The sequence below is a fragment of the Podarcis muralis genome, chromosome 7, assembly GCF_964188315.1.
Source record: "Podarcis muralis chromosome 7, rPodMur119.hap1.1, whole genome shotgun sequence".
In the NCBI taxonomy this organism is placed as follows: domain Eukaryota; kingdom Metazoa; phylum Chordata; class Lepidosauria; order Squamata; family Lacertidae; genus Podarcis; species Podarcis muralis.
In genome coordinates, this window is record NC_135661.1 from 72772910 (window position 1) to 72915858 (window position 142949).

A 142949-nucleotide genomic window follows, 5' to 3' on the forward strand; every position below is an offset into this window, starting at 1 on the left:
TTGTGTGTGTGTGTGTGTGTGCGCACAACAGAAACAATGCAGGTGATTTACATTTAAAAAGCAAACACATAAATGGTATCCATATACACAGTATCAGTATAAACAAAGTGAGATAGCATTGCAAGCATTGAAATTATAATAAAATTTAAACATTCAGAAGAGTGGTAAGGAGGATTTCCCCATGCACCAGACATCGATATGCAGCCAAATGGTCACCTGTAGCTACCCAGCTGCTTTGCCATTCTTGTATCCTTGGTGCACAGCATCATTTCTGAAGTCCACACCTTGTGAATTTATATCTTTCAAAGGGGTTAGATGTGACGTGTTTACACCAGTTTGAAATGCAATGAGCAGTAGGCCGTTCTTTCCCTTTTTCTTCTTAAAGTGAAACATGTGGACTTAAAATCTTGGTGCAGCCTGTTGAAAAAAAAGCCAACTAGTTTGCCCAGGGCAAGTCCAAGACAGTTTTCTGCTTGACACAGAGCAGCAAACGGCGCCCCCCAAAGTGTCATGTTGGGGCTGTGCTGTTACTTGCCCAAATAAAGATCTAATTCTTGCTTACGAGTAAGAGCCTCTGCCTGCATGTTTTGGGTGGGAGCAGGATGCAAAGTCAAGGTGCCCAGTACCCAAGGCCAGCCAAGTCCTTTGGCACCTGAGGCTCAAAATCTCATTAGCGCCTCTCGCCCTCCCTGTCAGGAAAAATGCCCTAATAATAACCAACAAACAATTTGTTACCTTTTCATAACATCTAAAATCAGCCGCCTGAGGCCGTCACCTCACTCTGCCTAATGGTGAGGCTGGTTAGGGTGGCCACATGTCCTACTTTCCAGAGGGCAGTCCTCTGTTTGAAGGAGCCCTTTATCTTGACGGGCTGATGGGACCAAGTAGGGCCGGCCCATTTGTGAGGCAAGGTGAGGCGATTGCCTCAGGCGGCAGGATCCACAGGGGCAGCAGATCCCGAAGTAGCTCTTTATTCCCCCCTTGTTTCTGATGCACATCTTCACTAACCCCTTCTTCCCCAGTGGGGAGCGGGGTGCCATTTTATGGTTCACCACAGGTGCCAAATGTCTTGGGCCGGCCCTGGGTCCATGTCAATTTTGAAGATAACAAATCATAAGAAAGGAGAACATGAGGATTCTTGAAGTTGCCTATCCACATGTAGCACCTGGACAACAGGCTGAGCAGGTGTACAACTCACCTGACTGTAGCCTTTTCCATGCTAGTGAGATGCTTGGGGTTTCTCTCTAAAGTCTATCTTGATGTCTAGATTTTTAGTTCTCCCTATAACTTAGCATATGCAAATGTTATGAAAATTGGCGTCTTCTTTTTTGGTGACATGGAAATCAGGATGGGTGAATCTAACAATGCCAGTTCCTCATGTTTTTAATTTTCAGTTCCTTTCTCTACACTTCCACATTAGTTTGCATTTTCTTTTTTCTTTTTTTAAAAAGAAAAAGTCCTGACCAGTATTTTGGTGTGAATATCTCCTAATACACAAATTTTGTATGCAGTTTTGCCTAAGCTGCAAAGCAGGTTGCTTCTCACTCATATAATGAATTTTTGCATGTTTTTATTGTTAATATAGGCATTCCTTTACCCCAGTATATGTGTTTTTTTGGCACATTAGTCGGCTAGAGAACTGCATTGCAAAATTCAGAGATGAGCGAATTTTGAAGGCGGGCTGCTTCTCGGTTCATGCATCGTTCCATACTGTGCAAATTAGGTGAGTTTACCTTAAAATGCAAACTGAATTGAATTCTTTCCTTGTCCTTGTGTGCAAATGGCCGCCCTAAGACTACCTCCAACGTGTTTTGATTCCTACTGGGCAGGAAAGCTGTAAGGAGGCGGAGAGGGTAGGAACGGACACGAGTTGCATAGCTCAGCTTGTTTACAGCGTCCCCTTTTCTCTGCTGTCTCCTTTGCCCTGTTCCAGTGTGCACTCTGCTCCCCTCCTTGTTACCTTTGCCTGTGGCCTGCTCCCTGTCGAGTGCTTCCATAGAGCCGTGACAGGCCGAATGATGGACGGTGTACGTGGCCGGTCACCCATCTGCTTCCCATACGGGAACAGCCTGGCAAGAGTTGTCCTCTCTGTTGGCGATGGCATGTTGCAGGCCACTCCAGATGGGGTTTCTCCTCCTCCTGGTCTAAGCAGCCATCTTTGCCGGGGATCCATGGGGCAGGGAGGGGGGTTTGAGATAAAGGAGGGGACGGTGCTTGTCGGCTTGGCTTTATCATTTCTATTCATGAGAATTGTGCAATATGCCATTCCTGAGCTGTGGGGGGAAATTATTGTACCAATGTGGGAGCCAGAGGCTGATGGATGGTTTTGAATTTGGAAACAGAGGCAGGGGAGTGAAGGTCCTGAAATCGTCTCGGTCCCAGCAGCCTCTTCCCTGAGTGCTTCCAGACTGTAGTTAATTTCAGTCACATAACTGGCAAATTCAGGTTGGGAACTTTAAGGAAAATGCTGGGGTGGGGGTGGGGAATGTGGGCTAACACTTGCTTTGAAGTGAGAGGGAGGCAAATCTGTCAGTTTTGGTTCCCCTCCATTTCTCATTTCCTTCACATTCCCATGTCAGTTTAAAAAGAAGTCCTAACCAGCCTTTTCGTACAAATTTCTCCCAAAACGCTCAATTTTGTATGCAGTTTTGCCTAACAGACACATATTGGCAATGCAATGGGACTGAAAATAACACACTTTTTGTATGTTGTTTAAACTAATTTGTGTGTTTCGATGCGCAGTTTACCCCAGCTTAGGCATTTTTGTACACTTGGCTGAACTGCAAAATTCGAAGGGGTGCAAATTTCAAAGGGTTATTTCAGCTCACATCTTGTTTCGGAAAGGGTGGATCTGGCCGATTTGCCTTTAATTGCAACCTGAACCTGCGTTTTACACAACGTCGTCTTAACTCTCCGCAAACAAATCTGAACGAATGTTTAACAAATACCTGTTGCCGTCTAACCTCCCTGCAAACTTTTCGCAAGCAAATCAGGATGTGTGCTGAACAAGGAGGCGGTTTGGAAGTGGTCTGAGACAGGCGACTGGTGTAACTTGCTCAGGAACTTACGTTGCAGAAATACTGCTGTGCAGTTTGATGAATGGTTCCCAAGCTGTGTGAGCAATGCTCTGTTCTGAGTGTTCAGCATGGCCCAGATAGCTTCTCCCTCTTCCTTTCTTCTTAATTTACAACCAGACATTTTCGGCTCAAACAAGCCCTAACAGCGGCTTACGGGCAGCTTTACTGCAGTTGTCATTGCTGCACATAAATGTGCTAGGCGCTGTAGCATGTGTCTCCCCCCCCCCCACACCGGAAAAAAATGTCCGGTCCTTGCTTACTATGTGCCATCTACAAGACAGGCATGTGCAAATCAGGATTGGGGGAAGGAAGGAGTCATATGTTGTGAAAAAGTTTAAGACAACTTTAATGCACAGCCTGCCAATTGTAAAACAAAAGGAAAGTTCTCTCTCTCTCTCTCTCTCTCTCTCTCTCTCTCTCTCTCTTTCTGTGTGTGTGTGTGTGTGTGTGTGTGTGTGTGTGTAAAAGAAATGTCTAAGATAGGAACGGAGGGGTTGGTTCATTGCAACCCTCTAGAAGCCTCACAGTTGTTCTTCCTGGGCTAGTGGGCTCCCACTGTGAGGAACTTAACTCACTCCTCGGTCTAGTGGCGTTTCCAGGGATCCAGGCCAATGTGCTTATTCCTGCTGCTTGGTAAATTCCCCGGGCTCTGTCTGATCAAGGGGAAGAAGGGGGAGGAGAGTGGGTGGGGAAGAGAGAGGCTGCCTCTCTGGACTACTAAAGGCACTTTCAGACATCAGGCATTCGGAGTGTCGGAGGCAGTTCATCTATACAGCACAATTAAGTGGGCTGTCTCTGCATCACATCAGGCTGCAGTTGAGGAAGGGTCTGTGTTTGAAAAGTCCCCCCCATACAAGCAAGCAAGCAAACAAACAAACAAACATCCTTGAGCATAGAAAAGTAGCAAGTCAGGAAGAAGGTTCGATGCCTTTGAATCCTGTACTTGGGATTCTATTTTCTCTCTCTGATTAAAAACGAAGAGGGCTTTTCATCTGGTTCGGGAATGTGGTGCTGGGGAGGGGGGCATAACTTTCTTTCCCTGTACCTTTTTCTTGCTGAAACGCCCACGCCCCCCACCCCGCCCCAAGTTGCTGTTTGCCCTTGAAGTGGCAAGCCTGGCCCCCTGACATGCTAGCTTTTTATGTGCAGGGAGTATTTAAACATGCCATCTCAGCCTATAGGGGTTAAAGATGGGGACATTCGGCTTTGTTTGCATTTTGGCGAGGAAGTCACTAATTTGCACTAATTTGGAACCAGTATGCAAATTGAAGCACAGCTTTCCTTCAGAATTCACACTTCTCCAAATGTTGCAAAGCAGTTCTCCGCCCGAACAATGCATACAAAACTACCCACAGAGGTTTTGTTACAATCAAGGAGGAAATAAATGTTTAAAAATAAAAGACATGCCATAACGCACAAGTTAGGGCATAGCAATTCATATGTTCGTGAAAATAACTTACAAAAAGGCATTATATTGTGTACAAAAATGTGGGCTTTTTAAGGAGAAATTTTCACTAAAATGTTGATGGACTTAGATAAGATTTTTTTTTTAAAAAAGTAAGTAAACAACAAATCACTGTGCCAATGTGGAGAACTGCATTTAAGAGTGGAAAAAAAGTTGAAACTGAAAGAACTGAAATTGACAGATTTACCCGTGCTTAATAGGGGTACAGTCCACTAAAAACTTAACCAATTAATCTTGCTGAATATGTTAACTAGTCCTCCGGTTCCCTCCCCATGCTGATCACTGTAATCTAAATAGAAAGCATGCAGTGGAGTAGCAGGATAAGTGTAAGAGCTCAGCCCCAAAGGTGCAAGCATAGAGGAACCTTCTCTTTGCTGTCTCCTATGGTTGTAGCTTTCCTTCGCTGAGATAATCTTCCCACACCCCACTTCCAATTCTGCACTACTGCACTTTATCAGCTGCGGGGGAAGCTGCCGCTGGGACCATCTCACAGAAGATGAGTGATGAGGAGGACGGTCAAAAGTCTAGAAGATACATGCCAAAGAGGGCAGACCGAAAGAAGTGGGCATGTTCAGCCCACAGACAAGAAAATTAAAGGGAGGGTGTGTTGCCAGTTTTGAAATATTTAGAGGGATGCCGGAAAGAAAAGGAAACACGCAGCTCTATTCTGTTGCTGAGGGAAGTTCAAGAAGCCGTAAGTTTAAGCTAGCGGTTCTCAAACTACACTTTCAGAATAAAAATTTGCTCACGGCACTCTCAACTTTTTACTCATAATAAATCCATTGGAAAACCAAAAAGACAGAACGCAGAACGCAACTACTTTATAAGAACTTGAGTCATTCCCAAAATATAATATGGATTGTCCTTGAATCTTCCTGGCACCCTCTCCTGCCACACCCTGTGAGAACCATTGGCTTAAGATGTAAGGAGCCATAGTAGGCACTGGGAAACCTTTTTGGGCTGAGGGCCACTTTCACTTCTGCGTAACCTTCTGGGGGCCACATTCCAGCAGTGGGTGGGGCCGAAAGGAAAAAGTGGCTGGAGAAAACAAATGTAAATTCTACTTTTCTATTGTAGGCTGCTTTCTGCATACACTCACACGACCCTCTCTATCCCCAACTCAGGTAAGCAAGAAGAACATCCACATTCCAGTCAGGCTAAAACTCAGGGAGGATGTGACAGCGCGATGGTGAGGGGCCTGGCTTAGGCAGAGGCAGGACTGGCCCACCCATGAGGCAAGGTGAGGCCACCGCCTCAGGCGGCAGGATCTGTGGGGGCCATTCTCCTCTGAGAATGGAGCTGCCACTACCTCAACAGCCTCCCTCCAATGCCCCCTCTACAGCAGCCTCTTGGCAAATAGGTGTGGCTGCTCTCGTCCCACCCCATGGAGGAAATTGTGGGGGTTGCCCTCTGGGGTCTCCTGGGCTCAGTATGATTCAGAGTAGGCCCTCCTCCTCACCCTGCAACAGTCTCTGATTCACACGTCAACTGTTCATCAAACTATAGTGTTGGAAGGGGATGCGGGTGGCGCTGTGGTCTAAACCACCGAGCCTCTTGGGATTGCTGATCGGAAGGTCAGCGGTTTGAATCCCCGCGACGGGGTGAGCTCCCATTGCTCTGTTCCAGCTCCTGCCAACCTAGCAGTTCGAAAGCACATCAAAGTGCAAGTAGGTACCACTGCGGCAGGAAGGTAAACACCGTTTCCATGCGCTCTGGCACTTGTCATGGTCCTTCATGAGCCAGTAGCAGTTTAGTCACGCTGGCCACATGACACGGAAGGCTGTCTGTGGACAAATGCTGGCTCCCTCGGCCTGAAAGCAAGATGAGTGCTGCAATCCCATAGTCACCTTTGACTGGACTTAACCGTCCAGGGGTCCTTTAAAAGGTAAAGGTACCCCTGACCATTAGGTCTAGTCACAGATGACTCTGGGGTTGTGGCGCTCATCTCGCTCTATAGGCCAAGGGAGCCGGCATTTGTCCACAGACAGCATCTGGGTCATGTGGCCAACATGCCTAAGCTGCTTCTGGCAAACCAGAGCAGTGCACCAAAACGCCGTTGGAAGGGATGACGAGGCTCATCTTGCCTAGCCTCCCCGTGCAATGCAGGAATCTTTTACCCAACATGGGGCTTGAACACCCAACCACAAGACTGAGAGTCTCATGTTCTACCAACTGAGCTATCCCAGGATTTGATTCCCCTCCTTGTTCTCAGTGTAGATCTTCTCTCACCCCTTCTTCCCTGTTGTGTGTGTGTGTAGGGGTGTGTGCATTTTGTGGTTCACCTCAGGTGCCAAAATGTCTTGGGCCAACCCTGGGGAGAGGGCCATGTCTGGGATCTCTGGGGAGAGTCCTGAGGGCTAGATAGCGAAGCCTTTGCCTGAGCTTCCTTATCCCAGATGTATAGGGTCACTACTATTTATAGTGTCTAAATGCAAAATGTATTCCTCCCTCCCTCTCCTTCAGGCTAAGCATACCCAAGTCTTCAACCTTTCCTGTACCTTTAAGATTTAAAGGTTGGGATTCCAGCCACTGACCCTGTTGCTGGGATCTATTAATGAAGAGAACATCACTTACTCCGGTAAAAAGTTTGCACAAAATATGCTGTTAGAAGCACGGATGCTCATAACTCAGTGATGGAAATCGAACACGACTACAAAAAAAGAGACAGCTTGGGGGTATAAATTATGGGATGTATTGATTATGGACGCAATAAATTTGGGGAAACAAAAAAAATAAGAGAGAGAGGGGCCACGATTCAGCTCACATTATAGGCCCCGGTCTGTCTGTCTAGAGATGGATGCATAGCTGAATATTGGAGGGCTGGATCGAGGTTGGGAAAGATTAAGTAAAGAAAGATGTGTCCCGGGAAAGGAAATAAGCTGGTTTGCTATTATTAATTACATATAGAGCCATGTTTTCCTCTACGGAGTTCAAGGAAGCAGGCAAAACATGCGGGCAATTTGTAGGCTGCCTGCAGCTGTCAGGGACCTTCTGGGTGGACCACGTGGGTGACCGAGCCACCTTGTCGCCAAATTTGCTCCACTCATGAATTTTACTGCCTCTCTGCCAAGTTCGCATTCCCCCAAACCCCCAAATACCTGTTATCCACTGCCTCAGAAGACAGGACTAGATCAAATAGGGAGGTCCGCTCTCAGCATGTGTACAAATGTATGCACATTTGTGTGCATTTGTGAGTCTATATGTGTGCTCTGTATATCAATCTATGGCATTTTTGTGTGTGTGGTATTTTAAATTATTTACAATCAGTGAATAGAAAGAGTAGAGAGGAAGATCAGCAACAGATCATGGCAATTTTTAGTGCAGTGTCATCCAAATTATGTTTAAAAACCCCCCTAAATAAACTGAAAAGGGGGAAGGGGGTTTGATGGGGCAGCGGGGAAGTGGGGGTCCCACCTATTCAGTAGCCTAGACCACTCCCACTGCCTGTTCTGGCACTGCTCACCAACAGTTCCAAAACACTACCAAACCCTTTATCACGTAAATACAAAACTGATAACACAAACAACGTAACAGGCTGAATGTAACTATGTACAGTGGTGCCTCGCAAGACGAAATTAATCCGTTCCGCGAGTCTCTTCGTCTTGCGGTTTTTTCGTCTTGCGAAGCACGGCTATTAGCGGCTTAGCAGCCATTAACGGCTTAGCAGCTTAGCAGCTTAAAGAAAAAGGAAACAAACTCGCAAGAACTCGCAAGACGTTTCGTCTTGCAAAGCAAGCCCATAGGGAAATTCGTCTTGCGGAACGACTAAAAAAACGGAAAACCCATTCGTCTAGCGAGTTTTTCGTCTTGCGAGGCATTCATCTTGCGGGGCACCACTGTAAATTCTTTTTAAATGCAATTCAACACATCATCTCAAAATATATGGTTCTATAGGCCAACTTATTAATATGTTTCGTTTATATGATAAGTTGGTCTATAGAACCATATATTTTGATATGATATGTTGAATCACATTTTTAAAAGAATTTATATAGTTACATACAGGGGTACCTCGGGTTACAGATGCTTCAGGTTACAGGCGCTTCAGGTTACAGACCCCCGCTAACCCAGAAATAGTACCTCAGGTTAAGAACTTTGCTTCAGGATGAGAACAGAATTCGTGCAGCGGCCGGCACGGTGGCAGCAGGAGGCCCCATTAGCTAAAGTGGTGCTTCAGGTTAAGAACAGTTTCGGATTAAGAATGGACCTCCAGAACGAATAAAGTTCTTAACCCGAGGTACCATTGTACAGCCTGTTAAGTTGTTTGTGTTGTTGTCACCAACAGCACCAGCCATACCCAATAGCATGCATCTCCTGACCACTCACCTATGGATGCATAAAGGTAAAGGTAAAGGTACCCCTGCCCGTACGGGCCAGTCTTGACAGACTCTGGGGTTGTGCGCCCATCTCACTTAAGAGGCCAGGGGCCAGCGCTGTCCGGAGACACTTCTGGGTCACGTGGCCAGCATGACATCGCTGCTCTGGCGAGCCAGAGCCGCACACGGAACGCCGTTCACCTTCCCGCTGGTAAGCGGTCCCTATTTATCTACTTGCACCTGGGGGTGCTTTCGAACTGCTAGGTTTTATGGCTGCATAAACCCAAAATTGAGGGGGGCAGGGACCTCTCAAAGTCACTGTCCATTGCCATTCAAATGGTGTGCATGTGCCGCAGTGCCTTGTGATCGATCATGTGATCTTTATCTTTATCTGTTTATCTTTACTTAAAGATAAAGGTACCCCTGACCGTTAGGTCCAGTCGTGGATGACTCTGGGGTTGCGGTGCTCATCTCGCTCTATAGGTCGAGGGAGCCGGTGTACAGCTTCCGGGTCATGTGGCCAGCATGACTAAGCCGCTTCTGGCGAACCAGAGCAGCGCACGGAAACGCCGTTTACCTTCCCGCCAGAAGGTATCTACTTGCACTTTGACGTGCTTTCAAACTGCTTACTTGGGACCCCCCAATATTTTTATTCAGGTTGGCACCCCTGGCTGCGTATGAACCTTGGGGGTGGGGCAACAAAATTCTGCCTGCTCCTAGTGTGTAAGATTGCCCCCTCTCCGTTTTATTCTCACAAGAACTTTGTGAGGGAGCAGGCTAGGTTGGGAGAGAGTGGGAGAGGGACCGGCCGAATGTCACCTTCTGAGCTTTGCTTGCCGAGTGGCCTTTTGAACCTGAGACTAGTAGGACAACTTGGCAAACCACTGCAGTACGGTTCTTTTTTGCTTTGTATCTCTGCTTATCTCAGCTAACTCAAACGTAATAGCTTTTATTTTAAGCATTATGTAAAAGAGGGGTTCTAGTAGACGCTCCATTTTTGTACCCCTGCATCCCCCCCAAAAAACTCACATCTGGTGAAAGGCCATGTTTTCTACAACTCTTTAAAGGCACCAAAGCCCTCTTCCTCCCTCTCTTCTCCTGAACATGATACTAGTGTCTGGCTTGGATTTTTCTTTTTGTGGCTGCTTATGCTCTATTTGTTTTGAATGGCCTATACCTTGGGGATGGCCTTTTACCTGCCTGGCAGGGCCGTGAAGCTTATCGTGAGGCATTGGGAAACAGTTGCTTCATGCGACAGCCGATTCCAGAGGGTGCAGTGTTTTTCATGCCTCCAACCTGCGTCTCTATTTGCCTTTTCTTAAAAAAAAACCAAACACAAACAAATCTCTCTTTGTGTGCGTGTTTATTGTTTATGTGTATGTGCGAGATATTGATTTTTCCACTCAGGTGCAAAAAGGGCCCTGCTTCCTCGGAATGTGGATTTAGGTCAGGGCGACGCAACTTGTGTGACCCCAGGAGTCGAAGGCAGCCTAGCAGCTATGAAGGGCAGGTTGCTGGGGACCTGGTCAAAGAAAAGCCCTCTGGCTTTGCTGCTTGTCTGGGGCCCAAGTTAAGTGGCAGAGCTGGGGCTTTTCATGCTGAAGGCCGCAGGTTCAGTCCTCGGCATCTCCTGTTGGAAAGACCAGGTAGAACATGAGGTGAAAGACTGTTCCCTGCCTGAGATTCTGGAGCAGCACAGAGAATCACAGAATCTTAGAGTTGGACGGGTTGGAACTCTTAGAGTTGGAACTCCTGGAATTGTAGCTCTGTGAAGGTAACAGTGGGGCCTCAGCACTCTTAACAAACTCCCCAATTTCTTTGGGGAAAGTCATGACCATTTAAATTGGCTTTAAATGTAAGGTGTGAATGCGGCCTAGGTTAGGCATGCCTATTCATTTCAATGGGTCTGCTCAGAGTAGGACTGACATTGGGTACAACCCACTATTACTTAGAGTAGGCAATACTGGGCATCTAGGTCATCTAGGCCAACCTGCATCACAGGAATCTCAGCTAAAACATCCATGACTGATGGCTAGGGTTGACATTACTGGGATTTCAATGGTGGAATTGACGTCTCTCTCTCTCTCTCTCTCTCTCTCTCTCTCTCTCTCTCTCTCTCTCTCTGTGTGTGTGTGTGTGTGTGTGTGTGCTTTGTCCTGGATCTTAGGCAAGTCAATCGAAAGATTCAGGGTTTTTGGCATTTAAAAAAAAAAAAAAGCCCAACAACTTTGGGGTTTGTCTACCTCCAAGGAAGGAGAGTCCACCACCTCTCGTGGGAGTCTGTTCCACTGCTGAACAGCTCTTACTGTAATATTCAGACACAGAGTTATATTCAGACATGAAAATTAAAAGACCAAAGGCCATGCATTTAAAGCACTATGATACCACTTTAAAGAGTCATGATTTTCCCCAAAGGATTCGGGGAGCTGTCGTTTGTTAAGACCGTTGAGAGTAATTAGGAGACCCCACTATTCCCCTCACATAGCTACAGAGTGAGCTCAGAGTGGTTTAACAGCCAATCACGTTTCACAGGGAACTCTGGGAATTGTAGCTCTGTGAAGGTAATAGTGGGGCCTCCTAACTACTCTCAGCACTCTTAACAAACTCCCCGATTTCTTTGGGGAAAGTCATGACCATTTAAATTGGCTTTAAATGTAAGGTGTGAATGTGGCCTAGGTTAGGCATGCCCATTCATTTCAATGGGTGTGCTCAGAGTAGGACTGACATTGGGTACAACCCACTATTACTTAGAGCAGGCAATATTGGGCAAAAAAGATGCACAAGTCATCTAACTTGGACAGATATAAGGCAACATCCTATGGTCCTTAACAGGGCTGTCTTAAGCATATGCGGCACTGGGGTGCAAAGATCTGCCCAGCGCCCCCCCCCCCGGTTGCCCAGTCCCAGGCATGCAGGAGGGCAGAGCTGGCCGGCCGCCTCAGTGTCTTGCTGGCTCGGTCACCCCCGAACTCGTGGCGGGCTCTTCCCTGGACTCAACCCTCGGGCCCCGGACTCTCGGCCTGACGCCCCTGAGAGCCTGGCGCCTGGGTGTCCCACACCCCTAGAGCCTATGGGTAAGACTGTCCTGGTCCTTAAGTCTGGTCCAGCCATTAGACAGAGTGAAGCAACAGCAGGTGCTGGCGGGTAGGGAACAGTCACCTAAGCCAGCTTGCTGCCTTCAGATACAGTGGAGGCTGCTGTCTTGTTGCCAGTGTTGAACTGAGGTCCATCTTCCAGACAGCTGACTTCCGTACCTGGAAGTTGGGGGGAGCCATCTTCCCCTTCACCTCAGGCAGCCAAGTGTCTCAGGCCAGACCTGGGGGCTGCATTTACTCGTCAAGCAATGCACTTCCCTGATTGAGGGTCCCCTCCAGACTGGTGGTGGGTTTTTCCCCAGGTGTATTCTGCAACATGCCATTGAGGTAATAATAGCACATTGGTGGTGGATTTTTACTGGGGTGTCCAAACGCTTTTCTGCTTTAATGATTATCCTGTTATATAACCCAAGGTTATTGCACTACAGTCATACCTCGGGTTACAGCTGCTTCAGGTTGCGTTTTTTCAGGTTGCAGACTGCCGAAACCCAGAAGTACCGGAATGGGTTACTTCCAGGTTTCGGCGGTTGCGCATGCGCAGAAGGCTAAATCGTGCTTTGCACATGCGCAGAAGCACCGAATCGCAACCTGCATCTGCGCAGACATGGGTTGCAAATGCTGTGGGTTGCGAACGTGCATCCCGCACAGATCACGTTCGCAACCAGAGCGTCCACTGTATTGCTATCTGGAGGGGCACTTTTTTGCTACAGCTCAACAGTTGCTCAGAGCATGGTGCTGACAACACCAAGGTTGCAGGTTCAATCCCCGTATGGGACAGCTGCATATTCCTGCATTGCAGGGGGTTGGACTAGATGATCCTCAGGATCTCTTCTAACTCTGTGATTCTAACCTGGAACATTTGTAGTATGAAAAGTTATAGGATTTCAGCAGGAAGCTACTGGACTTCTACCAGCTGGGAAAGAATCAGAACGTCTGCTCTGAAATTTTGGAAATTGAGGTTATTTTGAAAGTGTGTATAACCACTTCTGGCACTATCATGAGCCCAAATAAGGATGAATTCATGAGAAACATAACACTTACACTAAATACTAGGGAGATCTTAAGTAGCACCCCCCCCCCCCCCGAGAGAAGAAACTGCCTAGAGAAGTTGTGGGCTCTCTTTATACGAAGGTTTTTCAAGGCAATGCATTTAGATTCTCCTCGTCGTGCCAATTGCCTGTCCCACGGCTGACTAAGTCCTCTGTGACATCAGAGTAGGTGGGCCAATGTCAGCCAGAAATTGTGAGCCTCCCCTTAGCACAGGCCCACACGGTGACATCACAGCAGCTCAGCCACCCACTCACGGATAATACTCAGAGGTGTGATCATGCTCGTCATTTTATGCTGAGTCTCCACAGCTTGTGACTCATTAGGCTGAGCACAGCCACCCCACAATGCTATAAACATTCAGAACAACCTCCTCAGCAAAAACCTAGAGACTGAAGCCAACAGGAAGGACCACGTCTAACAGAGATATAGATTTATTTCCTTAAACAACAACACACCTTTACCCGTTTTTGCACACGGTGAAATTTAACGAAGTAAAAGGGAGTGGGGGGAAATATTAAGGGAGGTGCATTTTAAAATAAACATACATTGCTCTGTTTGGATAAGGGCATCCTCCTGTCTCCTCCAGCCTCACAATAGGCCGGTCAGCTAGACCAATATTGTTCCCATTTTACAAGTGGGGAACTGAGGCTGAGAGGCAGCAATGCAGTGAATCACCTTGGTTACTCTTTATCAGCAACATGATTCACCACCCCACACCCGCCACAATTACCTCCTCTTTCTAACTTCGCTGCTATGAACTTGACACCAGAGAGGGCCGAGGGAGGGTCCAGAGAGAGCGATCTATTAATAGGAGAGTCAAGTTGCAGCAGGCCAGAAGCTGAATCTGCGCCATGGTTTGGCACAAAAACAGCAGAATTTTTTTGAAATGGAAAACCTTCCCTTTTCAACATGGGCATATCTCTGGAGTTCTGTGGGCCATAACCAAATATTCAAGGTCAGGCTTTTTGATACTCACCCAGTGCAATCCTATGCATATTTGTTCATGTGAAACTCGAGCCATGCTCAATAGAGGTTTTCCCTGGGTAAGTGTGCATAGGGTTGCATACCCTCCAACATTTCTCCAATGGAAATAGGGACGTCCTATTCCATAATGCTGATTTTACTATTTATACCCCACACATCTTACGGGGTTGCCCCAGCCACTCTGGGCAGCTTCCAACATATCAAAATAATAATAAAACATTAAACATTAAAAACAACAACCACCTTTCCCTATACAGGATTGCCTTCAGACAGCTTGGGGTTTGGATAACTCCATACCCTCCAATATTTATCTGATAAAAATAGGGACATCCTACCACACCCTCCAACATTTCTCTGATGAAAATAGGGATGCCCTAAGGAAAAGTGGGACATTCTGGGATCAAATCAGAAACTGGGATGGCTTCTCCAAATCACGGACGTCCCTGGAAAATAGGGACACTTGGAGGGTCTGGGGTTGTAGCCTGACTAATGCAGAATACAGTGGTACCTTGGGTTACATATGCTTCAGGTTACAGACACTTCAGGTTACAGACTCTGCTAACCCAGAAATATTACCTCAGGTTAAGAACTTTGCTTCAGGATGAGAACAGAAATCAAGCAGCAGCGGCGCAGTGGGAGCGGGAGGCCCCATTAACTAAAGTGGTGCTTCAGGTTAAGAACAGTTTCAGGTTAAGAACGGACCTCTGGAATAAATTAAGTTCTTAACCTGAGGTACCACTGTAGCTGCCATTCCCTGGTTCCCATAGCTACAGCCACTAATGTAAAATAGATGTCAGGTATCCTGTCCCTTGGGGTGGGGAACCTGTGACCCTCCAGATCGTGTGGGCTACACACCGCCCTTCATCCCCTGACCATTGGATGGCAAGAGCTGGAGTCCAACAACATCTGGAGTGCCACAGATTAGCCCCCCCGCCTTACAATGTCCCTATTGTAGCCTTGTCAAAATGCCGTCAGCGAGAGTTGCTCAATGTGTCACTCGGTTCATCTCCTTCCTCTGGGCTGGGCAGACTTGCAAGGATCTGCATTTGATTTCTCTGCAAAAGAGGATGGTCATTCAGATTCTTAGTCTTGTATGAGATGTTTCATTTTGCTTTCTTCTAACTTTAAAGAGCACAAACATACTGTATCTCCCAGAAGGTAGCTCTCAACTGCTTGTAGGGTAGGATCAGAACGATCTATTTCTCATGGGGGACCCATTATTTGTGTAGCCCACAATCTAAGCAGGGATGGGCAACCTGTGACTAGCCATCCAGAGATGTCCTCGGACTACAACTCCCATCATCCCTGACCAATGACCATGCTAGCTGGCAGTTGGAGCCCAACAGCATGTGGAAGGCCACAGGTTCCCCATCCCTGCTATAGACCCTCTTAACTGAGAATACCTTCCTACCGATTCCAGAGGGACCTACTTATCAAACTTGGCACAGGTAGGATTCCAGAGTCCCCGCTTTACCTGTGAGCCTGCTTTGAAGAAGGCAGAACAAAAACCTCCCACCTTTTTACTCCTTGGCTGAGTATTCATTTACTGCTCTAAGAATTGGGAAATTAATTCACATCAAAGTGGTTTGTTTGAATATGTGTCCCTGATGGCTCCAAGTCATTTTCCCTCGAAAAAGTGGCGAAATGAGCAGATTGCTACCCAGTTGGCAAAATGCCTTCGTTTTTAGTACCTCATTAACGCCAGCCGATTGATGATTCCCAATGTTTTTTTCCGTTAGTGGAGCTGCTGATGTTCTGTAATTCAGTGTTTACTTACTTTATATGATGCATTTTGTATCCTATCTTTCAGGGTACCCTCCCCCGGAGCCTCCCGTTTTAAAGGGGATCACTGAAGTAGTTTGCAAGCAGATCATCCCAGTGCCAAGTGTGCGGCACTCCGTCCAGGCTGTCACCCGAGAACGTACTTTCCCATTGGAGAAGCCACACAAATATGAAGGGAATTGTTAGACCTGAAACGCAGATTGAGGCTACAATCCCTCAAAGTGTATTGGACTACAACTCTTACAATCCTCTAACCATGAGGCATGCTGGCCAGGGTGGATACGAGTTTGGATCCAACACCTGCAGGGCCACAAAACCCCCATCCCTCTCTTGAAATCCTACTCCATGGGTAGGCAAACTAAGGCCTGGGGGCCAGATCCGGCCCAATCACCTTCTAAATCTGGCCCACGAATGGTCTGGGAATCAGTGTGTTTTTACATGAGTAGAATATGTGCTTTTATTTAAAATGCATCTCTGGGTTATTTGTGGGGCATAGGAATTCATTCATCCCCCCCCCAATATAGTCCGGCCCCCCACAAGGTTTGAGGGACAGTGGACTGGCCCCCTGCTGAAAAAGTTTGCTGACCCCTGTCCTATTGTATATGCCCATTGAAGTCAGCTGGACTTACTTCATTCAGAATAAGCTAGTTATATAAGCTGATACCTGCTTATCACCCCAATGTCAGCTGAAATTAGAATGCGGCAGCTTGCAAGCTACACTAGAGCCTTCATCAACTAGAATGCAAGACAGACTCAGTTGATACTAGTTTGTTCTGGGCCCTGCTTCCTTAAACTAGAAAAAAGAGAAAGAGGAAACCTAATAGCTATAATCCCTCTTACTGTCTGGACGTCCATTGGTGGTCCTTATTTATTTTCCTTGGAGAGAAAGGTGAGGTGGAGAATTTTAAGTTCAAGCTGTTTTGAGTAAATACTGGCTTAATCTCAGTGGAATTGGCTGGCACTCCCTGCCCCTTCCCTACATGTGTTTAAAGCAATGAGGAATTTGAAATAAAGCCCATATTGATCCAGAGCGAAGACGGTACAATCCAGCTATCCATCCATCCACAGGCAACCGCAGGAATTTTTCCAGGGGTGGGATTTTTTCCGGGGGTGGGTGCAAAGCAAATAACTATAACTGGCTAAAAAAAGCAGGCTAAATTTGCACTCCAAAAAATGAGAAGAATTGTTTCTGCACATTTTGTCTCATATCTGTGCTTTGAGCTGTATTGGTTTTAATTTCATGCTATGGGTCCTGTATTGGGATAAAGACTGGGTAGGAGGGAAATAAGTAAAGGAAAGGATAGCTCAGGTTTTACAAATGCTAGGAATGTACTTAAAAAATAATAATAATCAGGAAATTTGGGGATTGTGGATCGTGAGGGCAGGGGGAACCGCCACCCTGTGTGAAATCTATCTATCTATCTATCTATCCATCTATCTCATAGCTGTCAATCTTCCCTTTTTTGCGGGAAATTCCCTTATTCCAACACCATTTCCCGCTGCTTCCCGCTGCTATCCCAGATTGTTAGATATCCTGTAGACTGTCCCTGGGACAGGTGAGGCTGCTGATCCCTTATTTTTGAGTCTGCTGATCCCTTATTTTCAAATCTGAAAGTTGACAGCTATGATCTATCTATCTATATCTATCTATCATCTATCTATCTATCTATCTATCTATCTATCTATCTATCTATCTATCTATCTATCATCATCTATCTATCTGTCTGTCTATCTATTTATCTATCTATCATCTCTATCTATCTATCATCTATCTATCTATCTATCTATCTATCTATCTATCTATCTATCTATCTATCTATCTATCTATATCTATCTATCATCTATCTATCTATCTATCTATCTATCTATCTATCTATCTATCTATCTATCTATCATCTATCTATCTATCTATCATCTATCTATCTATCTATCTATCTATCTATCTATCTATCTATCATCTATCTATCTAATCTATCATCTATCTATATCTATATCTATCTATCTATCATCTATCTATCTATCATCTATCTATCTATCAATCATCTATCTATCTATCATCTATCTATTACTATCTTCATATTACAATGTGTTTCATATTACAATTACTATATCTATCTATCTATCTATCTATCTATCTATCTATCTATCTATATCTATCATCATCTATCTATCTATCATCTCTCTCTCTCTCTCTCTCTCTCTCTCTCTCTCTCTCTCTCTATCATCTATCTATCTAGCTTCTGTCTGTCTATCTAACCAGTGCTTTTTTCCTGGGGGGACGCAGGGGTACGCATACCCCTGAACATTTTTTGAATATAAGTTTGGCCTCGTTGAGGGGCAGTATTTCAATATGAGTAGGAAAATGAGAGTACCCCTAAACATTTTTTATAGAAAAAAAGCTCTCTCTATCTATATCTTCTATCATCTATCTATCTATCTATCTATCTATCTATCTATCTATCTATCATCTATCTATCTATCATCTATCTCTATCTATCATCTATCTATCTATCTATCTATCTATCTATCTATCTATCTATCTATCATCTATCTATCTATCTATCATCTATCTATCTATCTATCTCTATCTATCTATCTATCTATCTATCTATCTATCTATCTATCTATCTATCATCTATCTATCTATTATCTATCTATCTATCTATCATCTATCTATCTATCTATCTATCTATCTATCATCTATCTATCATCTATCTATCTATCTATCTATCTATCTATCTATCATCTATCTATCATCTATCTATCTATCTATCTATCTATCTATCTATCTATATCTATCTATCATCTATCTATCTATCATCTATCTATCTAATCTATCATCTATCTATCTCTATCTATATCTATCTATCTATCTATCTATCTATCTATCTATCTATCATCTATCTATCTATCATCTATCTATCTATCATCTATCTATATCTATCATCTATCTATCTATCATCTTATCATCTATCCATCCATCTAATCCCTGGCTGTCCTCTTCCACCCACCTTCCCCCTCTCCTCCTTCCCAGTCTAAAGCCTGGCAGTTGGTTTAATCTATAACCAAGTGTGAGGCCTCCCCCAGGCTTTGTGTATCTCTGCTGAGGCGGGAGGGTGCTCTTTTCACCATGGAGACCCCTGCACCCCCACTGGGGTCGGAGACCCTTATTGTCTCTCTGTGTTTTGCTTCATTAAATCTTTATCGGAGTTCATTAAAAGTGTGGTTTGGACATTCCTGCATAGTCTATTAATCCTGCCTGACACAGTCCCCTCCCCCGCGCTCCCAGCAGCCCCACCATTATCCCCCACCAAGGTCACAAAAGCACCATCTGTTTCTGCCGTGTTTACTCCCTCCTGACATGTTGGCGGTGCGGGTGGGGGGGAGGAGGGGAAGGGATATTACAACCGTTGCCTCTCTCCCCCCCCCCCCCGAACTTCTGCTGCACCCCGCTTCTCAACGGAAGGCTCCTTTCATTTATTGGAATTTTCCCGTCCGTTGGAAAGCTGAGATGGTACACGGGAATTTTGTCTACCTGCTCCCTACGCTCATTTTTAGTGCATTTCTGTCATCTGTTCTGATAGAGGCAGATGCTGCTGCGCGAGCTCCAGAGAATAATATCATTTTTCGCCATCACACCGTCGTTAAAGACGGACACACATGCTTCGTAGTAACGCAAAGATCTTCGTCAGGAAGGGGGCTGACCTGATGAAGGGATCTGTGTGACTTGGAAGTCTGTGCACTCCTGTAGGGATCAAAGATGCTCCAACAAAGCCCTAGAAACCCTCTTAGGACATTTTCACAAATGATTTCCTCTTTCCCAATATGTATGCAGCAGTGTAAAAGAAGTTCAGAAACCTTTGAAATTCTTTACAGTTTACGGTACGGTCTTCTTAGTTTTATAATGTGTAGTTTAATTTTTAACAGGTTTAATGGTTTTGTATAATACAGCAATTGTTATGTTTGTATTTTGAGCCACCCAGAGAACTTACGTTATGGGGTGGCTGTGTGAATACAGTTTAAAGCATGGGTAGGCAAACTAAGGCCTGGGGGCTGGATCCGGCTGCTAACGGTCCGGAAATCAGGGTGTTTTTACATGAGTAGAATGTGTGCTTCTATTTAAAATGCATCTCTGGTTTATTTGTGGGGCATAGGAATTCATTCATTTTATTTCTCCAAAACGTAGTCTGGCCCCCCACAAGGTCTGTGGGACAGTGGACCAGCCCCCTGCTGAAAAAGATTGCTGACCCCTTTAAAGAATGTATGAATTGTCAGGCTTGAAAATGCCCTTAAAGTTTTGTTCATTATATTTAAGTGGGCTTATAAGGACTTGGGGGCAGGGGACAACTTGCTCACTTTTCTATCCTATCCTTGGCTCCCATGAGAGCTTGGCCCCAAAAGACGTGCATTTTGGGGGGGTCCGTGCTCTCTCGCGAGTCGCCTGTCTCCCATGAGAGTTCAGCCCCGAAAGATGCACGTCTCGGTTTTCCTCTGCAGCATGTTGGAGGCTGTGCTAGCTGGATGAGATTCCACAGGTGCTTAAAAGACAACAGAGTTGGTGCCTGTCTGATATTTAAGGGGAGGGGATTCCAAAGGATAGGCGCAATGGCACTAGAGGCCTGATTCCTACATTGTACGATCTGGACCTCCTGAGAAGTTGGCATCTGCAGGAGTCCCTGATCTCCAGAGTGCAGCGTTCATGGTGAAGTTACAGTCGTACCTTGGTTATCAAACTTAATTCGTTCCGGGAGTCCATTCGACTCCCCAAACCGTTCGATAAGCAGTTTCCGATTGGCCACGGGAGCTTCCTGCACTCAGGTGTCAGAAATAAGGCTTCCAAAAAACATTCGCAAACTGGAACACTTACTTCTGTGTTTCGGAGCCGATTTGTTCGGTAACTAAGCCGTTCGATAACCAAGGTACGACTGTAATCCCCCTTTACTAGACCCTGGTGACAGGAGATAGGTGAGGTGGTCTAGAATCTCCTGAGACAGAAGCTTTCCCTTCTGATCCATGATGTGTGGAGATGAGTCAGTGACGAGGGAAATGAACTCAACACATGCCCAGAGGCACTCTTGTCTTTGTTACTACAGAAGGGCTGTAGCTTGATAGTAAAATACACACTTTCCGTGCAAAAGGTCCCAAGTTCCACTTTCTGATTCCTCTAGGCAAGGCTGGAATAGACTCCTGTCTGAAATCTGGGAGAACACCTTCCGTTCAGTGCAGACAGTTCTGAGTTAAATGGGCAAAATTTCAGTTTCAGATTCTTTCAGTTTCTCCTTTTTCCAGTCTGAAATGCAGCTCACTACATTTCCACATCAGTTCCATATATATATATATATATATATATATATATATAAAATCCCTCATGAAAATTCACCAGCATTTTAGTGCTAATATGAACATTCTTTGCAAAACACTTCCCCCTAATATCATGCATTATTGTACATTATTTTAAAGATGACAATGGTTATAGGGATTTTCACTAATATATGCATTTCTATGCACACTATACCCCAACATATGCATTTTTGCACTCATTACTTGGCTGGAGAACAGCACTGAAAATTTCAGGTAAGTGGACATTTTGCAAGAAGGCTGTGTTTCAATTGGTATAATGTTTCATAAAGTGCAAATTAAGTAGGTTCACCTCTAAATGCAAACTGAATCTAATTACTCCTCCAAGGCAGCTCCTTGTGTTCCCTTCCCTTATACACCAGAGCTGAGAAGCTCCCGGAGCTGAATTTTCAAGCTGCAGAGAGCGGGCCTTTGTTGAACCCGGGTTCAAATTAAGCCCCGGCTTACTTTGAGAGCAGCTGTTGCCTACTCTGAGCCCAGGCTCTTCTGCTGTCGAGTGCAATCCCCTTGCCCAGCATTACATAATGTTATCTCCAAATGCACCTGAATAGTCTGAATTTCAATGTGTCTGTGGGTGGCTGCGACTGGGGAAACAGTCAGCGGATAAGGAAATTCAACCAAGTTCAAAACCTGCTCATGGATGCGTTCAAAAATCATATTCACCGCCTCTCCCCCATCCTTCAAAAAGAGAGAATGCATTAGAAGAGCATTTTGTGAGATTATTTTCTTTTCTTCCTTGTATTTAGGAACCTAGGAAGCTGCCTTGTACCAATATATATTGCTCCATCTAACTCAGTATTGTCTACACTGAGTGGCAACGGCTCTGCAGGGCAGAGGACTCTCCCAGCCCACCTGGAGATGTCAAGGATTTCACAATGATAGAGTTATTGGCTGAAGAGTTGTCCTTCCATGTGTAATAAAAGGACCTGAGCCTTTCAGAGCCATGCCTTGTGCCAAGGCCCATCTGGCTATGGTACCCAAGCCTTTGGGGGCCAGACGTCAGGCAGGCTCTGGGCTCTGATTCTTGCCATTGACTCTCTGGCTCCCCCTACTGTTGGGCTCCCTGCCTTCCACCCAACCAGTTTCAAAGGGCAGCAGGAATTGCTCAACTGCTGGGTTGCTGCTGCACCACCTGTGGAGCTGAGAGCATTAGCGGCAAAGGCACCGTTTCCTCCACGGTGGGGCCAGTCTGGAGGACGGGGACAGCAGGGGAGCTCTCAAAGCTGCGGCAGCCATTCACTGGCTGTGCCCTGGATCCAGGAAGTGTTTAATGCAGATGTTCAGGGAACGCTAATCCCCTGGAATTGACTGAGGATAAAAGGCAACTCACTTTATTGTCCATTACACAAGCCGGGCTCTTTTATCTGAGGAACTATGCAGATGATAGGAGATGCCTTTTAAATTCTTCTCGAGGAGCCAGAGAGAGTTTTGCAGGCTCAAGTAACATCACCGCATGCAGCACCTGCCCGGAATCCTTCCCAGGAGGATGTGTGGGAGAAGCTGGAGAGCTGTTGCAATTTTAAGATCCCCTCCGGGCTCATATCTTATCTAGGGCTTCAGTGTGGGGAGGCTGGGATGCAGGCTTTGTTTGACTAGAGGGAGAAGGCTCACTTTTATCCAGACATTGATCCCAGCCTGAAGGAAAAATGGTTTGACATATTGTCATTTGCATTAAAATACATATTTTTTTACAAAAATGTTTTGTGCAATCAAGGAAATGCAATTGTGAAGCTCAGCAAAGCAAATTCAAATTTACATAAAGTGCGTAACGTATGTGGTCAAAACTCTACCCCCCATTAATTTCAGTGCAAAGGAAACACCATGCAAATGTGTGTGTGTGTGTGTGTGTGTGTGTGTGTAGGGTACGTAATCAATTACATATTATTTTGCGGGCTGAAATCAACAGCAGCAAATATTGATCGTATCTGCTGGATTGATTTCCGTTCTGGGCACGGGGCAAACCTGCGATTGCTGCTCCTGCTTCTGTGTTCATCGGAATTGTCTGAAATCCTTAATTGCAAATGGGCCGATCAGGTCTGGTTTTTCTGGTGCACACATTTGTCATGTTAGTTTCCTCACAATCCTGCCTCCGCCTGCACAATCCTGCCTCGTATTCTTTGGCCTAGTTCACATGTCATGGTGAGCCGAACTCTCGTTTTCTGGGACCGCGGGTTCATGCTCCTCCACTTTTCTTTACACCCTCACTATGCTGAGCTAGGGACACGGGTGGCACTGTGGGTTAAACCACAGAGCCTAGGGCTTGCCAATCAGAAGGTTGGCGGTTCGAATCTCCACAACGGGGTGAGCTCCCATTGCTCTGTCCCAGCTCCTGCCAACCTAGCAGTTCGAAAGCACGTCAAAGTGCAAGTAGATAAATAGGTACCGCTCTGGTGGGAAGGTAAACGGTGTTTCCGTGCGCTGCTCTGGTTCGCCAGAAGCAGCTTAGTCATGCTGGCCGCATGACCTGGAAGCTGTACGCTGGCTCCCTCGGCCAGTAAAGCGAGATGAGCACCGCAACCCCAGAGTCGGTCACAACTAGACCTAATGGTCAGGGGTCCCTTTACCTTTACCTATGCTGAGCTAAGCCAAGACGTGAGCTTTGCATGGTGACATCTAAACCCGACTTATGCTTAAGATCTCTCTTCTCCAACCGTGAGCTGCAGCAAAGATTTGTAGCGCTAGCATTGCAAGCTCTCCAGCATTTTATCGATGAAAATAAGGATGCACGTGGGATTAAGGAGGATGCTGTGGAAGCCCTTTTCCTAGGAATGGATGAAATATGTCAATTTCAGTTTCACCCAGTTTCTCGTTTCCCCCCATCTTAAGCTCAATTTGCCCCGTTTCTTTATTATTCTACTATTGCAACTACAGCAGAAAGAAAACAGCTGCATGTACACAGCACATGGGCTTCCCCAAATAATTCTGAGAATGGTAGTTTTACCCAAAGAACTACAATTCCCTGCACCCTTCACAAACTACAGTTCCCGGGATTCTGTCGGCATGGGGAATGTGCTTTGAATGTATAGCGTGTTTGCAGCCAATGGCAGTTCACCTTACCCATAAATCCTAATTTGAACATATATATCGGCAGTCTTTATGACCTAATAGCTTTCCAAATGAGATTAACAGTTATAAGATATATGTTCAGCCACAGAAAGGGCAGTAAGATGTTCAAGCCATTGAGTAACGGAGGAGTTTGTCCCATTGGATAGTTGTGGTGTATGAGGGAGATGCTGTTGTTGTGCTGTGCTCCCAACTGCGGGGTGCTGCTGCTTGCCAGGGCTGGGATGGGGCAGGGGAATGCCCCATACCCTGCCCTCAACTCTGCCCTGTCCCACCCCATCCTTAGGAGTGGCAGTGCCCCTATGCACCCCACTTCGCATGCCCTGGCCGCATTTGCAATTTTCTTTCCAAAGCCTGCATGGAATTCTGTGTGCATTTTCACGTGAATGCCACCAAATCTATACACATTTCTACACGATGTTGCCTAGTACTGTAAAAAAATTATTTGTTGCTGCATTTATAACGCACCATTTCCCGACAGGAGCTCAAGGACACATATGTGGTTCTCCTTCTTCCACGACAACCCTGCAAGGTAGGTTGGGCTGAGAGGCAGTGACTAGTCCAGGCACAGGCAAACTTGGCCCTCCAGATGTTTTCAGACTACAACTCCCATCATCTCTGACCATTGGCCCGGTTAGCTAGGGATGATGGGAGTTGTAGTCCCAAAACATATGGAGGGCCAAGTTTGCCTGTGCTTGGACTAGCCTGAGGTCACCCAGTGAGCTTCATGGCCAAGTGGGGAATTGAACCCTGACCTCCCAGGTCCTATTCTGACCCTCTAACCACTCAGAAATGTAACTTCAAGAGAGGTGGAGATTATGACAACTATAGCAAGGCCTTTGGCGGGTTGGAAGAGACAGCTTGGCAGCAGAGGACTACTATGTGTGCAAAGCGTTCAATCCCCAGCATCTCTAGAAAGACCTCTGTCTGAACCCCTGGAGAGATGCTGCCAGCCAGTGTTGACAATATGGAGCTAGATGGACCAATAGATTGACTTGATATATGTCAGCTTCCTGTGTTCCTTATTCTTCAACCAACCCCTTCTCCTTTGTATCAGATTCCAGCTAAGGGCCTCCAAACAAGCAGTTCATTATCAACCCTGCTAATTTTGGGGCAATGGGATTGTGTCTGCTTGGGGATGCCATGGTATTTGCCCAGAGCTCAGCTCCTTTCCATAGTCTCATCTTGGCCAAGAGCCCAACCAAAGTCTTGGGTGGGGGGAACCAAGAATGGGCCAGACCAATACCTCCCCCCCCGCTCTGCTTCTTCCATCTAATCTTGGCAGGTGTTCGCCGAACCTTTGCCAAGGAGGTGGGGGTGGGCGAGTGGGTGGATGGTGTCCCCCTAGCTAATCCTGTTATCTCATTAACAAGAGCTCTTTAATTGCCAAATAGCTCCTGAGTTAATTAGAAAAGGAGAAGGGAGGAGGGACTGGGCAGTGTGTGTGTGTGTGTGTGTGTGTGTGTGTGTGTGTGTGTGTAGAGAGAGAGAGAGAAGAGAGGCAATGTTGGGTCAACACAGACTCTGGTATTGTTAGTATGAGGAAAACTGTGGAGAGGGAGAGAATATATGGGGCAGGGGGGAGAGAAAGGAGCCAGACTAATGCAGGGCAAAAAAGAAGGGGGAAAAACCCAAAACAGTTGGTGAGCAGGCTTCAGAGTTTGGGTACAGGGGTGAGGCCTGTGCAGGAGTGAATCTACTATGAAACGAATGACGTTTAAGCTTTGGGGCCGCTAATCCTGGAAGGGCCCCACATTGCCTTAGTCCACGTTGCTTAAAAATGGGTCTAGTAGACCCCCCCAAACTGGGTCTGGTAGACCTCCCCAAAATTGGGTCTAGTAGACCCAGTTTGAGCCGCACGACTCAAGTTGATTAATTTTGGGCTGTATATATTTCAACAACCCCAAAGTCTGAGAATCCGTAGCACAGATGTTGTAAAGATAAAAGTGTCACGGTAAGTTGGCTGCTCTGCTGAAGAGAGCGCCAATTCTTTATGTGTTTTGTCTCTGGAAAACGGCATTGCGAGGAAGCTCTCGTAGGATGAAACTGCATATGAATATGTTGCTAGAGAAACCGGAATAAAGACTATTTTGTTAAATGTGCTTCATGTAATAGGAGATAATCCAGTGCAGGAATTGTAATCAAAATCTGAGATGTAGTAGTTACATTTAAAATAATAATAATATTGCGGTGATCTGTCGTGGAACAACCCCACTGAAGAAGATAACAGTGGTTGCCCAGATCTTCTTGCTGGTTGTGAAGGGACCCCCATTACAGTTGAAGCTTCAGGGCCCCCATATATAGGTCCACCACTGGGAGTGTGTTTGAAATTCACTGAAAGAGATGAACACCCCACTTTTGGGAGAAGGAGTTAGGATTGATATTGAAGCAGGCACCTATTTCCCCTCAAGTACGGGGAGATGTTTCGCAGATGTGGATCCATCCGTGAAGTCTTGAAAGAAACAGGCACCAGTGTCTGAGGCCGCACACATGCCATCCCTTTGAAGCACAGCCAAAGCCCATTTCACCCCTCAAAGAATTCTGGGCCCTGGAGTCTGTCAAGGGCTGTTCGGAATTGTGACTCTGCGATGCATGAACTACAGCGCCCAGAATTCTTTGAGGGAAAGGATTTGCTCCGACTGTGCTTTGAAGGGGTTGTTTGTAGGCAGCCCCGCTCCGCTGGTAGAAGCAACAACCAACCTGAGCGGAGCATCTCCTCCGGCTGCAGATGCAGAACGGCGCATGCCGCCCCATGATCTCCCGTTCCCCATCTGTGAGCGAGGTGGGATTTTCACACGGTCGGGAGGTTTAAACCGGCAAGGCTTTAAACCCTTCTCTGCCGGCGGATTAGACCCTCAGCTGCTTGCAAGGGCATATGTTGCTCCATTATGCTCATCCGTGCGTGCACGCCGCAGCCGGGGCATGGAGGGCCTGTTGCTACCCTCTGCCGGGTAGAGCTTGGCACAGCGCAACGCGCATGCAAATCTGTCCGGGCGCCCAGTTTTGTGTGCGCGAGGGGAGGGTCCCCTCCCTGCGGCTGAGGTTGCTGGAGGAGCAAAGTGTGGCCTGCCGCTGTATCCCCAGTGCGCACCCCCTCCTCCCTGACAGCCGTATGGAAAATGCACTAACTCATCAGATCTGCGCACACAGCCCATCAAAAGTAGGACATGGATAAACAGCCAGGCTGAGGTCTTTGCACAAGGGAGGAGGGTTCCCTCGAAGGTTGCTACGTCAAGAGGTTTCAGCCAGCCCAGCCTACTAGGCCATTTCCACACCATACGTATAATGTTTAGCCTGGAGAAGAGGAGGTTAAGGGGTGATATGATAGCCATGTTCAAATATATAAAAGGATGTCATATAGAGGAGGGTGAAAGGTTGCTTTCTGCTGCTCCAGAGAAGCGGCCACGGAGCAATGGATCCAAACTACAAGAAAGAAGATTCCACCTGAACATTAGGAAGAACTTCCTGACAGTAAGAGCTGTTCGACAGTGGAATTTGCTGCCAAGGAGTGTGGTGGAGTCTCCTTCTTTGGAGGTCTTTAAGCAGAGGCTTGACAACCATATGTCAGGAGTGCTCTGATGGTGTTTCCTGCTTGGCAGGGGGTTGGACTCGATGGCCCTTGTGGTCTATTCCAGCTCTATGATTCTATGTGCTATGATACCACTTTAAACAGTTATGGCTTGCTCCGGGAGAATCATGGGAGTTGTAGTTTGTTACGTTCGTTAGCTGTAGTTTGTTACGTTCGTTAGCAGAGCTATAGTTCTCAGGGTTCCCTGTGAAGGAGGACTGGTTGTTTAAACGACTGTGGGAACTGTAGCGCTGGGAGGGGAATAGGGGTTTTCCTAACAACTCCCAGCACCCTTAACAAATTACAACTCCCAGGATTCTTTGAGGGAAACCGAGTCTCTAAAGTGGGACATTAAAAAAGTGGGATATGATTGAAAGAAAGAGAGAGAAAGAAAGAAAGAAAGAAAGAAAGAAAGAAAGAAAGAAAGAAAGAGGTATTGCCAAAAAAGAAACCAATATTTATTTGCATCAGATATCTGTATGTTAATTGATATGGATAGAGTCATGTTTAGAAAGTATTATTATCACTGAAAGGGTGCAGCAAGACTATTGAAAGCATTGGCCAGGGCTGCAGAACCTCAGGCAGTGAGAACGGATGCGGCCCTCCAGTGCTCACTGCCTGGCCCTCCAAACTCCACAGGCCCCTTCCCCTGCCAACCTTGCTTGGTATCCTGAGTATTTTGCTTGGTGGAATGTATCCTTGACCTCTGATAAGGCCTCTTGTTTGGTTTAGGTGAAGGATAGATAAGGAGGGTGAGAATGTGTGGAGAAACTAGCCGCTTGTCCAAAGGTGAAAATTGTATGTGTTGCTCCACTCACTTTTTCATTGGGCTCCACCCACCACTACCATGTGGCCCCCAGAAAGTTGCTCAGAAGGGAAAGTGGCTCCTGGGGTCATCAAGGTTTCCCACCCCTACCTTCCTGCAGCTTATATCTATGGGGGCTTTCTTGGACTACCTTAAGTGACAAAACGGATGTGTGCCTATTTTACAAAGTAAAAACGGACATCCACTTTTGCCCCTGGGCTCACCTGCCACTGGCATCGGTTGTACGAGGGGTGGGTTTGGGTGCCGGCTGGACGATGCTTTGGACAGCAGAAATGTCTTGTGCCAGCCCTGATTCTGTCAGTCAAGTCTGACTGGCCAGGCGCCTCACCAATGAGTATGCCGAGATGGACTGTGCTAGGTTTACACAAGGGATTGGCCGAACCAAATCTCAGCCCAGTTCCACGCAGCACGTAAGTGTTGCGGCGCTGGGAAAAATCCTCACCCTCTCACTGGGTTGTTTTGAGGATGAAATGAGATACAAAGAGCTCTGAATCCCATGAAGTGCTGCAGAAATTAATAATCACCCATTAATCCTATAAAGAAACACCTGCTGGGGTATTAGTTCTGTTTCATTACTTATTTGCTGGGAGAGGGTGGGGGCGGGGAGGAAGAGAGAGATGATTTGGATTTTTTTCCGTATAAATTTTCTTTCCTAGCGACAAGAAAGAGCAGTTCCTCCACAGTTCCTGGGTAATGCCTTGCCAAGCTAACTTGTGACCTTTCAAGCACCGTGCAACTCACACCGCAATAAGCCCTCCAGGAGCCCAATAAACTGCTGGTTTTGGATGCTTGCCCAGGGCTGCGAAAACCATGGCAGCGGGAGTCTGCGAGCGCCTGGCAAGGCTATGTTGCGTGGTTCGTGGGCCGTCCTTTACTATGGTGGGGCCAGAAGTTGGGCAGAGCTGCCCAACCATGAGGAAACAGAGGCAGCGTGGCCACTAGGTCAGAGTGTCCAATGAGGATTGGAGAGACCAACGTTCAGTTTATCCCATGAAGCTCATTGGTTGCAACCATGGACTGGTCACGACCTCTCAGCCGTTGGGCCCTACCTTACAGGGATACCTTGTGAGGATAAATGGGGTGAGGGGAGAACCATTAACACGACCTTGAGCTCCTTTGAGAAAAGGTGGGCTATCACAGAATCGTTAAGAATTGGAAGAGATCGTGAAGGCTGTCTAGTTCAACTGGGGACTCAGCTACATTCATCAAAAGGCAGCGATTTGAATGCGTTATAAACATGCAACACCAGATGGCGCTGGAGAGCAAACAAAATTTCTTTGCGATTTTCCATAGCATTTTTTCTTTTGTTATAACGGTTTAATTTCTGACTTATTTATAGCACCGCCCCCCCGTGTGTAGATCCACCCCCTGTTAAATGCAGGATCTGCAGTGCAAGATGCAACTGAAGCATCCCTGAGATATCGTATCTCCAGAGGAAAGCCCATCACCTCCCGAGACAGTCTGTTCCACAGTTCTTATTGTTAGGTTCCAACTCTACAATTCTATGAAATGTATAGTGCAGATGGGACCTTTAGCTGAAATCTGCTTCCTTGCATTTTCCACTCATTGGTTCTAGATATAGCCCCGGGAGCAACAGAGAACAAGGACATTGGAGGTGGGGCAAAATCATGACCCTACTTCTTGTTCTACACCAGAAGAGTAGGGAACTTCTTTTTCCAGACCAAGGGCCACATTACCTTCTGGGCAACATTTGCGGGGGCCACATGCCAGTGGTGGTGGGCAGAAGCAAAAGTGAGTGGTGCAACTCATGCAATTTTTACCATTATCTAGCAGGCTATTTACACACGTCTCTCTATATTCTCCACCCAGGTTGGAAAAGAGCATTCCGTAACACATTCCAGCCAGGCAAAAACACGCACGGAGGATGGGAACCAGGCTTGGTCAATGGTGCGGCCTGAGGAGAGTGTACGTGGCTGAGGAATTGTTGTAGGCTGGGGAGAGTCCCAATAACCAAATAGGATGGCTGTGTTTGGCTCCTGGGCTGCAGGCTTCCCACCCCACACTTTATGCCAGAGTTTTTCAACCAGTGTGCCGTGGCCACCCTGGGGTGCCTAGAATGATGGTCTGGGGTGCCGCCGGCAACACTGACCTCTCCCTCTGTTCTTCCCTCCCTCCTCTGATGCCCTCTTGCGTCTCTGCCTCCCAAAGGCTTGCACAACTGTCTGTTGCAGCAGCCCCTGCTACAAGCTCCCTAGGTGAACGGTGTCTCTGGTGCTGGCCAGGGGGTGCTTCTCAGGCCCCTGTGGGGCAGCGCGAGGAGGCACCTCTCTCTGGGGCAGGGAGGCAGCTCAGAGACCAGGTGCTCAGAGGACTCCCAAGGAGAGAGGAGAGGAGAGAAGAGGCGGCTGAGGGAACACTCCACAAGGGAAGGTTCAAAAAGGGGTGAGGGGCTGCCAGCTCTGCAGGAAAGGGGTGACATAACTGGGCTCCTGAGGCCCACAGAAAGAACATAGTTGATCAAGGGAGCCATGGACCCCAAAAGGTTGAAAACCTCTGCTTTATGCCCTAGAGATGACTAATGTGTGGCAAGAGTTTAAGGTTCTGCTCTGTTCTGTGTTGGTCAGGCCACCTCTGGAATACCGTGTCCATTTCTGGGCACCAGTTTTAAGCAGTGTGCAACTTGGGTTTGCAGTCTGGTACTCTGGGATTCTGAGTAGGCAGCCTATGATTGCATTAGCTTATTAAGCAGCTGCATCACACAGCTGGCTCATGTTTCTTTCACGAGTAAACAAGCCCAAGGTGCAAACTGATGGAGGTGTTTAGCAAGGCAGATAGCAACAAGATCAGTTCTCATGGCGGAGGCCTCCTCCTTAAGTACTGTAATACGAATGGCAACAGACTGGGCTCTTGGTCTAATGGCAAGCTCTTTACTCCTCACCCCCACCCCCAGGAAATTGTGGTCATTAGGGGTGGGGAGCTGGTTTAGCTCTTATCCTTCAAAGGTTCCAGAGTGCAGCTTTTCACTGTCTGCTGTGTGAGTTGTTAATGGATGCTATTCAGTCTTATTTGAGGAGGGAGAAAAATCAAAGCACGTCATTGGAGTCCCTAAGCTGGTGGCAATGGGTCAGTGCACCTGGTTAGTAACCAAAAGGTTGGTGGTTCGAGCCCACCCAGGGATGGCTGGGGGCAGGATTCCAGCATTGCAGGGGTTGGACTAGATGGCCCTCAGGGTCCCTTCCAACTGTAGAATTCTATGATGTGCCTGTGCAGGAGGAACATAACCTTTTTCCTGTTAGAATTCCTGCTCCATGATTGCAGTCATAGGATTGTCTATCACATGAAGGTATATGTTTTGACTCCACAAAGTGGGAAGTGATGGAGACAGGATGTTTGTGTTACTGTGTTCCGTGAAGTGGGAAATTGTCCTTTGTTCATTCTCTTTGCTAGAGAGAGAGGGAGCCATGTTGCAGTGCTCCATGTGTGTTTATATGTAAATAAAGTAGATCAGTCAAAATGCTGAGTTGCTGAGGTCTGTCACACATGATGTGCAAACTCTGCGGATCCCTAAGTGTGCAGGTGTCGGTTGGCATCCGTCGCTGTGATGTTCGGGCTGAAAACAGCTTTTGAAGCTCCTGAACGAATGACCAGGAGGGAGAGAACATACCAGTCGGGCATGTGTGTCTGCCAGGGTCCTACTCGAGTGTAGGCCTACCTACACACCAGGAAGCCACCAGGGTCGTTGCAACAGACCATCCCCTTTCCACTCCTCTTCCCATGATGGACAATTTACTATTCGAGACTGCAGAGTAAGGAATGGCAACAGGGCAGAGATGGCTCTACCATTCGTGCTGATTTTTGCACCCGCCTTGAGTCTTTTTGCCTGGATGGAACGTGTGTCCTTGAGCTCTGACAATGTTTCCTGCATTAAATGCTTGTGTGTGTGTGTCAGAGAGCAATGGTCGCTCTCCCCAAGCCCTGTATCCATCCCCTCTGTTGGAGGACAGGGCTCTCTCTGTTTGCCACCCAGCCTGCCCTGTGCCCCCTAAGCTAGCCTGTTGCCCTCCTGTGTGGTTGAGGATGCTCTCCCGTCTCCACAGTTGAAATAAGAATGACAGAATTGTAGCATTGGAAGGGACCACTGGGATCATCTAGTACAACCCCCTGCAATGCAGGAATCTTTTGCCCCACATGGGGCTCGAACCCACAACCCTGAGATTAGGAGTCTCATGCCCTACCGACTGAGCTATCCCAGTAGGATCCAGCAGAATCAGCTGTGAGTCTGATTGACTTCTGTACCTGGAGTTTGGAGGGGGGCACAAATTTTGCTCTTCTCCTCGGGCAGCAAAATGTACTGAGGCATCCCTGAAGACTTCTATGGAGCTGGATGGCTGGTGTGCTCTGGGTTTTGGAAACAGGGCATATTCCCTTCTGCCTAAACCGTCTTCACTCATTAATGATCAGCGGGCCTAGAGAGAAGAGCGTTTTCAGCTTTTGAAGGAGGATGTCCATGTAAAAGCATGCGGCTGCACAAACCCCCCACAACCCCTCCCTGAAAAGGGCAGCCCCCTCCCGATGGTGCATACAAAGCCTCCATGAGGGTCCATAGTCTGTGTGCATAGGCTTTTCCATAAGTTATGCTGAAGCAGGAGCAAGGACCGTGCGAGAAAACCCCTGTCTCTGTCTAAGCCCAACTCACGCGCAGAGTGCTCTGATGCCATCAAACTGGCAGAATCCATGCAGCTGGAGGACAAACCAGCTCGCATTCTGCTGAAGACATGCAGGGGAGGGCTGTGGCTCTGCGGTAGTGCATCCACTTCACATGCAGAAGGTCCCAGGTTCGATACCAGGTAGGGCTGGGAATGTCTGTCTTAAAATCCCGGAGGGCTGTTGCCAGTTAGGGTAGACAAAACTGGGCTAGATGGTGTCTGTACAAGGCAGCTCGCTATATTGCCCACCTCTGCTTAGCTAGGCAGGGCCAACCCTATCATTGGGCAGAGCGAGGCAATTGCTTCAGGCGGCAGATGCTCGGAGGCAGCAGTATGGATATTCCTCCAGAGCCACTCTCCTCTTTGGCTGGCCGCTCTGTTGATCTGACTCTGTGTAAGGCAGCTTCCTGTGTTCCTGTGCTGTGACTGAAGGCCACCTGCCAAGAGCCCCCTGTAAAATATACGTCCCTTCTGCTGAGTGCCAAATCTGCTGTCTCGGAGGACACTTGGCTGAGGAGCCTGGGATGACAAGCCAAAGGCCAGTGCCTTTACAAGTGGCTCTTGTAGGTCCAACGTGAACGAGAGCGGCAGCAAGGCGCATGGCCCAACATACTAATGTGGTGCGCTGCAGGATGACCTGGTGCCATTGCTCTTCCTGCAATCCGCTCCGATCGCTATTATACCTGAGATTATGCCTGTGCTGCAATGCAGATCGCATACATTGGTCGTGAACTGGCACACACACTGCCTGATAGCACGGAGTGGGGCGTGCAGGCAATCTGCGCCAAGGCGCGCCCAATGCAAATGGGCATTTCTGCGCGCACAGCCTCTGGTCAGTGCAGGTGCTGCCAAGGAAAACAGGACCCTTTGTCCCTGGCAAGGTGTCTGTTGCTAGTGGTCACTTATCAGGGCGAAACCTTTTTGGATGGCAGTCCCCAAATCAGATTGTCCCTTTTACCTTTGCTTCAGTAACTTTCACAGATGCCGGTGGCTTCCTCTGTCCTTTTGACTTTGACCATGTTTGCAGAACTTGCCTCGTCCCTAAACAGGCTTGCTGTTTCCAGGGTGCTGAGCACCCTCCTTGTCGCAGAGTGTGTGTGATGCTGCTGCCCTCTGCTGGTAAGAGCTGGCCTGACTTTGGGTGGACTTGAATGTGCCCAGGTATTCACACAACAAACCCTTGAACTTTTAAAGATCTGTGATCATCGCACCTATTCATGTGAAAGTGAGAGAGCATTACTTTTAGTCGCTGCAAGCAGAAAGATAATAACATCCTGGTAAAGGAGCTGAAAGGTCCGTATAGTTAAAGCTATGGTTTTCCCAGTAGTGATGTATGGAAGTGAGAGCTGGACCATAAATTTAGAAGGCTGATCGCTGAAGAATTGATGCTTTTGAATTATGGTGCTGGAGGAGACTCTTGAGAGTCCCATGGACTGCAAGAAGATCAAACCTATCCATTCTTAAAGGAAATCAGCCCTGAGTGCTCACTGGAAGGACAGACCCTGAAGCTGAGGCTCCAATACTTTGGCCACCTCATGAGAAGAGAAGACTCCCTGGAAAAGACCCTGATGTTGGGAAAGATGGAGGGCACAAGGAGAAGGGGACGGCAGAGGATGAGATGGTTAGATAGTGTTCTCGAAGCTACCAGCATGAGTTTGACCAAACTGCGGGAGGCAGTGGAAGACAGGAGTGCCTGGCGTGCTCTGGTCCAAAGAGTTGGACACAACTAAACGACTAAACAACAACAACAACAACAACAACAACAAAGGAGCTGAAGATGCTGTTTGGGTAATGCAAGATCTTCATGTGATCAGAAATTACTGCCCCTTTGGTACAGCCCCAACCTACTAGGAAAAATGGCTAATTTAGACTGCAGAGAGGTAATGTATTGTCTCCTCCCAAGAGTTAAAAGTTCAAAAGATGGGTCACCTTTTGTGGTGTGTATATTCAGCCAATGTTGCCTCTGGAAAATAGGTTAGAAAGAGATTCCCAGCCTCCAATATCAGGGTCTTCTGGTATGTAGTGCCATCGTTTCCATTTTGTGTTATCGTTTTCCATTTTGCACAAAGTATTCAAGAAGATCAGGAAATTCATTTCACATGCCCTGCTTATTCCAGTTTAAGGCTCCCCCATCGTCAGGATTCTATGGAACCCACCCAAATTGTGGAGTCAGCACTGCCACCTCCCAGGCCTCCTCCATGGAGAATGGAGTGGATTCCTTGCCTCTGCTTATTTTTCCTTAGGTGCTTGTAAGCTATGGAAGTGGGCAGGTTCCTTAGCAGGCAGCTGTGGAGGAGGGACCAGCGCTGGCATCTCAGCCATCTCACTGACTTGGCAGTTCTACTTCAGGAGAGGCTCAGAAGAGTCAATCTCTGGACACTGGGCACTTGGAGCAAGGTAAGATCATGGTGTGTGTGTGTGTGTGTGTGTGTGTGTGTGTGTGTGTGTGTGAGAGAGAGAGAGAGAGAGAGAGAGAGAGAGAGAGAGAGAGAGATGCTTTCATTAATGTCCAGTCTGCAAAAAGTAAAAGTTCTGCTCTCTTCTTTGCTGGCCAGGCTGAACCTAGAGTATTGCATCCAGTTCATTACATTTTAAGAGCACTTTAGAGTTTCCAGGGAGGGGAATCAGGATAGCTGCTGGGTATGGAAACCAAATCCCTATGAATTGAGGAAGGACCTGGGCATGTTGACTTGCTTAACAGCCGGGGACCAGTTTACTTGCCTTACCCCATATAAACCCACCTGGCTGCTTCAATATAGCAAACTGGACAAGGTTACAGGCATCACTTGACACTCGCTCTGCAGCTGTAAGAAATTTTAATGTGGCAGTATCTATACTTTGGAACTCCCTGCCTGTTGACACCAGGCAGGTGCATTCACTCTACAATTTCAGTCCCTGCTGAAAAACATTTTCGTTTAGGCAAGCCTGTCTAGACATGCAGATGTTGATATGTCTTAATCTTTTATGCTGCTGAGTTTAATTGTTTTTCAATGTTTTTATTTTTAATATTTATTGTAACCTCTTAGAGGGTTTCCTACAACCAAGCAGGATATAAATCTTGTTCAGTAAGATAAATAAATAATTGTTTAGCTTGGGGAAGAGAAGATTAAAGGGAGACATGATAGCTGTCTTCTGACTGTTGGATGGGTAGAAGTTGGAACAGATGTTCGCTGTTGCTCTGGAGAGGGCAGAAGGAGATCTGATGGCTGGGCATTGCAAAGAAGAAGAAAAAAAGCTTTAATGGCTGATCAACATTTATATACCACTTCTTTGTAAAAAGATACAACAGCACCTCTAAAGCTATGAACTAAGGTACCCTGCCCATACGGGCCAGTCTTGACAGACTCTAGGGTTGTGCGCCCATCTCACTCAAGAGGCCGGGGGCCAGCGCTGTCCGGAGACACTTCCGGGTCACGTGGCCAGTGTGACATCGCTGCTCTGGCGAGCCAGAGCCGCACACGGAAACGCCATTTACCTTCCCGCTAGTAAGCGGTCCCTATTTATCTACTTGCACCCGGGAGTGCTTTCGAACTGCTAGGTTGGCAGGCGCTGGGACCGAGCAGCGGGAGCGCACCCCGCCACGGGGATTCGAACCGCGACCTTTCGATCGGCAAGCCCTAGGCGCTGAGGCTTTTACCCACAGCGCCACCCGCGTCCCCAAAAAGCTATGAACTAAAATGCCAAAATTCTCAATAAAACCAGTTATTGATACTTTCCCAACAGTGAAAGCTAAACGTTTGAGACTTTTAAGTTTGGGAAAAAAGAAAACTGATGGGAGTAATTTAACAAAAAACCAGGGTCACCAATGGCTGTTGTGGCCCCATCGAGTCCCATTGCTGAGCAAGCTGGGGCTAGGAGTCTCTAAGGAACACTTGCCTGAGAGCAGAATCCACATAGGAAGTCGAACAGCCCTGAGGTCAGGGAATCCAAGTGATCACAGAGTCAAGGGTCCAGATGTAGAGGAAGAAGCAGCAAGGTAGGGCCTATAACCACAGGCATTGTTTCCAGCATCTGAGTGCTGCTGAGAGCTCTGTTTAAGAAGGCTGAAGCCAGCTGTTTCTCATCAGTACCCTTCTTCTCCATGTCCTTGAAGGCTGATCAGTTGCAGGTGGAGCCATTCCAGCTTCTCCCCTTCAGGCTGCTGTTCAGCAGGTGAAGCTGACCCCTGGCCCATTGTGTGATGTGGAGAAATGGACGGAGAGAAGTTTCCTCCCCTCTGTCATGATACTAGAATCCAGGGCCATGCACTGAAGCTGAATGCTGGAAGCACTTCTTTGCACAATGCACATTTGAGCCATGGAGTCCACTAACCTGTGATGCAGCTCATTGACTTCAATTAGATAAATTCGTGGAGGATGCGGCTGCTAGTCGTGAGGGCTGTATATTACCTCCATTATCAGAGGCATTATGCCTCTGGGTACCAGTTGATGGATGGGCATTTCAGAGGCACCTGGGCAGCCACTATGGGAAACAGGGTGCCAAACTACGTGATCTTTGTTTTGATCCAGCCAGGATCTCTCTATATTTTTAGGACTAGATGCAGTGGTGCTGTTAGGGAAGGACTTTGGGGGCAGGAGACCAGGGCCTTGCTCTGCGGAATGAGCAGGAGGGCACCCAAATGCAGCAAAACCACATTTTGAAGTAAGTAAAGCAAGAGTATACATCACTCTCTAAAGAGCCCACCTCTGCTGCTAGACCATTAAGTACAGAGCCTTAAATTACCTATGTGCACCACTGACTGAATGATCCAGCACAATGATGATCTCCCAGATGATCTCCTTATGTTCTTAAAAAGTATTTTTCTCCTTCATATTTAAGTCTAACATCACCCACATCCGCTCGCATGAGGGTAAGGGTGCCAATGGCCCCATCACCATCCCTTACCTTCATCTCTCACAACCATCTCTGTGATGATCGCTTGCAGGTTTACAAGACCCCAAGACCCTGATTCTTACTTCCAGAGTGACAGCAGGTAGGAATGGTGTCCTGGGGCCTGGGCATCCTGCTCATCCGTCTCCTCCTCAACCTGATCAACCAAGGTGAGACATACAGAACTTAAGAGGAGCACTGCTGGCCCAGACCAATGATCTATCTGGTCTGCTGTTCTGTTTTGCCCAGAGGCCAGTCACATGACTCCAGGAAGGGTCTAAGCAGGCGAGGTGGCATGGGCTGTAACCTGCCTTGTGAGAGGAAATGGAAGAACACCAACCCCGCCTTCTTTTTCACTTCACCATTGCTACCAAGTGGATATATTGATTATTCTCTGGCTATCTCCACTAAATAACCTGTTGGACGTAACTGGTGCACTCTCAATATTGGGTAGAATGGTTTGGCTGTGCCAAACTACCCCTCCTGTACTTTTAACCTTCCTGTGCACTTTTGACCCTCCTGTGCAAGTAAGCCTTTAAAGCAAAAAACAAGCATTTTACAAGTTCAGTTTTACAACCTAAAACGCAATATAAAATACCCCAAAGCCCTAATCCTTCACAGTAGGACATGACAGCTCAGAGCTCCTGACAAGCTGGGTCATATAAGGAAGGATGGGGTGCAGTTCCAAAGGGGTATCAATGCATCTGTTACCCAGATCTTGTGTCCAGATCTTGGGAAGTAATAATTGCACCCGATTGTGAGCTGGACAGGCTGCATCTAGAGTACTGCATCCAGTTCTGGTCACCACATTTTAATAAGGGCATTGAGGAACTTAAGAGAGTCCAGAGGAGGGTGGCTGGGATGGTGATGGGTTTGGAAACCAAGTTCTGTGAAGAATGGTTGAAGGAGCTGGAGATGTTTCACCTGGAGAAAAGAAGATTAGGGGAGGAACAAAGGATGCTGCTTTATACTGAGTTAGACAACTGGTCCAGTGAGTCCAGCATTGTCTACACTGGCTGGCAGGGGATTTTCACACAGGGGATGTTTTCAGCCCTTCTTGGAGATGCCAGGGATTGAATGTGGGACCTTCTGTATGTATAGCAGATGCTATACATATATGCTATACATATACCATGACCTGCCACCCTTCCCCAGGAGAAGCATGACAAGTTTCTTTAAATATCTGAAGGGATGTCATGCAGAAGTTCAAGCAGCCTTGGCTAGAACCAATGGATGGGAATTTCAAGGAAGTAGATTTCAGCTAAAGATGAGGGGGAATTTCTCAACAGCAAGAGCTGTTTGAGAGTGGAACAGAGGCTGCTGTAGGAGGTGGTGGGCTCTCTTTTGCTTGGAGGTGTTGAGGCACCGACTGGACAGCCACCTGTTTGGAAAGGTGTAGTTGCATTTGAGCTGTTCTCTGATAGCCTCCCTTTTCTTTGCTGAGTTTCAGGGAAGTGGATATTTGCATGTAGTTGGCTTGGAGGAAATAGGCAGACTTTGAATGAGCATAGCTGTTGGCCATCATTCATATTGTGGATCTCCTAGGTTGCTGTGCTGAGAACCTTCAACAGGCCTTCCGTGTGGAGCCGGATAACGTCACCGTCCATGAAGGGAAAACAGCTCTGCTAAGGTGTGAGGTGGACAACCTATCTGGCATTGTGCAGTGGGTGAAGGATGGGCTTTTGTTGGGACCCAACCAGGACATCCCTAGGTTCCCACGCTACAGCATGGTGAGAGATCCTAGCCAAGGTGAGAAGTCTCCAGGTTTTTTGTGTGGGGGTCATTGGAACTAGCTTCCACCAAGCTGCCACTTCCAGCTAGCTGCCACTATCAATTAGGGCAGGGCTGGGAAATCTGTGGCCTTCCAGAAGTTGCTAGACTACAACACCCATCATTCCTGGCCATGTTGGCTGGGGCTGATGGGAGCTGGAGTACAACAACAACAACCAGAGTAGGGGTGCGCAACCTGTGGCCTTCCAGATGTTTTTGGACTACACCTCCCATCAACCCTCCAGTAGTTTCTGGACTACAGCTCCCATCTGATCACTGGCTATGTTGGCTGGGGCTGATGGGAGCTGTAGTCCAGAAACTACTGGAGGGTTGCAGGTTGTGCACCTCTGATTTAGAGGGCCACAAATTCCCTGTCCTCCGGTGTCTGGTTTTGCTTTGCAACACTGCTTCAGCTCTATTTTTGTGAATAAGGTTTTCAAATAATTTCAAGAAAATTGCCAAGGAAGGAAGGGAAGGGAAAAAGCATGGAGACATCTCCAGTCTCATGATTTGCCAGCAATCATGAGAGCTAGGAACATATTTGTGATTTATATTAGGGAACACAGACCCACGATAGGAGTGATGGGGACATTTGTCAGGTTCTGGGGGAAAGACTGGAACTGACTAAGATGTATGTTGGGAGGAATTGTTGTGAAACCGGAAAGAAAAAAAAAACCCTCCTCACATTAGGTTTGTATGAACGTGCTGATGCTGTATATTCCATTGGTGCTAAGATATATTGCTTCATCCACTGCCATCCTACTGTTTTAATTTTTTGGGGGTTTGTTTTTTTTGGAGAGGATTTAAATGGTTATGATATTGACTTAAGTGTTCTTCCTGTGGAATCATGTAGGATTTTTTTTTTAGAGGGGAAGCGGTGGCAATTTCTTTATTTAAATAAAACAAAACTGAAATGAAGTTGAAACTTGGTGCTTCTGAAATAACTGATAAATGGCATTTTTAGGACACCAAATCCTGCATTAGGAAGAGCAGCACCAGCGTATTAATAGTTATGGAGAAGGTGACACAGTACAGTCATACCTTGGGTTACAGACACTTCAGGTTGCGTTTTTTCAGGTTACGGACTACCGAAACCCGGAAGTATTGGAACAGGTTACTTCCGGGTTTCAGCAGTTGCGCATGCTCAGAAGCGCTGAATCGCAACCTGCGCATGCGCAGACATGCAGCTGCAGGTTGTAAACACTGCAGGTTGCGAACGTGCATCCCGCATGGATCACGTTCGCAACCCGAGTGTCCACTGTATAGGGAAAGAGCTGGGAGAGGATTGGAGAACCCCTCTTGGATGGGTAACAGTGCCACGAGCCTGATAACTAGCAAGTCCAGAGCAGGATTAGAGAATGTGTCCCAGAATGAGAATAATTTGAACCAAACACTGGGGGAAAATATCATTTTGACTTGCCCTTGCCTTTTGATACTTCAGGCAAGTTTAACCTGCAAATAACAAGGAGCCAACTGGAAGATGATGCCGTGTACGAGTGCCAGGTGGGACCTTCGGAGAAAAGCAGAGGCATCATCTCTCGCAGTGTGCTGCTCTCTGTGCTGAGTAAGTGCCAGAAGGACTCTGGGAGCTCACGGTCGGCTCCTCTCCTAATCAGTTCATTTGCGTTCCCTCTTCCAGAATTGGTTGAGGAACAGCCATGTGACTCTCTGCGGACCACACCCTTCCCAGAGGCCACACCCTCTTTGGGTTCTTTTGCCTGGCTGGAATGTGCCCTTGTGCTGTGACAATGCCTCTTTCTTCCTTGGGAGAAGGAGGGCGAGATGTGTGGTGCCTGGGCCTGTGTGTGTGTGTGCCCATAGAAACCTTTGTGTTTCACATGGCTGGAATGAAGCCTATTGGACAAGAGAAGCATCACATCCAATGCTCTGCCCACTTCTGCATCTGAACTGGTATGCAGACCCTGGAAGGTTGATCCCAAGAGAATTTGGCCCCTGAGCTGAAAAGGGCCCCCTGATCTGACTGAATTGGCATTAACCTTTTGCACACAATGGTTTTAGCTATGAAAGTGCTGTGTGGTGTCGGGGACCGTGTTGAGGAGGGCTGCACTGAGGAGGAATGGTGGGAGCCCCCCTTCCCCCTGCTCCTGCTCCTGAAGCTTCCTAGCAGGAGGAGGACAGTCTAGATTTGGAACAGCGGTTTGCAGAAGGGCATATTTCGGAAGTCAGAAGTTGGGAAATACTGGATGGGGAACAGCTAGGAGAAGAAACACTGAAAGAGAGAGGGTTAACAGATTCACAGCCTCTGGACAGCATTCCTCCACCCAGCCCAAGGTTGAGAAGAGCTCAGAAAGACTCAGAACAGAAAGCTCAGAGGGTACAAGCTCAGATTACAAGACGTAGGAGAGACATAGATTAGTAGGGACGGAGGGAGTGTAAGCCTTAATTGGGGGCACCACCATTCTGGGTTAACGCTTTCTTTTGTCCTTCACTGTGTTTATTAAAGAAACTAACTGGTAAGAATTCCTTTCATTTGATCTGACCATTTAGGGCCACGGGGGCCAATTCCCCGAAGCCTGACATGTGGGGAGGATGCTTCTGGTGGTGGAAGTAGAGTGGAGAAAAGCAACCACATCTCACCCTTCTTCACTTTACTTCTTTTCCTTATAGTTCCCCCCAAGAGGCCGCTCATTAGGGAGTACCCAGCCAACAGCACAGTGACCTGGGTGGCTGGCATGGAATATACGGTGCACTGCCAGGTGGAAGATGCCCGGCCTGCAGCCGAGATCACCTTCCGCAGTGGTGAGGAGGTTGCATGAATCCTAGTTCCTTCCACAAGTTGCGGGATTGTACTTTGGGAGGGGAGGGGCAGGGGCTGATTTTGTGTCATACACCTTGCCAGCGGGTGCTGGTGCTCTTTGTGACTTGTAGGGCGGGGAGGCTAACCAGTAGGTGGCGCTGTAACCCATGGCAGGCAGGGGCAACTAATTCTAGTATTTGCTCAATCCTTCTCCCCACTGAGTTCTACAAGGGCAACACAAAGACGGAGGCGGTGGCAGTGCCACCCCCTGGACTGAGCAGAAAGAGGAAGGCAGGCAGGTGGGGCTTGGGTGAAGGCAGGCAGGTTGGACGGGCCAGTGCCCATTTGCCCTAATGGATCATCCTCCAGTTTCTCTCATTTTCACTGAGCAAAGAGATGTTTCTGGGACAATGGTTCCACTGGCTGGTTCACAGGCCCTCTCCGAGGTCCAGAGAGACCTGTGCCACTTCCACATTTTGTGCCCCCCTGGCCATAATAACAACAATAAAAATAACACATGAAAACAAAATACAGCACCCACCCAGAAAACATTGAGATATAATCTGAATGTTTTATTTATTTAGGAAATGCTTTTCTAGCGTCTCTCTGTGCAAATGCATTCATCATTGATTGAGGAGGAAATCTAGCTTTTGCACAGTTATAATGAGGAATTCTCATGCATGAATAATTCCTTAGTCAACTAGAGATAAAACTATAGAGAAACTTAAATGTAACATTTCTCCGCCTTTCAACATACATTTGATCCAGCACCAGACACCAGCAGCGGTTTGTTTATACAATCAGCTGATCTGAGAAGATACATTCACCATGGTCTAATCTTGTGCTATCGGAACCATAAATATTAATATTGGTGAACATTTTAAAGTCTCTAAAATAACACAATCAGATTTGTCGGGGTGCCCTTAAAGGTAGCAGAGCAAGTGGCAAGACAAGTTTTTGGCCCATGGAAGTTTGGGTGCAACCCAGTTCGTAAAAAGAGAGCTTTGCATTGGATTAAGACAAATAGACTGAGGGACAGACACATTCCCATACTATCCGTGTACCTGTAGCCTATCAGCTTAGTTCTCTATCTCCTTGTTGTTTAGACTGATATGTCTTCAGTTGCATCCTGTTTACAGCTTCCTCCTCCTCTTCCCACTGATTCTTGGACCTCAAGAAGAGAAGTCATTTTTTACTATACTCTGAGAGAGTAGATGAGCAAGCATGGATGCCTTGTTGTTTTCTAGACTAGTTAGGTTGTTGTTGTTGTTTGTTTGTTTAAGGGGAACATACTAGACATCATAAAATAGAAGGAAAATTCTCTGGATGCTTCGATCCAGGGTTTGGGGCAAGTACTCTTTGGTGAGAGAGCCCCAGCAGAGATTTAAAATCACAAACATGCAGCAAAGTAAAGCGTGGAAATATTGGCTGTTAGACCTTTAAAATACCCCCTTCTAAGTTTCTTCCAAAGCTCCGCTCTTCCCTTAGCATAGAAAGAGACCACATGATTGGTAAGTTAAAAATAGTTTACTTACTCTTCAAAGGTCAGATTCATGTGTTTTTCCATACAGCAGCAAGAAAAGACAAGCAGTACAACTTAGTTTCAAAAAGTGGGAAATGCTTCTAAGTTATTTGTATAGAAGCATAAAGATGGCTTGGAACATTCAGCTTAGATATCCTTATTAGAAGGGTTCACATGGTGGAAGAAAAAGAACAAAATGTTTGGTAACCCTACCTCCCAAAGTGAGGGTGTGTAACCTAGCTAAGCCTGGCAGGACAGCTTACTCTGTGGCCTTTACCCCTTCATGCATCCATTAGAGTTAAGTATGTTGGCTAAATGAGGCTGGATATATGCCACATTCTAGAACTAGAAACTTTTCTATCTGAGTTACGTATTTCCTACAATAAACAACTCCCCCTTTCCCTACACGCATCTCTCTCTGTGTAATTGCAACAGGTAAAGTCTACTCTCTAATCAAGATTCACTAGTTAAACGCTGCTCACACTGCATACGAAAGGATTTCATTAGGTAATTGGACCCTCTTATCCCAATAGAAATTCTGTTGCACAAGCTGTCGTTGAAATGTCCTGGAACTGTGCCAGAGCATGGAAGATGGCGATCTGTGCTTAGAACTTAGGAAGCTGCCTTATTCTGATTCAGACCATTGGTACATGTGGCTCAGTACTGGCCACACTGTCTGGCTGTGGTGTTCTAGGGTTCCCGGCAAGGAGACATTCCCTGTGCAATCTGGAAATAACAGTGATTGAGGCTGGGACCATCTGCCTGCACAGCAGATGCTCTTCAACTGAGCTCTGGCCCCTGTCTCATAATCAGAGCCCTGCTAGATCAGATCTAAGTCCTGCATTGTGTTCTCACAGTTGCCTCTGGGAAGCCCTCAAGCAGTTCCTGAGCAGAATAGCGGCCTTCTCCTGCTAACTGGTTTTCAGAGGTGTGTTTATTAGTGAGGAAGGGAGGTACCATTCTAGGGTCTCACCTTGGGCACCCGACATAGGCGCCGACTCCATGGGGCTTGAGGGGGCCCGAGCCCCCTCAAAAATTCGTTTGGGGGGGCTCTGCCCCCCCAATAATCTCCGGCGCCCCTCCAGCAGAGCCCCATCGCCGCCCCTCCCCCAGCCCAAAATGCACAGGGAGGGGCGGGCTGCATGCCTCCTGCCCTCCCTCCCGAGCAAAAGCTCCACCCAATTTCCTTTGGAGCTGATTAATAGGCGCAGCACGCTCTCCCCTATTCGCTCACGAGGAGGCGGCGCCACTTTATTTGCATATTCATGAGCTTATTTATTATTCATGAGCTTTCCCGGGCCCCCCCAAAATTTTTTATAAGTCCGCGTCCCTGGGCACCCAGCTAGTTTAGGCCAGTTTTTTCCCTTCCTAGCATGGGGTCCCTCAGAATTCGCTTGCTTCATACTGTGCTAGTCTTGGCGGGGTGGGGTGGGGGTATTTTTGAGGGCTACCATGGGGGTATGTGGAAGGTTGACTAGGCCATGGAATTAGCATCCCCCTTACCAATCTTCCCTTTCTCCCCAGGTGACAAGGAAGTGACAGATGTATCACCCAGCATCCAACCTGGCTCCAACGACAAACTCTTCAGCACAGAGGCCATGCTAAGGTGCGAAGAACATGGAAGGAACTCTATAGCGCTAGCCCCCAGTCGCCTGTATGCAGGGCTGCTCTGGGATGTGGGTGGCGCTCTGGTCTAAACCACTGAGCCTCTTGGGCTTGCCAATCAGAAGGTCGGCAGTTCGAATCCCGCAATGGGGAGAGCTCCTGTTGCTCTGTCCCAGCTCCTGCCAACCTAGCAGTTCAAAAGCACACCAGTGCAAGTAGATAAATAGGTACCACTGTGGCGGGAAGGTAAATAGTGCATCCGTGTGCTCTGGTTTCTGTCACGGTGTTCTGTTGCACCAGAAGTGGTTTAGCCATGCTGGCCACATGACCCGGAAAACTGTCTGTGGACAAGCGCCAGCTCCCTTGGCCTGAAAGCAAGATGAGCGCTGCAACGCTATAGTCACCTTTGACTGGACTTAACCGTCCAGGGGTCCTTTATCTTTTTTTTAAAGGCTGCTCTACAGTGGAAGTCAAAAGCTGAAGGAATGTGGAGAGGGGTACATGCAGAGTAGGGGCCCAATGAGAGGGTAGCTAGGGAAGAATAAATCCTTCCATTGTGGTTTGTCTCAGCTTCTCATTTTTCCAATCTTAAATTCAGTTTGCCACCTTTCCTCATCAGTTTGCAGTTCAAAAAAAATTCTCCTCAGATACACATTTTTGCATGAAAATGTTCCCTAATCAACACATTTTTTTGCAAAGCAATTTCCCCTCCCAAAGGGTTGCATTTTTTCACGCTGTTTTCACTAACTTATGCATTTTGATGCACACATTTTCCCCTGCTATGCCCATTTTTTAACCCATTCTTTAGCTGGACAACTGTATTGCCAAATTAGGATAAGTGAGAATTTAGAAGGCAGCTGCAGTTTGGTTTAGTGTATTCCTTTGGAAAGTGCAAATGATGTAGGTTTGTGTGAACCAAACCAGACCACCCCCCCACCAAAAACAATTACTAGCTTTGAATCACTCCTGTGGTCTCCTCCTCTGCTTTCTTCCAGGATCACTCCCCAGAGCTCAGACAACAGGCAACGGCTGACGTGCGCAGCTTCTAACCCAGTTGCCTTAATCCCAGTTGTTGTCAGCTTCACCATGAATATCCTGTGTAAGTCACTCGGAATGCTTCGTCAGACCTTTCCCTTTTCCAGGGCTAAAGGTAACCGTCAGCATAATCGCCACTAAGTGCCCAAGGAAACTGTTATTTCTTTCCTAATAAAAACAAACAAACACAAAAGGATAAGGAATGAGGAGGTGGAGGAGGAAGCGAGAGATCACCCAGGGCAGCTGCAATAAAAGGCAAGAAGAAACAAGAGAGGATAACAGAGCAAATGGACAAGGGAAAGTATGAGATAATTAAAGGGTGGGTTGGGTTTTCTTTTTTTAAGGTTCTTTTAAAAACAAGACAAGGTCAGCATGTGATGGAAATAGCCCATATCCGCTGAGGTCCAATCCACACCACACTTTTAAAGCACACGTCTTCCCCCAAAGAATCCTGGCAACTGTAGTTTACCGTTCACAGAGCTACAATTCTCAGCACCCTCGACAAACTACAATTCCCAGGATTTATTTGTAGGAATACATGTGCTTTAAATGCACTTTAAGATAATGGTGCGGATGTCACCTAAATCTTTAAGGTCTGGTCAACCCAGCCAGGCAAACGCCATTCTCCTAAGTCCTTGTAAACAGCCTGTGTGATTTGGGTGTGTTTAGTTTCCTCTGTGGATCAGCGCCTGTCATTCAAAACAGACCTGCTCCCCAGCTTTTGCGCTATCATTTTGACGATGATAACTCAGTAGCCTTTGACTGATTTAGAGCAAAGGTGCAGAATCTGTGGCCTCCAAATGTTGCTGGACTCCAGCTCCCATCAGCCCCAGCCAGTCTGGCCAGCGGTCAAGCATAATGGTCAATGGGTATGACATCTTTGACCATTCCTGAACAAGGAGAGCTTGGCTACCGTAGTTGATGCACTGGTGACTTCAAGACTGGATTACAGTACTGCAATGCATTCTTGCGCTTGCCCTGGAAACTGCAGTTAGGCCCTAGTCTGACACTCTAACCACTGTATCACGCTGTTGCCTTTTATTGCAACTGCCCTGGGTGATCTCTCGCTTCCTCCTCCACCTCCTCATTCCTTATCACCTCTCCACCCCTATGGAAAAGGAAGGTTGCTGTAGGTAAACAGGAACTGGTGGCCTTAGGGACCTCCTCTCCTTTGAGTTTCAGCCATATCGTTCTGCTCTCTTTGACAGTCCCACCACAGCCACCTGTCATCAAGGGATACGATGGCCCCACAGTAAAAGCCAAGGACAAGTTAGAGCTGACCTGTATTTCTTTGAGTGGGAACCCACTGGCTACCCTGCAATGGCTAAAGGTGAGTGGGGGAACTTTGAGGCGCTAGTCTTTTTGTACTGACTTGTTTGATGAGTTGAGTCCCCCCCCCCCCCCCCGTGCTCTGGGGAGAGGAGAGCCGTTTTTGTGTGTGCACAATTCTTTTCTTTTTTTGTGGGCAGGACGACAAATCATTTGCTATTGGAGAAAGCCCAGATCCTCCCCCAGGTGTCTGGAGCTTGGGATACTGTACAGCAGACCATGACTCCTGCTCTCCTTAACATTTGGGTGGACATTTCTGTGACTTCCAGGCTGTAAATGCAAAAACGTTCCAGTGAGCGCCACCTGGTGGTAATTATTCTGTTAGCAGTCAGTGAGGGACCTGCAGCCAGAATTTTCTGACAGGCTATATGTTATGACCCCACAATTCCCCTTCTGCTACATCAGCAACAGTACAGCCCTTCCTGTCCCTTTATCTGGTGTGGAGTTTTAGCTCAGCTTTCTGTTCTCTTTGATCTCTCCCTACATTCCTCAATCCACTTTGTCTTTTAGCCCTTGGCCTCTTCCACCTTCTCCTTGACTTGCTGCAGCCTCCATCTTTCCCCCCAGTCATCTGGCCTTCTTCCATGTCTCCACCATCCTTGTTCCTGATGGGTCTTTTCTTTCAGCACCCCCGTCTCCCCTCCGTGTTTCTGTTCCCTTTCTCCCTTCTTTATAGCAGTAGCTCAACATTCTGCGATTTGCCCTTCCCTCTCATCAGTTGGAATGTTCATGTATATTCATTGATGACAAAGCAGCTAAGGATTGCTCAATGTATTACAGTTCTCACATGGTTTGAAACAGCCCGCATACAGCAGTTGCTCCACATGGTGGCTGTTCTACTGAGGAAGAGCCACAGAGCACATGCCGTCCACATAGAAGACCCAAGATTCAATGCTAGACTTCTACAGGAAAGACCCCTGCCTGAAACTCTGGACTGGCTGCTCCAAGGGGTATAGCTAGATAGACCAGGAGTCTTATAAGGACTAGAAAGCAGCTTCCAACATCCCTGAGGTTTTCTAGTGGTGGTGCATAGAGGTTTTATGAATGGACATGTTGTCCAATTTGTATATGGTGTTACAAGGTTTGCTGGGCCCTAGGTTCTATCCTCCTTCTCCTGGCATCTAAGAGAAGGAAGGAAAGAAGTCTGGGAGCCCAAAACATGTTATTTCCCTGTTGGCTTGATAAAGTTTGCTATTTGCTCAGCCCCTGTGCTCATTGAGCTCCAAAGTCATGGTGCCTTAGGGCCAGCGGATTGTTACTGATTGCCTAACTGCATCTGTCCTCCGCTCCTATCCTGGCATACTACTACTACTAATTTATTTATACCCCACTCATCTGTCTGGGTTTCCCCAGCCACTCTGGGCGGCTCCCAGCAGAATATTAAAAACACGATAAAACATCAAACTTTAAAAACTTCCCTAAACATGGTTGCCTTCAGATGTCTTCTCAAAGTCAGATAGTTGTCTATTTCCTTGACATCTGATGGGAGAGCATTCCACAGGGCGGGTGCCACTACTGAGAAGGCCCTCTGCCTGGTTCCCTGTAACCTCACTTCTCGCAGTGAGGGAACCGCCAGAAGGCCCTCAGAGCTGGACCTCAATGTTTGGACTGAACGATGGGGGTGGAGATGCTCCTTCAGGTATACTGGGCACTGCCAGGCCCCTCCCCTATCTTGTCAACACCGCCCCCTGGTTGGTCAGGTCCCCATCCTTCAGCTTCCAGGCTCTTCCCCCTGGATCTCAGATATGGGCTTGTGCCTTACAGAACGATGAAGTGATTTCCACGAACTGGGAGACAGACGATGCCGGCCAATTGTCCCGGAGCTCCCTCAGCCTCAGCATCACAGCAGAAGACAACATGGCTACAATCAGCTGCCAGGCCTTGAACCAAGTCTTGCCCCTTCCCCTGCAAGCCAGCATCACTCTGCACGTGGTCTGTGAGTGTTGGGACTGTCCCTTCCCAAAACATGCCTGGGTAGTTTGTCATGAAGTAGACTTGTTTCAACTAAGACTTGACTGAATATCCTGCCCTTTCTTTCCTGGGACCACTCATCCCCATAAAAGTGTGTGTGTGTGTGTGTGTGTGTGATATTTGGTGACTTGGGGAGGGGCAAGCAAATGCTAATTTGTGGGTGCTGTGGCCATGCTTTCAAGTAAGAGGCTGCCGTTGTGTGTTCTTTTTACAATACAGTAAGTCTTTCCATCACTTCAAGTGACAATAGATCAGTGGTATTCCTAGAATTAAATGCCCCAATGGGAAAAATGCTCCTTCGTGATAGTGTTATTCCCAGAGGAAATTTTTGGAGGGGAAGATTGGTCAAGGAGCAATGTTTCTTTAACTTTTATTTAAAAAAAGATGTAGAAGGAAGACAAAATCCTCAGCTAACATATATTTCAAGGTAATATCACCCCTTGAACGTTCTTAGGAATTCACCTCCTGAAAATTAATCTTGTCTTCATAACCGTATTTCCCCCTCCCCACTTTTGTAAATACTTTGACTCAGAAACCATAGTTCAGATTAAGTGCATTTTAGGGTTCAGATGGAAAGGTAAACTGCGGTTATTTTAAGACAGAAGTGAAGCCTCCAATCTCCTCCTTTCCATCAGAAGAGAGGTATGAGGAGTACATGCACCCAAATCTCCCCGTGTCTCCTTCCCGTAACTAGAGATTTTTGCTACGTTTGAATGCAGACACTATCCTGCACAGGGCTTTCTTAAGCATATGCGGTGCCGGGGTGCAAAGATTTGCCTGGTGCCCACCCTCCGGTTGCCCAGTCCCAGTCATTCAGGAGGGCGGAGCTGGCCAGCCGCCTCAGCATCTCGCTGGCTCGGTCACCCCCGAACTTGCAGCGTAGCAGAAGAGCCCTCTGCGGTGCTCCGACCAATGGGCAGGCTCTTCCCCAGACTCAACTCTCAGGCCCCAGACTCTAAGCCTGGAGTCCCTGAGAGCCTGGCGCCCGGGTGCCCCGCACCCCTATTGCCTATGGGTAAGACGGCCCTGATTCTGCATACCCACTAAACCAGCAGTTCTCAATCTGTGGGTCCCCAGATGTTGTTGGACTACAACTCCCATCATCCCTAGCTAGCAAGGCCAGAGCTCAGGGATGATGGGAGTTGTAGTCCAACAACATCTGGGGACCCACAGGCTGAGAACCGCTGCACTAAACCTTTAAGGCACATTTACCCCCTCAAATAATACCGGGCACTGTGGCTTACACTTCACAGAATTACAATTCCCAGCAAGCCTTGACAAACTACAACACCCAGAATTCTTTGAGACGAAAAATGTGTTTGGGGTGTATACGCAGCCTCAGCCACTAGGTCCATTTTGTAAATAACAACAACAACAACCTTGCTTCCCTTCGCAAAAGTCAAGCATGTTGTACTTTCCCAGAGGCACTTGGAACGACAAACAAAACCGCAACCAACTTTCTTCTCCTGGTGAAAGGGAAAGAAGGACACACTGATTTGAAAACAAAAATGGGCACATCTAAGTCTTGCACTGGGTGACTAATATCCTTCTCTCTCTCACCCCCCCCCCCCGCCCCTGGGATCTACTTTTTGGATGACAGTTCTCCCTGACCAGGTGAAAATCATAGGCTCAAGCAGCACCGAGGAAAACAAGGAGGTCTCGCTGTCTTGTTCCACCTCTGCCAGCAACCCACCTGTCTTGCTGCGCTGGTGGCTGGGCTGGAAGGAGCTCAGCGCCACAGAGGTCACTGTCTCAGAGGTAGGCAATAGCAGGGGCCCATCCTGCTAGGAGGCTGAGTGAGATGGGTCCTATGTGGACGGTAATTAGAGGGCGTCAGTGGGCATTTCATCCTCTGTTGTTCGTGAGCTAAGGATGGGGGAGGAATTTGAAGGCAAACTTGTTTAATCTGCACTTTCTGAAATGATAGATGAACCAAAACACAGCTGCCCTTTGAAATTCACACTTCTATGAATGTTGCAGTGCACATAATGTGTACAAAAATGTGTACCCTGGAGTCAAACGTGCATCAGAAGGCATGCGTAAGTAAAATAGGAGACAAAAATGCATTCTGTGTGGAGGAAGTGCTTTGTAAGAATGTGTGTATTGGGCAAAATTGTATAAAAATACAGTGGTACCTCTGGTTACGTACTTAATTCGTTCCGGAGGTCCATTCTTAACCTGAAACTGTTCTTAACCTGAAGCACCACTTTAGCTAATGGGACCTCCCGCTGCTGTCGCGCTGCCGGAGCACAATTTCTGTTCTCATCCTGAAGCAAAGTTCTTAACCCGAGGTAATATTTCTGGGTTAGCGGAGTCTGTAACCTGAAGCATATGTAACCTGAAGCGTATGTAACCCGAGGTACCACTGTATATGCATATTGAGAGAGATTTGCACTAAAATGCTGCTGAGTTTCCATGAGGACTTGTCTTTATTTGTTTTTGGGGTTTTTTTGGTGCAAAGTGGTATGTGGAAAGGTGAAGAACTGAACTTGAGATTGGGAAAATGAGAATGGAGAAAAACCAAAACTGACAGATTCTCCCTTCCCTACTTTTAGATGTCGCCTGCCAACTTTTCCAGACAAACAGGAAATTTTTGAATCCAGGGGGTTATGTGGGGGCACAAAATGGAGGTGAGGCGGTACATTATGGCAGCAGTCCTTTGGGACACTCTCTCTAAGGGTGTCCCAATTTGGAGAGTACTCTCTTTCCAGGGCCTCCTAGCCAATGGGTTCCTGGTGGACGGGCTCCAGCCCATCAGAGCCTGGGTTGGGGTCCACCACTTCCACCGCTGGTCTTCCGAATCCAGTGGATTCCATTGCCTCCATGTCAAGACTTATCTGCTGGTTCGGATCATGACAGGGAGGGCCTGAAGCATGAGTTTAGGGGCCATGAGCGTGGGAAAGTAAGGGCCTCTGAGAAGACTGTACTGTCCCAGATTGTGGGGGAAGTAAGAACATTGTATGAGCATTGAGGAAGGTTGTAGATCAGTGGTAGAGCATCTGCCTTTCCTGCAGAAAGTCCCAGGTTCAATCTTTGGTTGGGTTTGGAGTTTCCTCTTCTCTGAAGCCCTGCTGCCAGTCAGTGTAGACAATACCAAGTTAGAGGGACCTGTGGACTTTCAGAGTGCTGGGAAATCAGGGAAACAGCCATTTTGAAACCAGTTGTTTAGATCTGCCTCTTCTCCCTTCTCAAAATGAGAATTGCTATCTTCCTACAGGCAGCTCATGGCGGGATGATCACGGTGTCTAACATCACATACACAGCACGCCGTGAGGACAACGGATTGTCTCTGATCTGTGAGGCCTTCAATGAAGCCATCCTCTACGCCAAGAGTGCTACCGTGACCCTCCGAGTACAGTGTGAGCAGGAGGGATGATTGTGTGTGTGTCATGGCAATGGTTGTCATGTGTGACGTGCTTTGAATCCCCCCTTCTAATATCTGTTTCCTCCTTCTCTTCCCCATTCTTGTTTTTGTCCTTCAGATCCACCTCAGAAGATCTGGATTGATGTGCCACCCCCAGAAACATGCTTTCGAGCTGGCACCGTAGTCAAGCTCACCTGCTTTGCCAGCGGCGGACACCCTCTGCCTCGCCTCGAGTGGTACAAGGTGTTCCAGCATTACTGCCTCCAGGGCCAGCCCTACTATTAGGCCGGGGTGGGAAACTTTTTCAGCCTGAGAGCTGCACCACAAGTCAATGGTGGTGGTTGAGGAGCAGAGGCAAAACTTGGCAGAACAATGAATGCAAATTTTATCTTCGTACAATAGGCTTGTTTCTAGACACCCATCCTCATATTCTGTCCTCCTTCCTGGCAACCAAGGGGGATGATCAGAGTTCAAGGGCACATCACAGCCAGGCAAAAATACCCGAGGAAGTTGCGAAGCCAGGAGAGTGAGGGGCATGGTCTGGAGTGAGAGGGTGTGGTTGGGGAGGGGCTGTCACCCAGAGAGAGTCTCAAGGACATAGGTAGGAAGGTCTGGAGGCCAAATTTGGCCCCTGGGTCTGAGTTTCCCCTCCATTGCATTAGACAAAGTGAGGTAGATGACAAATGGTAGCTGCTTGGGGCAGTAGAAGTGACCCCATGGCTCTTCCTCCTAAGGACCGTTGGCCAGTCCTGTTAGAGGACAGAGCGATGTGTGCCCAATTGGCCAATCCCCCCAGAGTGGCTGCCTCTCTGCTTACCCCCACTGCAATCTGGATTCTTCCTACAGGAGAGCAAAGTAGTGAGGGATGGGACAACTCCGGGGTCATCGGGGAACATTGTGTCCAAGGAGCTGCTCCTCACCACAACTGCCAGCGACAACATGGCTGCTTACTACTGCAAGGCATTTGGAAGTTCCAGAACCCCAGCACTCACTGCAGAGACTCGTCTGCACGTCCAGTGTAAGCTTCAACGCACATGTGCACCCTTCCGGCCTTGAATGGAGGGCGTGTTTGCGGGGGGACATGTGACTGAGAAATAAGAGCAAGATGCTCAAGAGAAATGTAACTGTCTACAGAATCACAGAACTGTAAAATTTTAATGGACCTCAAGGGAGAATTAGTCGAACCCCCTGCAATGTCTATCAATGTTCACGTGGTTCCCCATCTATCTTCTCCACCCTGGGGCTGGGGCAAGGCAGGGTAGTGGCAAGTCTGGGGCTGCACCGGTGGAGCCAATCTGACCACTTCACTGGTGTGGCTGCACAGCCCCAGCCTCACGGCCACCTGCCCCAGCCGCATCCAGGCAGGCTGCAGTGATGCCAATGTCAGAAAAGTGTCTCCATCCACTTGGGTGGGACAATACCAGGCCCACCAGGCAGCAGGAGAGATCTGATGGATACGGCCGAGCCCCTTTAAACCCAACCAGTTTCCACCCAATGATGGTGAAGCTGCTTAAGCTCATTGTTTGCTCCAGACTAAACCAGTGATGGGACAATGTTCCAAGCTGGCTGCTCTTAGGTGCCTTGTGTCCATCCTGCCTCTGTATGCAGAACCACAGTGAGCTGTCCGTGGTCCTGCCCTCCTCTGAAGCAACCTGGGTGCCTGCTGAGCTTCACCAGTATATTGAGCAGGCTGCAAGGGCAATATGCCAAGTTATAGCATCTAGCTTACTATTGTCGACAGTGACGGTCAGCGGTTTCCCAAGGTTTCAGACATATTAAGTCTGTTTCCAGCCCTATCTAGAGAAACCAAGGGTTAAACCTGGGACCTGTTGCATGCAAAGCCCCTCTCTCACTGAGTGGCAGCTTTTACGCACAGTCTAGTAGAGGGTGCCTGGGAAGCCACCCTGGGCTCCTTTGGGAGGAAGGGTGGGATATAAATAAAATAAAATTGATGACTTAAGCAAGCAAGCATCCTGGGAAGAAGACTGGGCTTTAGAACTCCTGACCTGCTAGCTTTCCAAATGCAAATGATTTACGATATGGGTGAAACCCATAAATATGGGATTTCCCTCTTCTATTATTTTAAAGTGGTAGCATCCATAAGCAAGAAATATTCTTTTTGGCCTGTTTGTTTCTGGTGTATTGATAAGCTCGGCCCCAAGAGTTGTGGCACCACAAGTGGAAAGATGGGACCTGAACATAGGAAGCTCCCTTTTACCAAATCACGCCACTGATCCATCCAGTTCAGTATTGTCAACACTGGATTGCAGTGGCTCTCTGGGATTTCCAGAAAAGAGGCTCTCTGAGCCCTATCAGGAGATGCCAGGGATTGAACCCGGGGCCTTCTGCATGTGAGCCAGAGGCTCTGCCACTGAGCTATATCTCCTATCTGTACTTCAATGCAGAATGCCTTAATACAGACCTTATACGGCCTTCCCCAATCCACACCCCATCAATTTCTTCTGAATCACAACTCCCATCATGGTCACTGTAGCCAGGGCTGATGGGAGCTGTAGTTTAAGGCATCTGGAGGGCAGCAGGTTGGGGAAGGTTGGCATGGAGGGTAGAGCTAGGAGGTGGCGCCAAAGCCTGAGTCTTGACAGCCAGCCTCTTTCTTTCCACAGTCCCGCCCCTAAGCGCAAAAATTACGGTGACAGCCAAGGAGATCAGGCCTGGCCAGTTGGTGACACTTGACTGCAAATCGGGCAGCAGCAACCCTCCCGCCAGCCTCACCTGGCTCAAAGATGGGAAAAGGTAAGAGGATGTCTGACTTCCCCAATGCCCATCCTACAACAGCTTCACCTGCAGGTCTTGCTACATCTTCAAAGGCCCTTGTCCATTTCTGCCAGGGCTAGTCCAATACATTTTGGAACCTTGGGTAGGATTGTGTCCTTTGACCTCTCACTCTTTGCTCCTCCAGTTTGCTGGAACATCTTAGGGCTCAGTCATGGACAAAGGTGATGTGGACACCCAAGTCTCTCCAGCTTGTTTCCCTGTGTGTATTATTATTTCCACTTATAGACCTGTTATTATCCAAAGTTCTCCAAGTGGTTTACAGTAGGTCAGCGTTCTTCAGCCTTGGATCTCTAGATGCTGTTGGGTGACAGCTCCCTTCATCCTTAGCCATTGGCTAAGCTGGCTATGGATGATGGGAGCTGCAGTCTAACAGCACCAAGGGACTCAGAGTTGAAAAACACTGTAATAGGTTACATATGAATATAAGCATTGTAAGTAAGGCAGAGGGCCTTCTCGGTAGTGGTGCCGATCCTGTGGAATGCCTCCCATCAGATGTCAAGGAAATAAACAACTATCTGACTTTTAGAAGACATCTGAAGGCAGCCCAGTTTAGGGAACTTTTTAATATCTGATGTTTTATTGTATTTTAAATACTTGTTGGAAGCCGCCCAGAGTGGCTGGGAAAATCCAGCGAGATGGGCGGGGTATAAATAATAAATTATTATAGTATTATTATTATATAAGTACCATAAAAACCATGCTTAGGAGTCACAAGTGGGCAGAGTTGCTGTTGTCCTCAGGTCCTTCTTGGAGGCTTTCCGTAGGCATATTTTTGGCTATTGGGAGAACAAATTTCTGGACTAGATGTGCCAATGTCCTGATCCAGCAGAGCTTTTTCTTGTTCTTATAAGTTCTTGATAAGTTATTGTTAGTAGTGTTTCTTCTTCAGGTTGAAGGCAACTAACCCAGAGCAGAAGAAAGCAGAATTTGGGGGGTTTTCCACTTCAGGAAAGGTGACTCTGGTGGTGTCATCTGCAGATCATGGGATGAGAGTAGAATGCCATGCATACAGCTCTGTCCTCTCTGAAGGTGTGAATACCTTCTACCAGCTCACTGTCCTATGTAAGTATGAAGGAGGGACGGGAGGGAAGTTCAGTTCAGTTTTACATTTGAAGGTGAACCTACCTAAAATTAATGCAAAGCTACCTAAGCCACACTTTCCGAAACAATGTGTGAAAAGCAGCCGCCCTTCAAGATGCATGCTTCTCTGAATTTCGCACTGCAGTTCTCCAACCATTTTTGTAATGTCCATAGGCTAGGGTAAAATGTGCATAGAAATGCATGAAAATAATAAAGAAAGATGCATTGTATTAGGGAAAACAGCTTGCAAATAACCTAGCATAATAGGCAAAACTGCATAAAATATGTATATGGAGAAATGTAAAATAAAATGCGGGTGGCGCTGTGGGTAAAACCACAGTGCCTAGGACTTGCCGATCGTATGGTCGGCGGTTCGAATCCCCGCGGCAGGGTGAGCTCCCGTCGTTCGGTCCCAGCTCCTGCCCACCTAGCAGTTCGAAAGCACCCCTAAGTGCAAGTAGATAAATAGGTACCGCTTTATAGCGGGAAGGTAAACGGCGTTCTGTGTGCTGCGCTGGCTCGCCAGATGCAGCTTGTCACGCTGGCCATGTGACCCGGAAGTGTCTGCGGACAGCGCTGGCTCCCGGCCTATAGAGTGAGATGAGCACACAACCCTAGAGTCTGTCAAGACTGGCCCGTATGGGCAGGGGTACCTTTACCTTTACCTTAAAATAAAATGCCGTTGGATTTTCACAAGGATTTCAAAAACCATTTTGCAAACTGACAGATAAATGAGGAAAGCAAACTGGAAGGAACAACCAGGAGGCGGGAGCTGTCACTCATGTGTGTCTTCCATGACCACATTGCAGTTCATTGGGCTGAAATCATGGCTGATTTGTTTACAGTTTTAGCATGTGTTGTCCCCAGGGCAGATGTAAGGCAACGTTTACCCAGAGGGTTTCTGTGGAAGCTCTTTGAAATGTAAGCCTGGCTTTTTGAAATGTACCAGCAGCAACCTGCCATATGCTCATATTAGACACCTTTGGGCTTCAAGAAGCAGGAGGGAAAGTCACTGGGAAAGTTATCTGAGAATCTCTTCTTCCTCTGCTATTTGCACAGTTCCCCCAGAGTTCTCCTCTGAGCAACCTCTAGTAGTGCAGGCTGTGGAGCACGGAGCTGTCCAGCTGCCCTTGCTGGTGTCGGCCAGCCCTCCAGACATCACCTATCGCTGGACCTTCCTTGGTGAGGTACTCTTGACAGGTGGGTCCAGCATCATTCTTGGAGTGAAGTCCCAAGCTGTTGCTGCTATTTCGTCACCAGTGTGCCCGTCTTTCTGCAGACAAATGAGACTGGTCCTGGCTACAAGGAGCTTCCAATCAAAGGGCCAAATTAGATGGGGCATTAAACATATTTGCATTTAATTTGCACTAAAAAAAAATGCAAATAGCACCCACACAGTGAGTTATGATAATCACCTGGCTTGCAGCAAGTCAGGAGGAACTTTACCATTTCCTCTCTTACTGCGGTTCTAAGGAAAGTCCTCCTTTTGAAGCTATTTGCACTGGAAGGAAAGGACATTTGTTGACTAATACAGGGGTAGGGAACCTGTAGCTCACACATTGTTGCTGCACTACACTTTGCATTATCCCTGACTATGGGCCATGCTAGCTGGGAGGGAAGGGAGTTAGAGTTGATCAAATATCTGGATGGCCACAGGTTCTCCATCCTGAGTTAATATGCCTCCTGGAATCCTTAGCGGGCTTCATCCTTCTGGTGGAAAAAATGCCTTGCAGCGGAAGGGTAAATTGTGCAATGACAGCTGGGTGGGCCAGTGCCAGGAGCAATAAATCACACGGCATCAGTGAACTTAACTCTTTATTCAAGGAAACAAGATCTGCCTAGTGAACACAGCAAGTCATCCCAGTAGGTCTTGCCCCTATGAGGCAGTTGTGGAGATTGACGGTCCCTGCCTCTGCACAGTTACCTAAGTCTCCTCCTCCCCTGGGTCCTTTCTAAGCAATCTGAGATTCTGCCGCTGTGCCTGTCTTCGCTCCTCCCTCTTCATAACTCTTCTGGTTCTGGGAGACCAGGAGGGAGGGGAGCTGGTCACAGCAGCAGGAGGAGACACCCTGGCTTCCTCACCAGCTGAACTGATCTCTGCCTCTTGGCTTCCTCTCTTGCCTCTGATTCTGGACTGCTATCTTCCCCAGACTCTCCCTGCTCACTAAACCCTGTTAGCTCTTCAACTTCCAATCATTCCTCCTCCCAGGCTTTTCCCTCTGACCACTCATCATCGTCCCATCACCAACCCCTGGCTCTGAGTCTTCTTCCCTTGGGGGTTCCCCAGTTGCTGACTCCTGCCACTCCTCTTCACCCAGCCAGTCCATGACAGCCAGCCTGCTCTCTTTCTCTCTCTGGTCTGTTGCTCACCTGTTCCTAACCCAGTGAAGACTGGTCCATTAGGCCCGGTTGGGCATTGCCCCACCAAGCTCAGCTGTCCTCGGCTAGCCCCCAATTGCTTACCTCCTTAATTGCAAGGGCTATCAGCTTCCTCTTCCTGAGTCTCAGGGCTGACTTTGTAGAGCTCAGCTGAGAGGAAGACAGGGACAAAAAAACAGAATTAGTTCACTTTCCCTGTCATTGGTTCTGGCTCCCTGACCTCTGCCCCACCAGGTCCAATAGCCAACAGCCACCACTGTCCTTGGCCCTTGCTGAGAGCCAGTGTGGTGTAGTGGTTAAGAGTGGTAGACTCGTAATCTGGTGAACCGGGTTCACTTCCCCGCTCCTCCACATGCAGCTGCTGGGTGACCTTGGGCTAGTCACACTTCTTTGAAGTCTCTCAGCCCCACTCACCTCACAGAGTGTTTGTTGTGAGGGAGGAAGGGAAAGGAGAATGTTAGCCACTTTGAGACTCCTTCAGGTAGTGATAAAGCTGGATATCAAATCCAAACTCTTCTTCTCTTCTTCTTATCTACAATGCTTGCCTTAAGATTGGTCGCCTCTCTGTCTTCCTTAGAGGGCTCCCCACGGTATCACCTGCGGGATGGTGGCTCTCTGGAGATCTGGAACGTGACCAGGGCGGATGCTGGCAAGTACAAGATCTACTGCGAAAACCCAGAAGGCCACAATGAAACGGCCCTCTTGTTGGATGTGCAGTGTGAGTATCAGGTGGAGAGGGCATACCATGTATTCCGTCACTTGAAGGATGAGGGGCCTCATCTGTGCTTTTCTGTCCTTTGTGATTACTGTTCAGCTCTGGCATGGTCTCCTCTGCCTTCCTTCTCTTGGTGTCTCAGCACACATCCTCTCGCAGCTGGCCTGGGTTTAGCTTCATGCCTACTCTTGGGAACCAATGCTACAGCATGCTCTCTCTTTGTGCGGTGGTGTAACATAGGAATGGGCAAATCCTTCGGTTTCAGTTTCCATCATTTCCCCAATCTGAAGTGCTATTTGCCACATTTCCAGTTACACACACACACACACACACACACACACACACACGTGTGCATCCCTAAGGCGGTCAGATGGTGCCTTGCTCACCTCCTTCTGGCAACTCCTGAAGCCCAGCCAGTGCCAGACATATTGCTCTGCTTTCCTTTGGACCACATCAGCAAAGCTGAGAGGGAGTCTTAACGTTTGGGCAGCCCAAGACCTCCATACACCCTGGCAAGGCTTTTGCCCCAGGGAGGTGATTTGAGTTCACTCCCAGAGGTGTGCTCCATTCTCTCTCTGAACAGCTGGATGCCAACAATATATTCTCTCTCTCTCTCTCTCTCTCTCTCTCTCTCTCTCTCTCTCTCTCATCTCTCTATGAATTTTTTCAGCATTTTAGTGTTTGTTTCTTTTAATTCACACATTTTTGAATGCCATCTTACCTAATGCACACACCTTTCCCAGCAATTTCCCTTAATATACACTAGTGGCCAAAATTGTGGAAACCTTTTGGAAGAAGTGTATTTCTGAGGTTTGATGGCTCATAACACCACTTTTTTTAAAAAAGTAATACCATAAAATTACATATCAATGGAAAGATAATTTGATGAATAATGTAATGCAACAAAGTTTGTTCATTTATCTGTATTCTATAAAAAGGTATAGCCGAATAACCAGAAAAAGGAAGCACAACTTGCTTAGGTTGATATGCAGTAGGTTTCCTTCATTTGAGTGTAGCCAATGAGCGTGAGTGTTTAGAGAGCCAATCAGGTGTTATGAGCAATCAAACTTGGGAAATACGCCTTCCCCAAAAGCTTTCCACCATTTTGGCCACTAATGTAATTCACTTTCATATGCAATGTTTATGAATTCTCTTTATTTTTTATTGTGCATACTTTCCCCTGTTAGACGCATCTTTGGTTGGAAAACTGCATTGCTAAGTGTGCATTTTGCAGGATAGCTGCTTTGGGGGAGTAACTATTTGTTTCAGGACGTGTGAATTAGGTAGGTTTGCATTAAGATGTGGACCAAATTGAAATTCTTGCCTGTTGATAGCATGCCACATGCCTCCCCCCCCCCGTGAACAGATTCGCCATCCATCCGTAGCATTGGAGACCCAACCTATGTGGACCTGGGGGGCACAGCTGAGATTGAGTGCCAGGTGGATGCCAACCCCACACCTGCAAACATGTTCCAGTGGAGATGGCTGGTAAGTGGCTAGTCTAGACCAGAAGCTGAGGTTAAGGGTGGAAAAAGACTTTCTGTTTGCTTCAAGTTTTTACCCTGTGGCCCTGCTGATGATGCTGGACTACAAATCCCATTATTGCCAACCGTTGGGCATGCTGGCTGGGGCTCAGGGGAGTTGGAGTCCAACTATATCTGGAAGGCTGCAGTTTCCTGACCTTTCCAGTCCAAAGGCTGCACTTCCCTTGTGGGTAACCTTATAGGGGCCACACGACAGTCCTAGGTGCACCCAAAGCCAAAATTGGGTGGAGAAATGGATGTGACTCTAATTGACATTCCAGCTATTCAAACAGCTACATCTCCCCATCCTTGATGCAGAGGAGCAAGAGACATGAGTTCAACTGTGTCAACAGTTTGATGACACAGTCCAGACAGGCAAGAGCACTGAAGGCAGGTATGGACCAGCTGAAGAGGTTCTGGACAGGACTGGCCCACCCATGAGGGGGACTGAAGCAGCTGCCACGGGCAGCAGAGTTCCTCAGGGTGGTGCCTCTGTGGATAATTCCCCTGCCACTGCCAGAGTCATATAGTTAAAGCGGCTTGTGGAGTTTGTGTAGGATCTCACCAGAAGTCCCTGCCATGCAACCTTGGTAAGTAGAGGGGGAAGTGGTGGGGTTTGGAGGCGGCACCTTCCTGTTTCGCTTCAGGCAGCAAAACAGGCTGGGCTGTCTCTAAGTCCTCCACCCCTGCTTGTCCTCACTCCCATCCAAAATGCCACAACAGAGGCTGTTCCTTGTGAGTAAGAGAGAGATCTTTATTCAGGCTAGGAATGGTACAAACTCATCAGCACACTCAGGGTTCATAAGACATGAATTCAAAGTACACCAGCAACAAAACCTTAAGCTGCTCTATTCTGTCAGCCAATAGTCTCACCAGACTATTTATTTCTGCACTTGGCTGCAATATATACCGAACGCCGATGCAATGTAGAGCATCTTTTACTCTCGATGCCAATAGGTTTGCGGGTTTGTTTGCTCTCCATTTCATTAATGCTTTTAGAAATTGTTTATCGCACTTGCATTCATATTGATTGTATTGTGCAGTTTTTATTATTAGGTTATTTGCCGCTCTGGGTACTTTTAGCAGAAGAGAGGGATATAAATAAACAAATAAATATTGACAGCTCCGTTGCGGCGGTAAAAAAATATGAAACCCACTGCACCATGGTTAGTTTGCTTTTGCAGAGAACCAGACAGTTCTTACCCTGTTAAGCTGATGTGGCTTTGCTCAGCGAGGTGAGCTTTTCCTCCAAGCTGTTGCCTAACTTAATAGCAAGTAAACCTGGTTTTCTTTCTTCTTTTGCAGATTAGTGAGGAGTGTCTGGCACTGCCAAGGAATATTTAGGAACCCCAAAATACTGTGATTTTAAAATAACTAGTGTAATTTGTAAGCTTAGACCCATCATAGCAAAAAATAATGGGTGAAGTCATGCCAAAGTCACATTTCAGTCTGCCATCTTGAATCAGAATGGTGCCAGACACCCCAAAGTTGGCGAAGACTGTCGTCCCCCACCCCAGGAAACCTCACGTCAAGTTTTGCTACAATAATTTGGAGGTGGAGCAAACCCATGCAAAAAAATGGGCAAAGTCACACCAGAGTCATGTTTTGTTCTGCCATCTTGATTCAAACGGCTCCCAGAACCCAAGTTTCAACATAGACCACTCCCCGCCATCTTGGGAACGCTTGTGCTGAGTTTGATGATGGTATCTTGAAAGGCAGCTGAACATATAGAGAACCAATGGACACCCCCTTTTCCAAAATATATAGTAGATCTATTTATTTATAAACCACTTCACAGCCAAAAGCTCTGTTTAATAAGTGGTGTATAATAAGATCAAATGAGATAAAACAAAAGATTGCAGGCTCTATGGACTAAAATAAAATAAATAAAATAAAATAAAATAGTTTCTACAGTATATTTCTACAATTGTGCATGCTTCTTTCCTGGGTGCTGACAGCTGGAAGATGCTTACTTTAATGGAATTAATTTTTTTTTGCCTGCAGCTCCTAGCCTGTTGACACAACCCCATTTCTTAAGTGGGGGCCAAGGATTATTGCCAGTGAAAGTGACAAGTCAGTTTTTGTAGCTAACAGGCAGGAAAGGCTCCAAGGATATGGTGTCGTTTTGTGTGACCTGATATTCTTTTAGAGCAGGGGTAGGTAACCTTTGGCCCTCCAGAAGTTGCTGAATCACAACTCCCATCATACCTGGCCATCGGCCATGTTTGGTGGGCCTGATGGGAATCATAGTCCTGCAACATCTGGAGGGCCAGAGGTTACCCCTATTTGCTTTGTAGTACCTTCCTCAACCTGGTACCCCCCAGATGCTTTGGAGTACAAGTAGAATCATGATAGGGACTGTTGATTTGGTGACCCAGTCTAGGCCAGTGGGTGCCATGCCAAACCCTATCCAATACACTAGCCCTCATTGGGTCCCCCCCAGCCAAGGTTTGAATTTGCTCAGTGGCGACCCAGAGGAGCAAGGAGTAAAGCTTAACCAGCAAAACCCACAGGTTCAAGATTAGGACTGGAACTAATAGCTCGGTTTATTATTGTACAAAGCTGAACAGTTTTATGAGATGCTCTTCTGAAAGTTTATAGGACTTACAGAAAATAAAACAAAAGATATAAAATAGAACACCCGAAAATAAAGCAATTTACATTTGATGAAATGTAAAGCAATTTGACGTCACTTGCATAAATTAATTAATGGTTTAGTAACGGCGTGAGCTAATAAATAGCACTGAGAAAGCAATGGATCTGAGCAAGTTACACGGTCTCCTCCTAACTCCCCTCCACCTAGTTCTAAAACTATTCCGTAGTATAGTAGATCAATAAATTTCTTAGCTACCAGTCCAAGACAATAGGTCAGACTTCAGCTGGGTGATACATACAAAGGTGCATAGGCGGGAGAGAGAAAGAAAGAGGAAGAAATATAAATCATACAACCAACCTTCCCACAATGCCCTCAAAGAACTAACTAATCCCTCCCCCCACATATAGACATTTTTGCATCAATCAGTAATTGGAAATGGGGCTGGACTTTCCCATCAATTTTGCACAATTTCACTACTTGTGTAGGCAGATTGTCATAAGATGTGGAACATGAATGGCCATAATCTACTTGGGAAGGGGGAGAAAAAAGAGTGTAATTGAGATAGCTGCTGTATCACTTGTGCTCCATGCAGGGCACATGAGCATATGACAGCTGTCATGGGCTGACTGGGAACCCCCAAGGAAACGCCCAGAGGAAGAAGGCTCAGAGCCAGGGAATTGATGGTGGAATGACGATGAGTGGTCACAGGGAAAAGAGGGAGCAGACTGGGAGAAGGAGGTGTCAAGAAGCTGAAGAGGCAACAGGGTTTAGTGAGTGGGAAGAGGCTGTGGCAGAGAGCAGTCCAGAATGAGAGGCAGAAACAGAGGGTGGGGGTGGGGTGGGGCGGGCAAGAGGCAGAGATGAGCCAGGCTGGTGAAGAAGCCAGGGGAGGGTTCTCCTCCTGTTGCTGTTATCAGCTCCCCTTCCCCGCAGGTCTCAGGGCAGTTCACAGTATAAAATTGCAATATAAGATGAAGGTGTGCTGGATAAGGAACCAGGGAAGGAGTCTTAGAAAGTGATGGGAAGATGGAGACCTTTGGTCCTCACAACTGCTTCTTTGGGCCAAGACCTACTGGGAAGAGCTGCTGTGATCACTAGGCCTGAGCTGTTTTGATTTCTTTGAATAGAGAAATAAGTTAGTCAGAAATCAAGTAGTTATAACAAAAGAAAAAAACTGCTATGGAAAACAGCTTAGAATTTCTTTTGCTCTCTAGCACCATCTGGTGTTGCATGTTTATAACATATTCAAATCACTGGTTGTTTTTTTTACTAATGTAGCAGAGTCCCAGGTGTTTTATTGTTGACCTGCTCCTGACTCTGGTTCCTGATACTAGCCCTGGCTTGCCAAAATAGCTGCCTTTCATTTTTGCTTTGGCTTCGTGGCCATTTGCTGCAACTCTCCACTCAAAGTGCCTAAAGCAGCAAAGGTTTCTGCAAAGGTCCAGGCAGCTTACACAAAAATGACGCAGACGGGTGATAGCGTTGTCCACCTTCATCCATTATGGCTGCACCATGGTGTGCATTAACCTTTCTATAACGGCTGAGAATGCAAGCCTAGGTAGGCCCAGATTAACAGGGAGCCTCCCCCTTTGTCCCATGAGGCTATTTCAATGAAGGTACGTTCACCTGTCCTATACCTAATGTGTATGACGTCAGATGGGCAGGTAAAGATGCAGCTGGGCCACAAAGGGGTTTGCAGGCCAGCTGTGGGCTGGGCTTTGCAAGCTCTGACAAGAAGCTGATCATTGGGGCTTGCGAAATGCTGTGCACGGGGCTTTGCAAGCACAGTGTTGGGGCTTGCAAAGCACCTTGCCTTGAAAATATTAAAATTCTTATGAGTGATACTGAAGGATAGCAACTGACTAAAGTATTGCACTTGGGCAAAAAAAAATATGAGAGGCACAAATACAAGATGGGTGACACCTGGCTTGAGAGCAGTACATGTGAAAAGGATCTAGGAGTCTTGGTTGACCACAAACTTGACATGAGCCAACAGTGTGACACGACAGCTAAAAAAGCCAATGCAATTCTGGGCTGCATCAATATAGCATCAGTATAGCATCTAGATCAAGGGAAGTAATAGTGCCACTGTGTTCTGCTCTGGTCAGACCTCACCTGGAGTACTGTGTCCAGTTCTGGGCACCACAGTTCAAGAAGGACACTGACAAACTGGAACGTGTCCAGAGGAGGGCAACCAAAATGGTCAAAGGCCTGGAAACGATGCCTTATGAGGAACGACTAAGGGAGCTGGGCATGTTTAGCCTGGAGAAGAGGAGGTTAAGGGGTGTTATGATAGCCATGTTCAAATATATAAAAGGATGTCATATAGAGGAGGGAGAAAGGTTGTTTTCTGCTGCTCCAGAGAAGCGGACACGGAGCAATGGATCCAAACTACAAGAAAGAAGATTCCACCTAAACATTAGGAAGAACTTCCTGACAGTAAGAGCTGTTTGACAGTGGAATTTGCTGCCAAGGAGTGTGGTGGAGTCTCCTTCTTTGGAGGTCTTTAAGCAGAGGCTTGACAACCATATGTCAGGAGTGCTCTGATGGTGTTTCCTGCTTGGCAGGGGGTTGGACTCGATGGCCCTTGTGGTCTCTTCCAACTCTATGATTCTATGATTCTAATATCCAGAGTGCAGTCCGGATTTCTGTGAAGAGAGGCTCCAGTTCTCAAGCATGCTCCAGTCAGTACCAAGAACTGATCCCTCTTATCTTGATATTGTACCCAGAACGATTTGGAGCAGAGCCTGGAAGAGCTGGGGATTGAACTGCAGTCGGACGGGCTGATAGGGCGACTTCGAGTCCAGGAGGCAAAGCGAGCCCATGCCGGACTCTACGAGTGTCAGGCGGACAATGGGATCGCCCCAGCAGCAAGGAGTAGCGCCCGCTTGATTGTTCGATGTAAGTTTCCTCCTTAGTATTTCTGCGACCCCAACCTCTATATTTTGCCCTGCCCCACCTTCCCTGTGTTCGATGTCCACCACTTATATAAAGAGTAAGATATAAAGATATTGTGTTGTAGCCAATGCTGATCTTACTCAGAGTAAACCCACTGAAATTCCTGGACATGACTAACTTGGGTCCATTAATTTCAATAGGCCTACCCTGAGTAGCTGACTAGAACCCATTGAGATCTCTAATACCAGGAGGCTTGCAAACAGTAATAGAGCAACCCAGTGCTCAAAATTAAGCAGGCTGGCTGGGCTTTTTACTTATTGAACAAAATGTATAGATTGCTTAATCAAAAAAAAGCAAAAGCCCCCAAGCAGTTGTCATAAAATGGCGTGAAATATTTATCAAAAATTACAGCTAAAATTAACATTCCTTTTTGTTTTAAAATGAACACGTGTTATGAAATGATCAAAGATACAGATAAAAGCAACAAAATTATATCTGAACCCATGTAATAAAACGCCACAATACATAGCACTGTGTTCAACTCAGTTCTGCTCAGAGAAAGCTCACTGAAATGAATGGTTATTTGTGTCCATTACTTTTACAGGGTCTACTCAGACTAATTTGGGATCCAGCCCCTTGAGCTTGCAGAGTAGGTCCACTGGAAATGCCCATTAGTTTCAGTGGGTCTGTGCAGGACTCTCATCGGACACAACTCATAATTCATAATACCCACTGATTTACATGAACTTACGCAGTAAAATTGAAACAAGAATTAAGTACTGTGGTTATTGCTTTTGAAGTTGGAGCTGAAACTCTGGTGGCTGTTGCAAATACGCTCAGTCTCCTCGCAGACCATTCCTTTATGAATGCTGCAAATACTCTCATGGTTTCTTCCTTGTTCTACTCCCCTCACTTGCACCCCAGACCCACCAGAGATCATCAAGAGCCCTGGACTGAGGAAAGTGGCGGCTTCAGGAGATGGGAGAAGCCAGGCCGCGCTCCAGTGCAGAGCTCAAGGTGTTCCCACTGTGCACTTTAGCTGGGCCAAGAATGGTGTGTCCCTTGACCTTCAGAGCCCCAGGTGAGAGTTCTCAGGTGAACAGGTAGGTACGTGAGCGGGGAACCTGATAACAGGCATGAGAAGGGATAGAAGAATCCGTCAATTCTGGTTCTTTCATTTTCTCATTTTTCCAGTTTTAAACTTGGTTCTCCACTTTTCTGTAGCTATTTGCTCCCTCCCGCCCCCCCATGCTTAAAAAAGGAAAAATGGTGCATGGAAATTCTTTAGCCTTTTGGTGCAAATTTCACCTAATAAGCACATTTTTGTATGCAGTATTGACCGTTGCAGACATTTTTGCAAGCAATTTGCAGAGTGGCTGGGGCAACCTAGCCAGGTACAACAACAACAACAACAACAACAACAACAACAACAACAACAACAACAACAACAACATTTCCCCATATATAATCCCCATTTGCATATCCACACACTTCCCCCAAATATATGCATTTTTGTAAAAAAATGTTTGGAGAACTGCGCTGCAAAATCCAGATAAGTGCAAATTTCAAAGCCTGCCTGTGTTTTGGTTCTTGTAGTGTTTCAGAAGGAGCAAATCTGATCAAGTTTGGCTTTAAATGCGAAGTGAATCAAATTTCTCCTCCCATCCTTAGCCAGGAGCGGTTCATCTGTGGGGCGGAGCCACAACAATACTCTCCTGGCGAAAGCACTGCTGCTGTATGCCAAGAAGGGGCTGTGGTGAGGGCAGCAGCGAGGACGTGGCTGTACAGATGCCCTGGTGGGCGCATTAGATCGGCTTTGCTGGTGCATCTGCACAGCCCCAACCTTTCTGCCACTTCCCCCCTCTCCTTCCTGGTACACACCAGCAACGCTGCTGATGGGAGGTTCACGTGGTGGGTCTGCCCCTCTAGGTGGGCCACTGCTGATATGTGAGGATGCTGCTGCGGTTCATGTCCTGCTCGCAGGTTGTTCTGTCATCTGATTGGCCACTGAGAGAATAGGATGCTGGAGTAGATGGATCTTTGGCTTGCTGCATCATGGCCTTCCCAATGTCCCAATGTCCTTAGTTTGTCTTATAGTATAAAGGCTATAGCATCACCCCTGGTGCCCTCCTAGTTAAGTGCCCCAATAACTCTGTCATCTGCAGGAGCCTAATGCACAAGTCTTCTGCGACACATCTGAAATGTCCAGTGACAAGCATCCTTCTGCCAATCCTGGGGAACCCTGCCTCGCTTGGAGGGCTGGGTTCACCTTCATCCTGCATGCCTCTGTTGTCTCCCCCTTCTACTTACTCCAAAGTAAGCTCCTCTGTCCTGACACAGCAGAAGGAATAATAATAATAATAATAATAATAATAATAATAATAATAATAATATATTTTTATTTATACCCCGCCCTCGCCAGCCAGGGCCGGGCTCAGGGTGGCTAACACAAAATATAAATTACAATAGAACGTAATAGAAAAAAACAAAAACAATTAAAAGACGGCTTAAAATACAGCCTCATTTTAGTGTCGCCCACAAATCAAAGACCATAAAGGGAGGAAACATCAGATATTCACCTGAGCCAGCTATCCACGCTGGTCCTACATGGGCCAGCAAAAAAGCCAAGGGGAAATTTATATGCTGTTGATGGCAGGTGTTCTCGAGGTTTCTTGAGCATGTGTATAGGACCCTTACCTTGTTTTCAGGGGAGGGTGTGGGATGTTCATGCGGCCCAAGTTGTTTTCATCTCAGAGTGGGGAGGGCAAGGAAAACCTGTGGCCTGCCAGATGTTATTGGACTCCAACTCCCATCAGCCCCATGCAGTATGGCCAATGGTCAGGGATGATGGGAGCTGCAGTCCAGAGACATCCAAAGGGCTGCATTCCCATGCTGTAGGGAAACAGAAGGAGAATAATGGGAGCCGTGCTACTAAAAATGTTCAGTGCAGTTCTGGCTCAGATTCAGTTCTGGCCTGAAGTTTGTTCTGACATGGATGCTGGCCAGTCGAAGCAAATAAAGACCTGGCAAGAGGTCTGGTAGTCACCTGGAACCAGCCCAGTTCTCACTGAATTGGGAAAAGTTTAAAATACCACTAATGTTCCTGTGCTGATTTGCATAGCAGAATGGGGGTGGAGCAGCTTAACGCGTCTAATTTGTTCCAGCTAAATGTCAGCCATAACCCATAAATAGTATGAAGCATGTCTGAAATTAAAAATAACCAGAACACTTATCTGTAAGTTCATGCTTTATATATAAATTAAAAATGGGATTTTATTTTATTTATTTATCTTTTTTAAAAAAACATTTCAGGCAAATTCCACTCCTAAACCTTAAAGCAATTTTTATCCTGTTTCTTGCTTTAGGCATTTTAAGGGCAGGAGCTATTGTTGGCTACTAACCCAGATGTCTTTGCTCTACCTACACTGCTGGAGGCTGTGTGCTTCCAAATGCCATTTGCTGGATACCTCAGAGGGAGAGAAGGATGCTGCTATTCTCAGGTTCTGCTTTTGGCTTCTAATGGGCATCTGGTTGGCGGCTGTAAAAACAGGAGGCTGGATGAGATGGGCCACTGACCTGATCCAGAAGGCTATTATTATTATTATTAAAATTTATAAACTGCCCTTTGTCAAAAAAACAAACAAACAAACTACAGGGCAGTTTACAACACAGAACATAACAAAAATATATATGTGCAAACATAACATTATATCTAAAAAAGGTAAAGGTAAAGGATCCCTGAGAGTTAAGTCCAGTCACAGACGACTCTGGGGTTGCGGTGCTCACCTCGCTTTACAGGCCGAGGGAGCCGGCGTTTGTCCACAGACAGTTTTATACCCCCCCAATGTATCATGAAATTCAAAGTGATTATTAATAATAATAATAATAATAATAATAATAATAATAATAATAAAATTATTATTATTATTATTATTATTATTATTATTATTATTAATTTATTATTTATACCCCAGCTATCCGGCTGGGTTTCCCCAGACACTCTGGCCAGCCCCCAACAGATTAAAAACAGAATAAAATGAGGTTTATGTGGGGTTCCCATGTTCTTCAGGCTGTGGATGAAACTACATGTGACACAGAGTTCTGTGAGGATGTGTGATTTCCCATACCGACACAGAGTGCAATTGAAGTGGAGACCCGTGTGAGGAGAGAGGGCCCTTGCCACTTTCTATTCATGCCACACCCAGCCTTGAAAACCATGCCTAATCTGCTTTTAACTGCACAAGGGGGCAGGCTCCATGTTGGGGTCATGTGGCCAGCATGACTAAGCCGCTTCTGGTGCAATGGAACACCGAAACCAGAGCAGCGCAGGGAAACGCCGTTTACTTTCCTGCTGCAGCGGTGGCTATTTATCTACTTGCACTTTTTTGGCGTGCTTTCGAACTCCTAGGTTGGCAGGAGCTGGGACCGAGCAATGGGAGCTTCTGATCAGCAAGCCCAAGGTTCAGTGACCACAACGATACCCCCCCCAAAATCCTCAAATCAGTTATATAAATTGGCTCCACCTCTTTGTGGGGACACATTGTGGGCAAGCTGCCAAGCCTCCCCCCTCAGCGTGGTGTCAGGACTGCATCCCGCCCTACGCTGGGGAGGCCCGGCCATGCCAGGTAGCCAAGCGGCCAATCAGGTTGCTTGGGGTGTGTGGCCAGGGCCAATGTAAACCACGGCGCAATGCTGAATCGCCCCCTTTCAGCCTTGCACCCATTAACATTAACCTAAAATTCTGTGTCCTTGTGTCGTTATTCTCATGGGGGTGGCTTGGGGGCTTTTACACGCAAATGCAATTATAAGTATAAAGAATGCATGCTAAAATACAGATTCTCCTAAGCTATGTTATTATCTACTCATCTCAGGTACAACTAAATCGGTGCATTTTTTCTAGAAAAAGGGGTGCCAGAACTCACCACGAACACATCCCTTGTTGTAATGACAATGGCGCCCACATGAGAGGTGTCGGAACTGAGTTCCGGCTTGGAAAAAAAGCCCTGACTTTAATACACATCTAACAGTCTTAAGAAATAAGGGAGGGGGGAATCAGCAGTACAGAAGCAGTGCAGAAGGACACACTCTTCTCTCTTTGTAAAAGTAGCTCTTGATCTCCATCCTCGCAGAAAATGAAGTCCTTGTGTTCTTATTGACAGAGTGCTTCATTACATTGCAACTTGCCTTCAGCTTCTGTTTTCAATGGGCGAGATATCATTTGTGTTTTGATCTTGAAGTACAAATCTGAGAAGAGCCCTTGTTGCATCAGCCAATGGCCAACCCCCACCCAGCATCCTGTTCTCACAGTGGCCAAACTGGTGCCTACAGGAAGCCTGCAAGCAGGAACTTAGAGCAACAACAACAGCCCCCCACTTGGGACCCCCAGCAATTGGCACTGAGGGAGCAATGACTGTGGAGGGAGAACATAGCCATCGTGGCTGGTAGCCATTGATAGTGCTATCCTCCATGAAAGATCTGGAAAGATTGTCGATCGGTAGACCGCCTAGCTAGCTCAGTTGGTAGAGCATGAGACTCTTAATCTCAGGGTTGTGGGTCTGAGCCCCACTCTAGTCTACCTAAACCACTCCAACTCTATGATTTCTTAAAGGGGTAGCTGAGGAATGGTAGAGGCAGCAGTGACCGAAAGCTGGGTGGGTGGGGAACTTCTCCTGGTCACCTGCAAGACTCACAGAAAACTTGTTGGTGGATGAACAGCAGGTTTGGCAACTCCCAGAAGTCCAGCTGGCAGAGTGGATGTCTTGTAAGTAGATATCCCTGGAGAGCCTGGTCATTGTCAAATTCATGCCTGGAGGACTAGATGATCCTTGTGGTCCCTTCCAACTCTACTATTCTAGGATTCTATTATTCTTTTCTACCTGATCTCTTGCCGTCATTACCTTCTTCCAGGTATACTGTGGCTGCAGAACATGAGGGCTCCTTGCACACCAGCACCTTAACCATTGCCAATGTGAGCGCCGTTCTTGACTACGCCACCTTTACCTGCACAGCCAGCAATGAACTGGGCACAGATACCCTCGACATCCAGCTACTTAGTACCAGTAAGGACAAATGGGCCGCTAAGATCTAAGTCAGGGATCAGCAAACTTTTCCAGCCATGGGCCGGTCCACTGTCCCTCAGACCTTGTGGGGGGCCGGACTATATTTTTTTGGGGGAAATGCCCCACAAATAACCCAGAGATGCATTTTGAATAAAAGGACACATTCTACTCATGTAAAAACACGCTGATTCCCAGACCGTCCGTGGGCCGGATTGAGAAGGCGATTGGGCCGGATCCGGCCCCCGGGCCTTAGTTTGCCTACCCCTGATCTAAGTTGTAGACCTGGCATATGTATCAACTGAATATGAGGGGCAAAGACTTACTATCCCTTTTTAAAAGATCTTAAACAGTTCATTTCTTTCTTACCAGGCCGCCCTGACCCACCATCAAGGCTAAAGGTTGTAGGTGTTGCCCACAACTGGGTGGCTTTGGAGTGGAGCCCTGGCTTCGACGGAGGGCTTCAGCAAAGCTTTCGTGTCAGGTAGGAGTCATTTGGCAAAAGCCACAAACATTACTCAAATGGGAATCTTTAAAAATGAAACAGGTCAGTTGTTTAAAACAGGGAGCTATGGGAATTGGTTTGGTGAGGAGATGCCCTGGCTCCCTAACAGTTCCAAAGACTCCCTTGTGGATAAGCTTTGGTAAAAACAAAATATATTAAGCCAAAATGACAGTGTACACCCTTGCACTATTAGACCAAAAGTAAATATATCTTTGTCTGGCTTCAGAAAGATGACAAAGTTGATCCCAGAGCAGCTTCCTTGGGGAAAGCATCCCACAGTAGTGGGGATACTGCAGAAAATACTGAGTATTGATCCAGAGTAGATTCCAATGTATCGTTAGCAGAGTAACAACTTAAACACGTTGCAGGATTCCCCCAAAATAGACCAGAGGCAATTGTATTTCATCCAGCAGAGCTTTACTGCTACTGAAGGCAAATGAGCATAATGGTCACAGATCCAATACATTCAGGATTGGCACTGTCCATAAGAAATCCAGTTGCAGTAGACTTAACTTAAACTTACAATAACTTATATAAGACTAAACCCTAACACTATATACAGAACACCACACCAGAAGGAAGAGAGATAGAAAGAAAGAAAGAAAGAAAGAGAAAGTGAAGACCCAGGCTCCTTCTGGCCTATCATTGCAGTCAGCATGACCTTGACTGAAAGAGATAACAGAGCCAGTGTAAACCAGCTGTACTCAGCTTCTCTGAAGGAATAACCCAAACATCACGAACCTCCTGCTTGTTTCTTTCACACAGAGAAGCTTGAATGAAGTAGAATAGGAAAGATCTCTACACATCAGATCAATACTTTCTGCACTAAGAAATGCAAACTGACAGTTCTCTCATTGCTACCCTCCAAACATCTTTTGGAGGGGGCACATAGAGAAGGGCCTTAAATCTCAACCTCAGGATTAGGTGGTTCATATGGTGAAAAAGTGGTCCTTGAGGTCCCAAGCCATACAAGGCTTCAGAGGTCAAAAACAACCCTTTGAGTTGGGTTTGAAACTGATTGGTAGCCAGGACAAGCAAGCCAGAACTGCAGTTGTGTGTTCCTCTATCTGTCTGAAAAGCAGAATAACTTACCTGAGCATGTTTCTTGAACCAAGTACCACATCAGTTTTACGATGGGAAGGAGGGAGGAGGCAGTGACGGCCACCAACTCAGATGGCTTTAAAAGAGGCCTCATCCAGCAGGCTGATTGTATGTTCTTATGGAGATGTTGGACATTAAATGACACTTTCCACTTGCGCCTCTTTTTCGCCCACTTCCACCCAGGTACCACTGGCCAGCAGCTCCCAGCTTTAGGTATGTGGATGTCTTCCCGCCGCAGTCTCCTGCATTCACCTTGATGGGCCTGCGCCCAAACACCGTCTACAATGTCTCCGTCAATGCCCGCAATGCCCTTGGTGAAAGTGACTTTGCTGATGGTGGGGCAGGACTGAGTGTCACCACTACAGGTAAGGAGCACCTTGCTGCTTAGCAAGGATGGAGCCAGCTCAAGGGTGTGGCTATTAAAGGTCACATTCAACCACACTTTCACTGTGTGAGTATACTTGTGTGTAGGCACCTCGTTAGAAGCTTTCATCCATTTAGCAGAGTTTCTGGAAGCAGTGGTCAGCAACTGAAGCTACACCTTGAGAAGAAACACTCAGAGACGCCGTAAAACTCAGTCAAGTGATTTATTGCTTGATTGGTCATAAACGCATCACGGTAGCACTGTTTACAATCATTATAGCAACAGCTGTAATGTTTCAGTCCCTCTTTCTCTTTAGCAACGATGTAGGCAGACACAGTCTATCGGCAGCCATGACGCAGCAGCTTGCAGACAGCACTTGTTGGACAGTCGTCTGCAAAAAGTGAAAACGGAAGTCCTCCTTTTATCGGCACTTCAAGCTGAAGCTACGCACGCTCTGAGTGCCACTCCCACTTTCTGGATGAATGACTCCCTAACAGTGGCCTGCACTTCAAGAAGCAATAGGCAGTGCTGTGTAGTAGGCTGAGCATTGCATTTAGACCGGAGAGATCCAGGTTCAAATCTCTGTCCAGTGATCAATTTCTGACCTTGCGCCAGTTGCTCTCTCAATCTTGCCTGCCTCTCGTGGTTGCTGTGAGGATAACAAAATGGGAAGGGGTGGAGAGGGAGTCAGGTAAACTACTCTGAGTTCCTAAAGGAAAGTAAGGTTGCGGTGCTCATCTCGCTTTATTGGCCGAGGGAGCCGGCATACAGCTTCCGGGTCATGTGGCCAGCATGACTAAGCCGCTTCTAGCGAACCAGAGCAGCGCACGGAAACGCCGTTTACCTTCCTGCCGGAGCGGTACCTATTTATCTACTTGCACTTTGACGTGCTTTTGAACTGCTAGGTTGGCAGGAGCAGGGACCGAACAACGGGAGCTCACCCCATCGCGGGGATTCGAACCGCCAACCTTCTGATTAGCAAGTCCTAGGCTCTGTGGTTTAACCCACAGCGCCACCCGCATCCCTAAAGGAAAGTATAAGCATGTAATAAGTGAGAAACAGAGTGGCAAAACGATCCTGGATTAACTGTTATGCTAAGCATGCTGTAGAGCTGGGTCACAACAGAAGAGCGGGTTAGCAGTGACTCAAGTACTGGAAAGTGGCAGATTTCTGTGACTTTCATTCTTTTTTCCTGAAGGTATGGGATTTTGCTTACCCTTCCTGACCCAGCCTATATCATCACATTGATATGACCATCCTTGTATTAGGCAAATTGTCCTGTTCGATGCTATCAGAATCTGGGCGCTATGTTCCATCGTGGTTTAATGTGTTCTCTTCTAGGGAGTGAGGAAGAACCAATTGACAGAGAACCCAAAACACCATCTCTACCTGAACCAGGTACAAAAATGTTAACAACTAGTAGAGTTGAAGTCCATGTTGTTGATAGAGCCATTTCCTGCTGGGGCCCTCTCTGCCTTGATGCTCTGTTGCAGTCAGGGCTGAATGTATGGATAGATCAGTTGGTTAGAGTTTGGTGCTGGTAATGCCAAGGTTGCAGGTTCAGTCCCCATAAAGGACGGCTGCATCTTCCTGCATTGCAGGGGGTTAGACTGGATGATCCTCAGGGTACCTTCCACCTCTAGTTATCTATTAACAATTGCTGAATTGCTCAAGTCAAAATGTCGGTGTGTGATACAGCAGTCAGTATCCCAACAACCACTGTGTTCCTTAAAACAGCAACAGATGTAAACCTATGTTTCTAGTCTACACAGATAGGTTTGCTGTACAATGGTAATACAGTGGTACCTCTGGTTATGTACTTAATTCGTTCCGGAGGTCTGTTCTTAGACTGAAACTGTTCTTAACCTGAAGCACCACTTTAGCTAATGGGGCCTCCTGCTGCTGCCGTGCCGCTGGAGCAAGATTTCTGTTCTCATCCTGAAGCAAAGTTCTTAACCTGAAGCACTATTTCTGGGTTAGCAGAGTCTGTAACCTGAAGCGTATGTAACCTGAAGCATATGTAACGCGAGGTACCACTGTACACAGGAATATTTTGGAATGCAGAGGGAGCCTGAGTGAAAGAAGAGGTTAGCAGCTGAAGCCTGAGCCCTGTGATGTCCCCAGTGTTTAGTATAGAAGCAGAACAATAGAAAATTTGCAAAGACACAACGCTGATATTTTTCCAGGTCTTCTCTCCCCCCCCCCCCTCTCTGCAATTTGGATTTTGCTTTCGGTTTCATTTTGGCACTGAGTACAAACAGCTTTGATTGTCGATTGCATACGGCTTCTGGCACATTTAGTTTATTGCACAATGAATGTGTAAAAGTTTCTATTTGATGTGCACGCTCTGTCAATATGCTCGAGGGGGTGAGCCTGTTGCAGGGATATTGCATTTTCCAGGCACTCTTCAATCTTTTCTACTGGTTGCTTTTGCCAGATAATGGATCAATGGTTGATCAGAGTCTACTGTGCGGGATGTGGAAATGCAAGTATGTTGGCTAGGTTTGCCAGCGTTTTCAGCAGCACCTGCTCCTCTCCCCCCAGGCAGTTTTGGGAACTGTAGACATTAGCAAGTGACAATGCTCCATACTGTGTAAAATGTCACGTGACGATTTCTGTAGGTCACACACAGATTAAAAGCACAGAAGCAGGCCACACCAGACTGTATGGTCAGCTGGCAAACCTCCTCGCTGGCACCAGCAGGAAACTTTTTTAAAATGATAAACCAGTCATTAGTCAATTACCACTAGGAATGGATGAATCTGTCAATTTTGGTTTCTCTCAGTTTCTCATTTTTCTGACCCGAAATGTACTTCTCCACCTTTCTGCAGCCATTTGAGATTTTTCTAAAAAATACTGAATTCCATGTGAAAACACGTAAGGGTTTCAGTGCAGATTTCTCATAGGGTTGCCATATATCCTCTTTTTCCAGGACACGTCCTCTTTTTCGCGGGCGTGTAAATTGAGAGTCATCATAGCAACCCATAGTTAAAAGCAGAAGTCGGCAAATGAGTCCTCTTTTCGGCTCTCCGAAAAACGGCAACCCTAGCAAGCATATTTTTGTATGCGGTTTTAACCAGCCTACACATCTTTGCAAGTGATTTCCCCCAGCACAATGCATTTTGTATGTGCTTTCATGAATATATGCATTTATATGCACACTTTCCTATAATATATCGTTTTGGTATGTAGGCAGTTTCTCACTGAAATGCAAATGAAATCAAAATTCTCTCTCTTCTCCACTTGTATCACTTAGCGCATTATCATACCACTTTGCAAACCAGTGTAGTTTTAATTTCCCTTAAAGAAAAAAAAAGCTTTTCTTTCAAACCTGTGCCCTCTCCCTCTCCTCAGCTGGAGTATATGAGACACTCAGGTTTGGGGGGGAAGAGGGGCAGACAGCAGGAAGGCTGCAGTAAAACTATTCCTAGGGCCAGCACATGACAATGGGACAGCTCTGCCTTCTCCCATCCTGCTCTGTTCCTCGGGATACGCTGCCCGAGTAATGTCTCATGGTACAGCTGGCCCTAACAGTTCTGTCCAAATCTGCTGTGCACAGCAAAGGCTATTTGCTGAGAGCCAGTGTGGTGTAGTGGTTAAGAGCGGTAGACTCGTAATCTGGTGAACTGGGTTCGCTTCCCTGCTCCTCCACATGCAATTGCTGGGTGACCTTGGGCCAGTCACACTTCTCTGAAGTCTCTCAGCCCCACTCACCTCACAGAGTGTTTTTTGTGGGGGAGGAAGGGAAAGGAGAATGTTAGCCGCTTTGAGACTCCTTAGGGTAGTGATAAAGCAGGATATCAAATCCAAACTCTTCTTCTATTGTGGGATTACCGTATTTTTCCCTCTATAACACGCAGATCTTTTCTCCTAAAAAGGAAGGGGAAATGTCTGTGCGTGTTATGGAGTGAATGTGTGGTCCCTGGAGCCAAAAAATCAGACAAAAATCAAATCGCGAGTCACAGAGAAGGGAAACCTGAAAAGAGGAAGTGGCTGCTTTCCTGCATTCTGCCTCAGGGTCTTACTGCCCACCCTCCTCTGCTTCGTTGCTGTGTTTGCTCAAACGGAACAAAGAGCAGGGAAGGCCCCTCCCCTCCAGGCAAGAAGAGGGGAAAGCAGAGTGTGTTCCTTCTAATTCCTCTCTGTGCTCCGGTGCTGCGTCTAGGGACTAGCAGGCAACATGCAGGTGGCGGGGGGAGGGGGGAGAGAGAGAGAGAGAGAGCGCGAGCTGGCTGGTTTGGGTGCTTGGGTGGGGGGAAACTTTTGCCTTTCTTTCCTCCCTCCCGTTAAATCCCTCTCCTGCATTCTTAGCCAGCTGCTTCTCCGCACACCCCTCTCATGCTCCTTTTCCCTTCTTTGTTTTTCCTTCCCTCCCCACTTAAAATGTGGTTACAAAGCATAGATCCACATGGATCCTCTGGATCTTTGCATTGGGTCACCCCAAATTCACCATCAGATCACATGTCTGTGGCCACAGCATGAAGCACAAAAATGATACATCCACTGTTTCATTCAGAATGTTTTTTCCCTTGTTTTCCTCCTCTAAAAACGATGTGCGTGTTATGGTCAGGTGCGTGTTATAGAGCGAAAAATACGGTAATTTTGACTTTTAAGAATCTGGAAGGAGATTCTAACTCGTGGGTGAGGGAGTTTCAAGATTTTGGGGTCTTTTCTCCTGGTAATAACAACAACAACAACAACAACAACAACAACAACAACAACAACAACAATAGTAATAATTTATTATTTATACCCCGCCCATCTGGCTGGGTTTCCCCAGCCACTCTGGGTGGCTTCCAACAAAACACTAAAATACAATAGCCTAGTACAGTGTTTCCCAACCGGTGTTCCGCGGCACACTAGTGTGCCGCGAGACGTTGCCTGGTGTGCCGCGGGAAAAATTGGCGGGGGGGGGGGGGAATAAAGGGAAAAAAAATTATTCCCCCACCGCCAGGCGTGGGGCTGGGGCGGGGGAAGCCCGAGCTTCCCCCTCCCCCAGAACGGGACCCAGAGCCATGCCGAAGCTACGCGCAGCTTTGGCATCGCTCTGGGAGCTTGCGGGGCTGGGGGAGGAGGAAGCCCGCCGCCAGCCTCCAAACCATGTCGGGAGACAGCGGGATGGCGCGCTGCGCCTCTCCCGTTGTCCCCCGAGTTTGCGGGGCTGGCGACGGGGAGGAGCAGGCTTCTCCCCCCCCGCCAGCCTTCTAGCCAAATCGGGAGACAGCGGGATGGCGCGCTGCGCCTCTCCCATTGTCCCCCGAGTTTGCGGGGCTGGCGACGGGGAGGAGCAGGCTTCTCCCCCCCGCCAGCCTTCTAGCCAAGTCGGGGGACAGCGGGAAGGGCGCGCTGCGCTTCTCCCGCTGTCTCCCGAGTTTGCGGGGCTGGCGACGGGGAGGAGCAGGCTTCTCCCCCCCGCCAGCCTTCTAGCCAAGTCGGGGGACAACGGGAATGGCGCACTGCACCTCTCCCGCTGTCTCCCGAGTTTGCGGGGCTGGCGACGGGGAGGAGCAGGCTTCTCCCCCCGCCAGCCTTCTAGCCAAGTCGGGGGGCAGCGGCAAGGGCGCGCTGCGTTTCTCCGCTGTCCCGGACGGCTTTCAAAAGCCTGCCTTCAAAAGCCGTCTGGGACAGCGGAGAAACGTGCTGCCTTTCTCCGCTCTCCCGGGAAGGCAGGCAGGGGGGAGCAAAGGCTTTCGCCCCTGCCCACCTTCAGAAGAGGTCCAGGACCTCTTCTGAAGGCGGGCTGGGGGCGAAAATCTTTGTCCCCCCTGCCTGCCTTCCCAGGGGCTTTTAAATCGCCCCGGACAGCGGAGAAGTCCTCCGCTGTCCCGGGCGATTTTAAAATGCCGCCCGCCAGCATTTTAAGATTGCCCCGGACAGCGGAGAAGTCCTCCGCTGTCCCGGGGTTTTTTAAAATGCTGGGGGTGGGAAGAAAAGCCCTTGTCCCCCCCCCCAGCCTTCAGAAGAGGTCGGGGGACAGACTGTCCCCGGACCTGGTCTGAAGGCGGTTTCCCTAGGAATGCATTAATTGATTTTCAATGCATTCCTATGGGAAACCGTGCATCGCAAGACGAAAAACTCGCAAGACGAAGAGACTTGCGGAACGAATTAATTTCGTCTTGCGAGGCACCACTGTATCCGGAGAGGCGGCCTTCAGGCGAGTTTTAATTTTAATTTTCCTTCTCCCACTTAATGCCCCACGCTCGCCCAAGCAGCTTGCAGTCCTCGGTAACCACGGCGACCCGAGGGAGGGGAGGGAACAGGGAAGTCGAGGGCGGCGGCGAGCCGCGATGACGTCAGTGGGCCGCGCCGCCTCGCCCTGGCACGGTGTGAGAGCCCCGGCTAGTGGTGCGAGCTTCAGAATAAGTGGGATCCGCGTGCGCGAGACCGAGATCGCGGGTAAGGAGCTCAGCCCTGGGCAGGAGGAAGCGTGGCCGCGCGTGCGGGCCACATCCCCACAGAGAGCGAGCCTCCCCCGGCCCACCACTCCGGGCAGGTCCACTCGCATGAGGGGGCGGCGATGGCGACGGCCGGCAGCTTGCCTGCAATGCCATCCCTCGAGCAGGCGAGGAGCCCGGAGACTACCAGATGCGAGTCCTCTTTCCCACCCTGCTCGGGAGTCCAGAGCACTTGGTCGCATTCAGGATCTAGAGTGGGGAAGCGGGGCTTGTGTCTGGGCTGGACACATTGGGCTGCCTGTGCCGCTCGACCTGCGGGGAGAAATTAGGGTGGGAGTCACGACCGTGAGGCAGGGCTGCCAAGTGTGGCAGAAGAGGACACGGCCGTCGCACCTGTCCTTAGGTAGGAGCTTCTTCCGTGTCGACCTGCTGCCCTAAAGTCTTGGCTTTTTTCTTGGCTTTTTGGCGGTTGGCACAGAAGGAAGGCAAGGGGGAGGGGAAAAAATTGAAACTTACACTTTCGTGCGTCCCTCCCGGCGTGACGATGCGCGCTGACGTCACGGGGCTGTAATGGTGGTGTGCCTCGAGATTTTTTTCATGAAACAAGTGTGCCTTTGCCCAAAAAAGGTTGGGAAACACTGGCCTAGTAAACATTAAAAGCTTCCCTAAACAGGGCTGCCTTTAGATGTCTTTTAAAAGTTTGGTAGTTGTTGTTCTCTTTGACATCCGGTGGGAGGGCGTTCCACAGGGCGGGTGCCACTACCGAGAAGGCCCTCTGCCTGGTTCCCTGTAACTTGGCTTCTCGCAGCGAGGGAACCGCCAGAAGGCCCTCAGCACTGGACCTCAGTGTCCGGGCTGAACGATGGAGGTGGAGTAAAGCGATGGAGGTGGTTGCAGTAAAAGGAGGACTGCATGTTTAGGGAAGCTTTTAATGTTTAATAGGTTATTGTATTTTGGTGTTCTGTTGGAAGCCGCCCAGAGTGGCTGGGGAAACCCAGCCAGATGGGCAGGGTATAAATAATAAATTATCATCATCATCATCTTCATCATCATCATCATCACCATTATCATCATGGTGGTGGCGAGGGAGCTGCTTTCCTCTGTGCCCTCACCTTTTAAACTTTTTCCTTCTTCCCCAGTGAGCCCTTTGCTGCCTCTTCCTCTGGTTGGGCTCCTCAGCACCTTAGGGGTTCTTCTCATAGTTTCCAACTTGTCCTTCCTGGGCTGTTTACTCTGCCGGCGACAGGTCCGAACTCTCAAAGGTAAGCAGACCCATAGCTCACTCCTTAGGAATGGGGCATGGGGAGATTCACACTGTCTGTTCTGCATAAGAGCCCTGGAAACACTGGGCACTGAAGGTAAATTCAGAATCATTGGAGGGCTCTCCAGTTCTAATAACATGGAAAAGGTTTTTGCTCCCTATCCACATTTTTCATGCCATTGCATAATTTTATACACCTCTATCATGTCCCACCAGCAAGGAGTGAATCTGTCCGCTTCAGGTTCTCCCCATTTCTCATTTTCCCAGTCTTCTGTTCAGCTTTCCCTGTTTTCAGCTTGTGATGTCATTTTAAAGCCCAAATGATAATTCGTCAGCATTTTCGTGTGAATTTATATTAATAGACACCTGTGTTTACGCACCTTGTTCCTGAGATATACATTTTTTGCAAAGGAATTTCCCTTAAAATAATCTATTATTTTCATGGATATATGCATTGTCCACATACTTTGCACCAGTACATGCATTTTTGTACCCATGTCCTGCGTGGTGTATTGCAAAATCCAGTGAATGGTGAATGGCAAAGAATGACTGCATATTGCTTTGGGATGATTTCAGAAAGTGTGACTTACTTGGGATGCACATTGAATCCAGTTTCCCTCATCCATTTCCCTTATGTGCTTTTTCTCTAAACTCACCCCCTTCCCCTTAATGTTCTAACTTTTTCGGACTGGGGAGCTGCTCCTTCCACAGTGTTGGACTCCATTGACTCCCACCCACCCACCACCTGCTTTTGTATGACCCTTCTTTTGTTTCTCTCTCTCCTTGCAGTTGATGGAACCCAAGAAGAAGTCAAGTAAGTATTAACTGGGCAGGAGGGAAGGAGGCCATTGGGGGGGGGGGAGCCCACCACCTCCCCCAGAATTATCTTTGGCACATGTAGCAACTGTGAGACTAGGAGACGCTGCTTAGAACCATCAAGTTGGAAGGGGATGTGGAAGTCATCTAGCCTAACCCCATTAAATTCAGGCTCTGCAATGCAGGATGCAACCAGAGCATCCCTGACTGGTGGCGGTCAACCCTCTGCTTTAAATGCCTCCACCACCTCTTGAGTCAGTCTCCACCGCCGAACAGCTCTTCAGGTGAAACCTTTCACAGCAGCACGTCCTCTTGCTGTGTGTGTCTGGAGGGACAATGCACTGACCAATTTTCTTTCCTGGTTATGTGGCTGTTAAAGGCCCAGGAGATCTCCCTCCCCCCAAAAGAACTTTTAGGGGAAATCAACTGCTTTGACCACTAGACACCAGTGCCATAGCCTGAAAAGGCTTATAGGGTACTGAGTGGTAGCTAGCGGCTCAGTAGGTCTCAGAGGATTGAAGGCGGTGAAACCACTGGTAGGTGGATCCAGAGCCAATGAGAGTTGGAGGTGGAGCTAATGAGAGGAAGAGCCACCCTCTGATTGGTTGTAAGTAAGACGGGCAGGCAGTGGCTGACTGAGGGCAGACTGAGATTACTGGGGCATTCCCCATTCACCCTAGTTGACCACCCTCCCCAGAATGTTGTTGCTATTTCAGGGGAAAGGTGAGATTTGGGAACAACTACGCAGTGAGCAAGTGGCTGAAACTTGGCACACGGCCAGCCCAGCTGGAGGAGCACAGCTCTGAGGTAAGCACACCTCTCTGGGGCCTGGGAATTGTGGGTACAACATCCAGGTAGCACGTAGGACCAGAAAAGAACCCAGCCAGGTCTAGACTTGTGCCTTCAGCAATATCTTCCTTGGCTGAGATTAGTAGGTGATATTTTTCATGATACAGAGAATATAGACTGCCTGTTGTGGTCTGCAGATGCATGGGTGCAGAAGCTGGTACAAAAGGCAGCAACCATGGCAACAAGAGTCCAGGAATACAACAACCACAAAGAAAAATAAATCCATCGGGGTGGGGGTGGGGAACAGCTCTATCCTTTGTTCCCAGAGCTTCTTTTTAAGTTTGCTGTTTTTCCCCCCAAGGGAGGCAAACTTGACATTGAAACAAAGGCAACTGGTTCTGCTCACTGGTAACACCCATCCAACATCAAGGCTTCAGCCCCCGGAAAAGTAAATGTTGCAGTGTTGTACAACAACGTTGTGTTTAACGTTAGTCCTACTTGGAGTAGACCCATTGAAATTTATGGACATGAGTAATGTAGGCCCATTCATTTCAATGGTTCCACCCTTAGTTGGGTGCAATGCACAGTCAGTTTTACAGGGACTTCAGAATTCTGAATCAGTCAATCCAATTTCTGTAACAGGGATAATTTACACCAGCCCGTGAAGTTTAGCACAAATTGTGGGAGGTAATTAAATGTATTGAATCTTTGTTACCCACTTGTGTGGGTAAATTTAAATATTTTACTTACAGATTCAAAGGTCTGTTACCATGTTCCATGCAGGGGCAAAGGAGGACACAGGCAAAAAACTGTAGGGTAGAAAATGCAGCAAGATAGTTTCATACTAAACAGAGTCATCTCCCAATAGGCCAGCCTTCGCCAACCAGGTGCTCTCCAAATGTTTTGGACTACAACTCCCATCAACCCAAGCCAGCATGGCAGGGCTGGCTGGGGCTGAGGGGAGTTGCAGTCCCAAAACATCTAGAGAGTATCAGGTTGGCCAAGGCTGTTGTAGACCATGGTTTCCAGACTCTCCACCATCAGGGTCAACCTTCATAGGAGTGCGAGAAATTTGATGTTGCTTTGGGGGAAAAAATCACAGTAGACCTTCTTAGGATTTTGAGCTGCCAACAAGGGGCTCTGATAGATTCCTAGTGAAAAACTGCCTAGTACCTGATAAGTCCCCTGTGTCAAAGTTAGATGGCTGGAAGCCACCAAAGTAGGGACAATGGATGGGGTCAATGGACCTGATATAGGCAGTAGATATAGTCCTTTTTCCTGGGAATAGAGCTGGTTGGTTTGCTCTCTCTGCAGGGCAGCTCTCCCAAGACAACATCGACCGGCTCTGAGGCTACTGCAAGGGGCTGGTCCCAGCCAGGCCGCCACACTGACAGCGAGATGGATGCTAGTGTCACAGGTGGGCGGGTGCTGTCATGTTATTTCCCCTCTGCTCGCTTTTTCCTCTAGGCCACAGTACCATAATCTGAATTCACAGCAAATCCCAAATATCAGTGCTCTGTTTCAGCACTAGGGTGACATTCCCATCTGGGCAACTTTCTGTGGGTCATGTGTCAGTGGTGGGAGAAGCAGCACATTTAGTTTCTGCCTTTGTACATTAGGCTACACTCTCTCTCGCTGTTTCCGTCCAAACAAGCAAGAGGAACCATCAGAGTTCAAGGATACATTCCAACCAGGCAAAATGCTCAAGGGGAGAAGCTGGACCACTGAGAGGTGGGGCTTGGGGAGAATTCCAAGGGCCAGGCAGAGATTGGCCCCATCCTTGCTCTTGAGGAACAATCTCAGGTCCCTGAAGGCAGGCTTCCTTCATCACTGCAGACCCCAATATTGCACCCACAGGGCTTGGTTCTCCAGGTCAGCATGAGTACGAGGAAGTGAGGCTGCCCCGGCAGTATGAAGAAATGAAGCCTCTGTATGAGAGATGGTACCCTCAGGAGGAACCGTGGATTTATGAGTATGCTGTGAGTACCTGGAGAAGAGGCTTAACGGTGGGGGAAGAGTCACAATGGACTTTCCTTCTGAACCAAGTCCACAGGACTTGTCCTCTCTTGTATGTTTCATTGTGAGTCATGGATCCCCTTGTTTCCTCCATCTTCCTCATTTAAAAACAGACACCCAAAAGGAACTCAGAGAGTGTCCCATCTTAGCCCCATAGTGTATAACATACAGGAAGATAGGAAGATGCTTTGTACTGAGTTAGACCACTGGTCCATGTAGCTCAGTGTTGTCTACACTGACTGGCAGTAGGTCACCAGGGTTTCAAGCAGGAGATTCTCCCAGCCCTATCTGGAAATGCCAGGGATTAAATTTGGGACCTTTCTACCAGCAACCAGATTTTCCAATGACGAGAGGAAGTAGACTGGCAGCTGCTGGACTGGTGGAAAAAAGGACAACACAAACTTTTTTTCAGATTGAAAAACAAGTTCTGGAACATAGAAAGCTGCCTTATACTGAGTCAGGCCGGTATGGCCTACTCTGACAGGCAGTGATTCATCTCAGGCAGAGGTCTTTCCCACCACCCCAGGTCCTTTTAGCTGGGATGCCAGGGGTGGAGCCTGGGACCTTCTTCACATAGAACAGAACCTTCTGCTCTGCCTCTGAGCTATAGCCCTGCCTCCTTAGGAAGCTGCTTCAGACAGAGCCAGACCAATGGTCCATCAGCTCAGTATGGTCAGTGCAAGGAATGGGGAGCCTGTGGCCTTCTTGAGGTTGTTGAACTACAGCTCCCATCATCCCTGATAATTGACCGTGCCAGCTGGGGCTGATGGGTGTTGCAGTCCAACAGCATCTGGAGGGTCACAAGTTCCCCATTCTTGGTCTAAACTGACAGTCAGCCACTCTCGAGGCTTTCAAGCAGGAGTCATGCCACATCTTGGCTGGGATTAGAATCCTAGAACTGTAGAGCTGGAAGGGACCATGAGGGTCATCTAGTCCAACCCCCTTCAATGCAGGATTCATTCACCCAATGCGGGGCTCAAACCCACAGCCCTGAGATTAAGAGCCTCACACTCTACCGACCTAGCTATCCACAGGGATGTTTTACCTGCTATATTTTTCTGTTTTAGGATTGAACACACAAAGCAGATGAGATGCCCAACCACCAAGCTGTGTCCTTTCTCATGAAAGGAATGGGGGCTGGGGCTTTGGCCTTGATAGATGAGGCCAGAATCCATATAGCCCAGCTCTTGTTTGTCAACCTGGGCCAACCAGATGCAGGACATGTAGGCAATGGCCTCCTGCTGTTTGGCCTGAGTGGCTGGTGTTCAGAGGTAGAGTGCTTCCACACATGGCTGCTCCATTTAGTTACAGCGGTGGTGAGTCACTGACACCTCTGGCCTCCACCCATTGTCTCCTGCAGTTGGGAGATGGTAGGGAACCTCAGCAGGTCTTTCTTCCCTTTTGTCTAGGGTGATTATCAGCGAAGCAGAAGATCAGTGGATGGCTATGCGGAAGTGACACAGGTCTACGACCCTGTGGCAGACTTTCTGCCCCTGGATGGGGAGCTGCCTTTTGAGCAACGAGGGGAGCTGGTCTGAGCAAAAGCTGCAGCAAGGCCGCTTCTGATCCGTCACCCAGGATTCGAATCCTTACTCAGCCATGAAGCTTTGCTGGGTGACGCCTTGGGCCAGGCATCGTCTCTCAGCCTAACCTACTTCGCAGGGTTGTTGTGAGGATAAAATGAGGAGGGGGAGGGAATAAAGAACCCTGCACACCCACCGTGAACTCCTTGGAGGAAAGGTTGCAATAAATAAATCTACCATAGATTTTTGAAAGTGATTTGTTTGCTCGCTATGAATTTGGGCACCTTGGAAAATACTGTAACCCAATTTGGGATGACAGCTCTGAGATCGAAGAGCAGCTTTCTATCTACGTTTGGATACAATCGGGTGCCATTTTGAATCAAGATGGTGGACTGAAAAGAGGCGCTGACTTGCGCCCAATATGGAGGGGGCCCAGCATGTGTTGTGTCCATACCTGGCCTGAGGAGAGAAGGTGCTGCCCCACATGTGCCTCCCTCTCCCTTGCTGCTCCTTGGCTACCTCTGCCACCTCCTCAGGGACATGCCACCTTCCTTTTCTTCCCCTGGACCTTCCCCTTCTGGCAGCCATGAGGGGGAATGCAGGCAGCAGCAGTGCCACCTCAGCTCTACTCAGCCTCCCCACATCCCAGAGGTACATTTCAGGAGCAGAAGGCCCCACAGCCCTGACTGCTGCTCTCCAGCAGCAGTGGCTTCCTGCCTGACACAGCCCCTGCCTTGCTAGCAGCCCAAGACCCTTAGCCTGGCTCCTGGCATTCTTCATTCACGGAGAGCTGCCTCTTCCTCTTCCTCCCTGCGTTCGGCCTCCTCCGCCCCCTCAACCTTGAGGGGACCCGGTCCCCTGCCAACAAATATTGAGGGGGCCAAAGACACCTCGGCCCCATAGAGTTGGTGCGCCTGGGCCCAACCCATTCAAACCTGCCCTCAGCCACTGATTTCAAAGCTACACTGCGCTTTTTCTTTCTCCGAGTTCCTGAGAAGCAGCAGGTACACGGCTGCTAGCAAAATGAACAAATTATCTGGGGCTTGGCTGCGTGGCATGAAGTCGCTTCTGATAGCAGACCTCAACCCTTCCCTCTCTTGCGTTTCTATTCCCTCTTTTCCTTGGTCGTGGGGCTGAGTGGTCCAAGAATGCTGGCAGTGAGAGAAAAGCGGAAGCAGGCAGGCGCTGATGGGTTCACAGGTTCTGCACCGGGGCCGGAGTGTAGGCAGCGTGAGACGGAGACAGCGGAAAAGATTAAAAAGTGTGCTTCTTTATTGCCACAATTAGCTTGCTTCTGTTCCAATAACATATGGTTCATCATAAACCCTGGCATGTCCTCGCCTCCATTTAAATATTCCATTAGCACAAGCTTGGAGTGTTTATCAAGCTGAACACAGAGGAGGGCATGTGAAAGGTTGCCAGACAGAGAGAGTGGGGGGAATGGGGAGGGATAAACACAAGATTATAGGATGTTGCCTTCTACTGAGTCAGACCACTGAGTCTATCCAGCTCAGTATTGTCTGCGTTGACTGGCAGCAGCTCTGCAGGGTTTCAGGGTGATTTTTTTCCAGCCCTCCAGGGAGATGGACTCTAGGACCTTCTGCATGCAAAGCAGATGTCCTACCACTTTGGGAAAGGTTCCCTCCATAGCTGTCAAGCGTCCCTTATTTGGCGGGACAGTCCCTTATCCCAGGGCGATGTCCCGCTGCTGTCCCTTATTGATGATGTCCCTTAAATAAGCTACTGAAGGTAATGGGGCCCTTTCTATGTCCAGCTGTCCTTTGTCAACAACAAATTGTTGCTGTTTTTTTGTGTTGAATATATGCTATATGGTAATTTATAGGACCTAATAGGTATCTAAAGCCATTTGCACACAACAAAATATGTATTTTATCAAAGTAATTGTTGATCCCTTATTTTGGCTGCTGATCCCTTATTTTCGAGGCTGCTGGTCCCTTATTTTCAAATCTGTAAGTTGACAGCTATGGTTCCCTCCTAGTTAGTGAGCAGGAATAATTCTTGCAGCAGCTGAACCTGCAGCAGTATTTTGCGGCAGAAGAAGCTGCAACCACCAGAATTCTCCCTTTCTTCACAACAGTGAAGAAATCCCAGGATTGGGTGTCTGGCAATTGCAGATGGGCTGATTTACTCGTTTCGGTTTCTCCCCCCCCCCCATCTGAAGTTCAGTTCTTCGCATTTCTGCATTAGTTTGCAGTTCATTCACATTTGAAGGTGGCAAATTAGGTTGGTTTGCCTTTAAATGCAAGCTGGATCTAATTTCTCCCTACCCAGCAACGGGAAAAGAAGGGCGAGTCAAACTCCAAAGAGCTGTGGAGAGCAGGAATTGGTGGGACAGCATGGCTTAATAAGGTGAGGCCGCCAAGAAACGGGATGGGTGGGGAGGATAGGAAATGAAAGGGGAGGTGTGTTAATTTCCCCACTTTGTGGGGATACAAGCTGATGCAGTCATGGAGAGAGAGAGAGAGAGAGAGAGAGAGAGAGAGAGAGAGAGAGAGAGAGAGAAAGACTGCTTCCTTGGCGATGAGCCAGAGATAAGAGTGTGAGCTACACAGAGCTCTCTCAATTAAGCCAGGGACCTGGCTACAGGTTTCTGCACACAGATGCTGTGAGCGGGTGCGTCACAGGCCGGAGCCTAAATCGAGAAAAAACACGCAGTGTTTATCCCCGCAGCTTAGAACACGGAAGGCCCCCACCTTGCCTGAGGGCCTCCAAACCGATTCCAAGCGTCAGAGGGGCAGCACTGAAAAAGTGTGCATATTGTCATTTGCCTCAGGTTATTGTGAGGCGTAATTAAGTCGGCTGCCAACTTCATCTCCTGAGAGGGCACCTCTAGCTTCTTAAAAGGGCAGTTCTCTACCACAACGTTGTTTCGAGGCTGGCTTAAGCATTGCAGCTCCTGCCTCGCCGCAGGGACACCTGGGAACTGCCATTTGGGTAAAGGAGCAGAGTCTCCTCTTAAAAGACCACTCAGTGGAAGTACAGTTCCAAGGGTTCCCCGGTTGTGGAGAGAGAAGGAACAACAATTAAGCCGGTTAATTTTGTAGAGAACTACCCGGAGGCGGGGGCAAGACACCTGTAGCCCTCCAGACGTTGCTGAACTTCAAGTCCCATCATCCCTGATCTCTGGCCAGGCTGGACTTCACTCATGGGAGTGGTGGTTCAACAACATCTGGGTATCACAAGGTAGCCGCCCGTGTCCTAAGATTTGCACAGAAGGGATAATTTCGGCAGTTGTGGCTTGGAAGATCACTCCCATGCCACAGTTGTGAGAAGCTCCAACCAGTGGAGTTTCCTTTCCCCCTTCTGTGCAATTCTTTGAATTAAAAAGTTACAGGAACTCTCTTAGGTTTTAAGATGTAGCATCAGTAAGTGGATCACACCAGAGATGGCCTAAACAGCAACTCAGTTTCACCGAAGTAATTCCTCCAGCAAAGGCCAGCCCTGTGCTACTATACGATCCAAATTTTGCCAAAAACCAATATGGTTCAATTACAACGATCCATTTCACAGAAATGATACTTGCGGCAGCTAAGAGGATAGAGAGGGGCGAACCTGGCAGCTGCCTCCCCCTCCCTTGCATGCAAGGATACCAAACAGGAGCACTTAGAACTCCAGTCGGGGAAGCAGCTGGTTGACAGAATTCGCACTCAGAGCCTGAACCATTTCCTTGCTGATGAGGGTGAGCCCAGTGGTGCTGGGTGGTGGTGGAAGAGTATACCTTTGTTCCCTGCCTGCTCACTAGCCTGGGGCTGAAAGGATGCAGTGACATTGGGGAAGGCAAAGCCCTCCACACTGCCAGCATGGCAGTGGGTCACCTGTAGTGGGAGATAATCCGGCGCCACTGGGGATAGACTATTGGCCGGCATCAGCAAGGAAAGTCAGGCACACAACCCTCCCTATCCAATAAGTTAGTTAAATACAGGCAGCGCAAGGCAAAGTTTCCTTGTCACATAAGATAAAACAACATAAACAACAATGCCCCCCAAATTGACACTCCTTCACTTCCTGGGCAGCTGAAAAAGTGACGGTGTTCTGCCGAGGAGTGTAGCTTGACAGGAGTTCTTCATGGGAAAGAGGGGAGATGAGCTGGTCCGGGGCCCAAACGGCGGCTCCTAAGCAACAGGCGTAGCTGCAGAGGGAAGGAAGGAACAATCATTTAAAGATGAAGGATAGCTATTCCTGCTTGGGCTTTTCCCTGTCCCGATGCAGCTAGGGATGAACGGATCTGCCCATTTCGGTTTCTCCCAGCTTCTCATCCTTCCAGTCTTCAGTTCTCCACATTTTTGCATCAGTCTACTGATTTTTTTTTTTAATTTGCAACAAATCCACCAGCTTCTTAGTGTGCATTTTTCCTAAAGCAGACATTTCTGTAGGCGATTTTTATTCAGCATACACATTTCCCCCCAAGCAATTTCCCCTAATGTCATGCATTTTTTCTCGGGGTACGTTAGTTCCTCTAAGCACACAATTTCTTTATGCCCCCTTTCGCTTAACATATGCATTTTTTTTTGAGCAGGTGGGAGAACTCCACCGCAGAATTCGGAGAAGCGCAAATTTCTCAGGACAGCTGCATTTTGAGCTATGTGTTGCAAATTTGGTAGGTCCTGATGAAAATGCAAAGTGAACTAAATTTAGCTCCCCCTGCCCACTGCCACCAACCATAGACCTGCCCCCAGCTGACCTGTTCTGTTGCTGGGCCTGGTGCCAACAGGTGGACTGGTTGTTCGTTCTCCAGGTTCCGCGCACTGGGATCAGCCCAGTGATGCAGCAGGAGGCGCACAATCTGCTCCTGAAAGGGGTGTCCATGCAGACCAGCGGCCATGTGCAAGGCGGTGTTCCCGTGGGCCTGAGGACAGAGATTTCCCCTCCAAGTTAGCCTGCACAATATCCATTTATTGCAGATTTATTAACCCAAACTTACTGAAGCAGTGTGCAATAAAATAAGACAAAATGCAAAAAGACTGCAAACTCAGCGATGCTAAAAGCAGTAAAGCAGTTTCTACCATTGTGCAACTATTGTTTTTTTTTCACATAAGCAACTGCATCACACTTTGGGAAAGACTTCTTAAAGAAAAAAAATGTCTTCAATAGCCCCCTAATTGCTAAAAGGCTAGGTGTTTGCCAGAGTTCGGCTGATAACTGATTCCAGGCGGCTGGAGCTGCAACACTAAAATCCTGGTCTCTAGGGCACACCCAGCTCATCTCTGGGGCATGTGGGTACTCTCAGCAGTACCCCATCTAGGGAGTACAATTGCTGGACATGGGTGTGTGGGTCAAGGCCATAGCTGTCAACTTTTCCCTTTTATTGCGAGGAATCCTATTCGGATTAAGGGAATTTCCCTTAAAAAAAGGGAAACGTTGACAGCTTATGGTCAAGGCAGTTCCTCAGGTCCATTGCAATTCTTTCCAAAGTTCCAGAAAATGCTGACGGACATGTCAGAGAATTCTGACGAAGAAAGAAATGGAATCAGAAATTGCCGATGTTCATTTCTTCATCCCATGGCCAGAAGGGAACTCAGTCCAGTGAATACAATGGGCATTTGCTGTTTCCTGTTGCTTTCAGTCCACAAATGACATGTAATTGATTACATTAACCCCCCCATCACTTGAATTGTGTTTACTTTGTGTCCTGCAGTGCCATGCTTTGGTTTCCGAACATTTTGGAAGTCGAATAGACTTCCGGAACAGATTCCATTTGACTTCCAAGGTACGACTGTACAGGGCAGAACAGAAAACGATGGCTTCTTACATCCCTGAGGAACAGGACACCTCAGCAGCACATTTATTTAACATGCCATTTCTCCCTCTGCCCTTTTAGCTGAGCCTCTGTGCTACTCAGGATCAGTCCTGGGGAAGCTGGAGCAGCCTTTGGGCCACGGCAGCTGTGAATCACCTCCCCAATATTCCTCTTCGCTTTTCAGGGGCAGCATCCATTGGCATCAATGGCATAGAATTGTAGAGTTGGAAGGGACCACCAGAGTCATCTAGTCTAACCCTCTGCAATGCAGGAATCTTTTTGCCCAATGTGGAGTTCTAACCCATCACCCTGAGATTAAGAGTCGCACGCTAACCCTCGCAATGCAAAGAGCAGCGTTGGAGAGATCATCATGGGAGAGAGGGAGGAACAAAAAATATAACTTTCCCTCTACCTTTCCTAAGGTCCCAAAGCTGCAACTGACATAGACAAAAACCTGCATGTCAGCTGCTACGGCCCAAATGAACCCACGTGACATGTGATTCTCAGAGCTGGGCCCTCTGTTGCAAGGTGCTGATCTGCTCTCTGAGGGCCACCAGTTCTACCCACCCGTCTGCCTTTCATGATACAAAACAACAACACCATAATGGAAAAAAACTCCTTTCTATCCCCAACCTTGGGCAACAGCGCCCCCTAGCAGAGAAAACCCAGAAGCACACCTTCATATTGACAAAGTTCTGGAGTTCTCCTTCAGGCAGCTGGAGTAGGAACTGGATCAAAGGCAGGTTTGCAGCTTGGACGGCCAAATGCAGAATGGTTTTGCTGCTCTTCAGTTCCTAGAAAAGGGAGGAAACTGTCAGGAGGCCAGATGCAATCTCCAGGATGGGCTGGCCAAGCTTTCTTGGCTAATCACAAAAGAGAGTCTTATCTTTGAACCATTCTGGGTGGGAGAACATCTGCTTTGCATGCAGACGATCCCAGGTTCAATCCCTGGCACCTCCAGGTAGCACTGGGGGAGAAATTCTAGAGAGCAGCTGCCTGCCAGTGTAGACAATATTGAGTTAGATAAACAAACAGTCTGACTCAGGGTAAGGCACTTTGCCAGTCCTGTTTAGAAGAAGAAGAAGAAGAAGAGGAAGAGTTTGGATTTGATATCCCGCCTTTCACTCCCTTTAAGGAGTCTCAAAGCGGCTAACATTCTCCTTTCCCTTCCTCCCCCACAACAAACACTCTGTGAGGTGAGTGGGGCTGAGAGACTTCAAAGAAGTGTGACTGGCCCAAGGTCACCCAGCAGCTGCATGTGGAGGAGCGGGGAATCGAACCCGGTTCACCAGATTACGAGTCCACCGCTCTTAACCACTACACCACACTGGCTCTCAGTGCTTCCATACTGTTAGTATGTCACGATGTCAGTGGGAGAGCTTCAAGTGTACACGAGAAATCTAGCCAAATTCTGCAAATGCTTTGCTATGTCTCCTTCTTTTGCCCTCTTTTTAGTTGATGCAGAAGTGGCCACCTTGGTCTCCTGGCCTGGGGAGAAGGAACCCCTCCTCAGAGCCCACCCACCCACCTACCTGGCTCTTGTAGTTGGCCCCGAGTTCGAGGAGCAAGCGAATACAGAGCAGGAAGTTCTGGAGCTGCTGCTGAGACAACGGATCCATGCTTTGGGACTGGAAGGCGGCATTGTGAGCTATGACAGCACAATGCAAGGGGGTCAGACCTACAGTGCAGAAAGGGATGTCAAAGACTCCACACATTAGCAGTGTGCAAAATAATATGCGTTCTCAACTTGAAAATGTTTCTGGGGATACACAGCACTCTCCGATCACCTTACCTTCGAAATTTCTGGCATCGACATTGACTGGGACACCAGTCACCATGACGGCCTGGGAAAGAATCCAGAAGAGATCGTCATTCTGACATGTGCTTAGAACAGATTAAATCCCAACCTAACGAAAGCTCAGCAAGTAGATGTTGGCCATGGAACAAGTGGCTCTAATGCCTAGCTCCTTCAACAGTATTTGTTGGAAAAGCAGAGGAAAAGGGCAGGAGGAAGACTATAAATATATACAGTGGTACCTCGGGTTAAGAACTTAATTCATTCCGGAGGTCCATTCTTAACCTGAAACTGTTCTTAACCTGAAGCACCACTTTAGCTAATGGGGCCTCCCGCTGCCGCCATGCCACCGCCACTCAATTTCTGTTCTCATCCTGAAGCAAAGTTCTTAACCCGAGGTACTATTTCTGGGTTAGCGGAGTCTGTAACCTGAAGCGTATGTAACCTGAAGCATATGTACCACTGTAGACCTTTTCCCTGCTGTAGTGACTATTGCATCACAGCCTGTTTCATTGTGTTTTAAAGGCGTTGTAAGCTGCCTCAAGAACATCAGTTGGTAGGCAGGCTATAAATACTCCAAAACAAATAAATAGTATTTTATCAGATACCCATTGTCCATGCATGGAGATCCACCCATTGTCCATGCATGGAGATCAAGGGAAAGCATTGGCCTGCTGTATGTGCTATCGTGCTGCTAACATTTGCAGGAGTATAAAAAGGAACAAATGACAGAAACGCTGCTGCAATTTGAACTCTGCAATGAGGCACCGTGAGGCCCAGCTCTCGCCAACCCCAACTGTTGGCCCCACTTGCTCATGGGAGTTGGAGTTGGTGGTGGCTGGGTGCTATAGTGGAGAGCCAGCGTGGTGTAGTGGTTAAGAGCGGTAGTCTCGTAATCTGGTGAACCGGATTCGCTTCCCCGCTCCTCCACATGCAGCTGCTGGGTGACCTTGGGCCAGTCACACTTCTCTGAAGTCTCTCAGCCCCACTCACCTCACAGAGTGTTTGTTGTGGGGGAGGAAGGGAAAGGAGAATGTTGGCCACTTTGAGACTCCTTCGGGTAGTGATAAAGCAGGATATCAAATCCAAACTCTTCTTCTTCTGAAGGAATGGCCCGGCTGCTGCCCTTGAGCTTTTGCCACCTGAAGCAATTGCCTCACTTTGCCTGATGGTAGGGCTGGCGTTGCTAGCAGTGATGGGACCATAGACAGCTGCCTTGTACTGAATCAGGCCATTAATATTGCCTGCAGTGACTGGGAATATTTCCCACAGGTGCATAGCTAGCTGCTCCAGCACCTGGAGCAGCGGGGACGGGGTGATCTGCACACAGGGGTGGCATGGCGAGCTGCCCACAGAGTCCTCCTGGTGGATATAAGCCCCATGCTGCTGTTTTGGGCAGCACGGGGCCCCGAGCCACTGTGTCACTCCCAGGAGAGACGTGTGGCTCGGACGTGCTGCAGGCCATGCCCCGTGGTAAGTGCCGCCTCCATGGTTTGCTATTTTGTCACCCCCCTCAAGGATGACACCCGGGGCGGACTGCACCTCCCACGCCCCACTTCCTACACCCTGATTTCCCAGCCCTACGGGGAGATGCCTGGGATTGAACCAGAGACCTTCTGCATGCAAGGCAGGTGCCCTACCACTGAGCTATGCCTTTCCCCTGTGGCGCTCCAGGTATTGTTGGGTAGCGACTCCCATCATTCTTAAATGTTGGCTATGCAATAGGGACACTCACCTCAATGACACTGGGCAGCCCATAGGTGGCGCCAAGGTGCAGCACAGTCTGCCCCTTCTGGTCTGCAGCGTTGACATCCGCTCCCAGCACGATCAGGTCCTTCACGATCCCAGGCTGATTTGCTGCAGCCGCCACTAGCAGCGGAGTCTGGGCACACAGAGAGGAATAGCAGTGAGTGGCTGTGGCTGGGAGTGGCAGAGCTCAGCCTCGCCAGGCGCCTGGTTCTAGGCAGCTATCTAGGGCAGCAGTTGATAGGCGACAGGCAGCAGTTGACAGAAGGGAACATTCGCTACTTCAATGCAAATACACCAGGCATGCAAAGCCTGTTTCAGCCTGAGGTCTGCATTTCCTTTTGGGCAACCTTCTGAGGGCCACATGCCAATGGTGGGAGGGGCCATAGGCAAAAGTGGGTGGAGCAATGAATGCAAATATCACCTTTGTAGCATAGGCTAAGTTTCTGTACACCCATCACCCATCCCAACAAGCAAGAGGCATTAGTGGACTGCAAGGTGTTACAGGGGAGCTGGACAGGAGGCACATTTAGTGAAGAGCAGAGAGATAATCATCATCATCATCATCATCTATTTATTTATTTATTTATTTATACCCCGCCCATCTGGCTGGGTTTCCCCAGCCACTCTGGGCGGCTCCCAGCAGAATATTAAAAACACGATAAAACATCAAACATTAAAAACTTCCCTAAACAGGGCTGCCTTCAGATGTCTTGGCTTCTCACAGGGAGGGACACTGAGGTCCAGCACCGAGGGCCTTCTGGCAGTTCCCTCACTGCAAGAAGTGAAGCCACAGGGAACCTGGCAGAGGGCCTTCTCAGTAGTGGTGCCTGCCCTGTGGAATGCCCTCCCATCAGATATCAAGGAAATAAACTACTCTCTGACTTTTAAAAGACTTTTAGAAACTTCCCTAAACAGGCCTGCCTTCAGATGTCTTCTAAATGTGAGATAGTTGTTTCTTTCTTTGACATTTATTTACTTTTTATCCCTTTATTTTATAAATTGCCTGATGGGTTTTAAAATAGCTGTCACAGCGGGATGCAATATGGAATAACAGAGAATATAAATTGAGTTTCTAAACATGTATGAGCAATAAATGAAGTACATATACTGTTAGAATGGCAGAGTAAGTGCATTTGAAAACACACACAAGAAAAGAAATCAGAATAATCAGTGAAAGTCACAACAAATAGGTTGCCTGGATACCTGTAGGAAAGAATAGAGTGATATTCATCTAAGATACTCATAGCAGACCCTCTGAAATGAATGAATATAACTCCATGGACTGGCGTTTGATTGACCTTGGATATATTCCATAGCAAATGCATAGCTTATGAAATAAATTCTAAATGCTATAGGGCTGTCGCCGATGCTAGTCCTACTTAGAGTAGACCCTTTCAAATTAATGCGTTAAGCCTTTCTTTAGAACCATTAATTTCAGATGAGTATGCTGGATTCAGATGATAAGCAAGGGGGTTCTGACTAAACATTAGGAAGAACTTTCTGATGGTAAGAGCTGTTTGACAGTGGGACGGTCTCCCTCGGGAGGTGATGGACTCTCCTTCCTTGGGGGTTTTAAGACAGAAGTTGGGTGGCCATATGTCAGGGATTCTTTAGCTGTTTTTCCTGTATTGCAGGGGCTTGGACTAGGTACCTCTCTGGGTCCCTCCCAACCCTACTGTTATGTACTAAGCTTGGATCCTAGAACAATAGGCAGGTAGGATCCTAGAATGCAACAACTGATTGGCTTGCAGGAGAAGACCAATCAGGCTCCTGGAGGAAGTTAATCAGCCTCTTAGTCTGGTAGGATCATAGAATGCAACAACTGATTGGCCTGCAGGAGAAGACCAATCAGGCTCCAGGAGGAAGTTAATCAGCCTATTAGGCTGGTAGGATCGTAGAATGCAACAACTGATTGGCTTGCAGGAAAAGACCAATCAGGCTCCAGGAGGGAAGCAGAATCAGCCAGTCAGACGGGACTCATTGTGTAAATAATGTACAGTCATACCTCGGGTTACAGACGCTTCGGGTTGCGCGATTTCGGGTTGTGCACTGCGCCGAACCCGGAAGTAGCGGAATGGGTTACTTCTGAGTTTTGGCGCTTGCGCATGTGCAGAAGCGCTAAATCGCGATTTGAGCATGCACAAAAGTGCCGAATCGCAAACCGCGTGTGCGCAGATGTGACGCTGCGGGTTGCGAACGTGCTTCCTGCATGGATCACGTTCGCAACCCGAGCATCCACTGTATATAAAAGCCTAAGGTTTGGGGGAAATCCAATCACCGTTTTACAAGCTGCAATAAAGACGAGTATATTTCACCTACAATTCTATGATTCTATGCATAGGACTTAGTTGGAGACAGCCCTATGAGACAGCTGGAGAAAGATATTCATGTGTCTCCTCCATGCAAGGAGAATTAAGCCCAGGCCTCATCCTCACCTTCCCCCTGTGCTCTTTGACATCAAGCTGGCCACACTCCCGGAATACCTCAGCGGTAGCATATGCCAATGGCCGGTGTCCTTTGGCCACATATAGATGCAGAAACCTGAAGAGGAGAGGGGCACGGAAAGTTTAAGAACTTGGCGATCGGCAGACAAGACTCTTCTCCCCTGGCAATGCCGTGAGAGAACCGCCTGACATAGTGGCTAGAGTCTCGGACTAGGACTAAGGAGACCCTGGTTCTGATCCCTGCTCAGCCATTGATTTCACACGGGCCAATGGTTCTCCCTCTTTCTCAGAATTAGCCTGCCTCACAGGGTTGTTGGCAGGATAAAAACTGGGGACAGAACCACGTGTAGAAAGGTGGCATCTAAATGTCAAATAAATGTAATAAACACACAATATAACAATCTGTATGTGTATAAGAACCAAATTTTGAAACAATGACTATAAACAGAAATAAGAGTACATTTCACCACAGTAGGGAAGACTGTGCTGAGGCATACCTGCTCAGAGTCACTAAGTTGTTCATGGGCAATTTCCCTACTCTCCCTTCTTAGGGTTCTTCATCTGTATTTGTCCAACTAGGGTCATAGCCGCATGTGCTCATACATTTAGAACACATGCCTTCCCCCAAAGAATCATGGGAACTGTAGTCTACAGCTGCATTTCCCGGTACCCATATCAAACTACAACTCCCAGGATTCTTTGGGGGAAAACAATTTTTTTTAATGAATGTAACCCTGGGCCAGACAGAGGACTATCTGCTAGAAAATAGGACACGCAGCCACCTTACTTCAAAGGGGACAAAGTGAGCACCCGAATGGGATGGTATTCAAAGCGATTTCCTGGGAGGAGGGAGAATCGGTGCTCTCACCACCGGCAACAGACTTACGTGTCTCCATCCTCATCTTGATGTAGCAGAAGAGGCAGTTCTGTGTTCCGGATCTCCGCCCGAGCTTGGGCCAGTTCCCCTGGATCCACCTCCAGGGATGAGGCCGGGAAATTCTCCTCAGGAAGGAGGCAGGGGTTGTTCAGTTCTTGCTGCAGGCAGACACCCCCAGGAGCGGGGAAGAGGTCCAAAGGCCCGGTTTCAGAGACCGCCGTCTGTGTGGAAGAAACCATGGTAAAGAAGCATTGCAATATTACCAAATTTCCCCCCAGATATACGTCAGGGTTGCCAATGTGGGCACATATATGTTCACAGAGGCATTTCCAGGGTCCCCTCCTCCCACCAAAATTAGGCTTGGGAACAGCTTCTGACTCTGGACCTCCCTGGGGCAAGCATTCCACAAACGGGGAATGGAGATACATTCCCAAGGATTTCCTTGGAACAGGAAAACTGCTGTTTAAAAAACAGATTAAGATGATAGCATGAGCCCCTTCCTTGTCTCCAGATTGTTTTTTGTTTTCCCCCAATAATTTTTATTAATTTCCCACATATATCTTAAACACAATACAGCTTAACAATATTATTCCCCTTTCAATCTATATCTTATCCGAATTAACTTCCCTCCACCCCTCTTCTGGCTTCTCTACATTGCTCTTACTTAAGCGTGATTACTATATATACATTCTATGATTGTCTATAATTCCTTAATAAATTTTTCTATTATACTTTAGACATACAGTGTTACCTCGGGTTACATACTCTTCAGGTTACATACGCTTCAGGTTACAGACTCAGCTAACCCAGAAATAGTGCTTCAGGTTAAGAACTTTGCTTCAGGCTAAGAACAGAAATCATGCTCCGGCGGCGTGGTGGCAGCAGGAGGCCCCATTAGCTACAGTGGTGCTTCAGGTTAAGAACAGTTTCAGATTAAGAACGGACCTCTGGAACGAATTAAGTACTTAACCCGAGGTACCACTGTACATTCCTTATTATATTACAGCATTACATATTGTGGTCTCACCAAATGTTTACAATAAATGTTATGAGTTTTATTTCAGTCCTGTGAGTGTCTTTATTTATGTACTGTCTCCAGTTTGAGCCACTCCTCACCCACCCACATCCCATAATTCCACATTCACCTCATAATCCACCGCTGATGCCATCTTGGAACCGTACACTGCCTCAGTGGTACTAGGTCCTGCAGGCCCATAAACACTGGCTTCCAAAGAAGTAAAGGGGTTGATGATGCCATACTGGGGCCCTGGAGGTGGAAGGAGGTAGTTCTTGGTGGGGTCCACTGGCTGGTAGTGGCAGTCGGCAGGGAAGGCCGCTTGGCTTGAGGTGTCTGGCTGCCAGGTGGGAAAGGCCGCAACCGGGTACTCGGGAGTGGCGGTCTGTCCTGGAGTAGGTCCTCTTCCCTTGGCTGCTCTGGGGGGCTCTAGAAAGAGGGACTCAGATGAGCAAAGAATACAGAAGCAGAAGAAAGGCCCTGCTGGATCAAGCCAGTGGTCTCTCTAGTCCAGCATCCTGTTCTTACTGGGGCCAACCAGATGCCCATGGGAAGCCCGAAAGCAGGACCCAAGCTCAAGAACAACTCTCCCTTCCTGTGGTTTCCAGCAACTGGGACGCAGAAACATATTGCCTCCCCCAGTGCAGACAGAACGTTAGTAGCCATTTCAGGCGCACCGACTCTATGGGGGAAGAAAAGCATCCCCGTGTGTCCATATCCACTCACCTGTTCGGCTGGCTTCGAAAACTCCCGGGGGTACCTGCAGAGGAAGAGTAAAGAAAGAGGATCAGTAATGAGCCTGGTAAAGGTAATAAAGCAGTTGTGTCTGGACCAGTGTGGTGTAGTGGTTAAGAGCGGTGGTCTCGTAATCTGGTGAACCGGGTTCGCGTCTTCGCTCCTCCACATGCAGCTGCTGGGTGACCTTGGGCTAGTCACACTTCTTGAGGTCTCTCAGCCTCACTCACCTCACAGAGTGTTTGTTGTGGGAGAGGAAGGGAAAGGAGATTGTTAGCCGCTTTGAGACTCCTTAGGGTAGTGATAAAACGGGATATCAAATCCAAATCCAAACATGCTATGGTCGCCACCCTAGACTAGGCTGCCCCTTAATCTGACCCCAAATGTTCATTTGCATGGTCCCCAATCCATAACGTAGGAAGAAGCCACCTTCTGCTGAGTCAGAACAATGGTCCATCTACCCTCATGGACGATGGACCAATGTTCTGACTCGGCAGAAGGTAACTTCTTCCTATGTTATGAATTGGGGATCACGTGAATGAACATTTGGGGTACGTTCTACCCTATGTGTTGGACCTGTAAAAGTGTTGGGAAAAATGTTTAAAAGTACTTTTCAAAAACAAACAGACCAGAGTCCTTTTTGTTGGGGATAATTCAGATGGAAATTCACAGATGTCAAAAAAGGTGTTATTTATGTACGCCACTACTGTGGCCCGTGTTTTGTTAGCCCCCAAATGGAAAAGGAGCGAAGTCCCAGCTAAAGAAAAATGGCAACTTAAACTGATAGAACATATAGAATAAGAGAACAAGAAGAACATACGTTTAAAGAAGATTGGAAAATGTTTATTGAATATACGGGGGGAAATTGTGTATGTTTGAAAACGTGGGCAGCATTAAGATTAATTCAACAGTGTAAATAAGTTTTGGTGGATGTAATAATGGAATACTGAATGGTTTAGTTTATATAAAATATGGAGGGATTTATGCTATGCAAAATGAACCATGGAAAGAGAAGAGGGAAAGTCATTGATATTTTAAGGTTGTTTAAATGAATATTCTAAAATGTAAAACAGAAAATTTAATAAAAATTATTGGGGGGGAAAGAACATTGGTCCAACTGCCTCTCCACTGACTGGCAGTTGCTCTCCAGGGTTTCAGGCAGGATCTTTTCCCAGCCTGACCTGGAAATGCTGGGGATTTTATTTGGGATTGAACCCTGGGCCTTCTGCATGCAAGACAGATGCTCTAACACAAGGCTACAGCCCTCGTCTCAAAGAATGCAAAGCAGGTGCAGCTAGCCTAGGTGATGGACCCTAACTTAGAAGGCTGAGACAAATTCATTGGATGAGAAGGCTGTCAATAGGTACCAGTCATGATGGCCACATGGAACCTCTTGTTAGAATTCCTGCTCCGTGGTTGCAGTCATGGGATTGTTGTCTATCACATGACGGTGTATGTTTTGACTCCACAAAGTGGGAAGTGACGGAGACTGGATGTTTGTGTTACTGTGTTCTGTGAAGTGGGACTATTGTCCTTTGTCTTTTTCTCTTTGCAGTCTGATGCTAGAGAGAGAGGGAGCCATGTTGCAGTGCTCCATGTGTGTTTATATGCAAATAAAGTAGATTAGCCAAAATGCAGAGTTGCTGAGGTCTGTCACACGAACCGCGAAGACTCTGTGGATCCCTAAGGGTGCTGATGTCTGTTGGCATCGGTCACTGTGATGTTCGGGCTGAAGAAAGCTTTTGAAGCTCCCAAACTATTGACCAGGAGGGAGAGGGAATGCCAGTTGGGCATATGTCTCTGTCAGGGTCCTACTTGAGTGTAGGACAAGCTCCTGACACCTCTATGCTCAGAAGCAACAGCCACTGAATGCTTGCTGTGGGGAGCAATAGCAGCAGGAGAGGGCTGCTGCCTTGCTGTCCTGCTTGGGAGTTTCCTGGAGACATCTAGCTGGAAGGGGCTGCTGGAAGCAAGGAACAATCGCAACTGGTTTCAGCGGATGACTCACCTGGGGTCCAGTACTGTGGCCAAGGACCATCTGCTGTTGCCGTTTTTGTTCCAGTAATTCCCGCACAGTCTGGGGTGCTAAACTGTTGCGTGGAACTTTGCAACCTGAAAGCAGAGAGAGCAAATGGGGTTGTCAGGATTGAGAGGAGGATAGCTCTAGCCTGGGATCAGATCATTTCCTAAAAGCATGCAAGCATCCCACCTTCAGAGTGTCTATTTCAGGGGTAGGCAAACTAAAGCCCGGGGGCCGGATGCAGCCCAATCGCCTTCTCAATCCGGCCTGCGGACAGTCCGGGAATCAGTGTGTTTTTACATGAGTAGAATGTGTCCTTTTATTTAAAATGCATCTCTGGGTTATTTGTGGGACATAGGAATTTGTTCATCCCCCCCCCCCCAAAAAAAATATAGTCCAGCCCACCACATGGTCTGAGGCATGGGAAAAGGTTGCTGACCCCTGGTCTATTTCATCAGTGGAGAAGCTACAGCCTAGTTAGCCCCACCAGACCTGACCATTTGCCCCATGGGGCCATTTTTGCCAAGCCATACTGACGTACCCCACTAGGGCATGTTGAAATTTCAAAAAATGAAGGGTGCTAAAACATTGTAACATGACTTGGGAATTCAAAATATATTTTGGTTAAATTAATATAATTTAGTTTTGCTTGGTAGGTAAAAGGTGTGTAAAATTGCATAGAAATCATTAAAAATGATTTGCCAAGTTAGATTACATTCCCATTATTCTTATTGTTAAGGATTAGCTGACATTTTCAGAAAACAAAATTGAAATTCTTTGCTTTCCCGAAAGCCTCATGTGCTTCTTTGTCAGACGTAGACTTTCAAACTAAATGTTGTCCAGTCACAAAAAAGAATAACAGCTCTGAATTTCTGACACCCCAAAACTTATTTGTAAGTCCCGTTACTGAAGAAATTTGAAAAAAATTAAGTTTCAGCAACTAAAATGGCACTCCCTACTGTACCACTCTTGGTATAACATATGATATCAGTCAGGTGTAGGGGAGGTAAAGCTGCAAATTCCTACTGAAAGTGGGGTTTGAAGGCCCTGCCAATCACCTGAATGTTGGCTCTTTCAAAGCCCTGTGCATTTGCCAGGCAGAGGATGTCAGGTGATTGACAGGTAGGTGACCACACCTGTCAAAGTTGGCCTGACTGGGAATGAGGAAGCTAAGAATCTGATCTACTAATCCAATCCATTTTCCCATCCCTGGTCTACTTGACAACAGAGCCACAGAAAAGCTTCCCTGCTTGCAGAAAGCTAACCTGTCAAGAAAAGGATAATGCAACAACTTCCCTGCACAAAGTCTATAAGGAAAGTTAAATGGCATACGTACACCAGAATTGTTTATAGTCTGCACCTAGTAAAACTGCACCCAGCTAGCACAAACCTTGCACTGAGAAAAGCTGGTATCTGTACTTCTTGCAGAAAAGATGGTGAACATTTTCAGACCAGCACATCTTGAGTTATTTTGTCACTTTCTGCTTCCACTGCATATTGCAGGGCAAGGTAGCTCTACCCTGCAACTAACAGAAATCCTATTTTCGGCTTAGTGCTAATTACTGCATTTTCACATTGCAACTGCAGAATTCTCACACTGCTCTGATTCCACTATTTCAGCATGTCAGGGGCAGAGATGTGTGAATAATATGTCAATGCCTGTTTCTCTCCATTTCTCACTTTTCCAATCTAAAGTTCACTTTTCCACATTTCTACATCGGCCTGCATTTTTTTAAAAAAAAAGCTCATGAAAATTCATCAGCTTTTCAGTGTGAATTTTTCAGTGTGAATTTTTCCAACAAACAAAATTTCAGTATCTAATTTTGCCTACTACACACATTTCTTGCAAGCCAGTTTCCCTTAATATAATATATTTGCATATGTTATTTCACCAATTTATGCATTTTTACATGCACTTTACCGCAGTATATGCTTTTTGTACATACCGTATTTTTCCATGTATAAGACAATGTTCTTTGTTAAAAAAATAGTCAAAAATTAGGGGTTCGGGCTCTGGTGCAGGTGGCCTGGGCTTGGGTTCGGGTTCAGGCTTTGGCCAAATTTCTTAATTTTGGGCTCCAAAAAATAGGGCTCGTCTTATACATGGGGGCGTCTTATACACGGAAAAATATGCCTATTACTTGGCTGGAGAACAGCATTGCAAAATTCAGAGATTTTGAAAGACAGCAGTGCTTCAATTTGCATATTGCTTCAGAAAGTGTGAATTAGGCAGGTTCTCCTTTAAATGTGAATTGAATCAAATTTCTCCCCCTTCCCTAGTCAGAGGTTGGGAACCTGTGGCCCGCCAGATGGTATAAGACTACAACTCCCACAATCCTTTGCTCACAGGGGAAGCTATGACTTTTTGAAGTGGTAGCCTAGTGCTTTGAATACATGGTGGGAAAGTGGTCTTGAGACTGGTCTGGCTTCCTCATCCATTCTGTAGGAAATTGTAGCTCTGTGAGGGGAATAGGGTTTTTCCAGTACTCTTAATGAACTACAGCTCCCAGAATCCTTTGGGGGAAGTCATGATTTATTTGTAGGATTAGACAATGGTGGCTGTCCAATGTGCATTCATTTTGATTTGTTTGCGGGGAGGTTAGATGACATTGCATCAATGAAAGTGTTATCTCACACTTCCCAGGGTATTCCCCCATCACTTTCCCTTCTTTTTATATATATAAAAAACCCTGATCTTTTGGGGAAGCAGTTTTCTTGCACAATTCAACTACAATTGCACAAGCTGAAATTGCTAATACATGCTTGAATCCCATTCAAGAATAGCAACAGTCCAGAAGTGCCCTTGAAATATATGCTTTATTCATCAACGTAAAGAAGCAGAGTACGTCAAAGCAAAAGTAGACGTTCCTATGAAGCACATCCTTCAAAGACTGTCCATTTCAGCTTTCCAGAAATTTTTGAATGTGGTGTCTCTGTCTGTCTGTCTGTCACCTATACACATGGACATTGTCCTTACCAACCTGCCAGCTCCCCTATCTTACATGCATAGCTGCCTCATCAGTGGGGCACCATCTCCTCCAAACTCTGGTTTCTCATTCAAAAATGGAGAGAGGTTTCTAGCTACCAGGAGACCATGTCATACAGCCCATTGAAAAAATAGCAGCAAACCATTCTGGGCTGTTACCAGCAATCTAACAAAGGAACAGCGGATCTGCAGTGCCAGTAACAATATATTCCAGACCCAAGCCTTGACAGCAAATTAATCTTTCCTCCAGGCAACCTGTATATTCAACATTCACCCTCATTTCGCTAGCACAAAACTTGCAGCGCGGCTAGAATGCTGGGTCTTTTTTGAGCATTTGCTCTGACTTGTTTATGGGATGGACAACGAGTATTTATCCTGCATTCATCTTGATTTGTTTCTGGGGTCTTCACACGTCTTCCTGTTACTCATTACTTCACCTCACGCTTTTCAGTGCATGTTCTCTTCCCTTCCCAACGTGCAAAATATATGTTGTTGTTTTTTAAAAAACAGATTAATGCACTAGGACATTTGTAATTACAACTCCCCACCCAATGCACCAATGGACCACTTGATAATCGCTGAGGGTCTTAGTGGACCATTTCTGCCCATTGTAGCAATTTCAGAGTGCTGTGTGATTCTTAATTGGATTCCTATTGTTTCTTTTCTTTTGTATGTACTGTATTTTACTGCATTACAATCTGAATTCCGCTGAATTCAAAATACAACGCTGTAAAATGCAACATAGGGAACGGTGCAGCAATTAAAAACTATAGAGCGATAAGAAAGCAATAAAAAGGCAATTAAGGATCAATATAAGAAATAAAAGAAGCCATAAAAATACAGTTAAAAATCAAGGCGGATCTTTAATGGGGAAACGTGAATGAAGTCCGCAGACCCCATTTTGAGAAGCCCTGTGCTCGGGCGACAGAGCGATTTGATCCAATTTTTTATTACAGAGACCTAAAGTTCCAGTACATGCTCGGGTTCCTCCTGCAAAATAGTGACAGTCTCAGAAGGCCCCTCTTAAATTCCTGAGCGCTCCTGTGACATGATTCAGAGTTTGCCCTGCCTGCTACTGGGGCAAGGCTGCTGGCAGAAAATAACAGCTCTGTGGTGCTCATGAATCCTGCTTTGACCCAACCTCAGCCTTTCATCTCCGTCACTTGTGGTTTCCCTTCTCGACGCACAAGGGATATTTTCCAGAGCAGGTGATGCTCAAACGCAGATATTGTGGCCATCCCCCACCTCCCCAATCCCTTGTTAAAAGCCTTCTGAGAGCAATGTGAGGAGGAGGGGAACAGCAGGCAGCATGCCAGCTCAAAGGCATGTGCTGTGGTTGTTGTCCTGGCTGCCGGTGTAAAAAACGAGGCAACTTGCAGCGCCGTCGCTTCCGTTGACGGAAGGCATGACACTGTGAAGGAAATGATGTGAAAGAAAAACTCAGACGGCAAGGGCTGCTGGTCAGAGATCTATTCCTCCACTCGACTACATTTCCTTTCTGGATCCTGTGACATGAACCTGCAAGGTTCAGGGTGAGTCCCCTGGTGCAGATGCAAGTGTGTAAGTCAAAGGAGTGCTCTCTTCCTGTTGCTGGACTCCAGCCCCCACCAGCCTCAGCCAGCAATACCCATGGCCAAGGACGATGGGAATTGTAGTCTACAGGGTGGTGTAGTGGTTGGAGCATTAGACTAGAGATAACACTTAATGCTGGGCAGAGGAAACAGACTGCCAGAGGAGAACAGTGCAAGGCAGGCATTGGGAAATTTGAATCAGGGGCGCAGGCAGTGTTTCGGCACTTCAAATCCCTGTGGGTGGAAGAAGTTGCTGTTCTGATCTTTCCCGTGCTGCAGCGCCACCCTTGTAATGGTCAGAGCAGGTACTGCAGATCCAGGACTCCCTCCCTAATCTGAACAGTATGTCTTGCCCATGTCCAATTTGGATTCTCTCTGTTTCTCAGTTTTCCAACCTAAAGTTCATTTCTCCACATTTCCACATCAGTTCGTGTGATTCTTTTTTTTTAAGGGTTCAGGAAAATTCATCAGTATTTTAGTGCAAATTTCCTCTAATATGCACGTTTGTATGAAATTTTGCCTAAGAAGTATCCCCCCCCCAATATCCCCTAATTAATGCATTTTTTCTATGTACAAATACATGCATTTTTAAAATACAAACTTTACTTTAGTATATGCATTCATGTACACATGACTTGGCTGGGGAACCACATTGTTGGTGCAAGGAAAAAAATATAGGTATAAAAGGAGAAATCCTGGATGCCAAGATCCAAGGCTGGGGCAAGTACTCTGCAAGGAGAGAACCCCAGTAGAGATTTAAACATAATAAAAAATGCAATAAAGTAAACCATGGAAATATGGGCTTAGGCCTTTAAAATATGTCCTTGCGAGTTCCAAAACTTCCCTCTAACTCCACACATCTGGTAAGTTTAAAATGGTTTACTTACAAACTCTCCAAAGGCCGTATTCATGTGCTGTTCCATACCATACATTCAGAAAAGTTGCACAGGCAGTAAAACGTAGTTTAGTTCCAAAATGGCAAAAGTTTGTAGATTATTGGTATGGAACACAAGAATGACTTGTGAAAGCCATTCACCTAAGCTGGAGCAACCAGCTTAGCCTCTTCACACACCGAGATCACCAGGCAGACCAAGAGGAGGTACAATAGTCTTGATTACCTATATCCTCCCAAGGTAAGGGAAGTGAACACAGCTAAGGACAGCTGGCAAGACAGCTTACTCTATGGTATTAACCCCTTTATGCATTAAATAGACTTAAGCATGTTGGTTAAATGAGGCATGTTATCCCCCATACATTGCTAAATTTGGGGAAGTTTGAATTTAGAAAGGATGTCTGGGTTTCAATACTCTTATTGTTTTGGAAAGTGGAAATTTGAGAAGTTCACCTTTAAATGTTTACCGAATTGAGTTTTCTCTGCAACACTACTTTCCAGCTTGACTCGAGGGTGACAACAATTAGTCCATCCTTGGACATACCTTTTGCCTTTCCTAGAGCTCCACTTCAAGTCTCTCTTGGAACATAGCCAAGGCTTGCTAGCAAGCTTTGCTGGTTTAGATAAATAGTAGAAGCAGAGCACTAGATTTGGGACAGGGAGGTTTGTGATGGAAATCCCTCTTTTGCTATGGCATCTCAAGTTGCCATCATTCTGGGGAGGCAGTAAAATGGGGCCCCTCCTGCACACAATCCCATCCTACACATACAATCTCTTGCGCCATGAAAGAAAAATTAACATCTCCCAGATTCCTGAAAATGATATCTTGGCTTAGAGCTTGAAATTAATGTTTGTTGTTAATTCAGAACTTCCACCTTCAACAGTTCTGAAAACCGTATCTTGGCCCAGACCGGGGATTCCTGCCATGTCCCCAAATACCCCTTCCCTTTCAGCTATCCTACCTGCTCACAGGAAACATCCAGGCTAGAGAAGAGTCCTACTAGGCTTTTCTTGGTCTTTATAGAAGTATTATCTTGCCAATGTTTTGAATTTTAAAAAATTCTGGTGGACCAATATGGCAGCAAATATTCCATAAACCAGGAGTGGGAAATCTCCAGCCTGGGGAACAAATGTGGCCCTCAAAGCCCTATTATCTGGCCCTTGGAATTTCCCCCAGGCCACACCCCCTTCTCCAGCCACACTTTTTACTTGCCTGGATTTGAGCCATTGAATGAATTTTGCCAGGCTGGAATGTGTCCCTGAAGTCTGATCATGCCTCTTGCTTCCTGGATGGAGGACAGAGAGAGTTGTGCACCTAATGCACAAAGGTACCATTTGCTTTAATTGCTCTGCCCAGTTTTGCCCCTGGCTCTGCTCACCTCTGTAATGTGGCCCCTGGAAGGTTGCCCAGAAGAGAATGTGGCCCTTGGGCTGGAAAAGAATCCCCACCTCTGACATTGTTCAAAAGAGGAGATCCATCCACCTACAGTCTAATGTGATCTAACTGCTTTGCCACCTTCTCCTTTGGCTGCCTGCCTCATTCAAGCGGTAAATAAATCAGCGGAAAGGAATTGAAAGTGGTATACACAGAGATGTGAGAGCCAGATTAAATGCCCTCCAATAATTCGCCATTGTAAATCATGACCGGGGGAGGGAGAGTAACCTCTCTATCTTTATACTGGAACTGGGAGCCATCAGAGGACACTAGAGGGACAGTGTTGGTGGACTACAGCTCCCATCATCCCTGACTATTGGGTGAGCTAGCTAGGGATGATGGGAGTTGTAGTCCATCCCAGCAACATCTGGGGAACCAAGGTTGACTAGCTCGACATATCTGTGCCCAAACACAAACCACCAGTTTGGGCCTTCCAGTCCAGACTAGGAGCTTAGCATGGTTGTAGAAGGCTTTAACCCCCTGCCCTCAGCTATGGTCTTGATCCCTTTCAGGCTCCCTGCTGTGGCTGCAGAATGCATAGGAAAGAGAAAAACACACACATCTCTCTCACTTACTTCAATGGAATTCCCTACTTTCCCCTTGTCTCCACCCACTGTTGTGCAGATGGAGAATGTAGAGCTCCTGATTTGGATTGGGGCCATAGCAGAGCACAGGTATGTAGCTAATGTATGACCCAGTTTGACCCCAATTAGCAGACTGTTAATCCAGAGTAGATGCTAGGAAGCGTTCCCAACAGTGCAGCTGTCAAAATTATATCATTAAAGAATCTTAATATTAGTGCCTGGCATGCTCTGGTCCATGGGGTCACGAAGAGTCGGACACGACTAAACGACTAAACAACAACAAACAATATTATTGATTAGACCATTCGAGTGGCCCTCATCCTACTCTAGGTGCCCCCACCCCAGAAGTAGTTAAGAAGGTCCTTCCTTGGTAACTTCTTCTGCAAAAGCAGCCTCTAGAGGAGGCCGATCACTGCTATCATTGGCTAATCACTGTTGATGGAGACCTATCCCTCTTGAGATTGCTCAATTCTTTTCGAAAACCATCTCAGCTAGTAACCATCAAGCGGCAGTGCCAAAGCTATGGAATAATCTCCCTGGAGACCTTCGCTTGCTTCTATTTTCGTGCCAACTTAAAACACGGAAGGTCACCTCCTGACTGCCTGAATTTTGCGGGAGGGATTGACGTGCATGCTGGAAATGTAGGTCTGCATAATTCAAGTGGGTTTAAGCACTCTGTCACCTTGGCGGAACAAATCCACTTTTAAAAAAGAGAGAAAGCGAGAGAGAGGACTTTTTTGCAGTTAGGAAAGTGATGGGGAAAGTGTATTGCAATGTGTGGGGACAATGACCGACGGGAATTCGTTTAACCATCACAAAAGCAAATAAGGACGAAGGCTCATTGCTTTATCACCTCCCCACCAATGAATCAGAACCCATACCCAATAAAGACCAGATGTAAGCTACCCAGTGCACAAGCTTTGCACAAGCAAATGGATATGAATGCTGATTCAATACATCACCTGGAGGAGCCCTTATTTGAAAGAGATTTTAATATCCGTTAGCTGAATGAACTTTATGTTGTTTGCAAACTGCTAGCAAAAGCAGCTGTTGCAGACACAGTGCTTGCCTTGCCTTGTATCATCAAGGCTACCCATGCAGGAAATGCCAGTCTCTCTCTAGTCTTAAATTGTTGAACAAGAGGTCAATATAATAGATATAGCATCTTTTATTACGGTGGGAAACCTGTGCCGCTCTGCATGCTGGTATGTCTTATAGCGGTGGATGAATCTGTTGATTTTGGTTTTCTCAGTTTCTCCTTTTTCCAATCTCACGTTCAGTTCTACAGCAATTTGTGATTTATTGGGAAAATTCATAAGCATTTTAGCGCAAATTTCCCCCTAATAAGTACATATTTCTATGCAGTTTTTGACTAATATACAGAGTCTTGCAAGCAGTCTCCTCTATTATAATGCATATTTCTATATTGTTTTCACTAATATATACATTTTTATGTACACTTCCCCCAATATATGTACATTTGTAAGCATTGGTTGGTTGGAGAACTCCATCGCAAAATTCAGAGAAATGCGAATTTCAGAAGATAGCTGTGTTTCAGTTCTTGAACCAATACTGTACACCAAGTGTGAATTAGGGAGATTCTCATTAGACAGAGTATCATTAATTAGTTGATTTTTGCTTCTGTATTAATGAGAATCTACCTATCTCCCCTTTGTCTAGCACTGTAATGGTTAGTGTGTTAGATTTGGACATGGGGACGAGGGTTAAAAGCCTTACTCAGCCAGCAAACTCCCTGGATGACCTTACTTCAGTCACTATGTCACAGCCTAGTGGAGCAAGGGTGGGGGGAAGAACTATTTTTTCCAGTCTTAGCTCCTTGGAGTAAAGGTGGCATAAATATTTAAATGTGCTGTAAATCCAGGTGTATATCCAGCTTTCAGCCTCAGCCAGCATAGCCAGGGATGATGGAAACTAGGTAACAATTGTGAATTTTGACGGTTGTTTTGTGGGGGAGGAAATCTCTGCAGGAAGAAAACCAGCCCATCAAGGACAATGGGTTCTACCCAGTTTTCTTCCCTTCCACATTCCTTTTCTAACCTACAGGGCATCTGTGAAACAACAGATTCCCTTGGATAGCTCAGTTGGTAAGAGCATGAGACTGTTAATCTCAGGTTTGTGGGTTCGAGCCCCACGTTGAGCAAAAGATTCTTGAATTGCAGGGGGTTGGAATAGATGACCCTCGTGGTCCCTTCGAACTCTACAATTCTTTGAACGATGGTGTTGCAATCGGCACAGAGGGACCACCTGCGGTTTGAGAGAAGAACTTCCACCCACTTGGTGCGGGCAGAGGAGTCAAAACCCCAGAGACCCAGACTTAACCCTGAGAGCGCAAGGGGCTTTCATGGGGAAGCCGGAGGACATGGGGATTCCGAGTCTCTGGTTAACCAGCAGACCGGCAGACATCTGGGCCTGGCTCTGAGCCCAGTGCTTTCTTCTTTTTTTTCTGGCCAAGGGACTACCTTCGCCCCCCTGCCCCCGGTGGCAGGAAAGAGACAAAGTGTTCTGCTGTGTGTGGCCATGTGTGATCAGCCCCCGCACTCAGCAAAGTAAAGAGGCCGCATGCAGAATGGAATCCCCAGTGACGCGTCACTGGGAAACCCCAGATTGTTTCCTGTCTTCTTGGAAGCGGCCAGATGGCTCGATCTCTTGAGATGGTGTGTGTGTGAGAGAGAGAGGGGGGGGAGACATCTGGGGGAAGCCACCCACCTCAAGGGGCTGACTCTGCCCAGTAGCCTTCTGAAACAAGAGGAGCAGGAACCCAGGCATCCTGGCTCTTTTGTCCCCCCCCCAATCAATGGAACATCAACGGCCCACGCTTGCATCCTTTGCTGATACAGCTCTCTTCCTGTGCCTGCCGACAGCTGTGCTGCGAATACACAAGCGGTCCAGGGGTTGGGGAAATCTGTGGGTCTTTAGATGTTGCCGGACTCCATCAACCCACCACTGACGGCCATCCTGGCTGGGCCGAGGGGATCCCAAGACTAACAACATCCAGGTTCCTTATTGCAGCATCACTCCTTGCGTGTGTTAGTTGCCAAGTTGCCCAAAAAGCAGGACACTCAAACACAACAGCCCAATCTGTTCTTACGCCTTTGGCAACACTTTGCGGGACGGCAGGTGGCAGAGCCTGAAGCTTTTCACAACACAGTAGCTCCTGAATACCTGCACACATCAAGCTGCTGGTTAAAGGTACAGCAGCAGCTTTTTCAACTTGCGATTGGAGCAGGAGGGAGGTAGAGGGCCCTTAATGAAATAAATATACTAGGTTCACACCCAGGGTTGTATCCAATACTCAGAGGAGATCCACTGAAATTAATGGGAATGATGATATTTGGTTCATTAACTTAACTGGGTGTAATCGGAGTAGAAATCAGCTTGTGGCAAACCCCAGACACATACTGATTGTAGCCAAAATGTACCCCCCCAATAATCTTTTTAAAAAGTATAGTGAGGGGGCACCAGGAAAGGCCAACCTCCCCCCAACTACAGTGCTACCTTGGTTCTCGATCTTAATCTGATCTGGGAGTCCGTTTGACTCCCGAAACTGTTCAAAAACCAAGGTGCGGCTTCTGATTGGCTGCAGGAGTTTCCTGCACTCAAGCGGAAGCAGCATTGAAAAACGTTTGCAAACCGGAACACTTACTTCCGGGTTTGCGGTGTTCGGGAGCCGATTTGTTTGGGAGCCAAGCCATTCGAGTACCAAGGTACCACAGTACTTCTAATTTTAGCTCTGAAAGCCATGAGTCAGAATGATGCAACTCATGTTGCATAATGTGGCTTGCGCAAAGAGGCTCCTTCTCTTATGTCAGACTGGGCTCCCCATGGGGCTGGTGCCACTTGAAATTGTGTACGGCAGGTAAACACACCTGTCTGGCAAATGCAGTTGAGTTCTGATCTGCTAGTTTTAGGAGCCCAAGCACAAATGCCCTCCCGCAGTAGGCCTGTTTGTTTATTTATGAAACAGTACCCTGGCATGGAGGGACACGGGTGGCACTGTGGGTTAAACCACAGAGCCTAGGACTTGCTGATAAGAAGGTTGGCGGTTCGAATCCCCGTGACGGGGTGAGCTCCCGTTGCTCGGTCCCAGCTCCTGCCAACCTAGCAGTTCGAAAGTACGTCAAAGTGCAAGTAGATAATTGGTACCGCTCTGGCAGGGAGGTAAATGGTGTTTCTGTGCACTGCTCTGGTTTGCCAGAAGCGGCTTAGTCATGCTGGCCACATGACCCGGAAGCTGTACACTGGCCCCCTCGGCCAATAAAGCGAGATGAGCGCTGCAACTCCAGAGCCGGCCACGACTGGACCTAATGGTCAGGGGGCCCTTTACCTTTACCCTGGCATGGTGACATGTGAGAGCGTAGATCAGTCTCCTGATCTAACTATAAATGTGTCATTTTAGAGCAGCGATTTCCCAAAGTCAACCTGCTCCTTTGGGAACAAAGGACACTGGGTCACCTCCACACTGTATACAGTGGTACCTCGGGTTACATACGCTTCAGGTTACATACGCTTCAGGTTACAGACTCTGCTAACCCAGAAATAGTGCTTCAGGTTAAGAACTTTGCTTCAGGATGAGAACAGAAATCGTGTTCCGGCAGCGTGGTGGCAGCAGGAGGCCCCATTAGCTAAAGTGGTGCTTCAGGTTAAGAACAGTTTCAGGTTAAGAACGGACCTCCGGAACGAATTAAGTACTTAACCCGAGGTACCACTGTATTTGAAGTACACAACTCCCTCCTCCAAAGAATCATGGGAATTGTATTTTCTGAAGGGTGCAGGGGATTTTAGCTCTCTGGGGAGTAAACAACAGATCCAATGATTCTTTTTTTGGGGGGGGGGGGGCTGGAGTCATGTGCTTTGAATGTATGGTGTGGATGTGACCCATAACAGACACGGCTGCAAAGGAGGGGGACATTAGAGTGTCAGCATGTCAGTGAATCACCACTGCATGTCCCTTCATGCAGTGAGGAACCAGATCGACAGGACCAGGCAATCGCTGTTTAGAGACCACCAGAGTGTGTGACACCCTAGCTGAGTCACATGAAAACGTGACGGGTGGAAAGTAGACGGCACCTCTGAAGAACGCCATCGCTTTTGTTTCCTAGCTCTTGTTACTTCGAACAGCGACTTCACCCTCCAGCAGAGTAGGCCTGCGACCTCAAATGCTCTTACCGGGGACTGGAACCTCTGAATAAGCATTTCTTAGGGTGGCTGAGTCAGTTTCCCACGTCCCTTTATTTCCATGCCAAGGGGGGAATATGATACCCCCCCTTGCATCTCTAATTGCAAAATGTAGCCATACCCTTAGCATGCCAAGAGGGCAACTCCAGCACAGCATGGACATAAATACTGCACTGAGCTCAAGGCAGTATAGGTCTAATCGAAAAGCCCACAATGATCTTCTCTTGGAGAGAGAGTCCACTTCTAATTGTGAAATGTTACAGTATACCAAATCCATCTTTTAAGAAGGCTTGCCAGTGAGGATTGCTAATCTTTCCTTTCTGGCAGGGGTTCTGTGCTGGCACTCTCTTTCTCCCCCCCCTCTCTAAATGTTTATTTATGGATTTCTGAGTGCAAGTATTGCAGGTAAGTAATAGTGCTGATACAAATATTTAGGTGCATCCAGTAGTCCTAACACGTCAGGAGCAAAAATAATAAGCTTGAAATAGCCACGCTCAGGACCACACATAGGGAAGGCAAAAATGTTTACGGCTGTATTTTTAGTAGAAAAACAAGGTCTACCCCAGAGCTGGGGAAAAGCTTATGCCATATTTAGCTTCTGTTTATTTGCATTGACATAATCCCATGGACAGATGCCAGATTGCCAGATTACCATTGGTTTAGCTCTTCCTTTAGCAAGTTTTTACGGTGAAAGTCGGCTTCTGTGCTCTTTAACACCGGCAAAAGCAGGCAGCAATTCAACTAATGAAACTTTTTAGCCCATCCTAAGGAAAAGTGTCACCTGTTGAATTGCCTGCCTTGCAGCTGTTAATAAGAAGCCTTGTCTGGAAAAAAGCTGAAGCAATTATTTTACATCTAAAGGGGACTGTTTACACCCCAGAACAGTCAACAAACCGATTACACCCTCCCCCAAAACCCCAAGGCTTCTTTAGGAATCTGCCACTTACCTTTCTGTAGTCTCAGACCCATCTCCAGCCCTTGTGGGGCACCAGACCCTTTCCCTTCCTCCGCCACCTTCCTCTGCTGCTTCTGACACAAGGCAGCCGTCTCACAAAGGAACTTTTGAGCTCATGAAGAGGAAGCAAAGCTTCAGTTTATACTAGCGAGAGGAAGTGGTTGCACAGCCCCTTTCAAGAGAACCACGCCTCCTTCCCACCTGTCTAGAAATAACACACTTTTTAAAAGGGGTTGCATGTAGTGTGGCCACAGAGCCAGAAATATTGTGGAGGGGAGGCTGAAGGCAAAAAAATCTTTAAGAAAGAATGCTGTGTTTTGCAAGGGAGGTTCTGAATCTTCACTTTGTTTTTATTCATTCTGGTTTCATATAATTTTATTTAGAATATATATATATATATATATATATATATATATATATATATATGCTTTCGTAGATTTTCACGGGTACAGGAATGCAGGTTTTGGTGTCCTCGGGTGTCTTCCCGTGTAAAAGTTGGGGTGTCTAGGCGACGTTTCGACGAGGTCTCACTCGTCATCTTCAGGCTGGTGCTTTCGGCTTCTTGTTACTGGAACAGAGCAGGATCTCAGTGTTTGAGTTCCTATAAATACTGTTGAGGAGGTGTGGTGTATAGCCTCCAATGTTCTGGGCAGAGAGGACGCCATCACCAATCAACCACACCAGACCCAAACAGAACGCCATCACCAATCAACCACACCAGACCCAAACCCAGACCCTCTCCACAGATAAATTACAGACACCATCCAGTAGCCAAACCATGGTGGCACCTCCGGATGCTGCACCCCCCTGCAATCCCTACACAGATCTGGCTGGCATAGGCCACAAAACCACAGCTCGCCCCTATACACGAAGCCAAGCCAGAGCACAACTAAGTGCAGTACAGCCATCTTCTCAGAAAAACTCTTCACAAAGTTCAAGAGGTCAAGACACAAAGGCTTCAGCAACTAATCCACACCTAATAACCCACCTAAGTGGTACTCAGGATATCACTCAAGAAATCACTCAAGATATCCCTCAAGCAATTAAGGAACAAAAGAAGAAAAGGCACACTAGCCTGGGAACTTCCTCTCTGCCCAGAACATTGGAGGCTATACACCACACCTCCTCAACAGTATTTATAGGAACTCAAACACTGAGATCCTGCTCTGTTCCAGTAACAAGAAGCCGAAAGCACCAGCCTGAAGATGACGAGTGAGACCTCGTCGAAACGTCGCCTAGACACCCCAACTTTTACACGGGAAGACACCCGAGGACACCAAAACCTGCATATATATATATATATATATATATATATATGCACAATAGTTCATTTTAATATTTGTTAAGTGGAACAATGCTTCCTTTACGATACGATACGATACGATTACAATACAATACAATACAATACAATACAATACAATACAATACAATAATCTTTACTGTCATTGTCTCCCATACAGAACAAAGAAATTGAAAAAAATCTACATCAGACGTTCAAAAACCAACAAGCCTGTTATCCCAGCTATCCCAGCCTAGTTAGCCCCCCTAAAAACTCTGATACACCATAATTAAATACAATATACTCCCATAGAGACTACCTTATACTGCGTTTAAAACCAAAATTGCATTTGGATAGAAACTGTTTCTCAGGCGGCTAGTCCTAGTCTTTATAACCCTGTACCTTCTTCCAGAAGGCAGAAGGTGAAAGAGATAATTTCTGGGGTGTGCACTATCCTACACTGTCTCTGCAGCTTTCTTATGACACCTAGAAGCATAGATTTAATCCAAGGCTGGTCCAGCACATTTGCCACTGGAGGGAAAATTATGCCACTGCCTCCAACATTGATGGTTCCCCCGCCACTGCTGCCCTCCCTCCCACTTACCTGCCACCTTCTGAGAAAAAAAGGAGGCCGAAAAAGAGGTCTGGAGGCAGTGGCAAAGTCACTGTTATCATCATTGGAGGAGGAGGCAGGGGTGGCAGCAGAGAAGTTGGCAGCAAAACAGGAGGAGGAAAATGCAGGAGATGGCAAGTGGCATGCTCCTTGCAGGCCCAATCTGTTGCCCCTCCCAGCTGTCCCGAATTTGCCACCCAAGGCAATAGCCTCACCAAGCCTCCTGGGCAAGTCATCTCCGCTATCATCATCATCATCATCATTATTATTACAGTGGTACCTCAGGTTACATACACTTCAGGTTACATACGCTTCAAGTTACAGACTCCGCTAACCCAGAAATAGTGCTTCAGGTTAAGAACTTTGCTTCAGGATGAGAACAGAAATCGGTCTCCGGTGGCACAGCGGCAGCAGGAGGCCCCATTAGCTAAAGTGGTGCTTCAGGTTAAGAACAGTTTCAGGTTAAGTACGGACCTCCAGAACGAATTAAGTACTTAACCTGAGGTAAGGTAAAGGTACCCCTGCCCGTACGGGCCAGTCTTGACAGACTCTAGGGTTGTGCGCTCATCTCACTCTATAGGCTGGGAGCCAGCGTTGTCCGCAGACACTTCCGGGTCACGTGGCCAGCGTGACGAAGCTACTCTGGCGAGCCAGCACAGCACATGGAAACGCCGTTTACCTTCCCGCTAGTAAGCGGTCCCTATTTATCTACTTGCACCCAGGGGTGCTTTCGAACTGCTAGGTTGGCAGGCGCTGGGACCGAGCAACGGGAGCACACCCCGCCGCGGGGATTCGAACTGCTGACCATGCGATCGGCAAGTCCTAGGCGCTGAGGTTTTACCCACAGCGCCACCCACTGTATTAAAAAAAGGGGGGTACCACTGTATTAAAAAGGGGGAATGCTGTGATTTGCCCAGAGAGTCTCCTCTGCCGATCTTAACACTTGAGGAGGTCTGTGGAGAAGGAGGCAGTCTTTCAGGTATCTGGGGTCAAAGATGTTTACAGCTTAAAGACCAATTGGAGCACCTTGAACCAGGCCCAGTTTGGAGGTTATCTACCAGAGGATGGAGTAGCCAAGTCATCTCTGTCCAAATCAATACATGACTGCCAGAACCTAAAAACAAGTAGCTTAATATGTTTGCGGTTTAGTTATGGCTGACATTCCATGCACACTTAAAATGGAAGTCAGCCCCACGGGAAAGCAACAAGATGCATTTCCAAGTATGCAAGGATAGTGTGGCATTGCACTGTTACTGTACTAAATTTTATTGTAAGCAAGTCTATTCCCAGCCTTTCCTTTCCATATAGCTCATTCTAATAGGCCGCAGAACAGTTCCATCCCTCAGAACATTCAAGATTGCCCCTTGTACAATTCCTTCTTCCAAACAGATTCTGACAGTTTATCCATAGCTGCCAGTTCAATACATTTAAAGAACCAGTCCTGCCCATCCATTTTCCAGCCCAAATGATTTCTGCAGCTGTTCTTAAGATAGAAACTGAAAGTATTTGTCTTTTATCAACAGGATCAGCAATATTGTGGGCCCTATTACAAAAGCCAATTATATCTGGAACACATTGCAGGGGTTTTCTCCGATAATTTGTTAAGGACGGACGTTTTCACTGCACGTGCGCATTGCTGTGTATAGTCTGCCTGGCATTTCCGACACTTAAAGTTGTCAGCTCTGCAAATTCTTTTCCATCTTGCTGGCATTAGATACCATTTCAATAGCAGCTGATACCATGTTATTTTAATTGATAAAGATAAGTTATCTACTTGGTTCCACACTTCATTCCAGAATGGCTCTCTGATATTCCTCCCTGGTTCTCTTTCCCTTCTCAGTCCACAGACTATTTCACTCTCTTGTATCCATCAAGACCTAATAGTTTCTTGAAACAGATCCCTTTGTATCAGCTTTGATACTCTTCTTCCATGCTGTCTTCAGCCTGGCGGACAACCTAGGCCGCAGCAGCTCCATTAAGAAAACCATCATTTGAAAATATCGATGCCAGGATGGTAGCAACCTCCCTGGACTTAAAGATATTTCATGTCTTGTTAGTAGACATCCATCTGGAATAAACTCACCACAGCACAACATCCCATTTCTCAACCAATCCGAGAAATCCGATTTCTCCTAATAAAGCTGCAATGCCAAATCACCATGTCATGGATGAAATGTAAGAACTCAGTTTTGTTTCATACTTATCCCTTGTTTTTTTAATAATTTCTAAGGAACTATGGGGTTTTTCACCCTCCCCGATCCTCCCCTCCATCCTTCCTTTATACCCACATTAGTTTTGCTGGAGGGGAAAATCTATAAATAGCTATCTTACTGATGCAGGTCTTCCTCTTTCTTCTGGGAAATCCGTAACTTCAGCTGTAATAGCTGTGCTGCTTCGCAATATCTAGCTAGAATCAGGACTGCGAGCCCTTCTTTTCCGTTTTGATGTATGCATGCTGTTACTATCTGCTGTAGGATGCTTATCTTGCCAAATAAAATTCTCAAGACTTTTCTCCTAGCTTTTCAGCTCTCTCGAGACAACCAGCAGGGCTAATGTAATAAACAAAAATAAAAAATCTCTGTAATATTCTCATCTTTATTGCATTAATCCTGGCTAACCAAGATAACTGCAGCTTACTCTGCCTATCTATATCAGACTTCGCCGCCTATCCCAGAGGATCATAATTGATCTTCCCAATTTTATTGACATCATCTACCAGCTTAACCCCAAGGCACTTTACTGCTTTTTTGGTAACTAACTCATATGGTTGCGTGATCTGTAGTTTATCCTGTGCATCAAGGTTGATTGCAATAACCTCTGTTTTGTTTTTCTTCTCATCACACTCAGAAACAGGCCCCAAAGCTTCTATAACATTAAAATCACAACACTGCAATAGTATTGGGTTTTCCCAAGATGACATTATATCACCCACAGGCAATGTTATATTAATTTGACCGTTTCTTAATCCATTGCAGTGGAACCTTCTTTCTTGAATGGCTTCATTGACAAACAAATCAGCTCCCAAACGCCGTAAGTCAGCTGTCCACTGTCCCTCAGACCTTGGGGGGGGGGAGCAGACTATATTTTTAATAATAATAATAATAATAATAATAATAATAATAATAATAATAAATGAATTCCTATGCCCCACAATTAACCCAGAGATGCATTTTAAATAAAATCACACATTCTACTCATGTAAAAGCACACGGATTCCCAGACCAACCTTGGGCCAGATTTAGAAGGCAATTGGGCTGGATCCGGCCCCTGGGTCTTAGTTTGCCTACCCATGCTGTAAGTGTTCTAGTTTCCGAACGTTTTTCGGAAGCTGAGCGTCAGACGCGGCTTCCCGCTTGAGTGCAGGAAGCTCCTGCAGCCAATCAGAAGCTGCGCCTTGGTTTTCGAATGGTTTTGGGAGTCAAACGGACTTCTGGAACAGATTAAGTTCAAGAACCAAGGTTCCACTGTACCCTGTGTCTCTGGTTCATGTCTAAGAGGCTACAGGCTCTATTGCTCATGTAAACAGCAGCAGTGACACTGGACAGCCTTTTCTTGCATAACCTCCAACATTCCTCAAATGAAAAGAGGGACATTTATCACTCAGTATCCCCACTGGCCCTCCCCGAGCCCCTCCCCGCAGAACTGGGAACTGTAGTTTATTAAGGGTGCTGAGAGTTTTTAGGATACCCTGTATTCCCCTCACAGAGCTGAAGTTTTCAGAGTTACCTGGGAGGAGGGATTGACCGTAAACCCACTCCGAGAACGGCAGCTCTGTGAGGGGGTCTCGTAACCACTCTCAGTGCACTTAACAAACTACAGTTCCCAGGATCCTTGGGGGGGGGGGGAGCCATGGCTGCTTAAAGTGGTAGGATGCTGCTTTAAGTGCATAGTGCAGATGGACTATTTTATAGGTGTCACATTCAGGACCCAGGAATGTTCTTCTTTGTTTAAAATAAAATAAAATATTCTAAAGGCAAATTTCTAGGATTGATGGAGAATTGGAAAATGCTCTCAGCAGCTTGAAATCAACAGAAAATAAATAGATTAAAAATTTGTAATGAGGCAAGTGGTGCTCCACAGTGTCACCTTGTGGATATTTGTGTGAATTTTCTGCATAATCACAGTGAATATGGAGGAACAGCCCCAGAGAACATGCCACCTGCCGTATAACATTTGACTTGGAAAAAGTTATGGCTCACTGGTAGAGCCCTGGGAAGCTCAATTGGCAGCGTTTCCAGGGGGTGCTGGAGTGCCGCTGCCAGTCAGTGTACACAATACGATGGGCCAATGGGTCTGACTCATTATAAGGCCTCCACCTGTAACAACAGCTCACCAAGCCTGACCACAGAACCTCTACTCTGTTCCACTGAACTTTCTAAGAAATGTATTCAAATTCACAAACAGCTCTCCTCCTTTCCTGAGAAACCGGTGGACTATGTGAACACTGGCACAAACGGCTTCTCAAAACTCTCAGCCCTGTTGGTCAGCGGGAATTTCACAGAATTTATTCGGGGCGGGGAGATAAATTCCCCCAACAGCTCAGTCAGGGGCTAGGCTCGCTGTTAGCAGTTGTGACAACAAGGCTTCTTTTCCCTCAGCCCTTTTGCCACTGGCAGCAGCAGCAGGTCTGTAGACACCCAGGCTTACTTTCTGGTGTCCATTTGCAGTATCCTGGGCTGAGCATCATTCCAGGGAGTGTGTGTGTGTGTGTGTGTGTGTGTGTGTGTGTGTGAGACAGAGAGAGAGAGAGAGAGAGAATGTGGTGCTTGGAATGCTGGCTGTTCTCAGTATATTTCTGTGAAAGTGCCCTTGGTCTAGGGAGTTGAAGTAAAAATCCCCTAGGCAGATGTGTACAGAGAAATTCCAGCTCCGTCCAGTGCCTTTCTCGAACACTTATTTATGATTGTTTATTAAATTTACAGCCCACCCCTTCCTCCCAAAGGGGGCCAGGGCAGCAAACACACAAACGATAAAAACGTCTCAACGCAACTCCGATTGGGGAAGATCTCTGCCCAAGCAACCCATCTCTTGAATATGGTCAATGACTACTGTTCCACCAAAAAAAAAAAAAAAAAAGGAACTTTGCACAGATATACAGAACAGTACCAAATGAAACAAGATAGAGAAACGTCAAGGCAGAATTGCTAATAACTGTATCGCAATGCAAAATGCCAGGGGTATAGAACAAAATTTGTAAGTTTGTAAAACGAGTCCCTGGCAAGTTTCACATGCAGCAGCCAAATATTTAGTCACAGTCTCTGCTTAGAAGGCCATACCCTCCAAAATCTTTCAGATGAAAGTTGGGATATTTTCGTCTGAGGAATGCAAGGTATTTTTGGTTTGGGAAAAAGCAGGATGGGAGGGGGGATACATGTGCACCCACTCTGTACATGCCCAAAGGTGCTACTGCCACCCCTTCATCACCTCACATGTTACTGGGTGGGACCCTAGACCTCTCCCCGATCCCGCAAGCTGCTGAAGACTTACCCACCACCACTGCTGTTTCCAATCTGCACCGTGGCCCTTTAAGCCTCTCTCTCAGTCTCTCTGCCTACGGCTCCCAGTGGCACCTTGGTGAATAACATCAGATCGCACCACCAAGCTTGGAGCCGGCTGCCATGTTTTGAGGGGCAGAGAGGCAGGATGGGTGAGGATCAGGTCCAAACCACCTACTTTGGAGAGTCAGGCCCCATGTGGCTTCCATGATTTCACTTGCTGCCAGTGCAGTGCTGTGAGGGAGGGAAACAAAGCCTTGAAATCAGGATGCCCGGTTTCAAGTCAGAAGCTGTGAGGGCAAAATTGGGGCAGTTAAGGGGTATGAAAGGCTTGTTGGAAGAGGAAGGTCTTCAGTAGGCACTGAAAAGAAGTGGGGGAAATTGCTGTTGCACCCAGGACCTGCTTCCAGGCTTCCAGTTGACCTCTGGTTGGCCAGTATGAGAACCAGATGCTGGCCTGATCCACAGAGGTCTTCTTATATTATGTCCAGTGGCCGGGGTTGATAGGCGTTGTAGTCCAGCAAGATCTTAAGGACCTCAGATTTCCCCATCTCTGGTCTCAACTTGCCTATAAACCCATGATGTTGACAACTGCTTCATTAAATGTTCCTGTATTTTCTAATTGTTAGACACAAACAGTGGGATTTTGAGTGGGGTAGCCACATTAGTCTGTTGTACCAAAAATAACCATCTTGTGACATCTTAAAGATTAACAGATGTATTATGGGACAGTTTGTTTGTTTATATTTTCAGAAGATAGAATGATGCACCAATTATTTTATACTGTTTTGGAGGGTTAATATGTCTCTGAGAAAGGCATTGAGGGCACAAGGAGAAGGGGATGGCAGAGGATGAGATGGTTGGACAGTGTTCTTGAAGCTACAAACATGAGTCTGACCAAGCTGCGGGAGGCAGTGGAAGACAGGAGTGCCTGGCATGCTCTGGTCCATGGGGCCACGAAGAGTTGGACATGACTAAACAACAACAAACAATGCCTCTGAGATATGGCACCGTTCTCTCTTAAGAGAGTTATTTCCTGACTTAGGCCTGGCCTACACATGCAGCAGTACGACAGACAATAATTTCAAGGTTATAGGCAGGTGCCCGGGGGTATAGTACATTCTACCACTTGCCCCCTTCATCAGAATCACCTCATTTTCCTGAAGGACAGTCCAAGTTTGAGAAGCACCTTATGCCAGGCTTACTTGCTGTCCCAACTGTTCATGCGCACCATTTTTATGGCCTTGGCTGTGCCATACTAGAAAGCCCCACTCTAGTCTATACCACACGAACTGCCTTGGACAGACTGATGTGCCCTCACTTTAAAAAGTTGCATTTTATAGAAGCGGTAATTATAGCACGCATTGAAAACAAGGGGAAGTGATGCGTCACTGGGCGACATGAACAGGAAATGGGAACAGCGAGGGGCTGTGGGTGACTCTGGTGGTCTCTCACTTCATTACTCAGAGAAGAGGGAGGACATGGAAGGGTAGGATGCAGCCATAAACAACTGAAGGGCTTTGCAGTTCCTCACATTTGGGAAGGTGGAGAAGGGATAGCAAAAGGAGGAACGGTGACAGCTTCCGAAACAGAAACCCAGCACTCATCTCTTGACTCATCAAACTCCTGAAAGTTTAGGGTCTCTGAACTGGTGGAGGGCAGCAAGCTGATTCATGTCGGGTTTTCCTAAACTAGCTAGCTTGGTGCTTGAATAAGTTTCAGCAATGTTCCCCTCTGCAGCTCAGACGGGGCACCATCTATTGGGAATTTCTCCTCGACAAACCCTTGTTGGAATGAACAGAAGGGAATTGAGGTGGAAAACCCCTGGCGGACAGTGTCAGAGGCCAAACACCCTTCCACAGTCCACTTACAAAAGCCAAGTTGAGCAGTGTTAAGAACATAAGAGCCCTGATAGATCAGGCCAAAGAGCTGTACAGTCCATCATTCTGTTGCCACAGTGGTGAACCAGATGCCCCTGGGAAGCCTACAGCACCCACTCCAGTTGTGTGTCATCGTCCTGTGCTGAGCACACAAGGAGCAGAGCTCAGGGGAGTGGGAGGCCAGCCAACCATGAGAGTCTTGGAGGTGTACTTGCCTGAGACAGAGTCAATATCCAGAGTCAGGTTGGGCAAACAGCAGTCCCAGTGTGGTCAGACAGTCCAGAGGTCAAGGAATCCAATGATCAAGACGAACAGGAAACAGCAAGGTCAGGAATGACAAGTGTTGCTTCCAGCATCTGACTGAGGCTGGAAGCTCTGCTTAAGAATATAATAATAATAATAATAATAATAATAATAATAATAATAATAATAATAATAATATTCCCCAGCCACTGTGGGTGGCTGCAACAGATTAAAAACAGAATAAAACATCACATATTAAAAACAGGGCTGCTTTCAGATGTCTTCTAAAAGTCAGAGAGTTGTTTATTTCCTTGACTTCTGATGGGAGGGTGTTCCACAGGGCGGGCACCACCACCAAGAAGGCCCTCTGCCTGGTTCACTGTAACCTCACATCTCACAGTGAGGGAACTGCCAGAAGGCCCTTGGAACTGGACCTCGGTGTCTGGGCAGAATGATGGGGGTGGAGATGCTCCTTCAGGTATACTGGGCCGAGGCTGAAGCCAGCTGGTTCTCATCAGCGCCTTCTCCTCTGAGTCCTTGAAGGCTGATCGGCTGCAGGTGGAGACCCTCTGCCTTCTCCCCCTTCAGGATGCTGTTCAGCAGGTGAAGCTGGCCCATGATACTGTGGTTCCAGCAACTCATACTCCAAAGTGTACTCCCTTCCTACTGGAGGTAGCACCCAGTTATCACGACTTTTCTTGATAGGCTTCTCTGCGAATATAAGAGGTAAGACATAACAACTCCATTCTGGAACTGATTTTAATGACGAGCATTTCATAGACTAAAGAGAATCTCAGCTCATCAATGGCAACAGGACAGCAATGCTCACTGGATCTAGAAGGGCAGTAGGTTTGCTGAGGGGGCACCAATTTAAGCCGTTTTAAAAAGGGGATTAGATAAACCCACAGATAAGGCTATCAAGGTCATGATGGCTTTGCACTGCCTGCAGTACAGATGGGAAACCTCCGGCCAATGGGCCTAATTACTGATGGCTCTTATGCATGATTTTGCATGGACACTGTTTGTGTGGGCAAAAGCTGGTTGCCTGACATCATTGTGACAGCCAATGATTGACAGTTGGGCAACCTTGTCAAACATGGCCCCCAGAGGGTGTGAGAGAAAATGAAACAATTAATTAAACAATTGATGGCCTTTTAAACTGGGGAGGGGGCACTTATTGTTTTTGTTGGTTATCAATATATATATATATATATATATATATATATATATATATATATATGCAGGTTTTGGTGTCCTCGGGTGTCTTCCCGTGTAAAAGTTGGGGTGTCTAGGCGACGTTTCGACGAGGTCTCACTCGTCATCTTCAGGCTGGTGCTTTCGGCTTCTTGTTACTGGAACAGAGCAGGATCTCAGTGTTTGAGTTCCTATAAATACTGTTGAGGTGTGGTGTATAGCCTCCAATGTTCTGGGCAGAGAGGAAGTTCCCAGGCTAGTGTGCCTTTTCTTCTTTTGTTCCTTAATTGCTTGAGGGATATCTTGAGTGATTTCTTGAGTGATATCCTGAGTACCACTTAGGTGGGTCATTAGATGTGGATTAGTTGCTAAAGCCTTTGTGTCTTGACCTCTTGAACTTTGTGAAGAGTTTTTCTGAGAAGATGGCTGTACTGTATTTAGTTGTGCTCTGGCTTGGCTTCGTGTATAGGGGCGAGCTGTGGTTTTGTGGCCTGTGCCAGCCAGATCTGTGTAGGGATTGCAGGGGGGTGCAGCATCCGGAGGTGCCACCATGGTTTGGCTACTGGATGGTGTCTGTAATTTATCTGTGGAGAGGGTCTGGGTTTGGGTCTGGTGTGGTTGATTGGTGATGGCGTTCAGAACGCCATCACCAATCAACCACACCAGACCCAAACCCAGACCCTCTCCACAGATAAATTACAGACACCATCCAGTAGCCAAACCATGGTGGCACCTCCGGATGCTGCACCCCCCTGCAATCCCTACACAGATCTGGCTGGCACAGGCCACAAAACCACAGCTCGCCCCTATACACGAAGCCAAGCCAGAGCACAACTAAATACAGTACAGCCATCTTCTCAGAAAAACTCTTCACAAAGTTCAAGAGGTCAAGACACAAAGGCTTTAGCAACTAATCCACACCTAATGACCCACCTAAGTGGTACTCAGGATATCACTCAAGAAATCACTCAAGATATCCCTCAAGCAATTAAGGAACAAAAGAAGAAAAGGCACACTAGCCTGGGAACTTCCTCTCTGCCCAGAACATTGGAGGCTATACACCACACCTCAACAGTATTTATAGGAACTCAAACACTGAGATCCTGCTCTGTTCCAGTAACAAGAAGCCGAAAGCACCAGCCTGAAGATGACGAGTGAGACCTCGTCGAAACGTCGCCTAGACACCCCAACTTTTACACGGGAAGACACCCGAGGACACCAAAACCTGCATTCCTATACCCGTGAAAATCTACGAAAGCAAATATATATATATATATATATATGGGGACACGGGTGGCGCTGTGGGTAAAAGCCTCAGCGCCTAGGGCTTGCCGATCGAAAGGTCGGCGGTTCAAATCCCCGCGGCGGGGTGCGCTCCCGTTGCTCGGTCCCAGCGCCTGCCAACCTAGCAGTTCGAAAGCACCCCCGGGTGCAAGTAGATAAATAGGGACCGCTTACTGGCGGGAAGGTAAACGGCGTTCCGGTGCTGCGCTGGCTCGCCAGATGCAGCTTTGTCACGCTGGCCACGTGACCCGGAAGTGTCTCCGGACAGCGCTGGCCCCCGGCCTCTTAAGTGAGATGGGCGCACAACCCTAGAGTCTGTCAAGACTGGCCTGTACGGGCAGGGGTACCTTTACCTTTACCATATATATATATATGTTTTTATGTTGCAAACGGCCCTGTGATCTTCAGATGAAGAATGGTTTAGAAATTTAATCAATAATACTTTTTAAAAAATGTATATAAAAAACCACCTCTCGCCACCAATGAGCAATATATTTTACATTTTGACAGTAGGAGAAACAAGAGAAGAGCAAGACTTAATTCACAATTTCGGTATATGTGTCTGCTGGAGATGGGCAGAGAATGCATGTTTGTTTGTTAGTTTAAAGAAATATTATTTACAGATAGGGGTGCCAACTGACCAGAAAAAAAAGCTCCTCTTGAGTCCCTCATCACAGCAAATCCTGCAGAAATCAGCAGGCAAACCTCTTTTACAGAGGAGCCTGCAGATCCAGCTGCTGCTGCGAAAGACAGAGCCACAGAGTTCAGCTGGAAAGTTGGCAACCCAGTTTGCGGTCCTCTCCTTTCATCTGCTGCAGTTCAGCCACCGCGGAGCCAGCTGAAAACAGAGACTTGTGGCTTTGGGGAAGTCAGTGGGATGCAGCAACACAGATGGCAGGGATTGCCTGCTCTTTGGCTTCGTGGAACTCAGGTCTCATGCTTCTCCATGGCCCATCCCACATCCTGCTCAAGCATCAGAGCATGAGGCAACCCAGTTTTTTCCTTTTTTAAAAAAGAACCTCATATCTTGTTGTGCAGTCCGGAGGCCAGTCTCAGAAAGACCATGTGGGGCTTCACTGTTTGCATTTTCTCCCTGCTTGCCGGTGAGTGTCTTTGGATATTTTTTTTTAATGGTTGGAGTTTGTACTTATGTGCTTCCAGGCTCCCTGTAGCTCTATTGAGTAGGCAAACTAAGGCCTGGGGCCCGGATGCGACCCAATCGCCTTCTAAATCTGGCTCGCGGACGGTCCGGGAATCAGCGTGTTTTTACATGAGTAGAATGTGCCCTTTTTTAAAAAATGCATCTCTGGGTTAGTTGTGGGGCCTGCCTGGTGTTTTTACATGAGTAGAATGTGTGCTTTTATTTAAAATGCGTCTCTGGGTTATTTGTGGGGCATAGGAATTCGTTCATCCCCCCCCCTTCAAAATATAGTCCGCCTGCCCCCAAGGTCTGAGGGACAGTGGACTGGCCCCCTGCTGAAAATGTTTGCTGACCCCTGCTCTAGAAGCTTGGCTACAAATAGTCCCTTCATCTGGTTTGATGCTTGTTGGAGACTCAGCTCATGAACGTCACTCTCTCTATACAGTGGTACCTCGGGTTACATACGCTTCAGGTTACATACGCTTCAGGTTACAGACTCCTCTAACCCAGAAATAATACCTCGGGTTAAGAACTTTGCTTCTGGATGAGAACAGAAATTGTGCTCCGGCAGCACGGTAGCAGCAGGAGGCCCCGTTAGCTAAAGTGGTGCTTCAGGTTAAGAACCATTTCAGGTTAAGAACGGACCTCCGGAATGAATTAAGTACTTAACCCGAGGTACCACTGTACTGCCTTGAACAGGTAGGGCCATAGCTCAGTGGCTCAGTACATACTTAGGGAGCAATCCAAACCCAATATACCTTGGGATGAGTGAAGTTTGGAAAGTGGAGATCTCCAGCTGGGCTAAGCCAGGGCTATGCCAGCCAAAGTCCTGCATCCTAACTCAGCTAGAGATTCACTGGTTTAAGTCCTCCATCCTGGCTCAGCCTTCTCAACCAGGGCTCAACCAAAGAAGGGGTAAACCTAAAAGAAAGACAAAGAAGGGGTGTTTTAGGGGTGTGGCCAAATAGGACAAGGGGAGGCTTATCTTTATTCCAAACTTGGTTCAGATTGTTCATGTGTAAAGCTCTGATATTGTGATGGACATTGAAAAAAACGTGTTCTGCATTCCTTTCTTTTCCTCTGATTACGTTCCTTGCTGTGTTGCTCGGAAGCTTAAAAATAAAAATTACTAAAAAGAAGCACCTGAAATATCTTGAAAAAACTTCTCTGCCTGAGACCATGGAGAGCATCTGCAAGTCAGAGTAGACAGTATAGGGGTTAAATGAACCAATTCAGTGTAAGGCAGCCATGTGTGAGGCGGCTGATGGCTTTGCCCATTGTCTACTTCTTGTGCTCCAACAAGATATTTGGTGGATTGCTTTTAATGAGAATTGATTCTGAAAAAAATATGATCATTCTTTAATTGGTGCTAGAACCTATTTGTTTATTTCATGAAATTTATACACCGCACGATAGTTGCTAGGTTCATAGCAGGAGCAATCAGAATAAGGGCCACTAACTGACGGCATATTCAGGACTTTAAATTGTGCTCTTATATCAAATTTCATTTTCTGCATATACTGTAATGTTTTACTGTTGCTATGGCCGTTGGCTAATGCGAATAAAGTTTTATCTGTCTATCATCTCAAAATGGTTTACAAAAGATGAAACAGTAAAATCGAGAAAAAATGGCAACCCTACCTTAAAACATGGGACGCGGGTGGCGCTGTGGGTAAAAGCCTCAGCGCCTAGGGCTTGCCGATCGAAAGGTCGGCGGTTCGAATCCCCGCGGCGGGGTGCGCTCCCGCTGCTCGGTCCCAGCGCCTGCCAACCTAGCAGTTCGAAAGCACCCCCGGGTGCAAGTAGATAAATAGGGACCGCTTACTAGCGGGAAGGTAAACGACGTTTCTGTGTGCGGCTCTGGCTCGCCAGAGCAGCGATGTCACGCTGGCCACGTGACCCAGAAGTGTCTCCGGACAGCGCTGGCCCCCGGCCTATAGAGTGAGATGGGCGCACAACCCCAGAGTCTGTCAAGACTGGCCCGTATGGGCAGGGGTACCTTTACCTTTACCTCTACCTTAAAACATATGGAAGCTGGAATACTAAAACAGACTGAAATGACCTTGACTTTCTAAGCATCTGGGTAGGCTTGTCTCAACAGGAATGGTTTTAGTAGGTGTCGAAAAGAGTACAGCGAAGGCAGCTACTTCATCTCAAGAGGCAGGGAGTTCCAATGTCTAGGTGCTGCCACACTTTTCAGCAATGTGGAACGGGTATTATGGGGCACCTATAATAGTGTCAATTGAAGTTAATACATAGCGAGGAAGGGCACCCTGACACAGAATCATCCTATTGTCGAGTTGGAAGGGATCTTGAGGATCATCTAGTCCAACCCCCTGCAATGCAGGAATCTTCCACCCAACATGGGGCTTGAACCCATGTCTCTAAGATTAAGCGTCTCATGCTCTACTGACTGAACCATCCCTCAGTGCTATAACCAAACTCTTTGTGTGGGATTCGGCTAGCTGTCTTCTAGCGGTTTGAAAGTTCATTAGCTTACATCTCAGCTCAGCCTTTTACTCATGAGGTGACCTTAACCAAGCTGCTTCTCTCTCAGCCTCAGCCTCTCCCCTGCCACTCCCAAGTACAGTGGTACCTCGGGTTAAGTACTTAATTCGTTCCGGAGGTCCGTTCTTAACCTGAAACTGTTTTTAACCTGAAGCAGCACTTTAGCTAATGGGGCCTCCTGCCGCCACCGCACGATTTCTGTTCTCTTCTTGAAGCAAAGTTCTTAACCTGAAGCACTATTTCTGGGTTAGTGGAGTCTGTGACCTGAAGTGTATGTAACCTGAAGCGTATGTAACCTGAGGTACCACTGTATTATGGAGACCACAATACTGGGCAACTTTACACTAGTGTTATCAGGATTAATGAGATATCATATAAACAAACACATTTGAAGCGCCCTCCGCCCCTGGTCCAAAGAATATTGGGAACTGTAGTTTTTTAAGGCTGCTAGGGATTGCTGCTTGGTGAGGGGCAAACTACAGTTCCCAGGATTCTTTAGGCAGGGAGTGTGTTTTAAATGGGATTTAAATGTGTGGCATGTATGGAGCCATAGTTTACGAGGGATCTTGTTTCAGCAAGTGCTTGTCCTTATGTAGCGGAAACAGTGCCAGCTATGTCAAAGAGGGAGGTAACATCTTCAGGGGAATCCCAAGGTTTGCAGAAGTACAAAAAAAGAGAGAAACCGTAAGAGGAACCTTCCTCCCCACCCCCTACTGAGGACTGAGCATGCTCCGCGGCTGTTCTAGAGAAGTGGGGAACCAATGGAAAGCTAGTGCAATGGGAGAATGGAACAGACTACCTGGGAAAAGGCCAGTGTGCCAGCCATGAAAAAGGAGCTCCCCACGCTGCAACATTTTGTTGCAGGTCCCGCTTAGTCTTCGTCACACAGTATGCCTTGTGGATGAGTGGGAATCCCAACCCTAGTCTCCTCAGCCTAAACCCAACACCCAAATTGCTACCCTCTTGAGACCATGCATGCAAACGGCTTTGAACACCCGTGCAACGTGCATAAAGTCTTGTTGCTGTTATGGGTGGCGATGATGATGTCACGTGCCTTCGGCTTTGTGCCGATTTAGCTGTGCAAAGCTGAGGCTAAGCTAAGGGGGTTGTGGGTCTGTCTTACGTGGGGGGAGAGGGTCCCCTTCTCAAAGCTGTTCTTTGCAGAGTGTGACGGGGGGGTTGCCCATGTGTCGGAGGAACTGAAACTGCTAGCGGTGTCTGTATTCGTGTGTGTCTGGTGGGAGGAAAGGGGGTGGGAATGCAAGATGGTGTGGCAAGAGGAAGTCGCAGCAGCTGACAGGAAAACTATATGCACTGTAACCACCGCTCTTTCAGCCTTCACACAGTCTAGTGTCCCAGATAACCTCTCCCTTTCCTTCAATGCATTTAGTCCCCAGAATTCACAGCTTGCCCTCATCCCACAAAATAAATAGAGGCTAGGAACCTCAAGCTCAGGGGCCAAATGCAGTACTCTGGGCCTCTTTACCTGAGCCTCAGGAGTCTCCACAGGTGAGACCTCTTCTCCAGGCCCCATCCTCTCTGCCTAGGCCGCTCCCCTCACTTGCCCTGCTCTATGATCTTGTCAAAGACCCAGAATTGTGGTGATGCTTCTCACTTGGTGGCCTGCATGGACCCCTACCATGGATAGCTCAGTTTGTTGGAGCATGGTACTGGTAATGTGGGAATGTTCAGGGTGGCAGGAGAGGATATATTGTTTATCAATATCCTTCCGAACTTGCGTTACCAAGTTCCTTTACTCAGCAGAGTTTACATTCCCCTTCTAACACACAGCAGATAGCTGGTTGCAGGCTTGTGTAAGCCTCTCACTATCATACAGTTCAGTATTGAATTGTATGTTGCTGGTAAGTTCCCTTTTATCCCTCTTAAAAAGAATAAAGGCACGGCAATCTTATTTAAAGTCAATAAAAGTTGTTTACTCACCTCAGTTCACAGTTGGATTCCTGAAGGCAGACTTAGTTACAAATATGTACATGTGGATCTACCCCATATGGGGGAGTTAATCCCAGTGCTTCTGCTAGCTGGGAAGCTAGCATTCCTAGCTGGTCCAACGACAAAAAAAGTGAAAAAGAGAGTGGCAGCATACCTTTTGTTACCTGGGCAGGTAAGGTAACTCCCACCTCTAGTCACATGCAAAAGGAAGGATGTTCCAGCCCAGGAGGAAACAGGAAGTTTCGACTGGCTGGATCAAACATCCCCTTGCATGCCCACTCTAGGAAAACAAGGAATGTTGTATTTGACTGCTCCCAGTGGATTACATCCCACAGATAATGCCAGCATTGCAGGTTCGGTCCCTGACAGCTGCATATTCCTGCATTGCAAGGGGTTGGACTAGTCAGTCCTCAGGGTTCCTTCCAACTCTATGATTCTATGAAACATATATCTGTTACTCTGACCATTATTTTTTTGCCTTTGGCCTTGCCAGCCAATGATATGCAGACCCCAGAAGGATGCTCAAGAGGGAATGCAGGCCTCAATCTGAAAGTGCTTCCCCATCATTGCAGAAGAAATTAACTACTTGCAACTGCACCCTGCTTTTCCTTCAGGGAAGCGATGCATGAGGTTATGACCCATTTTGTTTTCAACAGAGCCTTAGCGAGAATGACTGGCTGTAGGGCATGCATGGAGCTTCATGGCTGAATGGGGATGTGAATCCAGGTCTCCTTCAAAGGGATGGGGAGAAATTTGATTCAGTTCTTATTTAAAGCCAACTTTGTCACATTTGCACTTTCAGAAACAATGGGGGAACTGAAACACAGCCACCCTTTGAAATTTGCGCTTCTCCGAATTTTGCAATGCCATTCTCCAACCAAATCATCTTTGCAAAATGCATTGATGAGGAGAAAGTGTGCCCCCAAATGAATATATATTTGAAAATAATATACAAAAATGTAATATATGTATATATATTGCTTTGCAAAAATGTGTACATGTGTCAAAACTGCATAAAATGAGGTAATTTTGCAATAAAATGATATATAAATAGAGAGAGAGATATACAAATCACTGCAGAAATCTGAAGAACCAACATTAAGATTAGAAAAATGAGAAACTTGGAGACCCAAAATGACAGATCCTTCCATCCTTGTTTCATCCCAATGTACTACACCACGCTGGGTATACCCAAAATAAAGCCACCCTTGTTTATTTTCATGACAGTTCATTTAAATTGCTTATTGTTAAAGTCACAAATTTTTCCTTTGCATATATACAATTATCCAAATTGTCTTACATTCTCACCATGAACCTTCTTGCAACAGTCCTCTAAGTTAGGCCAGGAATTATTATTAACCCTTTCCCCGCTTCCCCTCAAATACTGATGGTGATGCTGATGGAAAGTAGTGTTCTGAAAACCATCTAGCAAACTCAAGTTTTAAACTGGCAAAAACAACATAGGGTAATACCCAACGTTAGTCACACTCGAAAGCAAACCCATTTAAATCAGTAGACTCTGATAACTTGTCCATTAGTTACAGTGGGTCTACTCTACGTATGATAGAACCAGTCCCCAGGCAATCTTGTGACACCTTAACAACAAACATTTAAATTTTGATACAAACTTTCAAGCTATTATGAACCTGTTAGTTTCTAAACTGCCACGAGACTTCATGTTATTTTTGCTGCAGCAACCTATTTCACTACTGTTTTGGAAGGTCTGCGTCTAGGCGTTCCTGATTTCGCACTCACAGACAGTGCTATCCTATGAGTCACACGTAGGTCTGCGTAAACACCATATATTTAAAACACATGCCCCCCCAAAAAAATTCTGGGAACTCTAGTTTGTTAAGAGTGCTGGGAATTGCAGCTCTGTGAAGGACAAGCTACATAGTTCCCAGGATTCTTTGGAGGAGATCGTGTGCTTTAAAATGCGTTTGAAATGCATGGTATGTACACAGCTTGGACCCTATTAAGTTGAGGCTGAATCCCAAATTAATGTGCTGGATCTCAGCATCAGTCTCTTAGCTACTACACAGAGACTGTATCAAACCTCCCCACAGACAGATCCTGTTCCATTAACCAGTAATATCGGGTGGTATATAAATTCAAATAATAATAATAATAATAATAATAATAATAATAATAATAATAATAATAATGGACTCAGCTACATTAGTCAAAAAACAGCGATTTGATTGTGTTATAAACACGCAACACCAGATGGCACCAGAGAGCACAAAACATTTCTATAGTGTTTTTACATAGGTTCCCCCCCCCTTCGTTATAACGATTTAATTTCTGACTTTTTAATAGCGTTTTTTCTCCTGTGTGTAGTTCCACCCTTGGTTGCCACCATTTTGTTTTTTTCTATTTTTAAAAGTCCTTTAGAAGTGACACTCCTTTGCACAAACATGATGCTCATATATATCTTTTTAACAACAGACTGTGAGCCAGCCAGCCCTCTCTCTTCCTCAGAGGTGATTGGTGCCTATCCATCTAGGCACATATTATCCTCTTAAAAAGGAGAATTTACCCTAAGAATGGTGAAAGTCATGATCATAGTGCCCTTCAATAAAACTTCTCAGGGTGGTGCATGGCAGGGTTGGAATGGGATCACACAAGTAATTCTTGGATTATATAAGTGTTGATAACATTTGCATCCTACTGCCTTGTCCAAAAAGCTCAGGGCAGTAAAATTGGCTTCTTCCCCCATCTCACTTTCCGTGGTTAACTCACCCTTTAAAGTTGGCAAGGCAGCATAATATTACCAAAAGCCTAAGAGCATAAAGGAATTTTTCCAAAATGCTTCTGATAAAAAGCTTTCTGAAGGTGGCTGACAAACTAAAACATAAAAAGCATGAATAGTAAAATGTGTGTAAAATACAATTAGCTAAAATAACAGCTGATAGGCTATACAAATTTAATCCCTTGAGTTGTGTGGGACCGGAGGAACTGGTTGCAACTTGATATTGATTGGGGAAAGGCTAACAGGCTTCCTCCTCTCCAGAAAATGTTTAAAGGAACCTATTATTATTATTATTATTATTATTATTATTATTATTATTATTCCATTTGAAGATGTACCAAGGAAGTTCAGAAACAAATAAAAGTCAACAGCAAAATACCAGGAATAAAACCAAAACCAATACCAAAAAAAAAAAAAAAAAAAAACCCCACAAAAAAACCCACAACTACCAATAAAATATATAGTAAAACAACATTAAAACATCCATAATTAAAATACATAATAAACAAGCCCATTAAAACAGCAGAACAGTTAAGGCCATTATGGCTGTGTTCTATACTTATCAAGCTATGTTGGGTCGGAAAATGCGACAGTAGTTGCAAGTTAGGAAGCCACTCCCTTCTTACGAGAAGCAAGTCTGCGGTGCACAGAGAACCCCTTCAGGCGCAGCTGGCCCTGTTGTTACCAAGAGGGAGGCAGCTGCCTCAGGCAGCAAATGTGGAGGGTGGGGAGCAGGAGCGAGGGGCTGGAGGCCAGCTCTGTGGGTGCCACGTGTCCCTCGCCCGTGCCCTGTGAACTAGTCTGGCTCCGGCATTGGGGAAAGATTCAACAGCCATTCTGGGCAACTGAAATGGGGAGAGTGGGGGCAGCTATTTTGTTATTTGACACAGACAGCAAAATGCATTTCGTGAGTCGCCCGCCCCTCTCTTTCTCTGCCATCCACACAAGCAAAAGGCCCTGTCAGAGTTCAAGGACACGTTCCAGCCAGGCAAAAACATCGAAAGCAGGGCCAGCAAAGAGGAGTTCCAACACTAAAATTCAGGGACCGCCAATGAAGCTGAACGTTGGAGGAAGATTCAGGGCAGTACAAGAAAGTATTTCTTCATACAGTGCCTAGTTGAACTCGGGAACTCACCCTAGTGGTGGCCACCAACTTGGATGACTTTAAAACAGGATTATGGAGTAGAAGGCTATCGGTCAGAAGCAGTAAAGGCTCTGAATACCAGCTTCTGGGAACCACAGGAGGAGAGCGTCTCCACCCCCATTGTTCTGCCCGGACACTGAGGTCCAGCGCTGAGGGCCTTCTGGTGGTTCCCTCACTGCAAAAAGCCAAGTTACAGGGGACCAGGCAGCGGGCCTTCTCAGTAGTGGTACCTGCCATGTGGAACGCCCTCCCACCAGATTTCAAAAAGAAGAACAACTACCAGACTTTCAGAGGACATCTGAAGGCAGCCCTCTTTAGGGAAGCTTTTAATGTTAAACAGACCACTGTATTTTAATACTTTATTGGAAGCCGCCCAGAGTGGCTGGGGAGGCCCAGCCAGATGGGTGGGGTATAAATAAATTATGATGATGATGATGATGATGATGATGATGTTTGGGTCTTGCTTGCAGTGGCTGACCACTTTGAGAACAAGATTCGGGACTAGATGGGACATTGAGCTGATTCAGCTTTTAGGCATGGCTGGGAGTGGTTCAGGGACTTAGGAGAGTCCTGAGGGCCTGACAGAGGGGTTTCGAGGGCCACATTTGGTTCCCCACCCCTGGGAGATGGAAAGAAGGCTTGCCTAGTGGGAAGGGATTGTGCTGGGATTGTTGTACCTCTGGAGTGACAGCGTTGTTTTCTTTCCCTCTATCCTTTTCAGCAAGCATCGCCACTGGGACAGCAGGTAAGAGATTTCAGCACATCGTCACGGGGTCCGGAAGGACGGCTTCGTTTTCTACGAGTGATTCACACATATGGAAACAGCTATGCAGCCAAGCGTGTGAAAAACAACAAGTGAACTCGGGCCTTCGAAACCACTGGGTTTCCCCACCCCAAACTCAACCTGTACCCCTGGGGAATTGGCCTTTGAGTCAGTGCTTTCGAGCTGGGAAGGTTAACCCAATTTTGCCTTTGAGCAACAACTGAGGAGCTCTTCGTCAGGTGCCACACTAAAGCAAGACTCACTGGGTTTCCCCTCTCCCTCTAGGCACCAGCTCCTTGTTGTGATACGGTAGTCTGATTAAGGCATCCATGTTCTTAAAATTTGGGGGAAGTACGGGGAAGCCGCCCACCCAGAAGAGAACTCCCCTTCATGGGCACATGTTAGTCTAAATGCATCCCGTTACGTACTGTCAGAGGTTAGGGAGGGAGCCACAATCTGACATCTGTATTTATGCACGGCTATGCAAAGGAAATGGGACGCGGGTGGTGCTGTGGGTTCAACCACAGAGCCTAGGACTTGCTGATCAGCAGGTCAGCAGTTTGAATCCCTGCGATGGGGTGAGCTCCCGTTGCTTGGTCCCTGCTCCTGCCAACCTAGGAGTTCGAAAGCGCGTCAAAGTGCAAGTAGATAAATAGGTACCGCTCCGGCAGGAAGGTAAACGGCGTTTCCGTGCGCTGCTCCGGTTCGCCAGAAGCAGCTTAGTCATGCTGGCCACATGACCCAGAAGCTGTATGGTGGCTCCCTCGGCCAATAAAGCAAGATGAGCGCCGCAACCCCAGAGTCAGCCACGACTGGACCTAATGGTCAGGGGTCCCTTTACCTTTACCTTTATGCAAAGGAAGCTGCCTTATACCAAATCAAACCATTACTCCTTCTAGTTGAGTACCGTCAACACTGACTGACAGCGGCTCCCTGTGGTTTTAGACAGCTAGTCTCCCCCAGTCCTATCTGGAGATGACAGGGTTTGAACCCAGGACCTTCTGCATGCAAAGCAGATGCTCTACCTCTGAGCTATATGGTGTGTGTGTGTGTGTTCAGATGAACAGTGGATAGATCTTTAGTACATGTAAAGAAGATTTATTTCAGCAGGTGCTACTTTTTCCTCCGGCACCCACTTACCAATCTTTTTGGTATTGTTGCTCTGCTTAAATTTCCCTTTACAAGACAGAGGACAACTCTGACGTGAAGTTACTTGCTGCTTTCCTAAACATTCTTTGGGGCTGAGCAAAAAAGACCCCACCCCAATTCTGCACCCTGTTTGCAGGTGGTGAAATTGGGGTCGAGGCATTTTGTTGAATTTTGTTGTTTTTGGTGGTGGAAGGATTCATCAACAATTTCTTGTGAGGGTTCACCATTCACACCTGTGGCAGGCAGTTTAATTTCCTTCTTGTTCTCTCAGTTTTGTTATCCCTCCACCACAGGTTACAGCAGCAGCAACAGCAGTTTAGGGCAGTCTGGCAGCCATTTTGCGGCCCTCCCTTCACAATACCCTCAAGTAATTTTGTTTGGGGGCATTGTGTGGGATGGGGTGTGTGTGTGGACGGCCTCCACTGTAAAAATGGCAGAGCAAATGTTTGACAAAATGACCTCTTCTTACAAGGGGGCAGGGGGCTCAAGGTGGAAAATCTAGGTGAAAATTGCATTAAAACCCTTCTGAAAATGCTTGGTCTATGTCTCCTTCCTCATGAGGTGATCATGAGCCTCTGATATAGGCTTCCTCAACCTCAGCCCTCCAGATGTTTTGAGACTACAATTCCCATCATCCCTGACCACTGGTCCTGCTAGCTAGGGATCATGGGAATTGTAGGCCAAAAACATCTGGAGGGCTGAGGTTGAGGAAGCCTGCTCTGATACCATGTAACCTGGAGATCATGAACAGGGGAGGGCTATTGTATTCACTTCTGCGAGTGGGAAAGGGTTATCATGCTTTTCCATTGAGATTGGACTGGTCACTGTGAGAAGAGATTGCTAGGCTAAATGGGCTTTTGGCCTGATCTGAATCAGAATCATGGAACTGTAGGGAAGGGACCACAAGGGTAATCTAGTCCAACCCCCTGCAGTGCAAGAATCTTTTGCCCAATGTGGGTCTTGAACCCATGACCTTGAGATTAAGAGTCTCATGGTTTACCAACTGAGCTGCCCATCTAATGAGTCTCATCAGATCTTAGAGCTTATTCACACTTACTTTTTGCACCACACTTTCCAGGCACAGTTCCGCATTTTAAAGCTCTGTGTCTGACCCCCCCCCCATTCTGGAGTCCCCCCCAAAACCCCCTGCTCTTTAAAGCTGAAGCACAACAAATGCAAGTTCAGGTTTTCTGCAGATTACAATTCGCTCCGATTCAGCAGTAAAGAGCGGGATTTTGCGGGGAAAGCTCTGGAG

General features: G+C 47.1%; 3 protein-coding genes and 2 non-coding genes across 6 annotated transcripts in view; 3 read left to right on the top strand and 2 right to left on the bottom strand.

Annotated features, from left to right (window-relative positions):
* Nucleotides 1-32725: 32725 nt before the first annotated feature.
* On the bottom strand, nt 32726-32794 carry TRNAR-CCU (transfer RNA arginine (anticodon CCU)). The gene has a single exon. It is a non-coding gene; the product is annotated as a tRNA-Arg (tRNA).
* A 2706-nt stretch (nt 32795-35500) lies between these two features.
* On the top strand, nt 35501-88543 carry NPHS1 (NPHS1 adhesion molecule, nephrin). The gene is made up of 30 exons (XM_077932079.1): nt 35501-35648; nt 38176-38290; nt 39666-39869; nt 41332-41454; nt 42519-42650; nt 45695-45776; nt 46771-46874; nt 48019-48140; nt 49904-50075; nt 51711-51868; nt 53328-53469; nt 53593-53717; nt 54321-54492; nt 56099-56228; nt 57160-57332; nt 58410-58550; nt 60307-60447; nt 61811-61932; nt 67293-67464; nt 68386-68542; nt 73369-73520; nt 73890-74001; nt 75307-75488; nt 76829-76885; nt 83022-83144; nt 83933-83957; nt 84676-84766; nt 86063-86165; nt 86606-86727; nt 88174-88543. The coding sequence occupies exons 2-30, from the start codon at nt 38230-38232 to the stop codon at nt 88300-88302; spliced, it is 3729 nt and encodes a 1242-aa protein (XP_077788205.1). The 5' UTR covers nt 35501-35648; nt 38176-38229; the 3' UTR covers nt 88303-88543.
* Nucleotides 88544-89537: 994 nt separating this feature from the next.
* Nucleotides 89538-120427, bottom strand: NFKBID (NFKB inhibitor delta). Its single transcript, XM_028741617.2, has 14 exons — nt 120407-120427; nt 120183-120192; nt 118292-118411; nt 104669-104772; nt 102652-102685; nt 102056-102354; nt 100920-101131; nt 100025-100130; nt 97576-97722; nt 95838-95889; nt 95578-95723; nt 94723-94839; nt 92990-93154; nt 89538-92437 (listed from the first exon to the last, which is right to left on the bottom strand). Exons 1-14 carry the CDS (start codon nt 120425-120427, stop codon nt 92372-92374), a joined length of 1599 nt encoding a protein of 532 aa, XP_028597450.2. The 3' UTR covers nt 89538-92371.
* TRNAN-GUU (transfer RNA asparagine (anticodon GUU)) lies at nt 114236-114309 on the top strand. Its single transcript has one exon. It is a non-coding gene; the product is annotated as a tRNA-Asn (tRNA).
* Nucleotides 120428-131168: 10741 nt separating the features above from the next.
* The window catches only part of HCST (hematopoietic cell signal transducer), a 19309-nt gene continuing 7528 nt past the window's right edge, over nt 131169-142949 (top strand). Inside the window, exons 1-2 of one of the 2 annotated variants that reach the window (XM_077932081.1) lie at nt 131169-131390; nt 140504-140527. In XM_077932081.1, the coding sequence (XP_077788207.1) occupies nt 131351-131390; nt 140504-140527 (64 nt within the window). In that variant the 5' untranslated portion in view covers nt 131169-131350. The remainder of the gene's footprint in view (nt 131391-140503; nt 140528-142949) is intronic. The other variant, XM_077932080.1, reaches the window with a different exon arrangement.

What these genes read in the sequence shown, in the direction of transcription:
- NFKBID (XM_028741617.2), bottom strand. Translation starts at nt 120,427, where the DNA reads ATGACTTGCCCAGGAGGCTTG. An exon ending in TCAAAGAGCACAGGGGGAAG is followed by an intron (nt 97,723 to 100,024) that starts GTGAGGATGAGG and finishes CTGTGTGCCCAG; the next exon opens with ACTCCGCTGCTAGTGGCGGC. An exon ending in CGATGCCAGAAATTTCGAAG is followed by an intron (nt 95,724 to 95,837) that starts GTAAGGTGATCG and finishes TCTGCACTGTAG; the next exon opens with GTCTGACCCCCTTGCATTGT.
- NPHS1 (XM_077932079.1), top strand. Translation starts at nt 38,230, where the DNA reads ATGGTGTCCTGGGGCCTGGGCATCCTGCTCATCCGTCTCCTCCTCAAC. An exon ending in CCTCAACCTGATCAACCAAG is followed by an intron (nt 38,291 to 39,665) that starts GTGAGACATACA and finishes TGGATCTCCTAG; the next exon opens with GTTGCTGTGCTGAGAACCTT. An exon ending in CTTCACCATGAATATCCTGT is followed by an intron (nt 46,875 to 48,018) that starts GTAAGTCACTCG and finishes TCTCTTTGACAG; the next exon opens with TCCCACCACAGCCACCTGTC.